General features: G+C 33.2%; 13 protein-coding genes across 15 annotated transcripts; 9 read left to right on the top strand and 4 right to left on the bottom strand.

Annotated features, from left to right (window-relative positions):
• Positions 1 to 28,938: 28,938 nt before the first annotated feature.
• LOC107963756 (BON1-associated protein 2) lies at positions 28,939 to 29,823 on the top strand. Of its 2 annotated transcripts, XM_016900218.2 has the most exons (2): positions 28,939 to 29,313; positions 29,403 to 29,823. In XM_016900218.2, the coding sequence occupies exons 1-2, from the start codon at positions 29,305 to 29,307 to the stop codon at positions 29,745 to 29,747; spliced, it is 354 nt and encodes a 117-aa protein (XP_016755707.1). In that variant the 5' UTR covers positions 28,939 to 29,304; the 3' UTR covers positions 29,748 to 29,823. The 2 variants fall into 2 exon arrangements, with proteins under 2 accessions (XP_016755707.1, XP_016755705.1); XM_016900216.2 differs by having other exon boundaries at positions 28,939 to 29,823.
• A 12,818-nt stretch (positions 29,824 to 42,641) lies between these two features.
• LOC107963757 (protein unc-13 homolog) lies at positions 42,642 to 54,397 on the bottom strand. The gene is made up of 26 exons (XM_041105804.1): positions 53,908 to 54,397; positions 53,698 to 53,762; positions 53,057 to 53,324; positions 52,798 to 52,864; positions 52,488 to 52,638; positions 51,762 to 51,929; positions 51,192 to 51,290; positions 50,851 to 51,060; positions 50,625 to 50,726; positions 50,240 to 50,470; positions 50,013 to 50,090; positions 49,410 to 49,481; positions 49,150 to 49,329; positions 48,895 to 49,053; positions 48,093 to 48,185; positions 47,443 to 47,514; positions 47,019 to 47,136; positions 46,437 to 46,609; positions 45,567 to 45,651; positions 44,994 to 45,131; positions 44,758 to 44,864; positions 44,491 to 44,568; positions 44,315 to 44,410; positions 44,052 to 44,147; positions 43,787 to 43,970; positions 42,642 to 43,413 (listed from the first exon to the last, which is right to left on the bottom strand). Exons 1-26 carry the CDS (start codon positions 54,107 to 54,109, stop codon positions 43,244 to 43,246), a joined length of 3,462 nt encoding a protein of 1,153 aa, XP_040961738.1. The 5' UTR covers positions 54,110 to 54,397; the 3' UTR covers positions 42,642 to 43,243.
• A 1,240-nt stretch (positions 54,398 to 55,637) lies between these two features.
• Positions 55,638 to 58,929, bottom strand: LOC107963758 (E3 ubiquitin-protein ligase At4g11680). The gene is made up of 5 exons (XM_016900219.2): positions 58,155 to 58,929; positions 57,248 to 57,370; positions 57,018 to 57,150; positions 56,319 to 56,483; positions 55,638 to 56,200 (listed from the first exon to the last, which is right to left on the bottom strand). The coding sequence occupies exons 1-5, from the start codon at positions 58,712 to 58,714 to the stop codon at positions 56,033 to 56,035; spliced, it is 1,149 nt and encodes a 382-aa protein (XP_016755708.1). The 5' UTR covers positions 58,715 to 58,929; the 3' UTR covers positions 55,638 to 56,032.
• A 5,870-nt stretch (positions 58,930 to 64,799) lies between these two features.
• Positions 64,800 to 67,992, top strand: LOC107963759 (replication factor C subunit 2). Its single transcript, XM_016900220.2, has 7 exons — positions 64,800 to 65,048; positions 65,522 to 65,628; positions 65,721 to 65,822; positions 66,066 to 66,261; positions 67,054 to 67,182; positions 67,262 to 67,456; positions 67,550 to 67,992. Exons 1-7 carry the CDS (start codon positions 64,890 to 64,892, stop codon positions 67,658 to 67,660), a joined length of 999 nt encoding a protein of 332 aa, XP_016755709.1. The 5' UTR covers positions 64,800 to 64,889; the 3' UTR covers positions 67,661 to 67,992.
• Positions 67,993 to 72,297: 4,305 nt separating this feature from the next.
• LOC107963760 (RHOMBOID-like protein 2) lies at positions 72,298 to 75,179 on the top strand. Its single transcript, XM_016900221.2, has 5 exons — positions 72,298 to 72,985; positions 73,907 to 74,070; positions 74,186 to 74,349; positions 74,481 to 74,731; positions 74,834 to 75,179. The coding sequence occupies exons 1-5, from the start codon at positions 72,690 to 72,692 to the stop codon at positions 74,943 to 74,945; spliced, it is 987 nt and encodes a 328-aa protein (XP_016755710.2). The 5' UTR covers positions 72,298 to 72,689; the 3' UTR covers positions 74,946 to 75,179.
• An 8,841-nt stretch (positions 75,180 to 84,020) lies between these two features.
• On the bottom strand, positions 84,021 to 85,552 carry LOC107887968 (protein AGENET DOMAIN (AGD)-CONTAINING P1). The gene is made up of 3 exons (XM_016812176.2): positions 84,986 to 85,552; positions 84,381 to 84,840; positions 84,021 to 84,267 (listed from the first exon to the last, which is right to left on the bottom strand). The coding sequence occupies exons 1-3, from the start codon at positions 85,478 to 85,480 to the stop codon at positions 84,260 to 84,262; spliced, it is 963 nt and encodes a 320-aa protein (XP_016667665.1). The 5' UTR covers positions 85,481 to 85,552; the 3' UTR covers positions 84,021 to 84,259.
• A 2,393-nt stretch (positions 85,553 to 87,945) lies between these two features.
• Positions 87,946 to 89,459, top strand: LOC121223692 (protein AGENET DOMAIN (AGD)-CONTAINING P1). Its single transcript, XM_041105788.1, has 3 exons — positions 87,946 to 88,586; positions 88,705 to 89,128; positions 89,226 to 89,459. The coding sequence occupies exons 1-3, from the start codon at positions 88,092 to 88,094 to the stop codon at positions 89,231 to 89,233; spliced, it is 927 nt and encodes a 308-aa protein (XP_040961722.1). The 5' UTR covers positions 87,946 to 88,091; the 3' UTR covers positions 89,234 to 89,459.
• Positions 89,460 to 91,325: 1,866 nt separating this feature from the next.
• On the top strand, positions 91,326 to 92,784 carry LOC121223690 (protein AGENET DOMAIN (AGD)-CONTAINING P1). Its single transcript, XM_041105783.1, has 3 exons — positions 91,326 to 91,941; positions 92,063 to 92,513; positions 92,629 to 92,784. The coding sequence occupies exons 1-3, from the start codon at positions 91,447 to 91,449 to the stop codon at positions 92,634 to 92,636; spliced, it is 954 nt and encodes a 317-aa protein (XP_040961717.1). The 5' UTR covers positions 91,326 to 91,446; the 3' UTR covers positions 92,637 to 92,784.
• A 2,043-nt stretch (positions 92,785 to 94,827) lies between these two features.
• On the top strand, positions 94,828 to 95,818 carry LOC121223687 (protein AGENET DOMAIN (AGD)-CONTAINING P1). Of its 2 annotated transcripts, XM_041105781.1 has the most exons (3): positions 94,828 to 95,074; positions 95,225 to 95,396; positions 95,512 to 95,818. In XM_041105781.1, exons 1-3 carry the CDS (start codon positions 94,911 to 94,913, stop codon positions 95,701 to 95,703), a joined length of 528 nt encoding a protein of 175 aa, XP_040961715.1. In that variant the 5' UTR covers positions 94,828 to 94,910; the 3' UTR covers positions 95,704 to 95,818. The 2 variants fall into 2 exon arrangements, with proteins under 2 accessions (XP_040961715.1, XP_040961712.1); XM_041105778.1 differs by having other exon boundaries at positions 94,828 to 95,396.
• A 21,223-nt stretch (positions 95,819 to 117,041) lies between these two features.
• Positions 117,042 to 118,559, top strand: LOC107887969 (protein AGENET DOMAIN (AGD)-CONTAINING P1). Its single transcript, XM_016812177.2, has 3 exons — positions 117,042 to 117,609; positions 117,739 to 118,264; positions 118,369 to 118,559. Exons 1-2 carry the CDS (start codon positions 117,130 to 117,132, stop codon positions 118,246 to 118,248), a joined length of 990 nt encoding a protein of 329 aa, XP_016667666.1. The 5' UTR covers positions 117,042 to 117,129; the 3' UTR covers positions 118,249 to 118,264; positions 118,369 to 118,559.
• A 1,633-nt stretch (positions 118,560 to 120,192) lies between these two features.
• Positions 120,193 to 121,857, top strand: LOC121223686 (protein AGENET DOMAIN (AGD)-CONTAINING P1-like). Its single transcript, XM_041105769.1, has 3 exons — positions 120,193 to 120,843; positions 120,951 to 121,500; positions 121,606 to 121,857. Exons 1-3 carry the CDS (start codon positions 120,358 to 120,360, stop codon positions 121,611 to 121,613), a joined length of 1,044 nt encoding a protein of 347 aa, XP_040961703.1. The 5' UTR covers positions 120,193 to 120,357; the 3' UTR covers positions 121,614 to 121,857.
• Positions 121,858 to 122,649: 792 nt separating this feature from the next.
• On the top strand, positions 122,650 to 123,888 carry LOC107887497 (protein AGENET DOMAIN (AGD)-CONTAINING P1-like). The gene is made up of 3 exons (XM_016811758.2): positions 122,650 to 123,231; positions 123,333 to 123,604; positions 123,712 to 123,888. Exons 1-2 carry the CDS (start codon positions 122,749 to 122,751, stop codon positions 123,576 to 123,578), a joined length of 729 nt encoding a protein of 242 aa, XP_016667247.2. The 5' UTR covers positions 122,650 to 122,748; the 3' UTR covers positions 123,579 to 123,604; positions 123,712 to 123,888.
• Positions 123,889 to 126,644: 2,756 nt separating this feature from the next.
• Positions 126,645 to 131,312, bottom strand: LOC107887498 (protein IQ-DOMAIN 14). Its single transcript, XM_016811759.2, has 4 exons — positions 130,504 to 131,312; positions 128,361 to 128,561; positions 127,637 to 127,714; positions 126,645 to 127,552 (listed from the first exon to the last, which is right to left on the bottom strand). The coding sequence occupies exons 1-4, from the start codon at positions 130,966 to 130,968 to the stop codon at positions 126,830 to 126,832; spliced, it is 1,467 nt and encodes a 488-aa protein (XP_016667248.2). The 5' UTR covers positions 130,969 to 131,312; the 3' UTR covers positions 126,645 to 126,829.
• Between the last annotated feature and the right edge of the window lie 12,867 nt (positions 131,313 to 144,179).

Below are 144,179 nucleotides of genomic sequence, written 5' to 3'. Positions count from 1 at the left end.
GATGTTGGCTACCCAATCCGAATACTTGACCTCTTGTAAGAATCCAGCGTCGAATTGTCTTTTGACTTCTTCTCTTATTTTCAACACAATGTCAGGTCTCATTCTCCTGAGCTTCTGTTGAACGGGTTTACAATCCTCTTTTATGGGCAGACGATGCACCACAATGTTAGTACTTAGCCCAGGCATATCTTGGTACGACCACGCGAAAACATCCTTGAACTCTCGAAGCAAATTAATGAGGTCTTGTCTTGTCTTTGCGGTGATTTCAGTTCCAATTTTCACCTCCTTTCCATCCTCTAGGCTCACTATTTCTAACGATTCCCTATGAGGTAGGATATGCTTATCCTCTTGTTCCATCATTCTTAACAAGTCCGGAGATGCATCATAATCTTTATCATTTTCAAAGTCGCGGATCCTTCTGAACACACCTCTTGCTCAAAATAGGCTCGTATTTGAGGCAGCGTCACTCATGTCATTGATATCTGAAGACCTATGAAGGCATATCAAAGAATATACCAAGAATATAAATTTATGAATATGTTTGTGCAACAGAATTACAAATGAAAGAATTATTTGTAAGACAATCAACCAAATGGAAAATATAAAAAGAAGAAAAAATGACTGATCAAGATGAACGTTGACACGTATTTCATTAAAATAATGATATTTAGGCCCAATGCCTATTTCACAAAAAATTTCATATTGTTTCTAAGCAAACAACAGGAATGTTTTGAGCATTACTCTGAATAAGCCCTAAAGACTACAGGGATTTCTTCAGCAGTCCAATTGTTTAGCTCGCTTCCAGGCTCATAAGGGCAGATCTCCAACAAAGCCCTCCTTTCCGTTACTTCTATGGCGTTGGTATAAACATTTTCCAACATTCCTCCCATGCCGCTACCGGACACTCCACATTCAGAATGAATAAATCCTCCCGACACAAAAGATGTAGATATGTGGGGAAAGGTTAAAGGCTCACACTTAGCTTCATGTCCATTCAAACGCGCCCTTCTTCTCTCTTGTCTCTTCTCTATTTCTTTCTTCTTCTGCTTCATGTCTGGCTTGTACCCTAAACCAAATCTATCAAACTTTCCCTTCGGCATTGGTGCCTCAATCCTTCCCTGAAGATATTTTCCCAATCCTTTCCCGGGTAAGGCTCCTCTTCCTACCATCAATCGCAATCCCATCTCAGTGGTCCTGGATATTTTCGGTACTGGAATTCTATTTCCCTCCGCAATAAACATCGCGTTCACAAATTCTAACGACCGAAAAGAACATTCTAGTGCCTCATCGTTGATGTCCACATAAGGTGCATCGCTAGTCATCATTGCGATAATATCCTCCTCTGCATCTATTGTTACCAACCGATCCTCCGATACCAACTTCACCTTCTGATGTAATGATGAAGGTACTGCCCCTGCTGAGTGTATCCACGGTCTCCCAATAGACAGTTGTAGGAGGGTTTAATATCCATTACCAAGAAATCCACCTCATAAGTGACTGGGCCAATCCTTAATGGTACCTCAATTCTCCCCATAACCTCCTTTTTTGTTCCATCAAATGCCCTTACTATGCTCTGGCATGCTTTCATGTGCGAACTGTCTATTGGTAATCGGCTAAGAGTGGACAAAGGTAATACATTTAGTGCAGATCCATTATCAACCAAGGCCCCCGGGAGTGTGTACCCTTTGCATCGGACAGTAACATGTAGGGCTTTAGTAGAACCTCTTCCTCCGGATGGTATTTCATCATCACTGAAGAAGATAAAATTGTCAGCACCAATATTGTTGATCAGCCGATCCAGCTTGTTTACCGAAATATCGTCAGCCACATATGTTTCGTTTAGCACCTTTAATAGTGCATTCCGATGTACTTCCGAGTTTAAGAGTAAAGCTAATACAGAAATGCGGGCTGGCTGTTTGTGTAGTTGCTCCACAACACTGTATTCACTGTGTTTCAAAAACTTCAAAAACTCCTTTGCCTCCTCTTCTTTTATTGGTTCATTTACCAATGGTTCAACTTCTACTGCCTTCCCTTTCCTCTGTTCTTTCTTCCAATTCTCTTCCCTGGACGACTCTGCTTGAGCGTCATATCTTTTTCCATTGCGCGTGTAAGAACCTGTTTCCTGATTTCTTTCTGCTTCTTTTCCCAAAACGGTCACATTACACCCGTAATTCCACGGCACCATTTTGTTATCCCTATAAGAGAAATTTGATGGTTTCTGGATTACAATTTTCGGTGTTACCTGAGCCTTAACCTCGTTACCCTTAGGGCGTGAGATAATGACCACAGGATGATTTGGAGCCTTTGTTCCCAACTCTGTCGCGCATATGCTCCTCATTTCTTTCGCATCTTCGTAAAACCTCATCTCCTTGTTATCCATCATGCTTTGAACCAAAGCCTTAAATCCTTCACATTCTTGGATTTCGTGCCCTGTTTTATGGTGAAATTCACAATAATTTCCCATCTCATGCCCTTCCTCAGAATCTGAAATAACCAAACCTCTTCTCGCCATTTCTTTCCAGACCCGTTTCAATGGAGTTTTTACTTCAGCAATGTCAGTCTTGACTTCTTCTCCCGTACCTTCGCTAACCATATTCACCCCCTTATCTGCGTGATTAGGTAACGGATTCTTTGCGTTAGGTGAGTCGTCAAGTTTGACAACACCTAAATTGATAAGTCCTTCTACTACCTTCTTGAAGGCAGTACAATTTTCTATCGAGTGCCCAGAAATTCCCGCATGATAATCACATTGCGCGTTCGTATCATACCATTTTGGATACGGGGGTTGTAGAGGACTCAAGTAACGAGGAGCAACAACATGTGCATCGAATAAAGTCTGATACAACTCCTTGTATGACATCGGGATTGGCGTGAATTGAGGCTTTTCAGTAGTTTGCCTAGCTCCTGACTCTTGTCTGGATGATCCCTGTTGATTAGCAACCACTTTCTTTGGTTGATTCACGGTAATTGACCTACCATAAGCATTCACATTATTCACTTCATTTTCTCTTTTCCTCGGGGGTGCCCTCCTATTATTTTCTCCTCCATCTATTTTTCCACTTTTAATGGCATGCTCAATCATTTCACCATTCATGATTATATCCGAGAAATTTTTTGAAGCGCTTCCCAACATGTGAGTGATGAACGGGGCTTTCAAAGTATTAATAAAAAGCGTCGTCATCTCTTTTTCCAAAAGCGGTGGTTGGACCTGAACCGCCACCTCTCGCCACCTCTGCGCATATTGTCTGAAGCTTTCGTTCGATTTCTTCTCTAAATTTTGCAGAGTTATCCTGTCAGGCATCATTTCTGAGACATGATTGTATTGTCTTAGGAAAGCCTGTGCTAAATCCCTCCAAGTAGCAATTTTAGCTCGGCTCAGCTGATTGTACCACTTTGACGCCGCTCCCGTAAGACTTTCCTGAAAGCAATGTATTAATAATTGATCATTATTAATATGCCCCATCATTCTTCTACAAAACATAGTAATATGGGATCCTGGGCAACTAGTCCCGTTGTATTTCTCAAATTCCGGCATCTTAAATTTGTAAGGGAGCACCAAGTCCGGAACCAAGCTCAGATCCTTTGCATCTATTCCATAGCTTTCGATGCTTTCTATTGCCCTAAACTTTTCTTCTATCCATTTCCATTTCTCCTCAAATTGTTTTGGAAATTCCTCCTTCGCCTTGTCCTTTTCAACCATCTCGTCAAGATCTGGGACAGCAATATTATTCGGGCTATCACCGGGATTAAAGCCCGCTCCGGGTTGAACATTCATTGGGATTGAAGCATCGCCTTGGAACTGCTGGGGCCTAACCGACACAGGGGGTCTCCGCGGATGCAGCTCAGTCTGTACTTGCGCATGAGGAGGCGTGAAACCTGGAGGATAAAGTGGTTCACCATTGTTTTCTTCTTCACTAACAATCACAGGACCTTTACCCTTATCTACTCCCTTCAATAATTGCGTCATCTTAGCCACCAGATCATTTTGGGACTCCTCCATCTTTTGCACCATGTCACGCTGAATCTTTTCTATTTGCTCTTTCATTTGCGCCTGCAACTGGTCCTGCATTTCTCTTTGAAGTCGCTCTAGCTTCTCCAACCTTTGGTCCATAATTTTTGTCTTAGCTCGGGTGCCGTAATTTTGTTGGTTTTCCAGGTTAACTGAAATGATTTTATTCGATTAGGTTTTTTTAATGGTCATTAATGCATATGATGTGATGCAATGCATGAAAAGAATGCAAAGAAAAAGAGGCACTGATTCTCCTTCAACTTCATTAGAAAACTTTACTAGATAAAGAGTTTCTTTACATAAAATAGACTACATATATGGCTTTGCCCTTACACTCAAAGCCTTAACCTTTCTAAGAAGCCAAGCTAACTCTCGGCCCCTGTCGGACTCTAACTCATACTTCAAACTTAATAGATCAGCCTGAACCGCTAGAGTTTGCAGATGATCAGCTACCTCGCGCACTTGAGTCACCGCCTCTCCCATAATATAATCTCTTTCTCCAATCTGCTCTTGAGACCGACGGAATTGTTTTTGCCACTGCTCATTATTTTCTTCCAGAAGCTCTATCCGGATTTCACTATTGTGCAATGCATTCTCTAGCCCTCTTATTTGTCTTTTCAATTCTTCAATTTTGTCTAAGCTCGCCCTTAATTCAACCGTAGCATTACGATTACAGTACTGGTGAAGCGATCTTTCTAGTTCAGTTATCCGGACCTTCAACTCCGTCTTCTCGTCTTGGCACTCTAGTAGACTCTTTCCCAAGGCGACTTCTCGAGCCTGAGTATCCTGAAATTTCTTTTCCCATTGATTAGCTTTCGTCTTTTCCTCCTGAATTTCTTGTCGCCATTGTTCTGGCGTTTTACCCAAGCCAGCAGCTCTTACCGACCTACGCAACTTCTTGTAATCTGTCTTCAGGCTGTCCAAATCTTCTTCTGCTTTGTTCTTTCCTTTTCTCAACTTGTTGGCCTCTAATCTTTGAATGTCCACATCCAATCCTAACTGCATTTTTTCTTCCTCTAGTTGTTCTATCTTCTTCCCCAATTCTAAACTTCTTTTTTCGAATTCTTGTTTGATGATTTCTATCTCAGAAGGCAAAACTTGTAAGTGTTCCTCTAAAGATCGAGCAGTTTCTGAATTTGACGCCGGGATGTTGTCGTTGATCCTTTGATCACGCCACTGACCATACTCGGGGGTAATTGTCGGACCCACGGCTAAGATCTTCATTCGACGAGTCTGGTTCCAGGCACTAGATATTTCTCGAACCTTCTTCTTGTAATTGTCTTCCCTATAGGAAAAATCACTATAAGCCAACCCCTGGGTTGCTGGTATGAATTGTCGTGATCTATACTGTCTTGATACGAGTAGAGGAGCATATCCGATAGCCCCCCATATCCCGAGTAGCGGAACCCAGTCAAAATCTCCACATCGGTACAATATCTCATCAGGAATTAACCAAGGAGCCCTCCATTCAATATCTTCATCTTGGAGATTCTGGAGTATCTCTATCCATTTTTCTTCTGAAATATCATCCCGTCTTGGCGTGGCCACCAATTCTCCTAGAAGGGAGTAGCTATCGGAGAACACCCGATAAGAGACCTTTTCGACTTTCCAGAAGTGGCTATGGAACCATGCCAATAAGAGCTGCGCGCATCCAATAAACCTTCCCTCCCCTGCTTTTCGACACGCATTCAAAGATCTAAAAGTTTCAGCGAGTATTGCCGGAACCGGTGTAACCCCTTTACCAAGCTGATCGAACAAATCAGATACAGCCTCGTCTATGTGTCCTAAAGCTTTGGGGAAAACCACTAGTCCATAGATACCTAAAGCGAAGACATCGACCCTTTTCTTTAAGTCAGGATGTACAAGCACCAAATCTCGTAAACTTTTCCAAGGAACACATTTACTGTCGCCCTTCTGTTGGATCCGGGCAGCGACCCACTGCTCGCTCATCCCAGTGATGTTCATTAATTTCTTTAACAACGGAGGGACACAAGCAGCCCTGGAATAAGCCTTGTCGACTTGAATCTTTGGGCACCGAAGCAAGGTCGTATACTCCTCCACAGTAGGCGTCAAATCTACCTTCCCAAAAGTGAAACAACTGTAGGCAGGATTCCAAAACTGAGCAAGGGCTCGGAATAAATACTTGTCCACTTTGACACTAAGCAGATAAGGTAGGTCACCGTAGTTACAATAGAACAGCTGCTTGGCCTCGACATCCCATTGATCCCAGACTTCTTTCATTTCTCGAAGGTCATTCTGGATTACATTGATACGGGTAAAATCCCACAATTCTGACACGTACCCTTTGGTAAGACTATCGCCTTTCTCCCGTTGTGTCGTTTCAGCCCATATTCGCACAGCCGCATTATCCTCTACTTTATCAACAAACCCCTTTTCCATGATAAGCTTTCTACTGAGAAACTGAATGTAAATCGACACCTCTTTTAGAATGAAGATGCCATGCAATCACAAACAAAGTAAATTAGCATTAAACACAGAATAAGATTTAAAATAAGCGACAAATAAATACAACATTCATTTAGGTAAGCGCTAAAAATTTGGAGTAGCTCTACCTAGGTCGGTTCCTATGGCTCATTACATGTGGTTTGGTTCTAAAGTAGGGTACCTGAACCAGCAAATTCCTCGATCCTCACCCATTATAGGCTCATACGGACCAAGTTCGATTCAGGGGGATACATTTCCCTATGGCCATGCGGAGATGAAAATCTCACGAAGACATAGGTACGGATGTATCCCGAAAGCGATTCACTATCCCATGCGGAGGTGAAAACCTCACGAAGGCGTAGTTTCTCACTCCCACTTAAAAGGGTGTGACCAACGGTCATGCAATGCAATATGCAGAAAGATACAAAAACTTAAACTAACACAGCAATTATAAACCACAACGATGAAAATTGTAATAAAAGCAATGAAATGCGATGAAAGGATCGTATATTTAAACCAAGTTTTTGATTTTCGATAAAAAGACAAAAAATAATCAACTCGTGGCTCGACTCACTTGGTGTCCCCAGTGGAGTCGCCAAGCTGTTGACACCATTTTTTGGATGAAAACGGGGTCGACTTGGATTTTGAAAAAAAGAATGAAAACGGGAGTCGCCACCAATCTTTTTTTGATGAGGTGTGATCGGGTCACCTCGAAAAGTGGTTGTTTTTAATAAACAATTTAATTTTTATTAAAACAACGATTTTGGTCTGCGAAATTCAGAAAAACGGGTTCGGGAGTCGGTTACGCACAAGGAAGGGTTAGCACCCTCGATACGCCCAAAATTGGTACCTGGTTGATTACTTAATGTCTTGGTGTCGAAAATTAAAAACTCGAAAAGAATTTAAAAATACGATCCTTGTATTAAAACGTTGAAAATTTTCAGGAAAAAGGGAATATTTCACATTATTCGAGAAAGAGAATCATATCCAGTAAGTTAGGACACAATGTCTCAAATTCCCGATACGCGGATGAAAAATGCTTATTTAAAAGATATTTTATTATCTTGGTTTTAGAAATAAATCAGGCCCAGTAAGTTAGGGCACGATCTTTTCTTAATTCCCGAGATCGTTTAAAAACTTGAGTTTGAAAAGATTCGTGTTTTTAGATTTATTATGAAAATCGAAACCCATTAAGTTAGAGTACGATCCTTTTGAATCTAAACACGAAATATTTTTTAAAACAAATTTTGTCATACCGAGTAAAATAAAACACGAAAATCGTAGTAAAAAAAATGTGAAAACAAATTACATTGTTGTTATACGTGGTAAAATCATAATACACATAAAAAATAAAAAATAATACGAGCAATAGCAACGATATAAAATAAATAAAAGTCATACCTACAATCATATAAAATAACAATATATATAATCAAATAAATTAAAACATTCATTCAAAATAATAACGAAAATGAAATAAATAAGTAACAAATACAATTAAATATAAAAGGATATATATAGACATAAACTAAAATATGTATATATATAAATTAGCAAAATGTATAAAGTATATTTTAATATATAAAAGAAGCGATGAATATGTATATATAAAAATATGTACATATATATGGGTGTATAAAACTATGGAATATGAAAATAATAAAATACATATAAAAGTAAGTACATATATGTGTTGAAAAATAAAAGAAAGTATGTATGTACAAATTAAAGTTTAAAAATAATGAAAGTATACGTATGTATACGAATAAATACGTTAATTTTGATACATGTTTAAAAAATATATTGAAAATGTATATATGTATTTATGTAAATTAAGATATACAAAAATATGTATGTACGTACATATAAAATATATATATACTTATAAAATAAAAGGATATGTATGTATATAAATTAATAGTAATATGTGTGTATATACGGATTTATAAAAAAAGGTATATTTTAAACTATAAAGATTATGTATAAACATGTACATTTTTAGGAAAATGAAAAAATATATAAATGTATAGATATGTACATAAGTTGTAAAATATATAAATGTATATATGTACCAGAAGTTTAAATAAAATTAATATGAATAAATAGGTAATAATAACAATAGTAGTAGTAATAATAATAATAATAATAATAATAATAGTAGGACTAATTCAAAACGGGAACGAAATCTCAGGGCTGAAATAAAAAAATAAAACGGAATAAAGGATCAAAATGTAATATGCGCGGAAAAGGGGGGACCAAAATCATAAATACCCCGAAACCCTAAAACGCAGCGCAGCGGAGGGTCAAAATAGAACAAAAACAGAATTCTGGGGCGAAATTGAAAAATGGGAAATAGCGAAACAGGACCAAATTGCAACGCGCTACCAAGTCGGAGGGACTACGCGCATAAATATCCCATTTAAAGAAAACACGCGGATCCTTCCCCTGGGTCGGGTCACCGCGCGGGTCAGAGCTCAATACGACGTCGTTTTGGTGCTGAGCAGACCGCCCAAAACGACGTCGTTTTGGAAGCCTATTTAAACTAATTTTTTTTCAAAATTTTTCATTCTTCTCTTCTTCTCCAGAAAAAAAAACAAAAACTCCTCTCAAGTCACTCTCCCTTTTTCGGAAACCAGTCAGAGGTCCGGCCATCGACCGTCGCACCGGCCGCCGGTCACCGGCGCCGGCGCCGCCGTGCACGGCGGCGGGGAGACCAAAAGTTTCCCCTTTTTCGCCGAATCGCCTCCCCTCGGTGAGTTTCCCTCTCCCTTTTTTTATTATTTATTATATGAGTATAAATAGATGAACAAAAACAGAAAAAGTAAAATAAAATGGTAAGATATGAAAACGGAAAGGGTCGGGAATCACCTTTGATTTTTGTTTCTTATTTCTGTAAAACGTTACAAAAGGAAAGGAGATCGAATAGAATCCCCTACAATGGCTTTTCAATCAGTTTTTTTGTACCGAAAAAAAAAATCCTCCACTTTTCTGTTTGAACGGCTTTTAAATAGCCATTTTACCATTTTCATTATCTCTGCTACTGTTTTGTCCTTCTTTGCGTGATTTTCTTCTTTGCAGGCAAGTGGGGTGATGGGACGGTGGCAGAAAGTAGGTGAACGGCGGAGTTGGTGGCGGTGGCAGAGGGTAGGTGATGGGGGGCATGGTAATTGGGTTTGTGGGTATTGGGTTTGTGGGTATTGGGTTCTTTTGTTAGTGGGCCGGGCAGAAATTTGGGCTTGTACACTAGGAAAATAAACATTTATATAAATTATTATTACATGGCTACAAACTTAGAAGAGTCTTTACATTCAATATAAAAGTATTTTCTTTTTATTCACGTAGTACTAAATTGGTTGATATTGATATTATTAAATATATAAATTCGAGCGTGATGAAATATATTTATCATCCTATTTAAGGGTTCAAAAATTATAAGTAATTTTAGATATTATTAAAATATTTTTTTTATAATTTTAGATATATAAAAAGAAACAAATATATATTTTTAGATAAATGCTTTTAAAAATTAACAACAAATAAATTCCAATTTAAATAATGGAAAGCAAACTCTTGTTTGTGAGTAGAAAGGGTGTTTATAGGCATAGAAAAAAATGATGTCAAGATTTATAGATATCGATATTTATTTAATATATTTATTAGTGTTAGATTTACGATAAATAATAAAAATTTAAAAAGGTGGTTAGCTCGTTCTATTTATTTTTTATTTTTAAAAGTGTCGAATTTAATTAAACATATTTATTATGGTTAGGTTTTGTAAATGAATAAAATTTAATTAAAGATGAACCATGGCTCTTATTTTGTTAAATAATAAAAGAATTTTACTATATTCAAAAACAAAAACCTAGAAATAACACAATGGGTGAAAATTTTTAAAGTATATGTATTAAATAATATATGAAAAATAAGAAAAAAATTTGTTGATGAATCATTCCTTTAATAGTAAGTTTTGAACTTCTTATATTATTAATTTTCGAGTAAATCCTTAAATCACGGTTCAAATTTTTAGAAGTTGTTCACATAAGTGTTAAATCTTTTAAAATGTTTAAATAAAGGTTTTTCATGCATTTCAGTCTAATTTGTAGAAAAAAATTAAGTAAATGTTGATATGTTTAGAATAAAACAGGTAACACCATAATTAGATATGGTTTGAAAAGAAAAAAAAAGCAATCAAAACATAATTTGAAACTTGATATACGACATTTGAGAAGTCCTTTTTGAGCACTTTTGAAAAGGTTTGGCCCCTATCTGAGTACTTTCAAAAATGTTAGGCCCTTATTTGACTATTTTGAAAGGTTTGGCATTCATTTGAACACTTTTATAAAGGTTGGGCCTAGAGGTATTCACGGGTCGGACCTAAGTATGATATTAAAATATTTTATACTTGCCTAAGCTCGACCCGAAAAATGGACCTAAAATTTTACACAAGCTCGCCGATAAGTGCAAAAGACTAACCCAAACCCATTTTAGACACACTCATTTTATTTTTAATTTTTTTATATTATATCAATTTAATATTTTTTATTTATTGAAAATTTTATATAGTTTTTGTAATATTATTTTAATGTTTACATTGGTGTAGTATATATTTAGTATATGTTTTTTATGTGTTATAAATTACATAATATATAAAAATAACGAAATATAAAATATTATAAACTTAAAAATGGGCCTGATCGGGCTCGACCCTTGAATTCAAGTTCGAGCCCGACCCATATTTTAAATGAGCCTAATTTATTTGCCTAAGTCCATTTTTCGAGCTTAATATTTTTGCTCTAATCCTTCCAAATTTTAGGTAGGCCTTCGAGCCTAGATGAGTAGCTCAACCCATGAACAAGTCTAGTTTGTAACATCCCTAACCCGTATCCATCGCCGGAACCAGGTTATGGAGCATTACCGGAGTTTACAGTTCAAATAGATAGAAATTTCAAACATTTCATACCATAAAATATTCAGGTCAAAAACCAATCAAACTCATACATACTATCCCTTATTCGAGCTCTTGAGGCCCAAAATACGTGTTAGAAACAAGCCGAGGCTAATTCGGAAACTCAGAGAATTTTTCAAAATACATTAAAAATTTTCAAAGTTGCAGGGGTCACACGGCCGTGTAACTTACATGGCCAAGCCACACGCCCGTGTGTCTGGTCGTGTGGGCATTTGAAGTAGGGACACATGGCTGCATCCCAGCTCATGTCTGTGCCATTGTAACTCTCTGATTTAGGTCACATGGCCAAGCCACACACCTGTGTGCCAAGCTGTGTACTCTTCGAAATGGCCTTCCACGCCCGTGTTGTAACACCCCTAACCCATATCCGTCACCGGGTTACGGAGTATTACCGGGATTTACAGATTAAATACAGACATTTCATATCATTTTACATTCATATTAGAAAACAATCATAATCAATTATATCGTCCCTTATGTAAGCCCTCGAGACCCAAAATATACATTAGAAATAAGTTAGGACTAAACCTGGTACTCAGAAAATTTTGCAGAAAACATTCAAAATTTTCAAAAGTGCAGGGGACACACGCCAGTGTGGTCAGGCTCTGTGTCTTACATGATAGACACGCATGTGTCTCAGGCCGTGTGGGCATTAGAAATAGGGACACACCGCCGTGTCCCAGCTCGTGTCCAAAATTATTAGCTAACTGACTTGGGTCACACGGCCAAGCCACACGCTCGTGTGTTAGGCTGTGTGTGCATACTAACTTGCATTAATAAGGTGCAGGGGTCACACAGCCTAACCACACGCCCCTGTGCTAGGCTATGTGAATATTTTGAGCATTTTGTTTTTCAATTTTTAAAGATGCAGGGGACAGACGGCCAAACCACACACCCATGTGCTAGGCCATGTGTCACACACAGCTGAGACATACGCCCATGTCTTTGCTTGTGTGGATGAAAATAGGCCATTTCCAAGCTACATTTCTCAACCAAATTTGTCTTCCACCTGTATTAACACTTTAACACATTCACAAGCCAGTACAAAATAATCAAATCAATCCAAAACCAAGTCTTAAACATGTCATATTATCACATATATCTTAGCATTCAAATTTACCATGTTGATCAAAACACATATTTGCTTACTTATACCAAATATATTATCTCAACTCATTCATCAACATGCCTATAAACTATCTATCATTCAACCTTACCAAACATATATCATGCATGATAAGATCACACATATATATATACATCAAAATATGTCCAACACAAGTTATTCCAATGCTAATCATAACCAAACATTTACATGCCAACATTGGTCAATTTAACCTATACATGCTATTATAACCATAATTGATTTACTATATATACCAAAATGGGTCGATGGATAGTGTGACATTGTTCTAACCAGCTTCCAACCTTAACGAGCTTCCGAGTTGCTATAAAACAGAGAAAATAAAACTGAGTAAGCTTTAAAACTTAGTAAGTTCATATAACATGAAAATTAACTTACCATTTAATTCACATTTAAGGTAAGTAAAGTAAACATGCTCAAACCAATTTGGCCAACTGCCTAAACACATATCTTCATCAAGCATGTTAGTCGTGTAATTCATATAATAACTCATAATCACAACTGTACATAGTCATCAGGCAAGTTTCATACGCATTTATCTTTCATCTCATTTTTCAACATGTCAAGTAACATCATTTTCATGTATTTCAGGCATATACGGGTAATAATTCATTTCATACTCATATTGTTTCATATCAGAATTTTACCCGTTGAATCATTTAAAATATCGATGGATACACGGGTAGTGCACACTAAGTGTACAAAACTGTAATCCGTCAATTCATATAATATCCATTAATTTATATTCAGGAATGCTCATGTGAGCGTATAAATGGGTAGCTCTTTCGAGCCATATAACAGGAAGCTCATGAGAGCTATGTAACGGAAAGCTCAAAAGAGCCATAATTGAGAAGCTCATGTGAGCCATATCGAAAGCTTAGGAGAGCTATACATTGGGATGCTTATAAGAGCTGCAATGTGTCCACAACACATGTAGGATCACAACTAAATTGGGATGCTCGTAAGAGCTATTAACGGAAAGCTCGTGAGAGTCATGTATCGGGTAGCTCAAGAGAGCCAATATCGGGATGCTCATAAGAGCTAATAATGAGACGCTCGTGTGAGCTATGGTGTGTCCGTAACATATGCAGGACCACAACCAATTTAGGGACCCTGTATCCATCAAATTTCATTTGTTCAAACAATACTTAATACTTGTCGGACATTGTCGGATATGTGATTGATTTTCATATATGACCATTACACAATTCACATACACAAAATTCAATTCAAACATATAATTATACAATTTAGTTACACGAACTTACCTCGACAATTGTACGTTGATTTGTTGTCTACTAATCTGATACTTTTTCTTTTCCACGATCTAACTTCGTATTTGATATATCCGATCTATATGAATGAGTTTAACATAAATTAATATTCAATTCAATCCAATTCACATATTTGGAAAATTTACCATTTTGCCCTTATACTTTTAGTTAATTATGATTTCGTTTTTAGGCTCGAAAAATAAAATTCATGCAATTTAATCCTTATTCCAAGCCTAGCCGATTTTTACATGTAACAATAGCAGCCCATGTTTTTCACAAAATTTAGAATTTTTCCATAAATTTATATATTTTTAATTTAGTCCCTAAATCATAATTTCATCAAAATTCCCTTTACAAAAGTTGTTTATATATCAATAACCTTTTTATTTTCTACCATAAAATTTCATAATTCAACTATACTCATCCATGGAAAAACCCTAACACTTTAATAGTTTTACAAATTAATCCTCGAGATAGCTAGATTAAGCTATTACGATCTCGAAAACATAAAAATCATTAAAAACGAGACAAGGATACTCACCTAATTAAGAAAAATAAGCTTGCTTGAACTCCATAACCATGGCTAGGGTTTCCATGTCTTATTTTTAGGAAAGATGATATAAAATGATGATATTTTCTTATGTAATTAATTTATCATATTTTATTTATTTACTTTTCAATTTAGTCCTTTTCTTTAATGAATTTTCCAATGATGAATAATCATGCTTATCTACTAACTCCACTAATTGGTCTATTTGCCATATAAAGACCTCTAATTTTGAAATCGATAGCCAATTGGTACTTTTAGCTACTAGAATTAAACTTTTGCATTTATGCAATTTGGTCCTTTTTATCATATTAGACATGAAATCAGCAAAATTTCTTTACAAAATTTTTATACGACATTACTATCATAATGCAGACCATGAAATAATATTAAAATAATTTTTCTTCCGAACTCGGATTTGTGGTCTTGAAACCACTGTTCTGATTTTACTAAAAACGGCCTGCTACACGTGTGCTAGTCGTGTCTCATATAACCGAGTCACACGCCCGTGTGTCTAGCTGTGTGGACCTAAAATGTGCCTTAAACAACAAATTGAATTATAATATAATATGCACAATTGAATTATAAGCACATATTAATGTCTAGTATCATGACTATCATATGCTAGTCTTTTTAATTCATACATATTAGCATATCACTTTATACTATATTCAATTTACACATGCTATCATATTTCATTTGTTAAACAATGTCCCAATTCACACAATTGCTATATAAATAGTCATTCACATATCAAACCGCATTTATTCATAAAATGGCATTAGCCATTCAATACCAATCCTTATTACTTGCTATATAATAGCTTTTCACAATTTGATCCACATATCATTTAAACAATAACATTATTTATTCTATATCCAATTCATGAGTACATAACTCATGTATCTCATTTTCAATTCACATACAATATCATCCAATATCAATCACAGTACCGTTTTATTTAGTTACCCCTATTAACACGATTTGGACTCGGACTCGGACTCGGACGGATGCACAAATCCAACCAACACACCAGTTTAACACCTAGTGTCTCATTGGATAAATTCGAAGTAGTAACTACGCCCAGCACTATATAAATTTGACATCCAGTGTCTTATCGGTTAAACTGAAGTAAATTGACACCCAGTGCCTCATCGACTCAAGGTCGAAGAAATCCCTAAATTCTTCCTATCTTATGGCATGCCATCTATATCCGGCTCAGCCCGATACAGTTAATAGGGTTTAATTTCACATTTCAGACATAACCAATATCCAATACTAATTTTTCATATAATCACATATATACACATGAATTAAATTCAATATATAATAATCAATACATTCAACATGTATCTATTAATTTAATCCATTTCAATCAATTATCAAAATGTCAATTACTCACCTCAACACTTACCATATGCATTAAATTGAATTATAACAATTAACAACTAAGTTCAGATTATAAAAATACAAACCAGGAATTTCGAGCTATTCAACGTCGATTTTGTCTTTCCCCTTTTTAGTCGAGGATTCTGATACAACGTTAGCTACAGAATTAAAACAATTAAAGTTCATTAATATAACATAATTCAATTTCATATTGAATATTTTACTCAATATTTGCCTAAATTTCAATTTAGTCCCTAAATCGAGACTAATTTTTATTCTTCACATTTAATTCTATATTTTCATACAATTTTCGCTTTAAACTAAATTTAACTCTCTATTTTCACTTAAACCCTTAAATTTCAAGTTCTTTACAATTTAGTCCCTATTACTCAAAATTTACAATTTATTCTACATTTTAATCTTTTTACATTTCTAGTTTAAAAATTTATCAATTTAATCCCTAATACTAAAATTATTCAACATTAACAAAATCAATGCTAAAATTTCAACATGGGTCGGGCAATACTTAACACCGGGATTCCAAAAACATAAAAATAACAAGAAAAATGACTAAATTAACTAACCAATTGAACTTTGAACAATTTAGAACCCTAGGTCGTGCGTCTCCTTCTTTTTCTTCTTTCCTTTCTTTCTTTTTCTTTCTAATTTTGTATGTCTTTATTTCTTTTTCTTTTACTTTTTTATTTTATTATTATATCATATATATTTAAGATAACATATTATAATATATTTTAACTTTAATTATTATAATATATAAAATAAATTTACATATAAATTATCTAAATAATTCACTAATGCCGTCCACTTTATGAAATCAAGCATAATTGCTTCTTTAGTCCCTTTAATTATTCTTTAATTTACAATTCAACTTTCACCCTATATGCAATTTAATCCTTATACCTAATTACTTTTAATTCATGCAAATTCACTTAACCAAAACCTAATTAACTACACAACTAGCTTCGTAAATATTTATTAAAATATTTACGAGTCCGGTTTATGGGAACAGGGTTCCGGGAATACACTTTTCGACACCTCTGACTATTGAGTCGTTACAATTCTCCCCCTAATTATATTTCTTCCCCGAAATTTACCTGAAAAGAGGTGGAGATACTGAGATCTCATTGTTTCTTCCGATTCCCAAGTAGCTTCCTCAACACTATCACTACGCCATAGTACTTTTACTAATGGAACTCGCTTATTACGTAAATCTTTCACCTCACATGCCAAATCTTAACCAGTTCCTCTTTGTATGACAAATCAGGTTGAATCTCAATATCTTCCGTCAAAATAACGTGAAATGGATCCGATTGATATCTTTTAAGCATTGAAACGTGAAAACGTCATGCATTTTCTGTAGTTCCATAGGCAAAGCTAAACGATATGCAACTGATCCCACTCTTTCCGTTATTTCATACGGTCTGATAAAACAAGGACTCAGTTTTTCTTTTGGGCCAAATCTTAAAATTTTCTTGCAATGTGAAACTTTAAAAAATACTTTATCGCCAACAGAATATTCAATATCTCAACGTTTCAAATCTGCATATGATTTCTGTCTATTGAAAGCTGTCTTCATTTTATCTCGAATTTTCTTAAAAATGTCTTTCGTTTCTTCAATCAATTTCGGCCCGATCCTTCTTCTTTCACTAAATTCCATCCAACAAACAGGTGTTCGACACTTACGGCCATATAAGGCTTCATACAGAGGCATTTGAATACTCGGTTGAAAACAATTGTTGTATACAAATTCGGCCAAAGGTAAGTAACACCCCTTACCTGAGACCGTTTCCGGAGTCGAGCACGAGGCATTACTTAGCTTATCTTACCAATTCGGAGCATAAAAACTAGGTTTGAAAATTTATTTCATTATTCGCAGCAAATCTGTCCAATCGCGCAACAGTTACTAAATTAATTATAACTTGAGCTACAGAACTCGAAATTTAATTCCGTAAATTTTCCATGAAACTAGACTCATATATATACTCACCATAAAATTTTTAGAATTTTGGTTCAGCAAATTAGTACAGTTTATTAGTTAAAGTCTCCCCTGTTTCACCACCTGACTGCCCTGACCTCTAGTCACTAAAAATAAGTTTTCTCACTGTAGGATTTTCATATGAAGTTCTTAATTGTTTCTAAAGAAAATAGACTCATTAAGGAATCTAAGCATGTAAATTTCAACTCATAACCATTTTTGTACAATTTGTAATTATTTTCTAAACTCAGAACAGGGGACTCCAAAAACAGTTCTGACCCTATCTTACTAAAATTCACATATCTTAAAATATAAATTTCCTTTTTCTACACCGTTATTTTTCCATGAAAATAGACTCAACAAGCTTTAATTCCATATATCATTCACCCTCTAATTCATTTTATACTATCTTGGGTGATTTTTCAAATTTACGTCACTGTGCTGCCTGAATTCTGTTTCTTTGCAAAATTTTATCCTTTCATGATTTCCATGCATAATTTATCACCTAATCTTTCATAACAACAAACACCTTCATCCTTAACCATTTTAATAACCATACATCATCAAATACTTACACATCACTCATTAGCAAAATCATCATTACAAACATACAAAATAACTAAATCCCTATACATGCCATAACTCAAACGTGTTTCGATATAAAATACCGAGCAGTTGTAGTTGATAGTGTGGACGATCTCCGACTTCTTTAGGATCCTTGAAGTAGCTTTGCAATACTATAAGAGAAAGAGAAATAAAAGAAGTAAGCGTAAAGCTTAGTAAGTTTACTAGCAAATAAATAACAATATTTAACTTAAATAATTAAACTCAATGTCTATATCTCTAGTTTACTCTTTAGTTAATCTCATACTAGTTCTCTTACTTGTTTACTTAGAATACTTGTGTGCATAACTTACTCAATCCTTGCTGCATCGTTGAACATCAATTGATAGTATAATAAGTTCTTAAGTCTTACAACTTACCTGAGCTTGCCATTTATGCTTTAAACTGAACTTTCATGAACATGATTCGTTTACAAGCCCGTTGAGCTACATTGGAATAATAAGGATACTCGGGTCTCTTCTGATAATAACATGCCAAAGCCATGTCCCAGACATGGTCTTACATGGGATGTTCTCGTGATGGTGCCCATGCCATGTCCCAGACATGGTCTTATAGGGGACCTCTCATCTCGGTGCCAATGCCATGTCCCAGACATGGTCTTACATGGGACCTCTCGTCTCGGTGCCCATGCCATGTCCCAGACATGGTCTTACAGGGGACCTCTCATGATCTTAAGGATGCCAATGCCATGTCCCAGACATGGTCTTACATGGGATCTCTTTACCCAAATGTCATGACATTCGTATCCAGTACCATCCTTATGTATCAACGGGACTTTTAAATTTTAATTCTCTATCATTTCATGCTTGGATCATCATCAAATAAATTCATAAAATAAATTCATAATTGCTGGAAATTAACAGCATTAATAATAAATATTGAAATATTGCATTTATTTACCGTAAACTTACCTCGGTACCAATTATAGCCAAATTCACCAACTTAGTCTTTAACTTTATTCTTCCCTTTGTCTAACCTCGAGTTTCGTACTTCTTGATTATGGAGCTTGGAAGCTTGAAAACCCTAACTATGGCTTCCCCCATTGCTGATTTCGTTCATATGAAGAAGATGATGATTTTTGCCATCTTTTTCCCTTTTAATTCATTTTAATTACTAGATTACCAAATTGCCCCTAACTTAAAAATTTTCTATTTCACTTATCTCATGTCCATTTTTGTCTACCAAGTTACCAATGGTATAATTATCATATAAAGACCTCCAATTTAAAGTTTCATAACAATTGGACACCTCTAACATGTAGAACTCAACTTTTGCACTTTTTACAATTTAGTCCTTTTGACTAAATTGAGTGCCCAAACGTCGAAATTTTCGAACGAAATTTTCAAAAAAATCATTTTGTGAAATTGTAGACCATAAAAATATAAGAAAAATAAAATTTTTCTCATCGGATTTGTGGTCCCGAAACCACTGTTCCGATAACCTCAAATTTGGGCCATTACAACTCTCCCCCCCTTTTAGGATTTTCGTCCTCGAAAATCTTACCAGTAAAGAGATTCGGGTATTGCTTCCTCATTGTCTCTTCCGGTTCCCATGTTTCTTCCTCAATCCCGTGCTTTTGCCATAGCACTTTCACCAGATTTACCTTTTTGTTTCTAAGCTCCTTTGTTTCTCGTGCTAATACTTTAACCGGTTCTTCATTATAAGTCATATCCGGCTGAATTTCTACTTCTGTTGGAGTAATAACATGTGAAGGATCTGATCGATACCGTCGTAGCATAGATACATGAAATACATTATGAATTTTGTCGAGTTCCGGTGGTAAAGCCAATCGGTAAGCAACTGGTCCAATTCTTTCTATAATCTCATATGGTCCGATAAATCTTGGATTCAATTTACCATTTCGACCGAACCGGAGAACTTTCTTCCAAGGAGACACTTTTAAGAATACTTTATCACCCACCTGAAATTCAATCTCCCTTCGTTTAAGATCGGCGTATGACTTTTGACGATCGGAAGCTGCTTTTAAACTATCCCGAATCAGTCTTACTTTTTCTTCTATTTCCCGAATCAAATCAACCCCGTGTATCTTCTTTTCACTGAGCTCTGTCCAATATAATGGTGTTCTACATTTTCTACCATACAAAGCTTCATACGGAGCCATTTTAATACTGGACTGATAACTGTTATTATAAGCAAATTCAATCAAAGGTATATACCTTTCCCAATTACCTTGAAACTCTAATGCACAACATCGGAGCATATCTTCCAATACCTGAATTACACGCTCAGATTGGCCATCTGTCTGAGGATGAAATGCAGTACTGAAATACAACTGAGTACCCAAAGCTTATTGCAATTTGTTCCAGAAACGAGACGTAAATCGGGGATCTCTGTCTGATATAATGGAGACAGGCACTCCATGTAGTCTAACAATCTCAGATATATACAATCCAGCCAATTTATCTAAAGAATAATCCATACATACTGGGATAAAGTGTGCGGACTTTGTCAATCGGTCGACAATTACCCAAATGGCATCTTTCTTCCTCGGAGATAACGGTAACCCAGATACAAAATCCATAGTGATTCTTTCCCATTTCCATTCCGGTATAGTGATTGGCTGAAGCAACCCCGAAGGTACCTGATGTTCAGCCTTAACCTGCTGACATACTAAACATCTTGATACAAACTCAGAGATATCACGTTTCATACTCGGCCACCAATACATCTTTTTCAAGTCATTATACATTTTATTACCTCCCGGATGTACAGACATAATACCACTGTGTGCTTCGTGTAAAATCTTCTGTACAAGTTCTGAATTCTTCGGTACACATACTCTGCCTCTGAATAATAAACAACCATCAGTTCCAATCTGAAATTCTGAATCATTACCTGACTCACAATGCACCCGTTTAGCCTGTAATTTCTCATCATTCCTCTGAGCTTCACATATTTGTTGACGAAATGTCGATTTAGCTCTCAATTCAGCTATGATTGAACCATCATTAGACAGTGACAACCGGGTATTCATAGCTCGTAAAGCAAATAGAGATTTTCGGCTCAAAGCATCAGCTACCACGTTAGCCTTACCCGGATGGTAATCAATAACCAAATCATAATCCTTTATCAATTCAAGCCACCTGCGTTGTCTCAAATTCAAATCTTTCTGTGTCATCAAATATTTCAAGCTTTTGTGATCAGTATAAATATGACACTTTTCACCATACAAATAATGCCGCCATATTTTCAATGCAAATACAATAGCAGCTAACTCGAGATCATGTACCAGGTAGTTTCTTTCATGTGGCTTAAGTTGTCTTGAAGCATAGGATATTACTTTATCTTCTTGCATCAAGACACAACCCAAACCATTTAATGATGCATCACTATAAATAATAAATTCCTTACTCGATTCAGGTTGTACCAACACAGGTGCTTTCGTTAACAACTCCTTCAATCGGTCGAAACTTTGCTGGCATTTTTCTGTCCATTCAAATTTAACATCTTTCTGTAATAAACGGGTCATTAGAGAAGCTATCATAGAAAACCCTTGTACAAATCTCCGATAATAACCAGCTAAACCCAAGAAACTTCTAACTTCAGACACATTCTTCGGTGGACTCCAATTGACAATAGCTGAAATTTTACTCGGATCTACCCTGATGCCTTCTGCGGATACAATATGTCCGAGAAAACCTACCTCTCGAAGCCAAAATTCACATTTACTGAATTTAGCATAAAGTTTCTTTTCACGCAGAATTTGCAACACTATTTTCAAATGTTTTGCATGCTCAGTTTCATCCCGAGAATAAAATGTCATCAATAAAAACTACTACAAACCTATCTAGATACGGTCTGAATATCCGGTTCATCAAATCCATGAATACTGCAGGTGCATTAGTCAACCCAAACGGCATAACCAGAAACTCATAATGCCCATACCTGGTTCTGAAAGCTGTCTTTGGCACATCTGGCTCTTTTACCCGTAACTGATAATAACCCGATCGGAGATCAATCTTTGAAAATACTGTGGCACCTTTCAGTTGATCAAATAAGTCATCAATTCGAGGCAATGGGTACTTATTCTTTATAGTTACCTTATTAAGCTGCCGATAGTCAATACATAATCTCAAAGACCCGTCTTTCTTTTTCACAAACAGAACTGGAGCACCCCAAGGTGAATGACTCGGACGAACAAAACCTCTGTCAACAAGTTCCTGTAACTGTGCCTTTAACTCTTTTAATTCTGTAGGAGCCATATGATACGGAGCTATGGAAATTGGGGCAGTTCCCAGAATCAGATCTATAGAAAATTCCACTTCTCTTTCTGGTGGCAACCTTGGTAACTCCTCTGGAAATACATCAGAAAATTCACATACAACTGGCACTGCCTGTATCTTTGACTCAGATACCTTAGTATCCAACACATACGCCAAATAAACATCATACCCTTTTCTAACACACCTCTGAGCTGTCATAACTGAAATCATATCGGATAATCCCTCTGTCTGATTAGATTTAACCCAAAGTAATTCTCCATTCTGGCATTTCAACACAACATATTTTTGTCTACAGTTTACTACTGCATCATGCTGAGTTAACCAATCCATGCCCAATATCACATCAAACTCATCAAAAGGCAATAACATCAAGTCAACCGGGAAACAAATACCTTTTACCATCAGTGGACAATTTTTACAAACTTTATCCACTATCACAAACTAGCCTAGGGGGTTCGAGACTTTAACCATAAATTCAGTAGGTTCAACAGACAAATTTTTAACAAATGCTAATTTTGTGCATATATATGAATGTGTAGAGCCAGGATCAATTAATGCAATAACAGTAGTATCATAGAGAGAAAATGTACCCGCAATTACATCAGGAGAGGACGCCTCTTCACGAGCTCGAATAGCATATGATCTTGCAGGTGCTCTAACATCTGATCTAACCGCTGAATCTTTGAATGCACCCCTATTACTTGCCCCCACTCCTGGGTTTCTCTGCGGTCTACCTCTGGTAGGAGCATTACCTGATCTCGCACTCGTTATTTGTTCTCTTTTAGTTGTTTCAGGACAATCTCGAATAAAGTGATCGGATGCTCCACATCTGAAACAAACATTTTCACCTGCTCTACACTCTCCGGGGTGGCGTCTCCCACATTGAGGACATTCCGGTCTAGGAGGTCGAGTACTGCCAGTACTTGCAACTGTAGTGGTTTGAGCTCTAAAACCCTCGAATCTTCTACTTCTGCTTCGGCCAGAATATATATGTGGAAAATGTGATCCGCTAGAGAGCTCCCTAGGCCTCTTAGATGTAGACTGAAATGATTTACTCATTTGCCTCTTCTTTGTATCCTGCGCTCCAGCTTCAGCTTTGCTCTTCTCTTTTTCTTTTAACAAGTCTTCTACTTTACAAGCTCTTTCTACCAGAACAACAAACTCTCTGATTTCCAATACACCCACTGATAGTCGGATGTCATCATTAAGCCCATCTTCAAATCTCTTGCACATGTTGGCTTCGGTGGATACAAATTCCCGAGCATACTTACTAAGTCTGACAAATTCGCGTTCATATTCAGTCACGGACATCTTACCTTGTTTTAGCTCAAGAAACTCCTTCCTTTTTTGCTCTGTAAATCTCTGGCTGATGTACTTCTTTCGAAACTCCTCCTGAAAGAAATCCCAAGTAACCTTCTCACTCGGTACAATAGACACGAGAGTCTTCCACCAATGATAAGCGGAATCTCTGAGAAGTGAGACCACACACTTCATACATTCTTCCGGTGTACAAGATAATTCTTCAAAAACCCTGATGGTATTCTCAAGCCAGAATTCTACTTTTTCTGCATCGTCATCTTTGGTAGCCCGAAATTCTTCAGCCCCTTGCTTCCTAATCTTATCAACAGGTGGTCTCTCCCTGATAAATATACCTGCAGCTGGGGAAGCTACATGGGGAACCTGTGAATCTTGAGGGGGTGGAGGTCTTACAGCCGGATTCGTACGAACGAACTCGGCAAACCAATCAGTCATGGCTTGGAAGAAAGCTTCTCTAGCTCCTCCTCCCTGTCTATCTGATGCAGGTCTTTCACTAACATTAACATCTGATGGCACCGTCCCTTCTGCGGGAATAGGCGCATTACTCTCTACTTCATCTGTACTAGCTCGTTCAGGATCCATAACTATAAAAGAAAACATTTTAAAATCGTCAGGAGTCGTCACACTATCAAAATATATAAGTATGGCATGTATACGTAGACTCTTATTCTTACTGAGTATTTCCGAGAACCGACTAAACCTGCTCTGATACCAATAAAATGTAACACCCCTTACCCGAGACCGTTTCTGGAGTCGAGCACGAGGCATTACTTAGCTTATCTTACCAATTTGGAGCATAAAAACTAGGTTTGAAAATTTATTTCATTATTCGCAGCAAATCTGTCCAATCGCGCAGCAGTTACTAAATTAATTATAACTTGAGCTACAGAACTCGAAATTTAATTCCGTAAATTTTCCCTAAAACTAGACTCATATATCTACGCACCATAAAATTTGTAGAATTTTTGGTTCAGAAAATTAGTACAGTTTATTAGTTAAAGTCTCCCCTGTTTCACCACCTGACTGCCCTGACCTCTAGTCACTAAAAATAAGTTTTCTCACTGTAGGATTTTCATATGAAGTTCTTACTTGTTTCTACAGAAAATAGACTCATTAAGGAATCTAAGCATGTAAATTTCAACTCATAACCATTTTTTTACAATTTGTAATTATTTTCTAAACTCAGAACAGGGGACTCCAAAAACAGTTCTGACCCTATCCTACTAAAATTCACATATCTTAAAATATAAATTTCCTTTTTCTACACCGTTATTTTTATATGAAAATAGACTTAACAAGCTTTAATTCCATATATCATTCACCCTCTAATTCATTTTATACTATCTTGGGTGATTTTTCAAATTTACATCACTGTGCTGCCTGAATTCTGTTTCTTTGCAAAATTTTATCCTTTCATGATTTCCATGCATAATTTATCACCTAATCTTTCATAACAACAAACACCTTCATCCTTAACCATTTTAATAACCATACATCATCAAATACTTACACATCACTCATTATAAAAATCATCATTACAAACATACAAAATAACTAAATCCCTATACATGCCATAACTCAAACGTGTTTCGATATAAAATACCGAGCAGTTGTAGTTGATAGTGTGGACGATCTCCGACTTCTTTAGGATCCTTGAAGTAGCTTTGCAATACTATAAGAGAAAGAGAAATAAAAGAAGTAAGCATAAAGCTTAGTAAGTTTACTAGCAAATAAATAACAATATTTAACTTAAATAATTAAACTCAATGTCTATATCTCTAGTTTACTCTTTAGTTAATCTCATACTAGTTCTCTTACTTGTTTACTTAGAATACTTGTGTGCATAACTTACTCAATCCTTGCTGCATCGTTGAACATCAATTGATAGTATAATAAGTTCTTAAGTTTTACAACTTACCTGAGCTTGCCATTTATGCTTTAAACTGAACTTTCATGAACATGATTCGTTTACAAGCCCGTTGAGCTACATTGGAATAATAAGGATACTCGGGTCTCTTCTGATAATAACATGCCAAAGCCATGTCCCAGACATGGTCTTACATGGGATGTTCTCGTGATGGTGCCCATGCCATGTCCCAGACATGGTCTTATAGGGGACCTCTCATCTCGGTGCCAACGCCATGTCCCAGACATGGTCTTACATGGGACCTCTCGTCTCGGTGCCCATGCCATGTCCCAGACATGGTCTTACAGGGGACCTCTCATGATCTTAAGGATGCCAATGCCATGTCCCAGACATGGTCTTACATGGGATCTCTTTACCCAAATGTCATGACATTCGTATCCAGTACCATCCTTATGTATCAACGGGACTTTTAAATTTTAATTCTCTATCATTTCATGCTTGGATCATCATCAAATAAATTCATAAAATAAATTCATAATTGCTGGAAATTAACAGCATTAATAATAAATATTGAAATATTGCATTTATTTACCGTAAACTTACCTCGGTACCAATTATAGCCAAATTCACCAACTTAGTCTTCAACTTTATTCTTCCCTTTGTCTAACCTCGAGTTTCGTACTTCTTGATTATGGAGCTTGGAAGCTTGAAAACCCTAACTATGGCTTCCCCCCTTGCTGATTTCGTTCATATGAAGAAGATGATGATTTTTGCCATCTTTTTCCCTTTTAATTCATTTTAATTACTATATTACCAAATTGCCCCTAACTTAAAAATTTTCTATTTCACTTATCTCATGTCCATTTTTGTCTACCAAGTTACCAATGGTATAATTATCATATAAAGACCTCCAATTTAAAGTTTCATAACAATTGGACACCTCTAACATGTAGAACTCAACTTTTGCACTTTTTACAATTTAGTCCTTTTGACTAAATTGAGTGCCCAAACGTCGAAATTTTCGAACGAAATTTTCAAAAAAATCATTTTGTGAAATTTTAGACCATAAAAATATATGAAAAATAAAATTTTTCTCATCGGATTTGTGGTCCCGAAACCACTGTTCCGATAACCTCAAATTTGGGCCATTACAGTTCCCATCCCGATTCAGAATCAAAAACACAAGTACGAGGCATGTCTTCCAAAATCTGAATAATACGATCAGATTGTCTATTAGTCTATGGGTGAAAAGTTGTGCTAAGATTAAGTCGATAAGTGCAAAAGACTAACCCAAGCCCATTTTAAGCTTACCCATATTATTTTTAAAAAGTTCTTATATTATTTCAATTTAATATTTTTTATTTATTGAAATTTTTATATAGTATTTTGTAATATTATTTTAATGTTTACATTAGTGTAGTATTATATATTTAGTATATATTTTTATGTGTTATAAACTACATAATATGTAAAAATAACAAAATATAAAATATTATAAACTTAAAAATGGGCCCAATCGGGCTGAGCTTGACCCTTGAATGTTCAAGTTTAAGCCTGGCCCATATTTTAAACGAGTCTAATTTATTTGCCTAAGTTCATTTTTTGGGCCTAATATTTTTGCCTCGGCCTATGAACAGGTCTAGTTAGACTGCTGTATAATCATTTTGAAAAGTTTAATCTCATGTGAGCAACCCTTAAAAGATTGGACCTCAATTTGAGCATTTAGCCTACTTTTTAAATTTTTTTTGACATAAATGCTTAGGACTATTCATAGTCCCTCTCCAACACTTCAATAAGAGGATAAACGCGCTTCAACGCGTTCGAACCCACGTCTTCTTGCATAAGCAATAATATTAATACCAACCGAACTAAGATTCAATTGACTATTTTATCATTATATTAACATCTATCTCTAAATTGTAAAAATGGTACTTGTAAATAATTATTAAATTTATATTAGAATATAATAAAGGAGGACCAAATAAAGGAGGAACCCTAAACCCAAAACATAACAGCAAAGCAAATTATTATGTCATGTGGAATGTGGAACCTACTACTGAACTTCCCATTAATAAAATGACAGAGAATGAGAGGTAATTGCCATTTGCCATGATTCTCCATCACTAAAAAATGTTGTATATAAAAAACTATTGACTCGGTCTTTTTCCTCCCCTCCTTTAATTATTTATCAATTTAAAGTAATTTCACTACAGACTTCTAGTTGACTTACATAACCAAATCCAAGAAATTTAAAATATTAATTCACTTAGGAGTTCCTTGTATTATACGGATCAGATCGAATTGATTTTTTTATTATTAAAAAAAATTGTACTGTTAAAACTATTTACATTAAATTAAATTAATTTAAAATTAATATTTATTGTTTAAAAAATATTATTTAATGTTTAACAGAGTTGATATTTTTATTTTTTTCGTTTTGATAATAATTTTTTCTTGTTTAGAATTGAACTGTAATTAAAAAATAATAATTTTTTAGATTCTTTTTATACAGTACATGTTAGGCATTCTGACTTATTTGGTCTTCCAACTTTACAAATAAAAGTCATTTTAGCCTTCTATTTAATTTTCACCTCTTGTAGCCTCTAAACATGCGTTATTTGTCAAATCACCCAAAAATAGATAGAAAAGTTAACGTTTCTTAACTTTGTTGACGTAAAATCCTATGACAATTCATGTGTGTGCGGCGTTGGTAATTAATTATTTTTTAAAAAATTTAAAAATTAAACTTTTTAAATATTTTTTTATTTTTAAAGAATAATTTTTTGAATTTTTTGAATTTTTTTTAAAATTTAAAATTTAATTAATTGCTAACCTCACATATATATGGTGATTCACATGTGCAACGTCAGTAAAGTTAACAAAATTTTTTCATTTATTTTGGGGTAATTTGACAAAAAATACAAATTTAAAGACAAAAAAATTAAAAAAAATTAAATGGAGAACTAAAATAATTTTTTTTATAAAATTAGAAGGCCAAATAAATTATTATTACAATTTAGAATTATTTAATTTCTTTTAATAATATTTCTACTAATTTAATCCAATCAAATACCCACCAGTTGCTTTAACCTTAAACAAACATACCCATCGTTTAAATTTCTCAGCATCCACTATTCTACCACGAAGTTACACTCTTAACTTAATAATACCTTCTCTTCTTCAACCCCTAAATTTCCTGCATATTTTCACTCTTTGTATTCCATATGATATCTGTTATAAATTCAAACCCCATATCTGCATATTTTCCTTGTTCTTTCCTTTTGTATTGGATTCGAATATGTTGGATAACAGTCAACAACAATTCACATTAGAGATGACAGTGGTATCAGCTCAAGGGCTGAAGAACACTTCTTCTTTTCTCTTCACACACCGTCTCAGGCCTTTCATTACCATCACCACCTTCCCTCCGCCTTTAGAAGCTGCCGATTTAAAGAGCTGCCGTGGGTTTCAAACGAGGGTCGATGACCAAGGTGGTGTTAACCCTACTTGGGGTGATAAGTTCCATGTTCCCATTCATCATACCTTCTTTGCTAATCGATACTCGTGTATATATCTCCAGTTATTCACCAAACGGCTCATTTCCGGCAAGGCTCAACTGGGTTGGTGCCAGATTCCGGCCGCCGATATAGGGTTGCCGCCCGTGGGGTCCATTTGGCAACTGAGTTACCGGCTGAGGGCGGCAGATGGGACGAGGACTCATGGAGTTGTCAACGTTGCAGTGAAGTTGGAAGTCCATTCTAATGACAGGTGTCGGACTGTGATTGGTAAACCGGTTAGGGTTATGCCACTTGGCAGGGAAGTGGGGTCTAGCTGGAAAGAGTCTGAGGATTTGACAAGTGGAGGAACTGTGGGGGCCGGAGGTGACTGTGCCGATGCGATGGTGAAATGGCAGGGTTTACGATGAGAACGATTGTACTGTATGGATAATGTTGTGGAAATTAATTGTTTTTGAAGGATGCAAAACCTTTTAAAGACTTCAATCATTTTTGTTTATTAATATTATATATAAATTAAGGGTTATTAACCGAAGTTTAAAGTCTAACGTATACCTCAAAAAAAATTATGGGGCATATAATCCCTTTTAGGGTTTAATACATATAACTTAAGTTATGCTAATATTGATGAGCTCAAAAGAACATCAATATTTGTCAAAATTTTATGTTCAATTGTGGTAGTAAACATGTAAGGATTGTTCGCTTTTTACATTGAAATTATTCTTAAGATATTATTGGATTATTACATGAGCTTACATAAAAATGTATTAAAGAGATTTAACATGCATGGCTGTAAATCAGGTGATACTAAGTGAGGCAAATTCAGTCTTAGTCTATGTCCCAAAAATGGTGTCAAAATTAAAGAAATGTAAGAAATTCTTATACTTCAACAATAGGGTGTTTAATATACGCTTAGGTTTGTATGCGTTTGAATATTATATACATTGTTGAGATTATGGATTATTGGAAGTAATTCAAATGATTCATAAGTATAAGTCAAAATAATACACGTTCCCATATTGGAGATTTGATAAGTTAGAGATCTTTGAGTATACAAACTACAATTTTGTTGGAATATGAATGCAAAATTTTGCCACTACATTGTGAATTGTGAATGAAACAAAAGACCACTTAAGTTATGTTTTAACCATAAATCTGCAGTCCTTATTCCGATAACAATATGAACACATCAAAGTTGAAGCTCATAAATACTAAATTCCTAGTTGTTAAAGAAAGAATTCAAAATGGCCGGATGCCTATAGAGCGTATTGGTATAGGCTCCATGATTGCAAGCCTACTTACTAAGGACAACCACCCAAGGTTTTCATGAGCACACTACTCATATGAGTCTCATGTCATTTGAAGATATTAAGTTTTAGTAGAAGTTTGTAATTTTAAATGATCTTATATTATAAACACATTTTTTGTTATTTCAATTTACGAACATTTTAAGATTATTTTCAGTAAAAATAAAGTTTAGTTTGGTTTATTCTTGTTGATTTTGATTTGATCTCACTATGGTTTAAGGAAGACTAATTGGAAATTAAAGATATATTTAGATCATATTGCATATAATTTTCATTCTACACATTCATGCTTGATCTATGTCATTTGGTTGGATTAATATACATAATCAGGGCGAATTTAGCTACGTTCTATGTAGAAAGTCGCATTAGGTTCTATGTTAACATAATTGATGGAGAAGACTGTTTAAAATACATTTTGATTAAGATAATAAAGTTTTGAGTTCATAAGGTTATATTATGACATGTAGTTTTAAGTTAATAAGAATATATATGTGATCTAAGTGGGAGATTATTGGATAATATGAACATCACATATATAATAAAAAATAATTACATATTGTTATTCACTATTTAGTCCAAATTAAAAGTGATTTAGTATAGTTAAGGTTAATAGGCCTTCAATTATCAAATAACGTATAAACTAAATATGCGTAAATACTCAAGTAACTAATTTCTAATTGACGATGGACTAATTAAAAATTAATGTTAAAGTGTAAAAGTTATATATTAGGATTATAGTTATCCAATTACACATAATGTAACTTTTTTAACATTGTATCTTTAGAAAAGAGAATTATCTTCTCTAAGATACTTATGAATCACAAGGCTTAAAAATGATTAATAAATTCAGATAAACTTCTACATCTGATTTATGTTCTTAATGATTCGACAGGACACATATAAGGAACTCTTGTTGGCTTTTTGAGATGAATTTTAATAAAATTCCAACCATATAAAATTTAATCTTGTGATTGAGTTGAAGTTTATGTTTGTTGGAAAAGGAGATTCATTTGCATCATTCATGCATTTAGTCTGAAAATTATTACAATAATAATATGAAGCCATGATTTTAGGAACACTAGGAGGAATCTTCTCTCTATTCCACTTCTAAGTAAAAAAAATAAATGAACAAAACAAAAGAAATTGTACAATTCCTTTTTCGACACTTCTCCATCACTTTCCGACAACACATTTTTTTCCACAAACAAAACTAGGTGCATGGTGTCATCTTACAGTTGCAAATTTGTTTATAGAAGTTCGTTGGTATGCATTTATCAAAATTAACATGATTGGTATAATGATAATATATATTATACTTTTAAGAGAAAAATACAAGTTCAAAATTTGAAAGTGGTATTATTGAGAGAGACATCTATAAATTCTAAATATAGACCATAAAACGGATATAAAAAGTATCAAAAATAAAATAAGTGATTATGAAATTAGTTAGAATTTCAATATGTATATATAGGTTTTTTCTTTGGGATAAATCCCAAAACTATACATGAACTATGGTTTAATGTGAAATTATATACATGAACTTTGATTTTATGCAATTTTATACATAAAATTTTTTGATTTGATTTGATTTGATCCAATTCTTGTAAATTATTAACACAATTATTGATATAACATCATTTTATATTTATATATTGCATACATAAATAATTATATTTATCTAATATAAAAATAAATTGATGTATCTATTTTTTTTAATGTATATGATTAAATAAAATTAAAGTTTTACGTATATAATACACTAAATTAAAGTTCATGTATACAATTACATATTAAATCAAAATTAATATATAATTTTAAAATTTATTCATTTTTACTTTATTTTAAGTTGCAGCAATTATAAAAATTAACTAAATTGGATAATTAAGTTTGGTGATAAATTTATCAAAACAAACTTAAAAGGAAAAAGAAAAGAAAGAGAGAGAGAGAGAGACAGAGAGAAGACTTGAATCAAAAGTATGTAAGTCAATTCATAATTAATTGAACCATAATGTTAAAAAGTGATTGAGGGTAATTTGCTAGCTATATATTTAATGTTGTGTTGAATGGTGGAGTGACATGGATTAATCACCACCAGTTTATTATAATGTTTAGGGTTATGATAGGATAGAAGACAATCAATTAGACCAACGTGTTTAAGAAGCAAGAATTGCTTGGTTAAAGATGTTGACAATGAAATGAAACCATATCTTATATTATAATGTAAATACAAACACCATTGCTTAGACCCTATATGTGTATATTTTATATATACATACGTCATGGTAAAGTTTATATTTATATATCATGATTATTCGACGAAAGTGTTTGGGTAGAAAATTTGGGTACGATGGGATTACAAGTTTGCTAGGAATTGAAGCTGCATAGTGAGTAGTTTAACCAGAACAATAGTTTTTTTTATATAATAAATATACATATATATTTAATTACATAATTATAGTTTTATTTTAACCATGTCTATTAAATTAGAAATATTTTAAACTATTTTACCAGTCACTCTTTTCTCAATCTTCGTGCCATTTTGCTATGTAATTAGCATTTGCATTTATTTATTTATTTATTTTGCTACATATTTGCATTTTTTTAATTGATTGGACTAAAATCTGGCAATGTTTTTATATGCAAGTTTGCTGTGAAGATGAGCATGTGTTATGCTGATGTAAATACAAGTAGAGTTAAAAAGCATTCAAGATGGGCAATTGAAAGTATCAAATTCTATCTCGGTAAGTTTTAGAGCATATTAAACAATGGAGGTTAAAGCATGTTCTTAGGGAAGAGAATAAAGAGAAAGATTTCTTAACTAAAATGGCATCAGACACATGAATGAAGATGTTCATGTTTTCGACGAAGCTCCCGGGAAGCTCATAGCTAATTTTAAAAGTTTGATTTAACAAATTGATTTCATTTTCACAGTATTTTGATGAAATTATTTGTTTGTATTTTCAAAAAAAAATAAACTAGCCTAAGTTTCATTTGATTTGAATTTAATATTTTTAATGAAAAAAATATACAAAAGACATAGGCTAACAATGTATTGATTTGTTAATAAAGTTAAGGCTTCGAGATCTAAATGGTCAAGGTGTGTCTCATCAATACATAAACATCATTGAAGGTTTTTCATAGATTATTTTGAATGTAAGTATCGTTATATGTAAGTCCTATCTAAATTTATTTCAATTTAGTCAAAAAAAATTATTTTATGATATGATTTAGTAAAACCATGTGCTCAAAAAATTTATTTTTTCTTATGATTTGGTTACTTTATGCACCAGCAAGCAAGCATGTATTATTTGGCTTATTTAGTCAACATTAATATGACTTGTATGATATTTACAGAAGATTTGTTGGTCTTTTTCTATTAGTCACCATGTGCTCTAACCGTCGCAATCTACTAAGCAAAATTTAAAGTTATTCGAAAAAGCAGAATGAGAAAATACTGATTGACATTGAAATAATGTTGATGTTGTTAGTGGAAATTGCCTCGAATGCCAGTAGTAATTGAAAGAAAATTAATTCCAAACCATTCCCATCAATGTTTACCTTGTGGGTTATTTTGTTTATATAGTTGGAAGACTTTTCTTGCTGATTTTTGGTCATGTATGTTTAGTTGCATGTTACATTGCATATGTAGCTTTAGTTGGATTTTGTTTGCTACTTTGAGTGGGGTTCTAATTTGAAACCACTTGAAGTAGTACTCATTTGCTTTTAGGAATATAGTTTAAATAGCAATACACTTGTAACGAAAGGTAAATAGAAATGATAAAAGAAAAAAGTTTGAACCAAAATTAGTCATAGTTTTTTAGTACTTTGGTTTCTTTAGCATGGAAATGGTGATATTGTTGTGTTGTATATTTATTTTGATGTCTCAAGTTTTTGATATATTAATATTTAAGATAAATTTTATTCGTTTATTTCTTAAGTCATTTAGTAATCAAATATTTTAAAAGACTTGCAAGTACCCAAAAACATGTTCTAAATGTGCTTCTTACTTGATCAAATGTTATTGTGTTGTACTTGAAGTATTTTCAAGTGTTTTTAATGTTTACAAGGTAATTTAGGAACCAAGACTCAAGACTAGGGGTCTATGTCTCAAGACCTTGCAAGTTAGTAGCCAAAGAACACCATTGAAAGGTAAGTATCAATATTTACCTCCAAGTTTGAGACTTAGCTTCTAAGTCTTGAAACTTAGCTTCCTAACAACTATACACAACTACTTGTTAGTTAGGATAAAGTGGTGTACTCAATCATGCAATGGACAATATATCTCATGAAGCATGCTTTGCATGATCTTCATTTGCATATAAATGGGTAAACAAAATAAGCACAAGGCAAGTCAATGCAAATAATATAAGCATGTGTGAAATGCACGTGATGTAATCATCCCTTTAAATCTTAGGTTTGTCCAACTTTTCATTAATGAGAAGGAAGCATTTTGACATCTCATTATGGTGAAATGACATATTAAAACCCATCGCATCCTGCGCCAATTGGCTATTAGCTTTCATGTGTTTTGAAACTTATCCATGATGTTTCATTCTAGTGAAAACCATGGGGAAGTGTTGCTAAATTTGTTACCAATTGCCTTACACATGAAAGATTCATGCTAGAAGGAAGAAGTTTAGATTTGGGAAAGTTTTCTTCATCCTTTTATTTTATTATTCTAGTTTTTTTTCCTCTAGATTGCTTAAATTTGCTGTTTGACATTTCTCTAATGTTATTGTATCATTCAGAGTTTACAATGTTCTTTGTAAACTTTGGTTAAGATAATGGTCGGTAGAGGTAAGGGAAGGGACAAAGGTAAGCGAAAGATAAAAAGAAAGAGGCAAGTAGCACTTTTAGGGAGTTTGATCGTAGGATAGAGGGTAACTCTTGAGAGTGTGCAATGAAAATGAAGATAAGGAAAATGTTTATGCTGAGGGAAATCCAATTGACCTGTTATTGTTATGAAATTTTTGTGGTAGAAGGTACTTACAAAATAAGTGAAATGGCGGAGAATAGAAAGGCATTTTATCTAATGTGTAAGTGTTTAAGGTGGGGTTCCATTTACTCCTACGTTTGTGGCATTTATCTTAATATCAAACTTTTTTGGCATTAGTTTCGGTCGTGAAGGGGGTATAGCCTCTATCCTTGGCATTAGACTTTTGTTCTATATCTATTCAGGGAGTCAAGGTGGGCAAGGCCTTCGACCTTAGCATCAAGGGCAACGTGGCCTCTAGCCTCAACATGAAACTAAGTCTAGGATTCTTTTTGAAAAGAAAACTTGGGCATCAAGGTCTTATAGAATCGAGGGCCTTAAGAGGCTACTTTAATTTTTTAGGATGCTTGAAGAGGAAAAGTTGCAAGAATAGGGGTTAACGTTAAGTAGAAGTCAATATCTTTTTTGATTGCTAATCAAGTACCTTATGCTAACATATTAACGAGGACTTTAGTAAGTTGGCTAGAGATGTGACTATCAACAAGGTTCTTTTTAGCTTTTGTGTATCCTTATCCTTCAATAATCCTACAAAGCTTTCTCGAGAAATAGAAAGGCTTTGTTCCTTGGATAGCAACAAAGATTCATATTTGAGCATGATATTATATTTATCGTGGTAAAAATGAACCACAAGCTTTTGCTCTCTAGTCTTCGAGGGTAAATATTGAATGGACTATAAGTTCTCTAGATATGCTAGTGATATTGCTTGTTATCTCTCTCATGAGCCCTCTTTCCTACTGTTTTTGCTCTACAATCTTGTTGCAAGGTCTCAGTTTCATTTTCTCTTGTTTCTAGGTATATTGTTTAGCATACTACCTAAGATTTCCTTGTCTTGCAGTTGTTTTTATTGTATTTTTCAAATAGAGGTAGCCTTCTATTATGTGTTTAAAATCTCCATGAATTTGGCATTTCAACAAATATTGTCTCCTCTAAATGTTTGACTATTTTTAAAGTGGCGGGGCCCAAAGATTTCCTCATTTTCCATATTACTTAAAATGTAATCCCATAAGACGTTGAGAGGAGTATAATTATCAAATTTAGTATAAAGGATCCATTCTTATCTTCTTGACTATAGGGTGTTTTGGTGAGCCTTGATAGTTTTGTTCTTGCATAGCTGAAGGGGTTGTAGAAGTTTTTGCCCCCTCAATTTGAGGTTCCCTTGGTGTGTGAACTAAAGTTCCTCATTTAGGGTTTTTATTTGTCCTTTTAAAGTAAAGCTTTGCCGTTGTTGGGGGAGAATTATCTAAGGTTAATATTCTTCATGTTAGGGATAGACCTATTTTTATTCTTAGAGTTAAATTTGAAGAAAAAAAAATCCATTTTGGGTTCATAGTTGTAAGTATTACTTAAAGGTTGGTATAGAGTCTGGTGGCATCTCTCAATTTTTCGGTATGAAATTTTGATAGCAAGCCTTTGAAGGCTGGGTGATAACAATAGTTAACTTTTGTAAGCAGTTTGAGTTTGTAGGTGTAGATGTATGTGATCTTGATGCATGGGATATTGAGGGTAAGGATAATACAAATTATTATAGTCAAATTCATATTTTTAACCATAAAAATTGTAGGGAGGCCTAACCTAATAATTTAGCTCAATAGTTCATGTTGATTGGTCACTTTGGATGGCATTGGAAAAGCAACTGGATAGTGCTCTTGCCATATATTCTCTGGGATTTCTAGGTTTTGAATTTTGGTTTACTTCTATTAGGAAAATCCATAACTTCTTGTTCAATTTCCCACAGACAATACCAATTATGGATACAAGGTTTATAAATGATGACTGGAGCCAATTCACACGAAATGTGAAGAGATTTTAGTGGTGGTTTTGGTGAGATTTACGAACTCTGAAAGAGTTCGAGTTGGGTATGGTTCTGTAAGGGAGGCCTAGACTACTTTTTTGTTAACGAATGTCTTATATAAGCGGTGAACTTGGGTATGGCATAAGGTTGGCGGTAGATAGAGCTTATCATGGGCCGGGCGGCCCGGCCCGAAGGCCCGCCCGAAAAATGAGAGGGTTTGGGTAAAAATATAGGCCCGAAAAATAGACTTGGGCAAAAAATAAGACCCGTTTAGAAAACGGGCCGGGCCTTGGGTAAGAGTTTTTTGGCCCGGGCCCGGCCCGGCCCGAATTATATATTAATATATATTTTTTTTATTTTTTAAAATTATTTTAAATTTTTAATATAACTATTTTTTATTATATTGTTAATTTGTGTATTGTTTTAAAAATTGTTTTAGTATTATTTTTATTTGTTTTAGTATTTGTTTTTATGTTTTTTAAATATATTTGATTTATTATATTTTTAAAATTTTTTATTTAATGAAATAAGAAAAAAATTTAATATAGGCCGGGCCGGGCTCAGGCTTAGTAATTTTATTTCGGGCCGGGCTTGGACAAAATTCTAGGCCCATTTTCGGGCCGGGCCGGGCCCGGGCCTAGTAGACGGGCCTAAAATTTTATTTGGGTCCAGCCCGAACCCGGCCCGGCCCATGATCACCTCTAGTGGTAGAGTCATGAAGTGCCTTACTAGGATGTGATAGAATGTGATTGGATAATTCTACAAGTAACTAGTGGTAAGGTTCCGAGGCTTTGTTATGTGTCTTGAGATGTGATCGGTGTGATAAGGGGACCCTAAAGTGACCTGACAGTATTCTTTAGGTCTATTAGCCCTTTCTTAATCAAGGGGTTGACTTGGCTAGATGCGTAAGGTGAGGTGATTATGTATTACAAAGCACGTACTTGTCTAGTTCTATATGAACTTTTTCTCTTTACAAGGTAAGTATGTGAAATATGACCATGATAATGGTGATTGACATGTTTGATCATACTTAATAGAGAAGATTTCTCATAAGCAATTTCTTTATTAGTTTTTAAGCTCCAAAGATTCATTTTCAAATCAAAATTTTCTCTTCCAAGAATTTCATTTTCTTATAGGAAGCCTTAAAGTTTGTTTTCAATTTCTTATTAAGGATTTCCAACCAACCTTTGTTTTTAACAAGAAATTATTTTCAATTTTCAACTTTGAAATCATGTTCTTGTATTTGCAATTTATAACCTCAAATTTCAATACTAATTCATCATAAACTTCTTATAGATCATCAAATGAATGTGAATTGAAGTAACATGACCTGTAAGATACCTCGAGCCCTTCAAGAGCCATGAAGTATGATGCATTTAGATTTGGGGAGAGACTTCTAGTTGGTTGCTTATGTTTAATTACATATCCACTTGTTGAACTTTGATTCTCACAAGACATTTCAAGTCATTTCTCTTCCTTTTTGTCTTCATGAAGCTCTTTTAATTGTTTTTTTTTCATTTTTTTTGCCATTCCTGTAAAAGGAAACTTTATTGTATTGTGCTTGACTTACGGCACAAAGGAGAATGTGTATAGCCTTGGCATTTAATAGATCCTTCCTTGTATCAATTGCATCCCATCTTTCTTCCTCCTTAGACACTCCCAACGAACCATTTATAATATCTCTCCAAGTACCTAATAGAATGCTTAAGCAAGGAATTTCTTCTTAACTTTCCAATAAGGGCAGTTTTCACTATTTAGAAATGATGGATACATAATAACATGGCCTTCTTCCAAACTAGTTGACCTAAACACAAATGTCATTGTTGTACAATCCAAAAATCTTAAGTTTTGATATTCTTTTCTTCTAGTGGTAAAACCTTAAATGGAGGCATTACACAGACATCAATTGCTACCTCAAATAATTGAAATGGCACTAAGAGAGGATGAGTTGGTGCTTAAAAACTCTTGCAAAAATAAAATGAGTAGAAAAATCAACACCAAACTTGTAGAGGTTCAATTCCAATGCCTAAGTTCTCTCTCATGGCTTTCCTAACCAAGTTGCTTCCCAAAGTCACCATGAGAAAATGTACCTTTATACTAATATTTTTACCTTATAACTCTCTATCTTTTGCAAGGATAAGATAGAACCTCTAATCCCTTTAATGTTTTTATATCTAAAAACCTTTAGTAATCTCTCTAATTCAAAGAGAACTTGTGCAAACAAATTAAAAACTTTTAATAAGTTAGTGTTTTGAAAGTTAAAGTTCTTAAAAATACAAATAAAAATGTGTAGAAAGATATTCAACACAATCCACTAAATGAGTACAAAAAGAATGAAAGAATTGAAACTTCTCTTAAAAATTCTTGCAAATACTTTGTATCCTTGCTTATACTACAACTCCTTACTTCTCGAAGTGTTGAGATCTATTTATACTAAAAAGAAAAAGTTCATAGTCATTTGGAGTTGTTGGAACCACAAAATAGGCTCGTTTTTGTAAAGTTAGAATTTTGTAGTTGTTAGAATAAGAGATCAATTCTTGGATTAATTTTTTGTCCTTTCTTTTCAATTTAGTTGTTGTAAGGGATTAAATTTGGGATTGACCTTAAGGATCTATCCTTTGGAGATCATTTCTTAACCTAAAAAATTCTTTAAAGTAAGTTTAAAATAAATCAAAATAGATGTGATGACTTGATGGTCAATAGTTTGGTGACCTTAGGTATAATTTGCCCTAGAGTTTACTATTTATCCCAAAAAAAATTAAGGTGAAAAGAAAAGAAAAAACCGAAAATCTATTAAGTATTTTTAGTTTAAAAAAGTTTGGTCAAAACAAAAATATAAAATTTTGAAGTGTTGAACTTGTTTGAAAAGAAAAGAAAATTAATGTCTTTAACTAATTACGGGTCTTAAGCTTACTTTTTTTATACAGTGCCTAAAACTAAACATACCCTTTTCTCAATCCTTAAATAGGAAATAATGTTAATGTCAACCAAATTATCTTGAAGTCATATGAGGATAACATTTTATGGGTAAATCTACTCGAGCACCTAACTTTTAGGAATCTTTATTAACATTGGTGCTATAAAAAGTATTTTTCTTTTTAAATCCTTTTGCTTTTGGATGGCAAGTTGCAAGGCGCCATGATTTTTTGTTTTAGTTTAAGTTCGGCTATTAGTACCTATCAATCTATCACTAAATCACCTCTTATCCAACTCCACCCAAAGCTAAAAAGGGTCGTCTCTGAAACATCCATGGCCGACAATTGCTCATTGCCACAGTTCGTAATGGAGTTAAGAGTCTTGCCAATTAAGAACCTTAAAAAACAAGGTTCTTGTGGTCTCTTTACTCGACATTTAAGACACCATATATCTCTCACTAAGTTCAATGGTGTGAACAATCTTTGTGAAGGTAATGTTGAGAAATCTACATTTGGTGAAAGCTTTGTGGTACCAATAGAATCCAACTTCTTCGCTAATAACTCTTACATTTCTCTTCAACTACACACCAAAAGGCTCCTTGGTCGTAAGGATTTACTGGGTTGGTGTCAGATTCCGGCTGCTGATATTGGGGAACCGCCAGTAGGGTCAGTCCGGTACTTGAGTTACAAGCTTAAGGGGAAAGATGATTCAAGGGGTAATAGGATTGTTGATCTTCAGTTAAAGTTGGAAAGTTATGGTTGCCCGGTGTACACCGGTCAGGAGGTTATTGGCACGCCGGTGGTGGCTAGGTAGCCGCCGAGTAATTATGCCTGCCAAATCAACCGACTGAAAGAGGGTTGGTCTCATTTATTTCGTATAAAGGTCCCTGTGTTATGCTCTTTTGACATATTTAACCTCTTTATTATTAACTTTAACCCTTACAACTTTCTAATGTGATATAATTGTAGAAAGAATGCATGAACAGAAATAACTCTTAACCCTTCAACTTGATAACAATGAATGCATGAATGTCTCTATTGTTATATGATTGATTTTTTAGATTTTGAATATAATTTTTATTATTCAATTTAGCTTTTCTTTTTTAACTTTGTGCATTGCTTAGAACAGAAATAAAAAAATTTAAATAAATTAATCAACCTAAAAAATCACATTCAAAACCCAAAACCAAGCGTATAACATGTAACATTCATTTATGCGGTTTTGCAAAATTAGCAAATAAACTAAACGATATTAAAATTTTGGAGTACACAGATATAGGACAAAAGTGGTACCATATTCCACATTGAATGAGAGTTCAAGAACTATCTGTCAAATAAACCTTCCCTTCATATCATTTGAAAATTGTATATACATTTTGAACCTTATATTTCAATCTGTTAATTCCCATCAATTAAATTTGGCACGACTTGTTTTTAAAATTATAACATTACATCTTGGTTTTCTTTTTTTACTGTTAAACAAATACTATATTGTTTCTTCTTTTACTCTTTTACAAAATACACAAAATTTATTAAAAGAGTTTCATGACATAAATTTAAAAAATAAACAATATCAAATTATTTGACAAAATTTAAAAAAATTCACCTCAAAACACTAAACCCATAAAAGATGTGAATGACAGGTATCTTCTTCACTAGAACCAACAATATTAGCTGGGTTAGGGGTTGTTATCAAATGGTGGGACGGAAAATGGATAGCTGGGTTTGTGAATGGGGTTTTGGTTTTCTGACTTTTTACGACAAATAAGAAAAAGGGTTTTATTTGTTATGAATAAAAAAATTTAGTAAAACGGATAAGTTTCATTACGTGTACTTCATATCATTGAAATATATATAACACAAATGATAATGATAACGATAACGTGAGCTTGGAAAAAATTTATCCACTTCTAAATAATCATAATTATGCAAAGAAACATAAAAACTCTTGCAAATTTCTTTTTGCTCTCAACCTTTCATTTTTTTCGTAAATTATTATATAAAACTTTACTACAGAATTTCTTTATAAAAATTACATAAATAATAATTAAACTTCATTGTATCCTCAAAATTTATTTATTGATAACTCTTGCATTTGCAAATCAATATACACAATAAAGAGAAATAAAAACCTTTAAAAAGTGAGATAATTATACACTTTTAAACCTTTAATTTTTTATTATTTTATTCTTAACCCATATAACAACGGATAATACTAAGACGACATAATTATCCATTTTAATGAGTAGGGATAACGATAAATGAATTCAAGTCAACCTATAACATCATCAAATAGAGCAAAGGGAAGAAAATGAATTGATACTCATTTTCGGTAATAATAATTAAAAAAAAAAAGAGAATTTTTCCACATAATTAATGGAATATAATAAAAATTGATTAAAGTTGGCCTATTACATAATATAATAGAGAAAAGGGAAGAAAATGAATGAAAACCGATGTCCTTTTACTACTTCAAACCCAAAATATTAGGATCTCCCATTCCCTTCAACAATTGCAACTAGCTAAAACATATGAAATGACAAAAACAAGGGCCAAAAAATGAAAGTTTACAGTTTGATCACTACTAAAACAAAACTTGGATAGGTATTTAGTTATTGGGGTAGGCCTCGTTTCTCTCGGTATTCTTGGTTTGGAGGGTAGATTTACACGAATTTGTACCGACAGAACATTACATTCATAAATAAGTTGTATGCATGATGCCTAAGTCTCTAATTAGTGTTACCACCATTGGCCTTCTTTACTTTCATGCAACTATAAATAAATTGGATTTAGGGACCCAGCTCATTTTCTAAGCACAAGGAGACAGCTAAAATGCTCTATTGAGATTTGATGAAGATATAAATAAAGCCCTATATGCAAACATGATTTTGCAGCTACATTACCTTCCAACATTTCTGATTTCGTTTGTTGCTCCTTGAATTTTCTTCTTCATCGATTTAAAACTACTTTGTCGTTTCTTGTTCCAGCGAATTGAGGTGCTTCGCTTGAGAACCTCCGACATACGAGGCAATCTCGAGGTCGAATCCACTAAGGGAGTATCGTCATAATCTAGTCAAGAATTGATCAGCCAAAATTTCAGTAGATGAAAACTATTGATAACCAAGAATTAATCATCAATTCAGTATGCAAACAGTTTATTGTGGCTTCCAACTCTCATGATGTAAAGCATTTGAACATACCCTAAAGCATAACAATTAAGCTGCTAAATTTCTGAACATCAATTAAGCGAATCTTTAGAGCTCATGTGTAGAGCAAAGGAAATACTATTACTGAACATTAATTAACGAGAACAGCCTGTAACATTAATTAAATGATAACTTTGTTTCTTGAATAGCCTGTTCTTTCGATTCATTCATATTTCTGGTAAATTGCTTATATTTCCAATAACACTTTTGTAGCTACACTGCATAGAAAGTATCACCTGAAGACATGGGTAGCTGATATTGCACTTTTAAGAACTTTGATGCCTCCCTATCTTTCTTGTGGCATAATACTCGTATTAAAGTGTGAGCATCCCCCAAGTTTGTATGGCCTTGTTTGTCTGAATCTAATCCCATTGAAATGAGCTCACTTGCAGTCATTAGCATTTGAATAACAGTTTCGGTCTGCCAAAAAGCAATGATTAAACCAATGTACTACGAATTTTGCTATACACGAGAAACACTTAAAAGTATAAGCTGGCCAACCTGAAGAGAAAACATGTGAAGAATGCGTTCAGCAAATTTTGCTTCCTGCTCAACTAAAGACTCTGGAAGGCCTTCTCCATCGGCAATGAAAAATTCCTAGAATAAGACAATACACTTCTATTAGCTAGTAAATAATTCATAGAGATAATATCCTGAATACATGCATCAAGATTGTTGGCACTTTTTATAGAAAGTGTCTTGCTTATTGAACATGAATATACTATCGATCAAAGTGCATATGTATTTTTTCATGCAATACAAACCTTTATTGTCAAAAGGTCTTCTTCCATAAGGATGATATCCGAATCAGAGAAGGCACGGCAAGGACCTCCATCAAGTAATACCCAAACAAAACCTTCCTGAGACATGATGGAAACAAAAATTTAAGTTGTGTAACAAGGGCATTAACGGATCACAGGAGGACAAGCCACGAGCATACCAGTGAAGCCTTATAAATACTTAAAACTACAACATCTCTAACAGCATCATCTATCACGCCACATACATTGTCCAGAACCTGCATTCAAGCTAGCCAACATTAGCACAATATATCTTTAAAGGGGTAGCAAAAAATTAAAACTAATGTGACATAGAAAAGAAATGTTTAAAAATTCCTACAAATATTCATAGGTGCAACCATGCACACAACAAAAGAGAGAAATAGAAAGATTGGAGAAGGCAGAAGCCATCTACTTTAGTGTCTTACCGTGTCGAAATCGGGAAGAAAATTCTCCAAACGAGTGCTTTCAACATTGCCGCGATATAAATGAAACAGGAATGCATCTCTAAGATCCCAAAACACAACTCTTGTTCCTAGAAGTTATTTAAATAGAAAGAAGTTGGAATTTAATAATAATAGTAATAATATAATCAATCCTCAGTAGCGAAGATTAGAAAAAAAAAATGTTTTGCAGTCTTTAAAAGAAAATGAAAGCGGCTCACCAATCAGGTCACAAGTTTTTTGGCCAATATCTTTAGCAGTATCCCCGATAATGTTAAAGGTCGTACCAAAGAGTTCATCTACTGTTTCGTTATGTGTTAGTGAGTCACTCTCCAAAATCTCCACAGGCTCTTCTTCAGCTGGATGAAAGGAAGGAAACTATCAAGATCATGATAACCACAAAACTGTAGAAAGGAGGGAGGGATCTAATAAAATAAAATACGGAAGATCCTGAGAAATTAATATAACCATTATGAAAAAATGAATAAAAATGTCCTTCCAAAATCCAAATCTCAATTGTTAAGTTTCTTTTCACTTAAAAAGAAAGTTCATGTTGCATATGGCAACGCTCTTATGCTGTTTCATGTTGGTCTGTTCATCTCCTATAAATGATCATTCATATAAAACAACCAGAACTAGTGTGCAGTTATACTTCATCCAACTTTATGTGGTAGAGACATCTTGCCTTTTCCAGTTGTACAATTAGCTTTTACTTCCAGAAATACATACATTCACGCCATCATTGCATCACAGCCTATGATTCCTGTTATTAGTTACATGCATATATAACTTACCCTGTGTTTGGTTAAGCGATGGCCTTACAGCTGCCCAAGAGTTTCGAATGTCATCTTCAAGAACACCAACCTGTTTCTGAATATACTGCATGGAAACAAGAATATGCAACAAGCATAAGTTGACAGTATTCTGAGAATTTCGCATTGTAATACCCAAGATATAGATACATGACCCGTAACTAGAAATTATTATCACAAATAAAAGCCTAGTAATAGATCAAGAGAGTAAAAATAATTATCTCCAGTAAAACCACAGTGAAAATGCCATTTTGGAAATCTCGTAACTGCCAATATAGTTCTAAGCCAGCGTTTAAATCTTGCATACTGCAAATTTGAACCAATTCTACACCACATTTATTAAACCATGTACTCGATCCGGATAAAAAACAACTGGCTTACTTTTGGAGATTTACAAACAACTCAAAGTTTTTGACAAGAAAATAAAGTAGAAATATCAAGTAATCCAAAAAAAATTTGGAAAAGGACCACATCAATACCTGCTAGGTATAAGAACGAATACAACCAAATCAAAGCAAAATATAGAATTCTTCAAAGACAGGAAAGCAACTTTGGTACATTACGTAAAAAGTCTTAATGGATTTTGAGCAATGTTGAAATGACTGATCTTAGGCTGCATTCAGATTAGACTTTCCTGTTCTAAACTCAATGCAGATTTAGCTCAGACTAAATAGTTTTTTGATTGAAGACAAAATTATGTGTTAAATCTTATATGTTCTTAGAAAGCTGAAAATTGATTTGCATAATCCCAAAGGACAGTTCCTGCAACAAGAGTGAACATACCCTAAATTTGTTTATTTGGAACAAAATACATTATAAGGTAATCAATACTTTTAAAAATGATCAGACTACCTGAAGGGTGTTCAGCCGGATGCAGAGTTTGGGTATTGTCAATTCATTCAATCTATCAATCATGATGTCATCTAAGATTTTGTACTCATTCAACCTCTTCTTAATTAGTGGAATAGCTGTCTCAGTGTAACGAGTCAAAGGAGGGGCCGATGGGTAGAGATGATTCTTCTCAACTGCAATATTTAATGTACCATCAACACCTTGTAAATTATATTAGGTAATATGAGCAATTGACAAGAAGAAACTTCCATAATCTAATAATATTAACAATAATGAAGAAAAGCACTAAGACTATCAATTGCAAAGAGAAAAAAACTTGGAAAGGCATACAGAAGATCCGTGACATTAAAAACACAAGCAAATAAACAAAGAGTAATTTGGATCCAGGCTACATAGCTACCACTAGATGTTTAACTACAACAAAAGAATTAGCTACACCCTAGCAGTACCAAGGATTTCAAAGAAAAGGTGTAGGCATAGAAAGGTTGCTTTCAGCTAATAACAATGAGGTAATAACCATCATGAAAATAATTACAAGATAATGCCAAAACTTTCCCAAGCAAAATTCAACGATAGTACTACCTAACTGATTGAGAACTCTCTGCAGATATGCATCCAAACTGTGGAAAACTATAGATAGAAGGGCTTGCAGATGAGTAATGTCCAGAGGGAGATTCATTCCAAAGAGTTGATCCACTGTCTGCAAGTTAACACAGTTAAGTTAAACAAGAAACCATAAACCACAAATACAACTAAGCAAATAAGATTCAATTATTACAATTTAAATATAAAATAATAGAATTCAAATACGTGAAAAAGTTATTACTATCTTTCCTGGTTGAAGGTGCATTTACAGCTTTTATTTAGCACTCATGAAACTTAGTAAGGGTGAGATTCCTTAGGCAAGGATATCTATAGCATCAAAGAGCAATATATGGAGATGGAAATTCCCACATATAAAAAACACATAAGAGAATTACAGGCCTTAAATCCAGAGATGGCATACCTCCTCCAATATCCTAAAAACTTCAACTATTGATGCTGCCTGCCTTTGATGAAATGACAACGGCTCCCAATCCTGCACATTACAAAAAGTAAGATGTGGTTTAACCATTGTTCCAGAGTTCCAGCAATTTTAATTTGAAACAACTCATGATAACTGTCTGTTAATAAGACAAACACAGGATACTTATATTTCATACGTTCAAAAATGTTATCATATATCAGCATCAAATCCAATTAAGGATAAAAACAACCTACTTTGGCTCGAAAGGTAGGTCAAAATCATCATCTTCTGTCACTCATTGACAAAAGTAGCTCAAGAAAATAGAACCAAAGGGATTTGTGACCACAAAAATATTTTTAGAGGGAGAAAGAAAAGAACGGAGGCAAGAAGAAAGAAAATATGTGTGTCTGTGCAATGAACACAAAAAAAGAGGAAAATTAAACAACATCAAAGACACAACAAATAAGAGCTAGAGACAAAGAAAAAAATAAGTCAACAAGTTCAGTTGTCAATATGAGTCAAATGTTTCATTTTCTCACTTTTGTCTCAAAAAATTCATAACCATGTACAGGTACAAATCTATACAGTCTCGGTATGAATTGATACCATCCTACTATACAGAATTAACAATATCCTACTATGGAACTAACCTCAAGTTCCAATGCTCTTCTTGCCCATTCCAATATGTGAGTATGCTGACCAATCACCCAATCAATAATTAATGGCCCTGAGACTTTTTCAATCTGCACACAAGTAAATCAAAATTAATACTCCACTTAGTCATCACGTTATTATCTAAACCCATACATCAAAAGCACTTTCTTTTGGAAATGTTTAGCTCCTAAATATTTCTATGTGGAACATTTTCCAACCTGCACGATACCATTACCCACTCCACTACTTGCATCAACCTAAATAATATCGGATGCACAAAGAAAATTATGTTTAAGATCATCATTAATCCTAAATCAAAGTTTTTCTTTTATAACCAGAAGTCCCCAAGACAGCAAGTGAACCAATAAGCAAAATCATGTCCAGCTGTTGTCAGTAAAGAGCACCTCTCTGTATTTCAGTTAAGATATTATTCTTAAAAAAGGACCAAATAAGGATTGAATGACATGATATCGGTCACATTTAAATTAAGATCCAGGGGCCTTTAAAAAAATGATAGAATGTTAAAATATCAGACTAATGAGTTCAGAAAGTATTTAATCCTTAGAGAAAAACAATTGCTTCTCCATTGAAAAGAAAACACTAGCAAGTAATATGTGAACGATGAACAAAGAATAACACCAGAAAAATATAAAAAAGGTAATATTGCAGGAAGCAAACAACAAGGAGAAATACAATAACAGATACAAGATAGAATGATAATGCAGAGACATAAATTTACAAACATGATTCAAAACACTTTGATAAGTAATACAGAATCATAAAATGCAAACAAATAACCTGATAATGGTCCAAATATGGTCTAGGAGAGTGCTGCACTTTCTGTTCCTCAAGAGAAGAAGTATAAAGTTGGCCAAGTTCGTTGTCCAGGGCATAGGCAGCAGGAAGCACTGATCTAGCATCTTCAGATAAAGATGAGACTCCCTTTAGGAATGGAATCTACACATTGACAAGAATAGTCTCCCAGTAAAGATACAGCATACTACCAAATATAAGTTCAACTAAAAGAGACTGTTTCATTTAAAAGAAACAAACCAGTCTTTCCCCAAAAAATTGGTGTAGTTTCTGCACTGAAATCATCATAGATTCAGGAGACCACTGACGCAATACTGGGAAAAATATTTTTAACTCCCTGTCAGCAATTAGTCTTAGTTGGTTTGCAAGTAGAGCCAATGGATGTGTCCGTTCTTTAGATTCAAGAACAGTAATTGCCACCTAAAAATATAAACAGCTTTAATTGACTATCCATGAAGAAATCTATACATGTATATATCTATAGTTATAAAAATACTCACCCTCCCAATCGCAGCTTCAACAGACCTCTCTACATAACGTTTAATTTTCTCACGAGAAGCATTGACAATTACCTGCATGGAGGAAAAATTGTCATTAGATATACATAAGCTTCATCCTCAAATGGTAAGAAAGAGGCACTTGTTAAACCACTTCTTACTTTTTGGTGTATCATTATGGCTGAGCTCTTTTCAGTTGGACAATTTGGTGTTCGATCTGGGCTTTTTTATGTCCAACTAAAAAGAACTCAGCCAAGAGGAAAACACGGTTCATGCTATGAGTAAATTGCTTACTCACGACAGAATTGGGTAGCCATCTGATATTACCTTAGTAATAAGAGAAAACTTTGTATATGTTCAACTTATTGCATAATAAACCAAGTGAAGCTGTAGTCAAACACAATAATATTGTCTGACAAAGCTCAAGCCAAAAGTAACATGCTATATTGAACTTGAGATTTGCCCAATTTTTGAATATTTACATCAATACAAGCTTCATCTTTTTACAAGTTCCAGATTTTAAAAACTTATCAGGTCATATAAATAACATGTTTCATTGAACAACCAAACATGTATGTAACTGAGCACCATCATGGTCAACCCTACCTTATCAGCACAATCAGCAGAACTGAGCATTCCTATAGTCGATGCCAAAGCCACCACTTTTTTGAAGTGAACAGGTTTCTGTGAAAAAAAGTTCGTAATTAACAGGTATAGAGTTCCATATTCACCCATAATCAGACAATAAAAACTAAAATAGAATAAAATTATTGAACAAAAGGGTGTGCTTGGAAATAGAACCAAGAAAAAATTTAGCCAAACTAGCAACAAACCTCACTAAAATGTAGATGATAATCTTGTAGTTTACTGTCACACCAAGTGCCTATGGACAGGAAAATGGACTGCACCAGATTTAGCTTTTTTTGACTGCCATTTCTTTCTTTTAAACATGTTATACTATTCATATATTGCCCTTCATTACAGTCATCTTCTTTAGCAGATACAACTCTCTGCAACTGAAGAACAGCATGCTCCAACAGAGTGCCTTCAGCAGTGTCAACAAACTTCAATAGAGAAAATATCAATGGTTAAAAAGTTCATAATAAACAAAAACTTTAATGACTTGAACACATAAATGAGTCGTAAATCAAAGATGATATATCATTGCTAAAGGATAAAGTTATGCAACAACAAACATTACAAAAACATAAGACATACCTGTTGAACAAGAGCCCACCCATATAGAGCATCATGCAATTTATCAGTGATGCCTAAGGTGGACCAAGTCAGTTTTATAAGTGACAGTATTGCATCTGCTTCCTAGCAAAATTTTGAAATAACAAACTCATCAACATAAAAAGTAAATATTCTAGAAGTAATCACAAAAACTGTGCAAACAAAAAATCAAGCCAACAACAATATGACCAAGGATCTGCGTTGGCACCTCTATGAGTTGGCCTTCATCAAGAATGTCAAAAACGCCATTCAATAATTTCTCATAAAGTCTAATGTTCAAATGATAAGCAGCTTGCCAGTAATAGGTTTCATTTTGCAGACCAAACTTCCCCTGCTGGAAGAACGCTTTTGATGCCACCTGTCTAATAGATGATATAATCTCAACTCGTTGAGCAGGAGACATTGCAACATCCCATTCCTAGAGCATCCAATGAACCAAGAATGTCAATTTAAATAATGATAATTAAGTGACAATTACAATTGAATTTGAAGCCATCTCGGTGCCACAAGTAATTCTCCATGAATATTTAAAATCAACACAAAGCATACCTTTGTATCTCTAATCTTTGCAAGACAAGATTTAATGATTACACGTTCTGTTTCCGGAAGTTCAGCTGAGAAATATAGAAGTTCTTCTAGTATATTCACCTACAGAAATAATAATAATAATAATAATAAAACAGCACAGTGAGTTCTATGCTTGGAGAAGTTACCATTTTACATTTTTTTTTTGTAAATTTAATAACCACAATATTTAGGTTCAATATAAACAAACACATGCATACCTGTGCAGATTTTACAACAAAGTTCTGGTAGATAATTCAAAAATATATTGTAATAGAGCTAATGCTTCATTAGGGAAGTTCTTTAAGCTTAATCACCGTCTATAGAAATATATTTTGATATAACCAAAGTTGGTCGAGGAACCATGATTTTGATGAAGTGATCCAAACAACATTCCTATATGCCAGCAAAGCTACTGCGGCCTTAATAAGTTTAGCTTTACAAATACATTATATAAGTTGCATTTATTGAAGTTCTGAACTCCAACTAAAAGATATTTAGTTCACTATATAAAAAAATAAGGCTAATAAAACAATACAAAAAAGTTGATAATACCTGTCTACTCTTCCATTGTATATAAGATTTTTCATTAGGAAAATCAGATCTGAAAATGCCAATGAGGAGCTCTAATGAGATTTGAGGCAGATCAATTTGCCCACATGTTCTTCTTGCAGTAAGTTGTACCATATTTCGCCGAATACATGCATCCATTGCTTCTGAAATCTAGTAAAGGGGAGTATTTACTACTAAAATTTAACCAAACAATACCAAAAAAAAAAAACCAAAAACAAAAACAAAAGGATAAAACGATAGCAAACATAGTGCACACGAGGTTGACTGACTGCAAGTTGGGACGAATAGTATGGTTGATTAACAAATTGTCGAATAACCAATCTGAATATCTTCATCAGATTTTTTTTCTTATTCAGTACTTATGATACTTATATTTTTATTTATTGGATCACAACTCGTTAAATGGACGAGAATTAAATTTTAATACTTAGAAATTTCAAATAACTTTACCATCATAAAACACTAACTACTAGTAGCATGATAAACTAATGACTATAAAAAGACAAGTATCAAGTCGTTTCACACCCATAGTCAACACAATATACACTTGATACGTGGATTCAAGAAGTTTCTACAAGACCTGGTTTCATGTAACATGGATAGTAACAAGAACTTCAAAAGTATAATTGTATTTTCTCAAACAGCTATACCTATATCTACAAGATACAACTGAAGTTATACCAGAAAAGAAGAAGATTTATAGCTTGCCTGCATTTGTGCACGAATAGTATCAACAAGTTCTGAATGTCTTTCTGACAGCTGAGGTCGTGAATGTGGTTTTTCCCTTTTACTCTTTAATCTAGACAGAAATTTTGAATTCTTTTCTTTCTTCCTATCCTCAACTGGAAACATTTCAACCCTGATAACAAAAATAAATGAGCTAGAGATGACAACCAGACATCAAGTTGAGACAAAGATATTAGGACACAATCATCGGATTTACTTGAAATCACATCAGATCAAATGTACTAGAAACCACTGATACTCATATACACAGGCGGGGAAAGAGAGAGAGTACCCAGAAAAATACATAGATGCAAGCAATAACTCGTAGGCTGATTCCCGCAAGTCATCATCAGACAATCCTTCAAAAATCCTGAAGTTATGTATCAGTTTATTCAAACAAGAAATGCTAAGACAAGTTATAAATATTAGCATCCTTAAGGCATTGTTTGTACCAGTAAATATATGGCAGTAAATAAAAATTAGACAAACATTTCATAAATGTTTTATAAACTTCTGAATTAAATTTTAATATAAGTTTATCCAACCAATACCTGTTTTGAGGGTAGGTAACCCAAGAGAAGGTATTCCAGAATCCCTGAAAGAAGCCCTAGCTGCAGCTGCTTCTGCTTTCTGTTTCAAACCATAGTCATCTCCATGAGTTTCAACACTCTTCATGTCGAAAGAATCCAGCTTACTGGATGAAGATGAAGCATGGTTATTACTGCTAACACTAGTTGAAGGAGGCACCCGCCGAGGAGGAGATCCAGCTATATCTGGATCAGAAGTAAGAAAATACGAATCTCCTAATTTAGAATGAATCTGCAATTTAAGAAACAAAGAAATTAAAAACATATATTAGTAATAGTAAAAACATAGTTCAAGACTTCAAGTCAATAGTGCATCTTTTATTCGCTGCAAGTAATTCCAGCATTAAAGACCAAACTAATTCTCCAAACTCTAATGGCACAAGTTGCACATTTCTAGTTTAGCTTAAAAACTACTCATTCCTAATAACAGTTCTAAATTCTAATTGTTGAAAACCTAATCTCAAATTATTCCACAAGCACGTGAAAGTATTGCAATAACAGAGGAGAAAAAAATAAATAAGTACCATTTACAAATTCGCTAGAGCACAAAGCAAACAGTAAAAGACTTAATATGTACTACAACTAAAATGAGATAAGGTGATTACCATTATTGGATGAGCAGATTCTGCATGGTACTTCTTAGAAGCTTCAGAAACATCAACGATTCCACCTGAAAATAAGTACATGAAAAGAAACAACTAAACACGGATGATTCTAGAAACTACTAATCACTATTTCCAGCTGATTTCCTTCTTTTTCTTTTCCTTCTCGTCCGATTTCTCGGAAATGAAAGTAAAACGAAAGGAAACATATACCAGATTTAATACAGTGGAGGATGTGATCGGCACTGAGTTTGTCGAAGTCGGCCTTGGAGAGAGAAGTGGAGCCGGACGGTGTCCGTACTTCCTTTATCAAACCGGAAGATAACAAAAACTCCAAGAGCTTCCGGCGATCGCGACGGTAACGTTGTAGCAGAGAATCCTGCTCCATTTTTATCCGTCGTCCGGTTATACACATAAAAATTAGGCCAAATTACAAATACAAGTCCATGTTTAATTGCTTATTGACCTAAAAATTTTGAATTTTCAGACGCTTAAAAGAAATCCTTTTCCTTTTACTGTATTGATTGGGAAGAAAATGGGTTTCATAATTTCATTACACTACACACACCAAAAAGAAAAAAGTGTCCATATCGGGGAGCGCGAAAAGCCGAGTCCAAAAGGACAATTTTGATGGCGGAGATTGTTTCTTTACCAGCCTCTTGTCCCCTGTATCATGCTTTTTTGCATTTTCCACCCTTTATGTTCTCCTTATTTATATTTTTCAACCCGACTTATTTATATTATCGCGCGCCGGAGATTTTCGGATGTTGTATTTATTTTATGTGTAATTACACCCACAGTTATAAACTATTAATAAGTTTACATTTTAATTATTTAAATTTAAAAAAATATAAAATGGTTTAAAAATCGTTCAAAAGTATGCTTTCGTTTGCATCAAGTGAAAATTGTCTTTCTTCTCTTTTACAGTTCCTTTTTTTCATAGAACAGCTTTAAACTTCTCGAATTTTTAAACTAAAATCGAAACAAATTTCTTTTATGATCTTCGACACTGATTATTAGATCAACTTGAATTTAAAGTATGTTCTTTTACTTGTCGATGAGTATTGATCCACTATACTAAACTTTGGTTCATTAATTGGAGCTTACTAATCGAACTATTAAAAAAATTACATAAAAACTTTTGCATAATTCAATGACCATTTTATAACTTTTTAATGTTGAATAACCAAAACGTAAATTTATTAATAAATTAATAACTTTAAGAGTAAATTACTCTTATTTTATTTAAATGGCTATTTGTGTTTGACCATCTCAAACTATAATTTAAATTTTAAAATGTTTCCAATAACATTTTATCAATTTAGGTGTTAAAATCATGTTAAATCTGACCTACAGTATTTTGAAATCATCTAGATAAATTTTAAAGAATGGTGTCCTTTTCAAATAGTTGATGTGGTATTTACATTACATGTTTTAAATACTATTTTTAGCATTACATTTTAGCTTAGTTTATATTTAATGACAATACCTTAAAAATTCAATTAAAATAAAATGTTTTAAAGATTGTTTTAAAATCTGGACAACATTTTTTTAATAATTTTATTATAAATTCTGATCATATCTAAAATTATTCAAAGTCCTTTACGCATTAAATTGACAATAATACTTATGATAATCGAGCTAAAACCAAAATAAAAATTCCACCAAAAGATCAAAAAGAAAGGATTTTTTTTGAAAAATATAATCTAAATATATATCCGAAATATAATTAGGGTAGGTTTAGATGAGCGATTGGGTGTAATGTGTTTAGCTTACCTTTTGTTTCACGCTATAATATTTAATCTCATTGCGATTCGCTGTTTTGACACTAAACGCAGCTAAACGCACCACCCATCTAAACTCACTCTTAACCTACTATAACTTTCCGTGTATGAAAACAAAAAGTAGAAATAAAAAATCTCATGGATTTTGGAAGCTGAATATTCTCATGCAAAATAGTATGTTATACATAATACTAAAACATTTCGTAACAACAGAAAGTTCCATCTAAAGACAGTATACAGAACTACAAACAACAGAAAGAAAAGCTGGAACCGTAACCCATTCTCAACTTGGTTAGTGCTTGGATGCCCCGGGAAACATCGATATACACGACAACTCCATGAAGGACCTAGCTAAAACAAGTGTATCATTGACTGTCACCGGCACTAAGAGAAACTACAACAACATCTACATCTACCACAACAACAAGAACAACAATAACAGAATAGCCTGGATCGGTCTATATGAAATATTCTGCATTATAATGCTCTCGAGCTAAAATCCCTATGCAAAGGTCTTAGACGTGACTGTAAATGATTGTTTTATTTTTGGTTCTTCACACTTCCTCTTGGGAACTACTCTTTAAAATGTTGTACTTGCAGAGAGGACAGGTAGCATTTATGTATAGCCACTTATCTACACAGGCACAGTGGAAATGGTGGCGACAAGGAAGTTCCCTTAGCTCAACTCCATCCTCGTAAGCAGAAAGGCAGATGCAACATTCCTATAAATCAAACCAAGAATTAATATAAGTAGGGTATTTGAATAACCAAGTCGGGCAAATCATACGAGGAAGGAGAAATGAATAAACAGGGAAAAGAGAGAGAGTGAAATCAACTCACTGCGTCATCCTGGGAAAGCACTTGTTCCATGGGGGAATCAGTACCGCATTCAATCATAATTCCCCCAACAGGTCCTTGGACATCACCAGCAGGTTTCTCATTATCACCAATTTTTTGAAACTTGAATTTCGACAACTGATCAATTTCTTCCTTGGAAGCTCCTTCCTGATTCGACAGTCATATTAAGCAAGTAAAGAGAAAGGTAAACCGACACGGAGAATATAACATCCTACAAAAGATCTAAGCAAATGCCATCTTAGTTGTCTTTGTAATTTTCAACTTAAACTTTCCAGTCAAATGCGGAAAGTTAAGTAAGTATCTTTTCACATGTAAATATATAAGAACTGGAAGCATGGACATCAAGTAAAATTCAACATACAAAACGTGTATCTCACACAAAAGGCCGTCATTCTATTGTATCAACTTTCCGAAAACTAACCTCTATCAACTTCCTTTAAATCCACTGTGATAAGACAATCATCTCAACTGAATTGGATTCATGCACGAAAATGAAGAGGCATTCCCCATACAAACTTGATGATTCTAAGTTAACTTTAAAGTTTAACAAGCTTTTTACCTCCGCTAATCATACCATTTGAAAGGCCAGCACAAAGCTAAAGCATCTAATGCACAAACAAATTAACATGGCATATAAAAAAATCACGAAAATCTTACATGCAAATAGGATTTGAAAGTTACCTGATCTGCCACAGCATATAGGATGGCAATAATACATGGAAGACAGCAGCAAACAGCAATGCCAATGATGCATGCCAAAGCAATGCAGAAAACAACAAAGAACACATCAAAAGCAAGAAAAATTATACAAAGCCTGCAGAAAATATAGCATTAAAAGAGTTAAGATTGCGTTACCAAGTAAACCTTTAAACACCAAAAAAGCAGCACGAAAAAATGACACAAGAACTAACCAATAAAGCTGGGGGGAGCCACGTGCCAATGCTTGGCCACCTAAAGATACCCAATAGAATCCAGTGATCCACCAGACGAATGAAAACATAGTATTTGCAGATTCAAGATGCTTTGCAACATTGCTGAAAACATCAATTTGAAATGATTAGCCACTAACCACAGGTTTCCAGTATCACATACAACATAAGCTATAATCGGGTAAAAGTACCATGGAGGCCCTTATATTAGGAGTCAGATTGCATTTTGCCCCTCTACTAAAAAAATGGGCAAATTAGTCCCTGTACATTGGATCAAAGGGCAAAATGATCCTTCTGTTAAGATATCTATCTATTTCTACAGTTACAAATTGGTCCCTATACATCATCATGAGATAAGCATTATTCTAGCAGCTACACCAGTTTTTTACAGTAGAATTGGATGAAATTTTTAACAAAAAGGACCAGTTTGCTCTTTAATCTGACGTACAAAGACTAATTGCCCAATTTTTGCGTAAAGGGTGCAAAATGCAATCTAACTCTTACTACAAGGGCCTCCATGATACTTTTACCACTGTAATGGGTGAGGTTAGATATATACATGGAACATTGAAAAACAGTCACACATGCCAAAGATCATAATAAGGATTTCCAGCACTTGATTCAACTAATGCCAACCACATAGGGCAGATTCTCATAACTCACTACAACTTCAATATCGAATTTGAATGTTCAAATTAACTCCACAAAGCACAAATAAAATTCCCAAAATGACTAATGAAACATAATCTCGGTTATCACTGCATAAGTAATATCTTCCATCTTAACCTAACAATTAACCAATAAGAAACAATATCTGAAAAGTAACCCAAAACTATCATTAACTTCTAAATAATCGAAGACCAATATAGCTTTTATTATAAATGTCTACCTTCCATTATCTTCTTCCAGTTGGGCAAACGTTACGTACTGCTCTGATTCAACTCCCGATCCCGAGCTCAAAACACCATCCTCCCCTGCATTAAATCGACTATACTCCATGCTCTGCCGCCTCCTACGCCGCTTGTACTCCACACAAACACAAACCATATGCAACAAACACTGAAAAGCATACCCAATTATCCAAAGCCTCAACGGCATCTCGGGGTTTTCATCACGGCTCAAGAACAAGACCCCAGCTGCCACCGCAACGAAAGCAAAATTCCAGATGACATCGAGAATCACCACGGGTTTCGAATAAGCCCAATCGCTCTGGCGTTCCTCCAGCTGCTCGGCGGCGGTCTCTCGAACAAGCATAGATGGCTCGCGCATCGTTCTTCGGCTTGTGGCTCGGCGCATGAACCGAGCCGCTTCACGAAGGCTCTGACGACGCACTGATGGACGCGTGGCGGAGTCGGGACGTGACACGGTGGTTGTTGTTGATGAGAGGAAGGGAGTGGTGTTGGTGATTTCATCGGCAGAGGATCTGTTCGTTGGAGTCGTCGAAGTCATTTCGGTGAGAACTCTTGAACTTTTCTGACTTAAACCTTTTTTTTCTTTTTTGGACAATTCTGATTTAACTTTCGGCACATAGAATGTTTTGGATAATTAATAAAATACAAATATAACTGGATTTGAAAGGAATACAGCTTTCTAACCTTTTTTATGTAGTCATGGAAAAAATAAATATTTATGGAATTCTAGCAATTTGTTATAAGATTTAAATATGTGAATTAACTTTTTAACTTGATTGGCATAATTATTATTACTAATACAATAGAATATGAATTTGAATGTGCTAAAACGCATCATTCTATTTACAGGTTAAAAAAATTATAAATAATTCTAAATATCATATAAAAAAGAACAGATATGATCCGAATTTATAATAAATTTATTAAAAAAAATTAAATGTAAAGTATAATTAATAATTCATTGATGTTCATGAAAGTCAAGCTCGAAGTTTAATTGTTTGACCAAATAATATATTTGGTTATTGATTCAACTAACCTACTAAATGGAAGTTGACAACCATCAATATGGTAAAAAAAAAATATTCTTTTTTTTTACTTTATTGGAAATGCTTTTAAGAATTTTTTGAATTTTAATATTATTCTTTTGTGATCTTTTTTAACAATGATCAAGTTATTTATATAAGATACAATTTAAAATTCCTAAAATTAGATAGATGTATTATAGAACGCTTGAAGAATATCGGTTTATATATAGCATCTACGATAGCAAAGTTTGATTTCACCCTCAAATTGTTTGTTGCATTGTTGGAAAGATGAAGGTTGAAAATAGATGAAGATGTTGATTTTATAAGTGGCCTTCCAATTGACAAGGTAATTGTACCTAGTGACGTTGATGTTGAGTACAAGTGCCATCGATTATTGAGTGTTGTCCCATCTATGGATAAACTCGAAAGGGACTTAGATCGGTGTTGCATGAAGTGCACATGGTTGGAAGGCTTGTCACATCACCCCCTCTACCACATGCAACAATGAAGGAAATAGATTGATACACTAGAGCTTGGATACTTTAGATGGTTTGAGGAATTTTGTTGCCAAGCAAGTCTAACAATAATGTATTTGTTTGGCATCAAGGTCTATTGCATGTATCTTCATCTACTAAATGACTTTAAGATTGTGGGTAGATTTGATTAGGGTGTTACAACTTTAGTGTACTTGTATAGAGCATTTTGCAAGGCAACCTGTGAATAGATTGGTGAAATAAACTGTAACACCCCTTACCCATGTTCTAAGCCAGAACAGGGTACGAGACATTACTGGAACTTAATACATGCAAACATATGAAATCATAACATAGAATTTTATTTTTTTAAACATACATTTTCATGTCCTATAATCTGAACAATATTAGTTAACATCAACAGGCATATACAAAATGAACTATTAAATTTTGATGATCAACATTTTAGGCCAATTTAATTATGACATATAACAAAAATAACCAAGTCATCTATACATGCCATAACTCCAAATAATGTTTACAAAATACCAAAAAGTATTGATAGTGCGGATGGATCTCCGACGATCTCCGAATCCCGAGCTGGCCTAGTGACACTCGGTGCAAAATATAGAAATGTTGCAATTTAGTCCGAAATCTTTTCTTTTCCCCGATCAAGGTCGATTCCACGTCTTTCTTGATTATGGAGCTTGGAAGCTTGAAATAAACCCTAGCTATGGATAACCCTTGAAATTTCGGCCTAATGAAGAAGATGAGCAAATTTTTGCTTGATTTTTCCTTTTTTAATTCATTTATTAACTAAATGACCAAAATGACATTTTTACTAAACTTTCAATTTTTATCCATGTAAGCCCATTTTTGTCCAAAATCATAGAAATTGGTCAAATTGCTATTTAAGGACTTATAATTAATATTCTAAAGCAATTTCATGCTAAAAGCTTCTAGAATACAAGTTTTACAACTTATTCAATTTAGTCCCTAATTTCGAATTAGACACTTTAGGTATAAAACTTCTTCACGAAATTTTCACACAATCATGCAACCACGTCATAGACCTCAAAATAATTATAAAATAATTAGTTTTATCTCAAATTTTTTGTTTTGAAACCACAATTCCATTTAAGCCCTAAATCGGGCTGTTACAACTCTCCCTCCCTTTAAAGATTTTCGTCCCCGGAAATCTTACTAATAAAGAAGTTTGGGTACTGTTTTCTCATGGCTTCCTTCGGTTCCCATGTAGCCTATTCTACTCCGTGTCTATGCCAAAATAATTTCACTAAGGCTATACTTTTATTTCTCAACTGTTTAACTTCCCGAGCCAAAATCTTTATTGATTTTTCATCATAGGTCATATCCGGTCGAAACTCAATCTCTGTCAAAGGAATCACATGTGAAGGATCAAAACGGTAATGTCACAGCATCGACACATGAAACACATTATGAATCTTTTCCAACTCGGTTGGCAAAGCTAACCGATATGCCACTGGTCTAATTCTTTCAATAACCTCATACGGCCCAATGAAACGCGGACTCAACTTGCCTTTTTGGCCAAATCTTAGAATTTTATTCCACGGAGATATTTTCAAAAACACTTTATCATCCACTTAGAACTCGATTTCTTTTCTTTTTAAATCCGCGTATGACTTTTGTCGATCTAAAGCAGTTTTCAGACAATCACGAATTATTTTCACTTTCTCTTTAGTTTCTCTAATCAAATCAACTCCGTGAATCTATTTCTCATTAAGCTCGGTCCAATACAAAGGAGTTCGACACTTGTGACCATACAATACTTCGTACGGTGCCATCTGTATACTAGATTGAAAACTGTTGTTATAGGCAAACTCGACCAAAGGTAGATATTTCTCTCAAGTGCCCTTAAATTCTAAAACACAACATCGGAGCATATCTTCGAGTACATGAATTACCCTTTCGGATTGACCGTCAGTTTGTAGATGAAATACGATACTAAAATTCAATTTTGTACCCAAAGCTTCTTGAAACTTTTTCCAAAACCTCGAAGTAAATCTCGGATCTCTATCCGAAATAATAGACATAGGTACTCCGTGTAATCTCACAATTTCAGAAATATATAATTCAACCAACTTATCAAGTGAGTAATCAGTACATACTCGTATAAAGTGAGCCGATTTTGTTTATCTATCAACCACAACCCAGACGGCATTTTTTTTTTGAAGTTAGAGGCAAACCTGTCACAAAATCCATCGTGATTCTATCCCATTTCCACTCGGGAACCATCACTGGTTGAAGTAAACTTAAAGGTACTTGGTGTTCAGCTTTCACTTGCTAACAAATTAAGCATCTCGATACAAACTCGGAAATATCTCTTTTCATACCATTCCACTAATATACTTTCTTCAAGTCATTGTACATTTTCATACTATCGGGATGAACTGACAAACAACCACTATGTGCCTCATGTAAAATCTTCTGAATCAATTCAGTATCTTTCGGTACATATACTCGTTCACGGAACATTAAGCAATTATCAGGTCTGATTCGAAAATCTAATTTACAACCCGATTCACACTGAGCTCGCTTGGCTTGCAATTCATTGTCATTCTTCTGAGCTTCACAAATTTGCTGAAGAAATAACGGCCTAGCCCTCAACTCGGCCAAAATCAAACCATCATCAGACATAGCAAAATTTGTACCTATAACTCTCAAAACAACTAATGATTTTCTACTCAAGGCATCTGCGACTACATTCACTTTCCCAGGATGATAGTCAACTATTAGTTCATAATCTTTCAATAGTTCAAGTCATCTCCGTTGTCATAAATTCAAATCCTTTTGATTCATTAGATATTTAAAACTTTTATGATTAGTAAAGATTCGACATTTCTCACCATACAAATAATGACGCCAAATCTTCAGAGCAAAGACAATGGCGGCCAATTCCAAATCATGTGTCGGGTAATTCTTCTCATGCAGTTTCAACTGTCTTGAGGCATAAGCTACCACTTTACCTTCCTGCATCAACGCACATCCAAGACCAATTGATGATGCATCACTATAGATCACAAACTCTTTTCCCGACTTGGGTTACACTAACACTGGTGCTTCGGTCAACCGTGCTTTCAACTTTTCAAAAATTTGTTGACACTCTTCAGTCCAATCGAACTTAACATTCTTTTGCAGCAACTTAGTCATAGGAGAGGTAATCATTGAAAATCTCTCGACAAAGCGTCGATAATATCTAGCTAAGCCCAAAAAGCTTCTAACCTCGGATATATCCTTTGGCGGTTTCTAATCAACAATTGCCGAAACTTTGTTCAGATCGACCCGAATACCATTGCCCGAAACTATATGCCCTAAAAAACTGACTTCATGAAGCCAAAATTCACTTTTACTGAATTTAACAAACAATTTCTTTTCTCTTAAAATCTGTAATACTGTTCTTAAGTGTTCAACATGCTCGGACTCATCGCGAGAATAAATCAAAATATCATCTATGAACACAACCACAAACCTATCCAAGTATGGCTGAAAGATTCGGTTCATCAAAACCATAAAGATAGTCGGAGCATTAGTTAAACCGGAAGGCATCACAAGAAATTCATAGTGTCCATACCTTGTTCTGAAAGCGGTTTTTGGCACATCCGACTCTTTAACTCTTAACTGATAGTAACTGGATCTCAAATCGATCTTTGAAAACACTGTCGTCCCTTTCAACTGGTTGAACAAATCATCAATTCTCGGCAACGGATACTTGTTCTTCATAGTCACCTTGTTGAGCTGTCGATAGTCAATACAAAGTCTCATAGATCCGTCCTTTTTCTTTACAAACAACACGGGAGCACCCCAGGGAGAGAAACTCGGTCTCACAAAACCCTTATCTGTTAACTCTTGCAACTGAGCCTTTAATTCTTTCATTTCAATCGGAGCCATTCTATACGGAGAAATTGAAATTGGTGCAGTTCCAGGTAACAAATCAATGGTAAACTCTACCTCTCTGATCGGAGGCAACCCAGACAATTCTTTTGGAAATACATCTGGGAATTCACAGACTACCGGCACTGATTCGAGCTTTGACTCAAACATCTTGGTATTTAATACATATGCAAGGTAAGCTTCACAACCAGTCCATACCCAGAATAACATCAAACTCATCAACCACTGAGATTGAACTGATTAATTTTACAATTTTTTATGACCAAAAGTAGACAAATTTGCTAAATTAAAGAAAATAAATATTGGATCTAAATCTAAAATAAATAATAGAAATTAAATAAAAATGAAATAAAAATAAAGAAAACAAAATTAAATCTAAATAAAACAAATAAATGAAAACTCTAACCGTAAGCACAATTCTGACTCCAACTATGAACAATAGATTTTCTCTTTCAATCGATAAATTGGTTATAGAGATCGAGGAATAGTCTCAAACCTCCTAATTTCTTCTACAGTGAGAAATTAACTGGAGAATAGCCTGATAGCTAGCCCTTACCAAGCGGATAACCTTAAAAGCAACTTCTAAGATTTAATTCATTGGCGACATTACGAACTAGAATAACCTAACTCAAATCGATGACCTCAACTGCGTGGGTTGTTTAAACTTAATCATTAACTCTTTTGACGGATTCAACCACTCACTTGATTAGTCATGTTAATTTGTTCTTCAATGAACCAAATATAATAATTATGGATCATACCAATTCACCAATGGTATGCCGTCCAATATTGAATTGAGGGATAACTTTTCTCGATTTGATGCTAAAATGATGTTGTCAGATGATTGAATCTATTTCCTAAACCAAAAAAATTTATTATTATACCAATTAAAATTATGTACAATTGAATGAAAACATTAATGTCGTAATTAATTGTCTTTTAAGTGCTCGCTTTCGAAATTGGTAGGGATTAAATTGTTCTAATTTTTTTAGAGAAATTAATTTGCTCAATTGAGAAGGACTTGAGAGATTTTTCACCTTTGATTAGTTAAGTAAAAATCAAATTATGCTCACCTATTCATATCACAAAAATCCTTCTCCATTAGTAGGGCGTTTACAATAATAATAAAAGTAAAGGGACAATATTGCAATTTTCAAATTTATAGACCCTCGAAACAAAATAAATAAGAGCGGGGAAATGTTGTAGGTCTCGTTCTATTTCCCTCCAAATAGGGAAATACCATCGCTTTGCATTTGCAAAGCCTTTCACTGACTCAAAAATAACAATGACGTCCTCTTCATCGTCCACCGCCGGCGGTTACGACGTGCCTTGGGTAGAAAAATACAGGCCGAGCAAAGTCTCGGACATCGTCGGCAACGAAGATGCCGTGTCTCGACTCCAAGTCATTGCTCGCGATGGCAACATGCCCAATCTCATCTTATCCGTAAGTTCTTCATAACTGTTTAAGTTTAGACCTCTGATTACGATTCAATTGCTTATTGGGTTTCTGAAATGCTTTGTCATTACTGGAATAGGCCGATTCGATTTGTTTAGTTAAAACCCTAACTCATAGTAGCAATGACTACTAAAATAACTGGTGGGATCTTCAGTTTTTGATAGAAGAATAATAACAGGTGAATTTTCATTAAGCGTTGGAAATGTGGTAAGGTTCCGTAATTAAGTTAAAATTTTAGGGAAAAAAAGGGGTAAAGTTGCTTGAAGGACCTTAAAGTAGGCTGATGGCTTGCTTTGAATGTAGTGTATTGAGATCTTGTATAGCTAAAACATATTTTTGAGTTATTTTTTAAGGATTAATGTCTTTGAGAATTAATGAATGAAAGCAAAATTAAAAAAAAAAAATCCAAGCAATGTATAAGAATTCTTAGTTTCATGAATATTCTGCACGATATTTTTTAGGGTCCTCCTGGAACTGGTAAAACAACTAGTATTTTGGCTCTTGCACATGAGCTTTTGGGGCCAGTCTATAAGGAGGCTGTTTTGGAGCTTAATGCATCAGATGACAGGTAAACTTTTGGTGTTTGTGGCATTTTAGTTCCTTTAACTTTTGAATTTGAAGTTGGCAAATTCCATTGTTATTTTTCTTTTAATCTTATAGGGGTATAGATGTCGTTCGGAACAAGATTAAGATGTTTGCTCAAAAGAAAGTAACTTTACCTCCTGGACGGCACAAGATAATTATTTTGGATGAAGCTGACAGGTAAAATCTAGTGGTTGTATAACATGAATCTTGATGTTGATCATGCTGCCTATTTCTTTTGATAATCTACTTGTATCTGCTAGAATTTGAATAATCAAACTACCTTGTGTATTTATGTTTTGTTAATTTGTGCTGGGAGCTTCTTTTGGTTTTGAGTTTATAATGTTATAACTTACAGTTGCACTGTGTTTCTTCTTTTCTTTCGATTAAATATCTGATATGCTTATATCTTTTTGCTGTTAGCATGACATCTGGTGCACAACAAGCCTTGAGGAGGACGATGGAAATATACTCAAACTCTACTCGTTTTGCTCTTGCTTGCAATACATCATCAAAAATCATTGAACCTATTCAGAGTAGATGTGCCCTTGTTCGATTTTCAAGGTTATATGATCAGGAGATTCTAGGCCGTCTCATGGTGGTAGTAGATGCAGAGCAGGTATACTAGTTTTTTTGCAATAAGTTTTATTCTTGCATGTTACTTGATGTCTGTAGGGTACCTTTGACCCCCCTACTTTTCTCATTCTTGTTATCATTAAGGATGAGTCTCTATGAAATGCTAACATTTTTGCTTGTTGCCAATTTCATCACTTCTCTTTTCAAGGGAGTGCCTTTGTCTATTTGCTTTTTAAACACTAAGGGTGTGTTTGGTTGAGTGAAAAAGTGGAAGGATGGAAGGAGGGAGTGGAAAAGTTATAAGAAAATAAATTTTGGGTGTGCTTGGTAGGAAAGAAAATCGAGATGAAAGAAGACAAGAGAGATGATGAATTTCTATCTTAATGCATAAAAAACAAATCATTCCAAATGAGAGGTAGATGTATTTTAGTTCAAAATTATGCATTTTACAAAGGTTTCATTTTCTTTCCTCTTATTTTTGAACTCTGCCTAGCAATGACTAGGAAGAAATTTACTTTTTCTTTTGATTTTTCCGTCTTTCCTACCAAGGGCACCAATGGAAAGAAAAATTATATTTTCCATCTTTCTATTGATCTATTCTTCCAATTTTCTATCCTTCCTATTTTCTTTTCACTTTATCAAGCAAAGTCTATAAGTTGCAATGATGATTCCACACTTCCATACGTTAGGTGAAAAATACTAAAGTGGCAGAATTTTAGTTACTTTGAGATAACTGTTTACTGTTGAGTGGCTCAAGGATTTACTGTTCAGGACAATCAATGATGATTTCCGTTGATGCAAATGTATAGTTGACCTCACTTTGCAATCAATGCAGGTACCGTATGTTCCGGAAGGTCTTGAAGCTATCATTTTCACAGCTGATGGTGATATGAGACAGGCGTTGAACAACTTGCAGGCTACATACAGTGGATTCCGTTTTGTCAATCAAGAAAATGTTTTCAAGGTTATATTTCAAAAAGTACTTCTAACAAATTGGTACGATATATCTTTGGGAATGCTATAATATGTTTGTTTCTTTTCAGGTTTGTGACCAGCCTCATCCATTGCATGTGAAAAATATGGTCCGCAATGTACTTGAAGGGAAATTTGATGATGCTTGTTTCGCTCTGAAGCAACTCTACGATTTGGGCTATTCTCCTACTGATATAATCACTACCCTTTTCAGAATAATAAAAAATTATGATATGGCCGAGTACTTAAAACTGGAATTCATGAAGGTACACCAATCTTGCTAGGCCGGTATTTAATTTACATTTAAGTACAAAATCCAGTCTTTTGCCACAATATTTATTATTTCTTATGAGTTGCAGGAAACTGGGTTTGCTCATATGAGGATCTGTGATGGAGTTGGTTCATATCTTCAGTTGTGCGGTCTTCTGGCAAAGTTTTCTCGAGTTTGCGAAACTGCTAAAGCAACATAACTTAAGATGGCTAGTAAAATTAGAGCCTGCTGGTGTCTTCTTACGAGAACCTTTTTATGTGATGATAAGCAGATTTTAGCATTAGATGTCTTAGGTTACATGCATAGAAACCTATTTTGTTCATTTGATTGCTGAAGTTGCTTTTATATGGGCACTTGCTAGTTGCTACCCATTCCTGAGCTTATTGCCTTTTAATTGGTTTCTCCTTCATGGCCTCCTGTGTGTAATGGTAGTGAATGGCGATGGCGAATCTTTTGATCATTTTCGGTTTAGATGCCATTTTCCTCATGAATACCATAACGAGTTGTATAACAAAATCAAGGTTTTATTTATTTTAGCTTCAACTTCTAGTTAATCAAAACCTGATTGTTGATGTCGTTCATAGTTTATTCATATTGTGAAACTTAGGCAAACCAAGAAATAGAAGCAGGGTAGTTATGGCTACGGCCTAAGCCCCTGAAGTGGCTCTAGAGAAGTGGGTTGTGATTATGGCTTGTGAATTTGGCCTAGGTCTAAGGCTTTTAGGCTTTAAGTAAGTGATTATAGACATGGAATGGGCCACTCAGCTACCTAAAACCTGGCCTCCGGGTTGAGACTTGAGACATAGGAAAGTGGATCCAATGGCTCTTTTAGACCTCACTTGGGTTGGCCGAGCTTGATTCTTTTGTGACTCTAATTTATTATTTATTAAAAATAAATATTTTTATAATTAAATTTAAATAATAATTTGGTTCAGGCTGGCTTGAAGTCCAAATTTCCTTATTTAAATTCATCTCGGTTGATCTGAATTGCTCAACTCTGCTCTTGAATGGGTCGTTTTTGTGATTTTAAGATAAATTCTGAATCGATAAAGATTTGCATAATTGGACGTCCAACATATTTAAGTGAAAAACTGTTTACATTTATAATGTTCGTCTTGAATGTAACTTTTATTAAAGATTTCATTTTTATCTAATCTTTAAATAAGCTTTTTTAAAATTTATTTAATGCATTGAGAATCATGAACAGTCACTAATTATTTAATTTAGTAATTTCTGAAAGTATTTTAATATAAAAACACCAAAAAAAATTGAAAAATACTTTAAAGGTAGGGACAAATTTTTGTCAAAATGCTTCTAAAATATTCTCGTATCGCCTGCTAAAGGGAGGCTAGAAATTAATGCCACTTGTTATCAATCCATCTCAGTTTTATTAAGAAATAAAACTTAAAATGGAGAAGAAAGCATCCCTAATGCGTTTATTTTATTGAGGTGGACCTGTTGATTAACACCAGATATAACTAATCAAAGTTCAAAAGGAATTATTATGATCATCCTTGTCTTGGTTCAACCATAAAAGCTGAGGTGAGCAATAGTTTTCAACCTTACTATTTCCTTTTATTTTAAACTTAACCCAAATACAAATACTAAGTAATCCGAAGTGTGGTAAAAGATTTATATTCAAATTTTCAATGAAATACGAACTTTATACATAAAAAAAGATAAGAAAAAACATTTAGTTCCAACTTAAGTTTCAAGACTATTGGGGAAAAAAATTTAAGGATCAAATTAAAAGAAAGTTATCAAATTTAGGGGTTAAATATACTTTATCCCTATAAAGAAACATAGAAATACTAAATTTAAAGTGGGTACAAAACATAGATGAAAAATGAGAAAGGAAAGTTCCCACATAACACATAAAAATAGAATGAGAGGCAGAGGTTAAAAGTGGTTTTGGTGGATGAGAGGGACTGAAGGGAAAAAAGTCATAAAAAGAAAAGAAAAGGGGGCAGATGAGAGACAAATGGCAAAGTGATGTGGATGAGAGAGTAGCTTGGAAGCAAGCAAGGCAGCCTACCATACCCGTTTCACCAACTCATACTTCAACACAATTTGTGCATGTTCTCCTGCAGATAAGATTCATGTTTCACATACATATTGATACGCGCAAGCAACACGCTTCTTACAACCAACTTCATCATCTATTCCCTCCGCCTCCGCCTAATCTCAGCTTGCGTCACCCTTACTTTTTCCATTTTGCCTCCGCGTTTTCCCCATATCCAAATTAAGGCCCATTTAGATAGTCTATATGCTAGTATAAAAATAACATTGTGGTGAGATTATATTTTATAACGAGAGTTAAAAAAAATTAAAACACTATTATAAATGCTCATTTAAATTTAGGGATTTTATTTGGGGTTTAGGATTTTTTTCACACTAATTTTTGTTTCTAATTTCATTTATATTACATGTTATAGAGAAATTATTTAAAGAATGATTTGCGTTGAATAAAAAAAAAATTCTAACTATTGCCCAAATAAACATCACATAATATTTCCAAACTAAATTTAATTATACCCAAATAAACGTCTGCATCCTTGCAAATGACAAACAATTATCATCTACAACTTCAACATTTAAGTTGTGATTTTATTTTATTAAATATTTTCAATTGTAGAATTAGTCATAACTATGGACTTATATATAATCATTATTATTTCCCAATATGTTTGAAATTTAAATTTTCTTTTTGCAAATTTATTAGAAATATCAATTACAAACTTAATTTTATTTTTTAAAAAAATATACACAATTTTTTAAAATTAAATTATACAATAAACAAATAAAAATGTATGATAATGATAGATTTTTTGTAATTTCAAAAGTGAATTAAGGAAATCAAAGTCGAATTTGATGGTAAATGTATCATGTAGGTCTCCGTATTAAAAGTTAGATTATATATTAGTCTTTATACTAAAAAAAGTAGGCAAATTAAGTGATGTACGTTAGGTCAAAGAGCAAATTAGTCATTCTATTAAAAATTTCATCCATTTCTAAATTAGTCATTGTATATCAACATGAGGTATACGTGGCACACCAAGCGTCATTGTCTGGTTTTTCTGTTAGTTATGCCAGTTTTTAACATTACACAAAGACCTAATTTCTCCCTTTTTAATAGATGGAGCAAAATACAATTTAATTCATAGTACAAAAAACTGCTATGATATTTTTACTTCATTAAGTTAAAATTTCTGGAAATTAATGGAAGCAATTAAAAAGAAAAAACATGTGTTTCCCCCATTGGAAAAAGACTTGTGTTTTGAAATTTAATTGTTGATCTAAAGGTGACATAATTCCACCAAATATATGATCTCATCCTATTTGAAAAATGCATTCAAAATCATTATAATTCCAACTTCGAATAAAAATCCAACTCAATAAGTGAAGTATTTAAGTATAAATAAAAATAAAAAACTATTAATTTTTAAATTTTAATTTTTACTTTTTCTACTTGTACTTGGAATCAATATTGACTTGAGCTAGTTAATAATATATAAAATTTAATTTAAATTGGTCAAAGAGAAAAAAAAATGAAAGAGAGGTTAAAATAATAAAATAATTGAAAATGACTGAAATAAAAGAAAAATAAAGGGCTGAATTCAAATTAATTAAAAATTATAATTATTAGAATTGAAATATATTAAAATACTAAAAAAATATTAATATATTATAATAGTAATAAAAAAAACATGATTAAACTTTTCCTTTTGCCCTTTCTAACATATTAAAATGATTAAAAGAAGAGCTAAAAAAAAGATTAAAACCTTTTTTATTGCTTTTCAAATCATCATTTTGTCTCCTAATCTCTCTTTTCCCCAAGTAATAACCTCTCCATCATTTATTAGATAATTTTGCTTTCATTAAAAAAAATTATATCCAATTTAAGCATAATTTATTTTTTTTCATTTATATTTATTTAAAAATCAATTTGTTATTTGGATTATCATACCAATTTAAATGAAAAAAACAATTCAAAATATTTTAAAAATATGTATAAATTGATAAATATTTTAAAATACCTAAATCGGTAGAGTAACTTGATTAGAAGAATACTTTTGAAAGATTTAATTAAAGGTATAATAACAAATTTAGCTCTTAATATTTAAATATTTTATCAATTTGGTCTTTTTTTTTAGCTAAATTTGATCATCAACATTTTAAAAAGTGTAGTACTTGACCATTAATCTTTTAAAAAGTATTGAATTGTTGTATTTTTTAAAATGAAAATACTGACTTAAATATTAATTTTTAAATATAATAACTCGGATAACAATCTACATGCACTTTATGCAGGGGCGAAGCCAGGGGGCTGACATGGGCCCCGACCCCCCTAAAATGTAGATTTGCTCCTTTGGCCCTTTAAATTTTTTTAAAATTTTAAGTTAGTAAAGGTAAAATTGCGCTTTGCCCCCCCTAAAATTATAAAATTTCGATTTAATCCTTTACAAATTATAAAGATATAAACTATAAAAAATTAAAATTTTATCCGGCCCCCCTAAAAATTTGTTCTGGCTTCGCCCTTGACTTCATGCTATTTTTTGAACTTTTTATAATTTTTTGAATCTTAATTTTTTAATAAAATATACTTGCACTGTCATGTGAGTTGACACATCAACATCATTAAAAGAATAATGTTTTAATTAGCATTGACTAAATTTAACTTAAAAAAATAATAAAGATTAAATTAACAAAAAATATAAAAGTTAAGGGCTAAAATTATCATTACTCCAAAATCGGATCTAAATTTTGTTGAAGATAGGGGTATATTAGTAATTTCAAATAGAGTACTTCCATATATTATTTATTGCATTGAAAATAGGGGAGTTAGGTTACTCTATCAACCCCCACCGCTTTACTGACAAAACCACCGAGAAGCATCATCCCCCAACAATAGAAAGAGACAGACTGTGTTCCAAATTCTAAAAACCAAAGCGAAAATTTAGAAAGAAAATCACTCCTCCCATGTTTTAACTTCAACGCTTTAACAACACCAATTACATAAACAAAGCAAAACCCAATTATTTTTCTCCTTTTCTTCCCATTTCTGGTCATCCATTTTTCTTTTAAGCCACTCTTCTTTTGAGTTCATATAAACTTCAACTCAATACCCCCAAGAAAACCCAGAAAAAAAGATCACAACTTCGTTTATTAAAGAGTCTCGTTTATTAAAGAGTCAAAAAGGAAGGGACTTTTTGGTTTTTGAAGGAGAAATGGCAAGTGGGGATCTTGAAAGAGGAGGAGGAAGTAATGTGAAGAACAGGGGGAATAGCTATAACCAATCATCTTCTTCTTCGTACTATGTGGAAAATAATGAAAAACAATGGACTTCATGGCTTGTTCCGATGTTTGTAGTGGCTAATATTGCTGTTTTTGTTGTGGTGATGTATGTTAATAACTGTCCTAAGAACAATCAGGGATTTGAAGGTGGTTGTGTGGCTAGGTTCCTTGGCAGGCTTTCTTTTGAACCTTTGAAAGAAAATCCTCTCTTTGGTCCTTCTTCTAATACGTACGTCTCATGTTCCCCCTATCTTTAAATTTCACTTCTTTTTGCTGTCTCTGGTTTTCTGAGATTTTGTTTAGTTTTTGTGTTTTTTATGTGTGATGGGAAATTGGGTTGGAATTGAAGTTGAGGGTCGTTTTGCAACTTTCAATTCTAAAGAAGGGGGGAAGAAGATTGCTTGCAAGTTTTAGATATGGACTGTTGGTATCTTTTTGAAGTTGTTTATGTAGGAAGTTATTATTTGATGATTCAACTGCAGTCCCCAATTGATCTTCTATAGGATTATCCTTGGATCATGCTAAAGGATATATCAATCTGTGATTTATTTTGATTCTATTGGAAATTTGTGTCTGATTTGATTGATACTATTTAAGGTTATTATTAGATTTCTTCTTCCTTGTTCATTTAGCAGCAATAGGAATTCTCAGTATGAAATGTCATGGTTTGCTTTGTCTATAGTAGGGGTGTAAAGGTGCTTGCAAGCTACTCGAAAAAAGACTCGAACTTGGTCGAGCTATCAATTGAGTCAAATTCGAGCTTTGTTAAATAATGGCATGTCTGGAAATCATGGACTGGGTAATGAAGTTAGTTGCTTTGCTAATTTAAGGATTAATGGTTTTATAGGAACTTAAGTTAGTTGCTTTGTTAATTTAGGTAATGAACTTTATCTGAAATCATGGACTGGGTAATGAAGTTAGTTGATTTGTAGCTTTATTTTTGTTTTTGTATGGTCCAATGCAAATCCTAATGTTTCTAATAGTAACTAGGTAGAAGTTCGGTTTTGGCTATCATCATTCAGTATGTACATAAACTTGAACATGTTATATCATTATGGCTTAGCAACCCTTTTTTTTATTATGCCATGTCGTTGTAGATAATCGGTAGTTGTGTAATTTTATGTTGTTCTTTCTCCTTGTTCTTCTTCAGATTGGAAAAATTGGGAGCCTTAAACTGGGAAAAGGTAGTGCATGGCAATCAAGCGTGGAGGCTTATCACTTGCATCTGGCTGCACGCTGGTGTTATTCATCTACTTGCAAACATGTTGAGCTTGATCTTCATTGGAATACGCCTTGAACAACAATTTGGATTCAGTACGTTATCTGTTCCCTTTTGCAATTGTATAATATTTCTAGAATATGTAACATTTATAAGCGTTGTCAGTCTTTGGTTGGTTTTTTAATTGACATATGTTCTTTCTCCTGGCAGTACGTGTTGGGCTTATCTATCTATTGTCCGGTTTTGGTGGTAGCGTACTATCGTCTCTTTTCATCCAACGCAGCATTTCTGTTGGTGCCTCTGGTGCTTTATTTGGCCTTCTTGGAGCAATGTTGTCAGAGCTGCTGACTAATTGGACTATCTATACAAATAAGGTAATAGTAGTTGCCTCGGGTTCCTATCTACTTAGAAATGCAATGAACGGAAACCAGGGTTATAGGTGATTGCTTTTTTCATGTGGCTTGAAAAGTAATTGAGGATATTGATTTTTTACCTTAATTTGTAGGCTGCAGCTCTGATCACACTCGTGGTCATCATTGTCATTAACTTAGCAGTGGGGATTCTTCCCCACGTCGACAACTTTGCGCATATTGGAGGTTTCTTAACCGGTTTTCTCCTTGGGTTCGTTTTGCTGCTTCGCCCCCAATTCGGGTGGGTGGGACGTAAACAGCTTCCTGCTGGTGCTCGTGTAACATCTAAGCATAAGGCATACCAATACCTATTTTTGGTGATCGCTATGGTTTTACTCATTGCTGGGTAAGTTCTCTCAACCCTACATTACTAGTTTAGCAGCTCGTGTTTATAATTCTGGTCCCGACTGTTTAATCTCCTCTGTTTTCCTTTTTCGAATGATGACAGTTTCACAGTGGGGTTGGTAATGCTGTTTAGAGGAGAGAATGGACATGACCATTGCAGCTGGTGCCATTACCTGAGCTGTGTTCCTACATCAAAATGGCACTGTGGGAACTAATCAGACCTTTATTACATATCGTTCACTGATTCTTTTCTGGTTTCCTTTACATTTTTTACATTTGTTAATTTCTTGGTGTTGTTACCTGCCTATGTGTATACATATACATACATACATACGTACATGGTTAGTTTTTAGACTTCGAGTTATTTTATTTACTGTTGTTATGTGATTTGACATTTTATACACAGCTTGGTCTAAATATATATTATAAGCGATTTTACTTGAAGCAAATACATGAATATCTTTCAGTTTTTCCCTATAGTTTTAGCTAAAGGTTTTGGCTTTGCATTTTTGTCTGCGCTGAGATCAATATTTACTTTCTCTGCTAACTTTCTCTTTGGACATTAAAGATGAAAGTTTAATTATTAGAGATGCAATATCTCTAGTTTCCGCATTAAATCGTTCAATCGGCTGGTAGTTTGTGATAAACAAGAGCGGTTCCAATCTTGCAAAGAAGCAGCACAACAAGCCACTTATCCATAACCTCCCTCAGGTCCGATCATCCCCAACTCTCCTGAATCACCCTCATAAAGCCCTCAACCGAGAGCCATTTGTATTCACACGCCATAATGGAGCCATCGTTGAACCATGCAGTTTTATTGGACTATGATCAGAATAAGAACAAGCTAAATTAAACAAACTATGAAAAGGAAATAAAGCCTCCCAGCCTTGATTAGAAAGCTCTGTCAAGGCGTTCCCGAACAAAAGTAGCAGACCTCCGACCTCTTTCCTAAGTAAATAGAAACCTAGTTAATGGAATTTCAACAAGCTCACGATCCAAAATGCAGTCCTTGAACCTCTCAAGCCAAGCGGTCGGGTAATCACCTCCACCCCTTTTGTCATTCAGAGAAAGGAGATTGTTAAAATCACCAATGCATACCCAAAGGTAACTCTGAAGTACCTGCAAGAGAACAAAGAAGAGCAAAACTAGCAGCTTTATGCGTAGACTCGGGAGAATCATAGAATCCCGTGAGACGCTATTTACCCGACAACTCATCATCCACAGTTTCAGCAATGTAATTTCTATGACCGATTGTTGAGATATTAGTTGTAACACTCCTTACTTGGGCTAACCTGAGCAACGAGTGTCACACTTGGACACTAAGAGCATTAAACTTGAACATCATTAAATTCAATTCATTTTTAACCAAATTAAGCTCATTTGGAGTGGTCTGAGTCATTTTCAAGCTATCGTCAAAATTTGGTTGCAATCGGGACACATTCGGAACTTCTTTGGAGCAAAACTGACAAACTAGGTGACCTGTACCAGTTGCCCCGGTACAACCATGACTTGCATTGATACAAGTGCCTTGAAATTGTTCATTGAGGCATTCTGTCTACTTGTATTCATACAAGCCTGACTTGTTGCGAAATAAGTGTGCAAGGGCCCCTAAAACATGTCCGGAACACCTAAAATCAAGCCAAAACCATTACCAATCATTCCCTAATATTTCTAAACATTATAAAACATAAAAAACCATCAAATCAACATATATTCCAAATAAAGCTCAACCAAGTTCACAGAGCTAACAAAATATTCAAGATTCACTAAGTATTTCCACTGGTAATCTTAAACATATAATTTAGTTAAACTTATGTACATGCCATAAACTAATACCAACAGATTGAATCCATAATCTATTCCAAACCTTAAGATGTGATGAGATGAGTTAAGATAGTAACTTCACTCTAAAGCTTTAAGTCGAGCTTTTACCTATGCGTTGAAAAAATAATACGTTAAGCTTGTAAAAACTAAGTAAACTGTCAAGAATTAAGCTTTGCCTTTGCAAGCAATCGATATTAAACATATAAATACCTTGTTTAAGATATATTAAAATGGAGTTAAGTAGACATTAAGCATTAAGATTCTCAAACTATTTATTATATGTTACTCACCATTTCACTTAACATTTCATTTTAGCCCAAATATTGATTTAATAAGACATAAAGGATATGTGGATAGAACATTGAATCATTAGAACAAATGTGCGTACACTGTTATTGCACCGAAGTGCCAAGTCACTGAAATGCACCGAAGTGCCATTGTCATTAGCATTGAAGTACGGTATTGCTGAATTGCATCTAAATGCCACTATTAGTGGCGCACATAAAAATTTCTTAATGACATGTCATCTATATCCTACTTCAAATCTTGTCTACATCAACATTTAATATGTTAATATCATCATATTCACTGAACAATTAATAACAATGCAAGTTTTATACTTTTTACAATTTAGTCCTTAATCTCATGAAATTCAATAATCATCAAAATTTCACTTGGCATATAATTTAATATAATTAAAAAATTCGTTTAAGCTTTCTATTATAATAATTTATTTCAGTTCTCTAATTTTTTATACACATTGCAATTTAGTCCTTACATCAATTTTATTAAACATAATCTATTTAAATTAAACTTATATCAAATTCATAACAATTATTAACATATTATTTTATATATTAATCTCATAAATATTTACATGACAAATTTAACAAAATTTTTACTTAGGTTTTGTTAGGTAAAGGTAAAACTTTTTAGGTACTTACAACCAAATGCTTGGATGAGCTTTCTTCTTCTTCTTTCACTCTTTAGCTATTTTTTCCCCTTTGTCAACACCTTGATGTTCACCTTTCTTCTCTCTCTCTTAATCAACATAACACTTATGCACAAAATTTAATATTAAAATAATGATAAACTGTAACCGTCTGAAAGTTAGTGGTGTCGAAAATGATGATTTCAAAACCCCATTTATGATGTTCGGGCCCATAAATATTATTATTTAATATTTACAAGTCTAATTTAGAGGTATATTGAGTTTTGGTCCTTTAATTTTATTGAATTGATGGCTAGTTAAGGTACAAGGACTAAATTGAAAAGTGTAAAAAATTAATCGCTATAAATTTTTAATTGGCCAAAGGTTTAAAGGATTTTTATAGTAAATGCATCAAGGTTTTAAATGGAAAATAAGTCATTTTTTAAGTGTAGTGGACAATTGGTCGATGTATTTTTAAGCTTCAAAGGTTAGACCATAAGCATGATAAGGGATTCAAGGTTTGTTTTTCGTAAATTTTATATTTTTGAGATCGTAGAAGCTCGATTTAGCTAACTTTTGTTTTATTATTAAAAAATGTTAAAGTTTTCAAATGGTTGAATCTTGAAGCTTTTAGTACTAAATTGTTAGATTTTAAGCTTAGATATGAAAAATGACTAGTTTGTAAAGTGAAATTTGTTAGTTTTGAACATAGAGACTAAAGTGTGAATAATTAGAAACTAGAATGGAATTTCTATAAAGATAGATATTAGAGGATTGTAGAAGGATGAAATTGAGATTAGTTTCGTAATCGAAGTTTAAGTTTGAAAGATTATGGTAAATTCGGTTTTAAGACTAAATTGAATAAAAGATGAAAATTTTGAGAACTTCTGAAAATAAAAATTTATAATGTTATATGCATATAACTAAATGTTATAAGATATTTGGAATTGATAAATTAAAATGAATTATTATATAGATCGTGAATTAAATCAACCGGGAATAACCAAGGAAAAAGAAAAATTGTAATTTAGCCTTCACGTGTGTTTTGTTTTTTACAGGTAAGTTATATGGAACTTACTATATTAGTTCTTGTTATTGTTTTTAATGTTTTATTTTACTTTTTATTTGAGTTGATGTGAATTTAATAATTTTTGGGATTGTATTGACTAAATTGTAAAGTATGACATATGTGGCAATTAAGGGCATATATGATGTACCGAGTGGATACAAAATGTTTTTAAGATGAGATGATATGTACATGATGACACTACAATGATTTAAAGGGGTAGAATACTGTATTAATGCTTGTGTGAACATAGTAAACGATTAGGATACGATTGGCATGCCAATAGTGTTATTTTACGGGCTTGTACGAGTTTTGCACTTTGGTGCTCTCTATTTAGCACTTCGGTGCTGTTTGCTTAGCATTTGGTGCTCTCTGCTTGGCACTTCGGTACTCTCTGTTTAGCACTATAATGCTCTTTGGCTGGTGTATTTACCCGTCTATCCGAATTTATTTACTAGCATTCATTGGGCTAATTGGTAAATGGAAAACGAGAATAAAAAAAATAGAATCATATGGTAAATATATATGGATTGTTAAATGTTGAAAGGATACTGAAAATAGTAATTGGATTGTTAATTTCATATGAATATCATTGACTTGAAATGTTAAATGTTTATGTTGCCATATAATACGTTTTATGAGGGGCTCACTTTGTTAAATGTATTACCATGTATAGGCCTGTTATCAAGTTGAGTAATTTATTGCATTTAAGTGTAAAATTGAGGTAAGTTGTTATTCATTACTTATGAACTTACTAAGTATTAGAAATCCTTACTTTGTTGTTGTTGTTTTTTTTTTTTGTAATTGTTAGCTTGTGGGACGTGTCAATTGGATCAACTCGAAGATCACACTATCCAACCTTTGATTTGGTAGCTTTTGATAGTTTTATGTCCAGTTATGTGGCATGCATATAGGTCTAATATATGTTATTTTGAATGGTAGCCTTGGTTTGAATCTTGATGAATGTTGAATTTTGAATTGGTAATACTTATATGAAAATGTTAATATGATGGTATATTGTTAAATGATACAGTATTACTTGTATGGAAAATTTGGCAGTTATATGACATGAATTATTTGATGGTGCATTGGTATGAATTGAATATCAAAATGACATAGTATTATATGTTATTGTGAATGAATGAAAGAATGATTTTGGTATATGTTAAATGATGGATTGGTGTGTTTGTTTGGAATGGTCTTAATGTAGGTTACTAAAGTGCTTAAATGCACCAAATGCTTATGTTTTTGGTTTGGGCATAAAAGGGGACCAAAATGGGAGTTTTTGGCACTTGGCTCTAAGGTATTGATACCCTAGATGAAGGTATCGGCACTTGGCACTTTTCAAATAGCTTTTCAACAAATAAGATACCGAAATGGTACTGATATTGGACTAAAGTATTGATACCCCACATCAGGGTAATGATATTTTACAAGTGTATCGATACATTTATACTTTGACTAGGTTTTACAAAATAAACAGAATCGTAAAATAATATTGGTACTAGAACTTGGTATCAATACTTATTAAAAAGTAAGTACAATAAGTCAAGTATCAATACTTGTGGTTTAAAGATGAATTTTAAAACATCGAAGCTAATTTTGGTATCAGTACCTTTTAGGGGTATCGATACTTATTTCAGAGTTTCAAAATTTTAAAATTTGGCCCTATTTCATGTTCGAATTAGCAATCAAGTCCTCGTAAGCTTGATTGAATCTTGAAAAGTCTAATTTTCTTACTATGACTGTAATTGTGAAATGTTTGTATGTTTAAATGAATTATTTTTGATATTTTCGTCTGTAGTTGCTTCTACAACAAATGTAACATTCCGTAACTTAAACTAGGTGATCGAGTTGAGCGATGGGTGTTACATCAATAATTGCTTCCATGCACTTTTTATTGAAATAAAAATGAGATTAATGATGAAACTTTATCATCCTTACCTTGTACTATTACACAAAACCCTAACTTCACATTTCTCTCTCCTCCAATATGAGCATTAGTTGTCTTTACAAGAAACTAAACTTACTATGAAGTTGCTCTATTGATTTTACTAAAAATTTGTAGGAGTATTTGAAGTTTTCAAGCTTGGTTTGGTTAAAAATGGTGGAAAGGACCAAGTTGGAAAGGAAAGTTTCATTTCCTTTCATGAAATGATAGTGGCTTGAGATGGTAAGGAAGAAGAAAGAGTTTTTTACACTTTTCCATCAAAATATCTTATTAATTTAATAAATAAATTATTAAAATATTATATCGAAATCTATTTATCATCATTTTAATCCAATGCTGGAGATTCATTCTCAATTTTCAATTTAATCCAAGGTGGAGATTTTGTCTACATATGTAAGATTTTCCCATAATTATCTAATTAAGGAAAGACTATTTTACCCTTTGAAAATATCTACAATTTTGACCTTGAGTTACTATATACCTTTGGTAAAATTACACTTCTAGTCTTTCTTATTTTTCCCTCTAATTCAATTTAATCATTTATACTTTTGATTTTTATGCTTCTTCCCTAACACTTTTCATGCTCTTACGATTTAGTCTATATCCCAGATTAATTTCTCTCCATACGCAAGTATTTTTTATTCTCTCCGATATTCAACTACTTTCTCAACTAAGACAAATAATTCCTATTTTATTTCTTTTGAAACTCCTAACACGTGTAATCTCGAAATAACACTATTCCCATATCAAGGGGTGTTAGGTTATGGATATTACATTAGTCTCTTTATCCCATAAGAGGGCAAGTCCACTGATTCAGCCTAGGCGGTCAGCATACAAACAAGAATGAAAATGTAAACTAACGCAACTATTTTCCAACTTATTAGATGAAACAAAGGTCTTAGACAAAAAAATAAGACATTAGGCTTGTGAGCAGAAATGAGGTCCTTGAGGACCAGGACTGATCGGGCATTGCCCATACCTCAACAATTCCAAACGATGCAAATCATTGATCCCGACAGGCTCAAAGTCCGGAGTCGAACGATATATAAGAAGACGAAACAAATAGATTCTCTAACTGAAAGCTAACTCATTATTGTTTTTTGACTTATGCACAACCTTATCATCAAACACCCTAGGTCTCTTTTTCACAGCTTCAACATTGATAGATAGATTATTGATTGATAGGATTAAAAGAAAAATAAACATCTTATATAAATTTATATAATGGATTAGTAACACCACAGTTTACTTTTTTTATTCCACAAGCAACCTCGAAAAATTGACACGTGTCTTTTTTTAAAAATATTTACTATATCCCTATAAGACATTTGCCAATCGCCTAACCCCATTTGTGAAATCTAAAAACTCCACTAACTGTGTACTAGAGGTGTGCATGGGCCGGACCGGGCCCAACTAAAAATTTAGGCCCGTTTGCTAGGCCCGGGGCCCAGCCCGGCCCGAAAAATGGGCTTAAATTTTTTCTCAGGCCCGACCCGAATAAAAATGTTAAAACCCAATCCCGACCCGGCCCGCCCATATTAATTTTTATATTATTTTTTATATAATTTTAAAATATATATAAACTATAAAAAATACTAAAAACATCAAAATAAATATTTCTCAAAATATTGAAAATAAATTTTAAAAAATATATATACTTAAATAACACTAAAATAGATGCAACTTAACAAGCAAATGCTTCTAAAATAATAACAAAATTAACAAATGTGTTTAAAATAATAAAAAAAATTAACAATAAAATAAATTTTATACAATATCCAAACAATAACAACAAAATAGTAGCAACATAATAGTAAAATAGTAGCAAAATAAGGAGAAAACAATAAGGAAATAATATTTAAAAAAGAATATTTTTTGTCATGTAGTGAATTCAGGCCGGGCTCGGGCTCAGGCCAAAAATGCCTTACCCGAGGCCCAGCTCGTTTTTTAAACGAGCCTAATTTTTTTGCCCAAACCCTCCCAAATTTCAGGCGGGCCCGCCCGGCCCATGCACACCTCTACTGTGTACCAAATAATTTCCATTTTATAATTAGTCTTGTATTTTATATTTATATGATTATTCTCTTTTTAATATTAAATACGTACTTATCATTATCATTGGTTGATCTTTGGTTAAATAGAAGTAATTAATAATAAATATTATATAATTTAATTAAAATTGGTATGAAATATTATATAATTTAATTAAAATTAGTATACAAAGTTGAAAATTATTTCATAAACCCTCAATCTGCTTGTGAAGTTTAAAGTTTCATAAACGATATATCAAATAATTATTTTAAATAGTTTATAACCAACATTATGTAATTCAATAGATCAAGATGCATGGAAATTATTTATAGTAATTTTTTTCAAATAATTAAAAATAAAATAATAAAATAATGTACAATTATATTTTAAAACTAAAATATATCACATAAAATTGAAATACTATTATTACATGTGTAAATTATTTTAAAATAATACATAATTATATTTATAGTCAAAATGTGTGAGTGCTTTTGGGAAGCACTCATTTTTATTTCAACATTTTTAAAAGGATAACTCATTTTTATCAGAGCTTACAAATATTCAAATATATCTTAACTTCTTACAAAGTATATCTTTTGGTCCGATCTATAAACATTTACTTAATATATGTAAATCAATGTTTTTGAAACTGGATCTGTGGTTAAATTGGTTAGACTATTAATTCTTAAATTCATCTGTCCAAATAAAATAAATTATTAAAAAATTCATAAAAAAACTTTAAATATTATAAAATTATGTTGAATTAGTTGGTACGGATTTACGAATTAATTTATTTTTTCCTTATTCTACATGGATGTATAGGTTGATTTTCGATCTAATTCAGAAATTATTATAAACAACCTACATATTAACATTTATATTATTAAACTATATTTAATAATATTACTAATTGTAATATAATTGAATTGATTTTTAGTCCCGAATATAAAGATGAAAAATATAAAAGAATAAGACTCAGAATCAGAACCACATTTCACCATTGTCATCCTTCTCTGTTTCCTAGTCTCCAGCCAAAAGGAGTATGTCGAAAAGAGGCAGGTATGATCTGGAGTCCGATCCCCCAAGACCCACCATACCTGCTAAATTATTAAACTTAAGAAAATATGTCGATGAAAAAATAGAAATGAAATACATATAAATTTGATATTCGAAATAAGATATTGAGATAAATTGTGTGGTTAATGTGTAATAAGAAAGAAAATTGATTTAATATGATTAATTATTGAATAATAAACTTTTATGATAAAAAGGGACTAAATTAAAAAGTTATGAAAGTTTATAAGAAAATATTTAATAAGTAAATAATGTAGTAAAGAATGTAACATCTCAATGTTTTGACCTGATAATCGAATCGAGTATGAAGTGTTAAATAAGGTTAAGGGTAAACATTGGAAATTATCAATTTGATGGAAATAAAATAATAGCAACTATAGTCAGAACTAAACTATGAAAGCTAAAATGCTTTTAACCATAATTCAACAACAATATAAGGACATCAAAATCAATTTTAAGCTGGCAACAATGATGTAATATGAAGTACGGAAAAACCAGAAAAACAAGAGTTATTGAATTCTTTCAAAGTTAAAAAAGAGAAAGATTGTATCTAAACAAAACAAAAAGAAAAAAAAAAAAGAGAGAGAGAGAGAGAAGATGCCATATTCAGAAACGCTCCAAGCTTGACTATGTTTATGATCATGCACATGCTTCATATCACTGCAGCAAAAAATGATGAACCAGAAACCAGTTAAAAAACTTATACATGAACTTCATTGAAGAACACTTATCTACTGATATATATATATACAAAAGGGTTTAGAGATGCACACCTGGGGAAGGTTTAGTCCATTTTCCATCAATCCAATCTTGGTGTAGCCTTAATTCCGAGTGTTTAAATTCCATTTCTTCATGTGTAGCCAAATAGACATGATATTTAGAATCATCAGAAAGGACCTTAATTATCACACCTTTCCACCACCCACCTTTGTAGAAAGCATCAACTTGTTCAAGCATTACAAATTGATCAGGCACCGCAATATCCGGTGGACGAGGCCTAATGTGCAAGGTATCCCTAACTTTCCCAAAGAAACCAATGTTACTGTTATCGTCAGTTCTCATGGTCGTATACTGAATGAGGTACCTTTTATTCCCCACTGCTGTAACAATAATTGCAGGATACCAAGCACGGTTAGAACCATCTTCATCATTGGCCACCTCAACAAGTGCTCTCTCGTTATACTCTTCCATCTCCATCGTTTTCTTTGTTGGCTCTTCTTCCCTTTGTACTTCCTATATGCCAAGAACCACGAATATATTAAAGGGAAAAACCCCAAAGAAACAAGAACTGCATATACTCAAGATCCAAGAAAGCTCAAACACAAAAGATAGATGAAAAGAACCAAAGACAAGAAATAGGCAAATAGAGTTTATATACCTCCACAGCTATCTCAGATGCCTCCAATGGTGGTATCCATTGCCCATTAATCCAGGTTCTATGAAGCCTCAATTGATTCACTCCAAACTCTACGAACTTTGGCCACTGATTATCACTGTTAAACCTAAACAGATAGTTGCCATTCTTCAACTCTTGAACAATCACCCCTTCCCACCAGCTGTGCTGGTGATAAACGTCCGCGTGGTCACCATTCTCGAACTTTCTTGGACGTTGTGGGGGGGGATGAGGGCGTATATCGCCGAGGCTGATCATCCTTAAGGGTCTATTCCCGGTTTTTTCGTCTTGGAAAAGATGGGTGAATCGGACCACGAACCTGTTGGAGGATATTGGAGTAGCGCGCTGGACGATAGTGGCGGTGTGCCACGGACTCTCGTAACCAAATTCGGGGGGTTGAATCTCAACCAGGGCACCTGGCTGCAGGTATGGTGGGTCTTGGGGGATGGAGTCCAGATCATACTTGCTTCTTTTTGACATACTCCTTTTGGCTGGAGACTGAGAAACAGAGAAGGATAAAACTGGTGAAATGTGACTCTGATTCTGAGTCTAAGTTTTTTATATTTTTCATCTTTATATACGCGATTAAAAATAAATTCAATTATATTATAGTTAGTAATATTATTAAATATAGTTTAATAATATAAATATTAATATGTAGGTTGTTTATAATAATTTCTGACCTATGCATCCATGCAAAATAAGGAAAAAAATAAATTGATTCGTAAATTGGTACGAATTGGTTCAACATGATTATGCAATATTTAAAGTTTTTTTTATGTATTTTTTAATAATTTATTCGTAAAAAAGGTAAGACATATTTGAATATTTTTAAGCTCTTTCAAGATAAAAATGAGTTATACTTTCAAAAGTGTTGAAATAAAAAATTAATAAAAATTATATTTTGACCTCTTAAAATTTATAAGTCAATTCCAATCGTCACTATAAGATTTCTAAATTCTCATTTATACTCTAGTAGAGAAAAGGTATGAAAGAGTCTAGAACCAAGATGAAAGAGAGACTCTCGTGTTATGGAGTACTTGTGTGTATTTATACTTAATTCTAAAGCTATCGAAGAAGTTATCCAAAGATTGCCCAATCATTAATTTTTTAGTTTGCGTCGTTAACCAATGTCCGGCAAGCTAAGTTGCGCATAACTCGTTGTGTTTGATAGTTAACTGTTTTCCTACTACACTTAATCAACCATTAAGTTTTTCAATAGCACAATTGGTTATGTTGGATCGAAAAATGAAGAAATAGAGGCAATTTCAAGTAGTCTAAAATGCAGATGCTGACAATTAGATTCAAGACCTTGAGAATGCAAGATTTGGAAACCATAGGTGAATCCTATGCAAAACCCTACGATCTGTTGAATCAGGTATTCACCCTTGGTGAAGAATATTCCAACACCAAGTTGGTTAGGAAGGTACTTAGATATTTAGCTTATAGATTATCTATCAAAGTTGTTGCTATAGAGGAAGCTAAAGACCTTGAGAGTCTGGTGATCGATGATCTCAAAGGGTCCTTGTAGACTTCTGAAATGAATCTTGATGAAGCCAAACGTAGTAGAACCAAAGGTTAAACAAATATCACACTTCAAGTGGGAAAAGAAGTGCCAACTTCCAACACCACTATGATTGAGGAACTCCAAGAGCATATTATGTTACTCACACAGAACTTCAACAATGTGCTTAAAAAGCAATCAAGGAGGTGAAGAAATTTGAATTTGACAAGAATTTTTCCAAGAAAAAATCCAAGGGGTTGGTCATCAAAGAAGAATGAAAAAAAAGATAAAAAGAAGAAAAATGTTCAATGTTACGAGTATCAAGGATATGGTCACATCTAGATTGAATGTGCTAACATACTAAGCATAACTTAATTTCTACGTCCTCTTAACTCACTTTTGTCTTCCAAAAGCTTGAAATATCTAAATGTGTCTTATCATTTTATGAAGTATATCTCCCGGTCCAATCTATAAACAATTACTTAATATACGTAAATCAATATTTTTGAAATCGGACTAGTGGTCGAACTGCTTAGAAAATTGATTGTCAATTGAACTAGTCAATCTAGCTAAAATCAAATGAATTATTAAAAATTATATTTTTTAAAATATATTAAACACTATAAAATCCACTTTAACTAATTTTTTAGCTTGGTTAGTACTAATTCACAATCGAATTTTACCTTATTTTAGAACGATATACTAACCGATTGTCAATCTAATGTTTCAGTTCGGTTTGACAATTTTGATGTAAACAACCTACATAATAATAAAAATATTATTATTTAATAATAATTATATCATTAATAAAGTATTTATAATTATATTAATTATTATATTATAATCGAAATGATTTTCAAATGATTATAAATTGGTTTATTATGTCAAGTGGTTAAGTGTTAGTGCTTTTAGCCTCGAGTCTTGGGTTCAATTATTCTCCTACTTACATTAGCTCATTTGGTTAGATGATTAGATAATTGTGATCCCTTCTTTATATAATATGTCAATTTACTACATTCATGATATGAATTGAAAAATAAATATTATATATATAAAAATTATATTTACTAAAAATAATTATATTTGCAATAATTATTTGATTTTATAAATAAAATAGTTATTAATTAAAAAGATGAATTAAAAATAAAAATAAAAAATTTATTAATTATAAACATTAATTAAAAAAAACTTGAAACAATATAAAATAAAATAATATATTAAAATACGTATAAAAAGAATCAAACTTAGACCTTAATGATAATATCACAATTCACTGACATGATAGTAAAAATACGTCATGTAAGACACGTTTTTCTTTCTCTCTCTAAAAATAACATAAATCAGTAAATTTCAAAAATTACAACCTAATTTCTCGAATTAATTTATTTTCCACATATATATATATAAATTAGCCACAAATAAAATTAGGGGTCGAGAAATATTAAAAAAGAAGCATATAATAATTTTATTATTACTTGACTTTACCAACTACAAACCCATATAACAGTTTACATCAGTTCAGCCTGGCAATCACATTTCACCATTTTCATCTTTCTCTGTTCCCAATCTCCAGCCAAAAGGAGGAGCATGTCACAAAAAGGGAAATGCAGCATCGGCGTCAACATCGAAGGCCCACCACACCTGCAACCAGGTTCCACAGTTGAGATTAAACCCCCCGAATTTGGTTACCAGGGTGCATGGTACACCGCCTCTATCATCCAGCGCAAAACACCAATATCCTCCAAGAGGTTCATGGTCCAATTCACCCATCTTTTCCAAGACGAAAAAACCGGGAAAAGACCCGTAAGGATGTTCAGCGTCAGCCATATACGCCCTCAGCTCCCTCCACTACGTCCAAGAAAGTTCAAGCAAGGTGAAGACGCGGACGCTTATCACAAGAACGGCTGGTGGGAAGGGGTGATTCTTCAAGAGTGGAATAATGGCAACTATCTTTTTATGTTTCACAGTGATAATCAGTGGCCAAAGTACGTAGAGTTTGGAGTGAATCAATTGAGGCTTCACAGAACCTGGTTTAATGGGTATTGGGTACCGCCAGTGCAGGAATCTGAGCTAGCTGTGGAGGTATAAACTCAATTTGGGTATTTCTTGTCTCTTGATTCTTTCCGTCTTGAATCTTGAGTTTATGCTTGTTTCTTTGGGGTCTGTCCTTTAATATTTATGATTGGTTCTTGGCATATAGGAAGTACAAAGGGAACAAGAGTATAATGAGGGAGACCTTGTTGAGGTGCGCAATGATGAAGATGGTTCTAACCGTTCTTGGTTTGCCGCAGTTATTGTTAAACCAGTGGGGAATAAAAGGCACCTCATTCAGTATATGACCTTGGAAACCGAAGATAACACTGATTTCTTAGAGAAAGAAGTGGATACCTCGCACATTAGGCCTCGTCCACCAGATATTGTGGTGCCTGATCAGTTTGTAATGCTTGATCAAGTTGATGCTTTCTACAAAGGTGGATGGTGGAAAGGTGTGATTATTAAGGTCCTTTCTGATGATTCTAAATATCATGTCTATTTGGCTACACATGAAGAAATGGAATTTAAACACGATGAATTAAGGCTACACCAAGACTGGATTGATGGAAAATGGACTAAACCTTCCCCAGGTGTGTGCATCTCTAAACCCTTCAGTAGATAAGTGTTCTTCAGTGATATTCATGTACAAGTTTTTAACTGATGTCCGATTCATACTTTTTGCTGCAGTGATATGAAGCATGTGCATGATCATAAACGCAGTCAAGCTTCGACCGTTGCTTAATATGGCATCTTTTCTCCTTAATTTCTTTCTTTTTTTGACACTATCTGTCTCTATTTTAACTGTGCAAAAAATCAGTAACTGTTGTTTTTCTAACAATACAATCAGATATCAATTACCTAAAGCTTTTAGAGTGAAATAATCTAAACTTTTTTCAGAAAATAAAAACAAATACCAAATACCCAAATTGTGTAAACCTTTCATGTGTTGTAAATTTGCTTCCAATTTTTTCTTAAAAAAAATTAAATTTGAAAGTAAGAAATTATCCTATTCTTTTTCACCCTAAAACTTATATTAACACGATGAAAAGAAAAGTAAAGATTGGTGAGGTAGATAAATTCTTAAATCTAATATAAGATTTAAAAATATTTTGGTTCTCATGATTCTCATTTTAAGAGATTTCACTATAGTTAATATTGAGTCCAAATTGATATTTGAAGATAGATTCAAGCAATGCTCGTACCAATTTCAACTGCTTCATGCACATGTAATGCTAAGTGCATAAAAAATAAATAATACAAGAGGTGTTTACGCAACTTGAAATCCTAACATCTACAGGGGTTTACCTAGAGAGAATATTCACTATTTTAGCAACATGTGATTCTAAGCGGTAACACTCACCAGTTTAGGCTTCTCATTTTTTTTTATCTAAGATCTAAACTTTTTCCCTCTTAAGTTTTTCCTTTGAAAACTTACGACTCTAACTAAGTCACACACTAGATTAATACAAAAAAATGCACTCACAAAAATATTCTTTACTGAACAAAATAAAGTGCCCTCAATCTATAGAAAACCTATACAAGTTCTCACAATATATAAGTTAGTGAGACCTGCTAACATATATTCAACCTGTTACAATAAATTATCCCTCTAAATAAGTGCAATAAACAACACAAATAATATCGTTTAAATAGCATGAGATAGGACTTAAATCAGCTGGATATCCTTCATTCAACAACATGAGTTGATCCAATCCATAAGTTAAGGGATGATGATTGATTCAATCTAATCTAAAAAAATGTCTAAATCTCTTGCTTAGTGGAGTTTGGATATAAGAGAGAGGCTGGTAAGGATCTCAATCAGGTACGAAAAATACAATCTAAACATATTTGTTGTCAAAATTTGCCAACAAAATCATGATAGTTGTTCTGAGTCATCGATGCTATTGCAGATGGCACTGGTCCAAGCATTGATCCCGACACTCCTTGAAAAAATATCTCAATGGTTCCCACTACTTTATTCCCATCAAATTAATATTTTTCAATGTTCACGCTTGACCTTGCAAGTACAATTTTATTCTTAAATATTTATATCATTAGTATGACAAGTTAATGAGATTAATTATAAAATTACTAAAAATTCCATATAAAATAATAAAAATTAATGAAATAATATAAATAAAAAACTCATAATACATATCATGTTCTAAAATTATCTCAACAATTACTATTATTCATAAAAAGATGGTAAACTACAAAAAAAAAAAACACTAAGTTTTATTTTGGAATAATATATCACAAGTAAGAAATCACTCAGATGATGGATCTAATGAGGAATTTCTAAAGACTTACAAGATCATGTTGGGTAAATGGGAACAAGTCAGTGATGTAAATGTCAACTTGTTGCATGAAAACATTCGTTTGAAGGAGGAAAACTCTAAATTGATAAAACAAGTTGAGGCTAAAGAATCCCTGCTAGCTGAAGAACTTGACAACCTGGTGAAGACCCAAAATGAGCTTGCAACAACTAAACTTATGCTTGAAAAGTTCAATAGCAGTACTAGCAAGCTCTTGAATTTTATTTTTTTTAATTTTAATTAACCTCTTCTAAATTTTTTTAGAGAAATTCCCATTAATCTCACAAATTTTAAAAAAATCTAATTAGAGCTTCTGATTTTGATCCAATATTTTTAAAATAAATTAATAGTCGAATTGATTACACCTCTTATTTTTGGTCTAACTAGTGCGTCCGGAAAACATCAATATAAACAACCTACATATGAATACTTATACTATTAATAAACTATATACATTATAATTGAATTGATTCTTAAACCAATTCATGCGCCGTTATTTGTTAATCCAACAGTTCGTTCAATGAATATATAAAAAGCATTCATGGGCAGTTTACATCTTTCTCTGTTCACAGTCTCCAGCCAAAAGGAGGACTATGTCACAAAAAGGGAAGTACACCATCGGCCTCGGCATCGAAGACCCACCACACCTGCAACCAGGTTCTAGAGTTGAGATTAAACCACGTGGATTTGGTTACCGGGGTGCATGGTTCTCCGCCATTATTATCAAGCGTGACACTCCAATATACTCTAACCATTTCGTGGTCAAATTCACCGATCTTTACCTAGATAAAAATACCGGGGCAAGACCCTTAAAGAAGATGAGCATCGTCTTTATACGCCCTCAGCCCTCTCCACAACCTCCAAGAAAGTTCAAGATAGGTGACAACGCGGACGCTTATCACATGAACGGCTGGTGGGAAGGGGTGATTGTCGTAGAGTTGCAGGATGACAACTATGTTTTTTTGTTTCACAGTGAGTATCAGTGGCCAAAGTGCTTAGTGTTTGGAGTGAGTCAATTGAGGCTTCATAGAACCTGGTTTGGTGGGTATTGGATGCCACCAGAGCTGGAATCTGAGCTGGATGTGGAGGTATAAACTCTATTCGGGTATTTCTTGTCTCTTGATTCTTTCCATCTTGAATCTTGGGTATACGCAATTCTTGTTTCTTTGGGGTTTCTCCTTTAATATATGCTTGGTTGTTGGCATATAGGAAGTACAAAGGGAAGAAGATCCAACAAAGATAACGATGGAGATGGAAGAGCTGAGTGAGGGAGCACTTGTTGAGGTGGCCAATGATGAAGATGGTTTTAACCGTGCTTGGTTTGCTGCAATTATTGTTAAACCAGTGGGGAATAATAGGTACATGATTCAGTATGAGACCGTGCAAACCGAAGATGACACTGGTTTAGGGAAAGAGATGGATATCTTGCAGATTAGGCCTTGTCCACCTGATATTCCGGTGCCTGACCAGTTCGAAATGCTTGATCAAGTTGAAGCTTTGTACAAAGGTGGGTGGTGGAAGGGTGTGATTATTAACGTCCATTCTGATGATTCTAAATATCAGGTCTATTTGGCTACACATGAAGAAATGGAATTTAAACACTCTGATTTAAGGCTACACCAAGACTGGGTTCATGGAAAATGGACTAAACCTTCCCCAGGTGTGCATCTCTAAACCCTTTTGTATATATATATATATCAGTATATATGTGTTCTTCAATGAAGTTCATGTATAAGTTTTTTAACTGATTTCTGGTTCATCATTTTTTGCTGCAGTGATATGAAGCATGTGCATGATCATAGCTACTCAATAAGACATCTTTTCTTTTCTTTTCTTTTTTGTTGATATAATCTGTATTGTTGCCTGCTTAAAAGAGGTAACTGTTTCTCAGTCTCAACTCAAATGGTAACCATTAAATCCATTAGCTTAAATGACATGTCTTTTTTTAGAGTATCGTATCAAAATAATAAGCTGACATGACATTAGTTTGCAACCTATAAATTTGGGCAATAATAGAATTTAACTTAATAATTTTATTGACTATTGTTTAATCAGGACTAAAGTTTTTAAAATTAAAAAATAGAGAAACTAAAATGATCAAATTATAGCATACAAACTAAATATATAACTTACGTGTAGTACAAGGATATAAACATTACGTACGTTTAGTTATTACTATTTTTGACATTACATATGTTGCATGTGAATATAAACATTTAATATAAAAATTTAACAATATAATTTTATTTTATGTAATTAAATGAAAAAGATTTCGGTTTGCACTTTGTTCCAAAATAAAAATCGATAAAGATTCAAAGCAATAAGGAGAGAACCAATAAATGATAGTTGTTAACGCTGTTCAGATTCACTAATCTAATGTTGATGGAGTCTCGCTAAAAAAATGATTTTATTTAATAATCCATACGGTACAACTATTGGCTAAAGCCCAATCCACAATTTTCAAATGTATAATTATTGCCCCAAAGTCGAACCCAAATCGTTATAAATCACTTTTTCCGAATACCTCACTTTACATTTGATATCTCCCCATACAAATACATAAACAAGAAGTATTTAAATATACTCCAAACGACTAATGAGGAACTCGACCAACATTAGACTAATATACAAGAGCTCTTCAACAGTGTTCTTGATAGATTTTCAACAGATCTCATATTGTTTTTGGTTGGGGTTTTGTGTTTTGACTGCATAAAAAGCTCGAGTATTTATAATTCTTGTTTCTTATAGACATTTTCTTGAATGCTCTATTGAAGTTTGTGTGAGTAAAATCAATTGTTCTTGAAGATCTTCAATAGTATCGTCACCTTCGGTTCTAACCAGGGTAACAACTTAAAAGGGAAATGTTCGTTTATCTTCCGGAATTTTTTTTAGACTCATCTAGGTTCATTTAAAATGTTTGTAATGACCCAATGGGCTTATTAATTTCCATTCCGTCTATGTTTGACTTGGAATATTCATCTCCCAAAGCAAAAGTATGATAGACAGACCACATAATTTAGCATAACTTGCCAAGAGTTTCACTCTTCTGCATCCTGAGTGCCTCGAAATTAGTAGTCAACATTTGCAGCTTGGATCGCTTAACAAAGTTTGATTTCTTCATGAGTTGTTTGAAAGATCATCTAAGCTTCTGTAATAGTAGTAAATTTTGAGATCCTTTTGAAATCTTATATATCTACACCACATAAGATGGCACGTAAGGCTTGGGATTTGCATTTTCTAGCTTCTCTTCCTCAGTAGTCCAAGTATTCTCTGGCTTTGAAGTATCGACACTTGAAACATCACTAGTTGGAGGATTTTAGCTTGCGATGATAAATCATCATGCCTTCTCATAAATAGTTTTTATGAATGCCTTCAACGTTGCTTTCTAGCAAGCATAGTTGGCTCAATCCAGAATAGGGGTCGAGACACTAAAGATCTTTCTATCTTGAATAAAAATTAAATAAAGTAACATCATTTAGTGTGTCAAGTGTTAAACTCGTACCAATTTCAGAAAAAAACAAATTGATTTTACTAGTCGATATTTAGTAAGTTGCAACTAAACCAAGTGACAAGTGCATGAAAGAAAAAGATAAACACCAAAAACTTAGTTACACTTGAATTCCTCTTATGCCCGTGGGGTGTTGTTTAAAGAGCTCATCCACTATTCTTTTATACATACAAGTGAGTGATTTAAGTCCTACAACTCACCATTTAACAATCTCATACTCTTATAGACAATGATCAAATTTCAGCATTAATTCTTATACTCTACTGATATTTAAAATACAATCTTTGTATATTATAGATCGATGCACACATATATAAGTTAATATAGATGGAAATGGGCGAAACACAAATTAGGCCAATGATATATAAAAAATGAAAAAAATAAAAATAAAACCGTTATTTGTTAGTTGACAATTCGTTTAATGAATATATATATAGAGAGAGAGAGAGAGAGAGCATTCATTGACAATTTACATCAGCTCAGCCTCGTAATCACATTTCACCATTTTCATCTTTCTCTATTTCTCAGTCTCCAGCCAAAAGTAGGAACATGTCACAAGAAGACAAGGCCACCACCGCCCCCGCCACCCAAGATCCACCATCCCTGCTGCAACCAGGTTCCATAGTTGAGGTCAACCCCCGAGACAATGATTACCTGGGTGCGTGGTACCTCGCCGTGATCATCGAGCGCGCTAGTTCAACATGCGACGACAGGTACGTGGTTCAACTCCTCTTTCTTTACGAAGACATAAGTACCGGGACAAAAGCCATCAGGGAGTACAACAGCGTTGATATACGCCCTTTACCCCCTCGACACCGACCGAGAAAGTTCAAGGTGGGTGACTTAGTGGAGGCTTATTACAGATTCGGTTGGTTCGAAGGAGAGATTGTTGAAGAGTTGCATAATGGCAACTATATTTGTCAGTTGAAGTCGTCAAAGCGCTTAGAACTTGTGGTGGAACGGTTGCGGCTTCAAAGAAGCTGGCGTGATGGGGAATGGATACCGCCTTTGGATGAATCTGAGCTAGCTGTGGAGGTATATGTAGCTCTTGTCCATTGCCTATTTCTCGTCTTTTGATTCTTTTTGTGTTTGAGCTTTCTTGAATCTCGAGTATATGCAATTCTTGTTTCTTTGGGGTTTCTTGGAATAGGAAGAAGATTCAACAGACGAAACGAAGCAGACGGATTCTGACAAAGCTGGGATTATGGAGTCTGAGGCTGATAGTGCAGAATCAAGCACAGCAGGGACTGGTAACATGCAGGAGGCTTCTGGTCAGGTAACAATAGAAGAAGGGCTTAGGAAGGGAGAACATGATGAGGAGGGCAATGATGAAGAGTTATGAAGCATGTGCATATGATCATAAAAGTAGTCAAGCTTGGAGGGTTTCTTTTTAACTACTTCATATTACATCTTTCTCTGTTTTAACTGTGCAAAAATTGATTTTGATGTAGATATCATATATTACTGTTTTTGTTTTGGCCAATAAAAGGTTGAAGCAATCGAGTCAATCTTTGTGAATGTTTTTTTCTTAATTCTTACTTTCATCATAGACAAATTTATTCATATTTTCAAAATATAATACAAATATTATAATTATAAATATCAGTATTCACTTATCATGATAAATTTAGTTCAACTTTAACGTGTACAGTGGCATTCGCCAAGGCGACTTGCTATCCTCATACTTCTTCAAGTGGAACATACATCAAAAGTTGGCTAATGATTAGACTGAGCAAAGATTGTCCTTCGATGAACAATCTGTTGTTGGCTAATGATGCTTATTTATTCTTCAATGCCATTATCCATTCGACCAGAGCCTTTAAATAAATTATTAAGAAATACTGCAAATGCTCAGGGTTATGGGAACTATATCAAATCTGAGATTTTCTTTAGCAAATTCGGGAAAGCAAAGAACAAGAAATGGATTACTGGCATATTGGGTGTTCATTGCACTGATAGGCCTGGGAAATATCTTGGATGTCAGTTAGGTCAATTTAATCAACAAAAGCTCTTTTTCCAATCCACCTTAGAACGTATGCAGCAGAAACTTGCAGGATGGAAGGGGAAACTTCTGTGACCCAGTGATACATTAGTCTTAATACAGTTGTTAAAGGTGGCAACAAACAGCAGTATGTATGTTACTCAGATGAAATACAACAGTTATAAATGTACGTATGTTGTCTGAATGAAGTATTTTTTTGTAACAAGCGACCTGTATATGATTTGACAGAAAACTTTTTGATTGGATAAAGTTGGTCAAGTACTTTCCAGTTTTAGACAGGTCCTAGGTTATCATTAGGATGTATTTAATGTTTGTTCACTTCTACAAGTCAAAAATATTGTTGTAGCTCTATATATGTACATCTTACATTTGATGAATTAATGTAATGAGAATAGCCAATTCTTGTTCTCTCAATTTCTCGTCCCTTTTGCTTCTATTTGTTTGGTTGCTTTCCTTGTAACTCTCATTTCTTTGAATCTCAAACTTATTTCATGCTTTATCTGGAATTATTGTTTTGTTGCTTTAGCTTCAACAAGAGCTTCATATTTCATCTGGATGACTTTGTTCTATTTTTCTTCCTGTGTGAAAAACCCAACAAATTGTATCAGAGCCTAAGTCTTTGAGGACCTTGGTTGTGTGTTGTTTGTGAGTATAACTTGTGTTTGAGAGAAAAGAAGCAGAAGCTATTTTTTTTTGTTGGTCTGTTTGTTTGCTGCAAGGATGAGTTTTACACCACCACCACCTGTCTTTGCTGGAGAAAACTACCACATTTGGGTAGTAAAAATGAAGACATATCTCCAAGCACACGACTTGTGGAATGTTGTAGAAAATGATGCTGAACCACCTTTATTGATGGCCAATCCAACCATTGCACAAATGAAGCAACACAGTGAAGAGTGTGCCAAGAAGCATAAAGCAATGGCCTGCTTGTAAAATGGGGTATCTTGTAATGACCCAAAATTCACAGGCACTGAAAAAGTGAGTTATAGGGCCTCCGTCTTAGTGAAATAAGTTTGAAAATAATTATTAAAAATATTTATGAGCCTAGTGGTGTGTCTAATTAGGATTTAATTAGGTGAATTTAGCTTAATTTAGAGTAAGTAATAAAAAGGATTAAATTGAATAAATGGTAAAAGTTTAATTATAAAGCAATAGAAAATAAAAAGGATTAAAATGGCAATTAAGCCATTGACTACAAATGAGGCGGCATATTGGTGAAATAAAATCAAAGATTTTTTTTAGGTTTTATATATTATAATGATTATTATTATGGTTTTATATTAAATTATTATGATTATTTAATTGATAATATATTATAAATAAATTAAATAGAAGACAATTGTATGGTAATAAAATATACATGTGTAAGAATTGTATTAGTACATTTGTAATTTAAATATTTAATTATTTATAATTTAAGTATAAAGATATTTTATAATTATTAATTGTATTAATTAAATCATGAGATTTTTATTTGATAAGCAAATTAGATAATGACATTTGTAATAATATAAATATGTACACTTGTTATATAATTATTAATTTACTTAATATTAAATTAAAAGATATTTTAATATATGATATTAATATTATATTATGTTAATAAAATAATAAAGCATAAAAGAATTAAAGAAACAAAGAAACAAAACAAAAGAAACAGAAACGAAGTAGAGAACAAAACGAAAATAGGGGAAGAAAAAGGGAAAGAAAATAAAAAGGGAAATTGAGATTTTAAAGCTTCAAGTTTAATTGGTAAGCTTAACTAAGTCATTTTCTCTTAATTTTGATATTTTAGAAGCCTTAAAACAAGTTTTGATGAAATTAAGTTGATAATTCAAGAGTTTATATGTTTCCAAGTAGGGTTTATGTTGGAAAAAAATAATAAATAAATACGAAAAATTTTCCGGAATACTCGAATAAGTCCCGTTCTACTTTTAATACGTGTTTTGAGCTTCGAGAGTCCAATATAGGGACTTAATTATTATATTATACTATGAAAGTTATATTAATTGTAAATTATTCGTAAGTTGCCTGATATGTCCGGTAATGCCTCATAACCTGGTTTCGGCGACAGTTTGGGGTTAGGGGGTGTTACAGTTGTTGGTATCAGAGCTATCAGGTTTAGCCGATTCTCGGGCTAAATTGGGCTTGGAAGTGAGTTTAGAAGTTCATGCCACTGTCGAGTCGAAATTGAGTCAGGATTATTTTGGATGCTGACCTATTTGTTTGTTTCTGTTTTATAGATTAAAGATGTCTGATGAAAGAATTAATGATACTGATGAAGAAATGCATACTGGTGATAAAGAGTCGTATGGATTAGATAAAACAGAGTCGGTAACACCTAGTATAAATCCAGAAAGAAATCAACCACCTAGAGTTGATAGAAGAAATAACAAAGATGATTCTGATATATTAAGAATTATTGCCGATGCTTTGCAAAGAGTAGCGGGAACCGCTCCTGCTACGACTTCAGTTCCAACTCAAAGACGGGCCCCGATAAAGGAATTAAGGAAGTATGGTGCCACTGAATTTATGGGTCTTAAAGGAGTCGATCCGTCCGCAGCTGAAAATTGGATGGAGTCGACTAAAAGAATTTTACAGCAACTGGATTGTACCCCCCGGGAGAGTTTGATTTGTGTTGTATCGTTACTGCAAGGGGAAGCTTACTTATGGTGGGAATCAGTGGTTCGGCATGTACCAGAGGATCAGATAACATGGAACCTATTTCAGAAAGAGTTTCAAAAGAAATACATCGGAGAAATGTATATTGAAGATAAAAAGCAGGAGTTCCTAATGCTGCAACAGGGTGACATGTCAGTAATAGACTATGAGAGAGAATTCTCGAGACTCAGCAGATATGCCTCAGAGTTTATTCCAACAGAAGCTGATAGTTGTAAAAGATTTTTACGGGATTTGCGAGATGAGATTAAGGTACAATTGATATCTCATCGTATTACTGAGATGGTAGATTTGATTGAGCGAGCTAAAATGGCAGAACAAGTGTTGGGGCTTAATAAAAAGAATGAAAGTGCTCGACCAGTTGGGAAGCGTGTAGGAACTACCAGTTCGAATCCTCAGCCGAAAAGACCAAAAGAATCTCAGGGTGGCTGGAGATCCAGTTTTAGATCAGACAGAGGTGGTAGAAGTAGAGGTAAACAGATGACAGTATCTAGTAGCAGTGTGAGAGGTCCATCTCGAAGTGTAGAAATTCCAGACTGTGAGCACTGCAGGAAGAAACATAAAGGAAAATGTTGGAAAGTAACTAGAGGTTGCTTCAGATGTGGTTCTACAGACCATTTTATCAGAGATTGTCCGAACACCGATAGTGCTGCACCTGTATCGTCACAAAGATCAGTATCTACTACTAGAGACAGAGGGTCAGGTAGAGGTAGTTCGGCTTCCAGAAGAGGTGCTGGTAGAAGGAGCAGCGATATTGTTACTCAGCAGTCTGAAGCCAGAGTACCAGCCAAAGCTTATGTGGTCAGAAAACGAGAAGAAGGTAATGCTCACGATGTGGTGACAGGTATATTTTTACTGTATTCTAAGCCTATTTATGCTTTGATTGATCCTGGATCTTCGTATTCTTATATTAATTCAAAATTAGTCAAATAGGGAAAATTAAAATCTGAAATGTCTAAAGTGTCTATAGAGGTGTCAAGTCCGCTAGGCCAAACAGTGTTAGTGAATCAGGTTTGTCCGAGATGCCCGTTAATTATACAGAATAAAACTTTTCCTGTTGACTTGTTGATTATGCCATTTTGGGATTTTGATATAATATTGGGAATAGATTGGCTATCCGAATATGGAGTAATTTTGGACTGTTATAAAAAGAAATTTAGTATTCAAACAGACAGTGGGGATCAGATTGAAGTAGATGGTATACGTACTAGTGGGCCGGCACGTATCATTTCAGCAATAAAGCCTAGTAAATTACTTCAACAGGGTTGTTCAACATATTTGGCATATGTTATTAACTCAGATTCGATTGGAAGTCATTGTAGCAAGATTCGAACAGTTTGCGAATTTCCTAATGTATTTCCTAAGGAATTACCGGGTTTACCGCCTGATGGAGAAGTTGAATTTGCTATAGAGGTTTATCCGGGTATTGCACCGATCTCTATACCTCCGTATCGGATGTCAGCTACAGAGTTGAAAGAATTGAAGATACAGTTGCAAGATTTGTTAGATCATGGCTTTATTCGACCGAGTATATCACCGTGGGGAGCTCTGGTATTATTTGTTAAAAAAAGATGGCTCTATACGACTTTGTATTGATTACCGACAGTTGAACAAGGTAACAATTAAAAATAAGTACCCGTTGCCTCGCATTTATGATTTATTTGATCAGTTGAGAGGAGCTTCTGTGTTTTCGAAGATTGACTTAAGGTCGGGTTACTATCAGTTGAAGGTAAAAGAAAGTGATGTACCGAAGACAGCTTTCCGTACGAGGTATGGCCATTATGAGTTCTTGGTAATGCCATTTGGGTTAACAAATGCCCCAGCTGCTTTTATGGATCTCATGAATCATATCTTTCAGCCGTATTTAGATCAGTTTGTGGTGGTTTTTATTGATGATATATTGGTTTATTCAAAGTCAGAGTCAGAACATGATCGGCATCTGAGGAATGTGCTACAGACTTTACGAGAGAAACAGCTATATGGAAAGCTCAGTAAATGCGAGTTCTGGTTATCAGAAGTGGTATTTCTGGGACATGTAGTATCTGCAGATGGAATCCGAGTTGATCTGAAAAAGATTGAAGCAATTATTCAATGGAATGGACCGAGGAATGTATCTGAGGTACGTAGTTTTCTTGGTTTAGTTGGGTATTATAGAAGATTTGTAAATGGATTTTCGAAGATAGCTTTGCTGATGACCAAGTTCCTGCAGAATAATGTTCCTTTTATTTGGGATGATCAGTGTCAGAAAAGTTTTGAAACATTGAAGCAAATGTTAACCGAGGCACCAGTTCTAACATTGCCAGAATCGGGTAAGGATTTTGTAGTGTATAGTGATGCTTCTTTGAGTGGTTTGGGTTGTGTTTTGATGCAGGATGGGAAGGTAATAGCCTATGCATCTCGTCAATTGAAACCACATGAAAGGAATTATCTGACTCATGATCTTGAGTTAGCAGCTGTGATTTTTGCATTGAAGATTTAGAGATATTATCTTTATGGTGAAAAATGCTACATCTATACTGATCATAAGAGTTTGAAGTATCTTCTTTCTCAGAAATAATTGAATTTGAGACAAAGGCGTTGGATCGAGCTTCTGAAATATTATGATTGTGTTATAGACTATCATCCAGGAAGAGCTAATGTTGTAGCTGATGCATTAAGTAGAAAAGCTGTAATTGAATTAAGAGCAATGTTTGTACGGCTTAGTATCAGTGATGATGGGAGTCTTTTGGCCGAATTGAGAGTAAAACCGGTAATGTTTGATCAGATTAGATCAGCTCAATTGGAAGATGACAAATTATTGAAGAAAAGAGAGATGGTACAGAATGGAACAACAGAAAATTTTAGTATTGATGATTGTGGATGCTTGAGGTTTCGAAATCAAATTTGTATTCCAAATACTTCTGAGCTTAAAAAGTTGATTCTACGGGAAGCTCATGATAGTTCATTTGCTATGCACCCCGGAGGCACGAAAATGTATCGAGATTTAAGAGAATTATACTGGTGGCCAAGGATGAAAAGAGACATAGTAGAATTTGTAAGTAAATGTTTGACTTGTCAACGGGTAAAGGCAGAACATCAGGTTCCTACTGGATTGCTTCAGCCTATTAATATTCCTGAATGGAAATGGGATCGCATCACGATGGATTTTATTACGGGATTACCGTTGTCAGCAAGCAAAAAGAATGCTATTTGGGTGATAGTTGATAGACTTATCAAGTCAGCACATTTTATAGCAGTCAGCACTAATTGGTCGTTGCAGAAGCTTGCAGACGTGTATATTCGAGAAATTGTTAGATTACATGGCATTCCGATATCAATAATTTCAGATCGAGATCCTCGGTTCACATCGAGATTTTGGAGACAGTTACATGAGTCGTTGGGTACTAGACTTAGTTTCAGTACAGCTTTTCATCCCCAAACTGACGGACAGTCTGAACGGGTAATTCAGGTACTAGAAGATATGCTTCGAGCATGTATTATTGATTTTGAAGCAGGTTGGGAGCGATATTTGCCACTAGCTGAGTTTGTCTATAATAATAGTTTCCAATCTAGTATTCATATGGCTCCGTATGAAGCGTTATATGGTCGAAAATGTATATCACCAGTATGTTGGACGGAGTTGAATGAAAGGAAAGTAATTGGGTCAGAATTAATTCAAGAAACAGAAGAAACAGCCAAAAAGATCAAAGATAGATTAAAGGTAGCTTTTGACAGACAAAAGTCTTATGCCGATTTGAAACATCGAGACATTGAGTATTCAGTTGGAGATAAAGTATTTCTTAAGGTTTCTCCTTGGAAAAAAGTTTTGAGATTTGGTCGGAAAGGTAAATTGACCCCACGTTTTATTGGGCCGTATGAAATAGTGGAAATAATTGGACCAGTTGCATATCGATTGGCTTTACCTTCTGAATTACAAAGGATTCATGATGTTTTTCATGTTTCGATGCTACGGAAATATAGATCAGATCCTTCTCATATAATTTCTACAAAAGATATTGAAGTTCGACCTGATTTATCATATGAAGAAGACCCGGTTCAAATTTTAGTACGGGAAGTGAAAGAATTAAGAAATAAAAAGGTTCATTTAGTGAAAGTCCTATGGAGAAATCATAATGTTGAAAAAGTGACTTGGGAACCAGAGGAAACTATGAGATTACAATATCCTCATCTCTTCTTAGGTAAATTTCGAGGCGAAATTTATTAAGGGGGGGGAGAAATGTAATGACCCAAAATTCACGGGCACCGAAAAAATGAGTTATAGGGCCTCCATCTTAGTGAAATAAGTTCGAAAATAATTATTAAAAATATTTATGAGCCTAGTGGTGTGTCTAATTAGGATTTAATTAGGTGAATTTAGCTTAATTTAGAGTAAGTAATAAAAAGAATTAAATTGAATAAATGGTAAAAGTTTAATTATAAAGCAATAGAAAATAAAAAGGATTAAAATGGCAATTAAGCTATTGACTACAAATGAGGCGGCATATTGGTGAAATAAAATCAAAGATTTTTTTTAGGTTTTATATATTATAATGATTATTATTATGGTTTTATATTAAATTATTATGATTATTTAATTGATAATATATTATAAATAAATTAAATAGAAGACAATTGTATGGTAATAAAATATACATGTGTAAGAATTGTATTGGTACATTTGTAATTTAAATATTTAATTATTTATAATTTAAGTATAAAGATATTTTATAATTATTAATTGTATTAATTAAATCATGAGATTTTTATTTGATAAGCAAATTAGATAATGACATTTGTAATAATATAAATATGTACACTTGTTATATAATTATTAATTTACTTAATATTAAATTAAAAGATATTTTAATATATGATATTAATATTATATTATGTTAATAAAATAATAAAGCATAAAAGAATTAAAGAAACAAAGAAACAAAACAAAAGAAACAGAAACGAAGTAGAGAACAAAACGAAAACAGGGGAAGAAAAAGGGAAAGAAAATAAAAAGGGAAATTGGGATTTTAAAGCTTCAAGTTTAATTGGTAAGCTTAATTAAGATAATGAGGAGGGCAATGATGAAGAGTTATGAAGCATGTGCATATGATCATAAAAGTAGTCAAGCTTGGAGGGTTTCTTTTTAACTACTTCATATTACATCTTTCTCTGTTTTAACTGTGCAAAAATTGATTTTGATGTAGATATCATATATTACTGTTTTTGTTTTGGCCAATAAAAGGTTGAAGCAATCGAGTCAATTTTTGTGAATGTTTTTTTCTTAATTCTTACTTTCATCATAGACAAATTTATTCATATTTTCAAAATATAATACAAATATTATAATTATAAATATCAGTATTCACTTATCATGATAAATTTAGTTCAACTTTAACGTGTACAGTGGCATTCGCCAAGGCGACTCGCTATCCTCATACTTCTTCAAGCGGAACGTACATCAAAAGTTGGCTAATGATTAGACTGAGCAAAGATTGTCCTTCGATGAACAATCTGTTGTTGGCTAATGATGCTTATTTATTCTGCAATGCCATTATCCATTCGACCAGAGCCTTTAAATAAATTATTAAGAAATACTGCAAATGCTCAGGGTTATGGGAACTATATCAAATCTGAGATTTTCTTTAGCAAATTCGGGAAAGCAAAGAACAAGAAATGGATTACTGGCATATTGGGTGTTCATTGCACTGGTAGGCTTGGGAAATATCTTGGATGTCAGTTAGGTCAATTTAATCAACAAAAGCTCTTTTTCCAATCCACCTTAGAACGTATGCAGCAGAAACTTGCAGGATGGAAGGAGAAACTTCTGTGACCCAGTGATACATTAGTCTTAATACAGTTGTTAAAGGTGGCAACAAACAGCAGTATGTATGTTACTCAGATGAAATACAACAGTTATAAATGTACGTATGTTGTCTGAATGAAGTATTTTTTTGTAACAAGCGACCTGTATATGATTTGACAGAAAACTTTTTGATTGGATAAAGTTGGTCAAGTACTTTCCAGTTTTAGACAGGTCCTAGGTTATCATTAGGATGTATTTAATGTTTGTTCACTTCTACAAGTCAAAAATATTGTTGTAGCTCTATATATGTACATCTTACATTTGATGAATTAATGTAATGAGAATAGCCAATTCTTGTTCTCTCAATTTCTCGTCCCTTTTGCTTCTATTTGTTTGGTTGCTTTCCTTGCAACTCTCATTTCTTTGAATCTCAAACTTATTTCATGCTTTATCTGGAATTATTGTTTTGTTGCTTTAGCTTCAACAAGAGCTTCATATTTCATCCGGATGACTTTGTTCTATTTTTCTTCCTGTGTGAAAAACCCAACAAATTGTATCAGAGCCTAAGTCTTTGAGGACCTTGGTTGTGTGTTGTTTGTGAGTATAACTTGTGTTTGAGAGAAAAGAAGCAGAAGCTATTTTTTTTTGTTGGTCTATTTGTTTGCTGCAAGGATGAGTTTTACACCACCACCACCTGTCTTTGCTGGAGAAAACTACCACATTTGGGTAGTAAAAATGAAGACATATCTCCAAGCACACGACTTGTGGAATGTTGTAGAAAATGATGCTGAACCACCTTTATTGAGGGCCAATCCAACCATTGCACAAATGAAGCAACACAGTGAAGAGTGTGCCAAGAAGCATAAAGCAATGGCCTGCTTGTAAAATGGGGTATCTTGTAATGACCCAAAATTCACAGGCACTGGAAAAGTGAGTTATAGGGCCTCCGTCTTAGTGAAATAAGTTCGAAAATAATTATTAAAAATATTTATGAGCCTAGTGGTGTGTCTAATTAGGATTTAATTAGGGGAATTTAGCTTAATTTAGAGTAAGTAATAAAAAGGATTAAATTGAATAAATGGTAAAAGTTTAATTATAAAGCAATAGAAAATAAAAAGGATTAAAATGGAAATTAAGCCATTGACTACAAATGAGGCGGCATATTGGTGAAATAAAATCAAAGATTTTTTTTAGGTTTTATATATTATAATGATTATTATTATGGTTTTATATTAAATTATTATGATTATTTAATTGATAATATATTATAAATAAATTAAATAGAAGACAATTGTATGGTAATAAAATATACATGTGTAAGAATTGTATTGGTACATTTGTAATTTAAATATTTAATTATTTATAATTTAAGTATAAAGATATTTTATAATTATTAATTGTATTAATTAAATCATGAGATTTTTATTTGATAAGCAAATTAGATAATGACATTTGTAATAATATAAATATGTACACTTGTTATATAATTATTAATTTACTTAATATTAAATTAAAAGATATTTTAATATATGATATTAATATTATATTATGTTAATAAAATAATAAAGCATAAAAGAATTAAAGAAACAAAGAAACAAAACAAAAGAAACAAAAACGAAGTAGAGAACAAAACGAAAACAGGGGAAGAAAAAGGGAAAGAAAATAAAAAGGGAAATTGGGATTTTAAAGCTTCAAGTTTAATTGGTAAGCTTAATTAAGTCATTTTCTCTTAATTTTGATATTTTAGAAGCCTTAAAACAAGTTTTGATGAAATTAAGTTGATAATTCAAGAGTTTATATGTTTCCAAGTAGGATTTATGTTGGAAAAAAAAATAATTATGAAATTAGGGATTTAATTGAATGAATTCTAAGTTAGAACTGATTAAGGGATTAAATTGTAAACTAGGCTATAAGTTTTATGTTATAGGGACTAAATTGAAGAAATTTTGAAATTAGGGAAATATGCTGGAAATTTTATAGTTAAATATAAGTTTAGACAAAATTTGAATAGAAAAAAAGAGTGAATTGGATTAAGAAAGTAATTAAGTTTAGTTAGGATTAAATTGGGAATAAGGTAGGAATTGTTTAGAAATTTAATTATTTATTATAATTAATGCTGTAAATAATAATGTAAATTACTATTATTTTCGTAGCCAACAAAGAACCTGAAGCATCAGCATCGAAAGGAAAGGAGAAAGTCATCGAGGACTAAAACAGGAGAATTACGGTGTGTATTACTATAATTCGAATTTTAATTATTATTGATTGCTGAATTTTTAATTGTTATGTATGGTAAGTAAGACTTGAGGTAAGTATGTGAAATTGATATGAATATTGAGTGAAAATGAAAGTGATGCAAATTGAATCAAATTGAATTGAATAAGTGAATTATGGAATATGTGATTGTTTGAAAAGTGTATTGATTGAAAAATGAATGGTGATTTGAATTGTGAATTGAAAGTGATATAGAATTGAAAAAGTTAATTGAATACCCTATTAACTAGTCGAGCTGAGTCGTATATAGTTGGCATGCCATAGGATTGGAAGTGTTTAGGGATACTTCGACCTCGAGTCGATGAGACACTGGATGTCACTATATTTCTTCGGATAGATTCGATGAGGTACTGGGTACCAACTTTACTTAGGCTAGGCCGATGAGAGACTAGGTGTCAACTATTGCTTCGAACTATCCGATGAGGTACTGGGTGCCATTTGGTGTGTTTGGTTGGATCCGTGTATCAGCCAAAGTCCGAGTTATGTTAATAGGGTGAAAATTTGAAATGTGAATTTGAGGTATTAAAATGAGAAAAAGAAATTGAATTATGAATTGGAATTGCGATAGAAGTAGAAAAGTATGAACTAAATGTTCATAAGTGATTTAAATTCAAGTTTGTGAAAAGTATATTGATTTATGAATAATTAAATTGAATTGTTATTATGAAATGATGAAAGAAAATAATAATAATAATAATAAAGTATAAATTAGTATATAAGAAATTAATTGTTATGTATTTAATATTTATGTTTTATTATTGTTGATATAATTTGAATTATGGTAATACAACTGAGTATACCCATACTCAACGTACGGTTGTTTCCGTGCGCAGGTTAGTAGAAGTCAAGTGTCCCGACTCAGCATCCATAACAATCCCGACTCCAACACAAATTTGGTGATGTATATTTTTCTTTTGGGTAAAGGTGGCATGTACATAGGTGTTGTTTAGTCACTTGAATATGTATATTATTTTGGATAGTGAAGGATGAATTATAAGATTTAGATGGTTAAATGAAATGGTAAGGAAAGTATATATTATTTTGATACATGAACATTAAGTTGTTAAATGAATGAAGTTTTTAATCAATTTTGAATGATGCTATGATAGTTATTAAGTTAAAATTATGTTAATGATATAAATATTAGTTATATGAATGTGAAACATTAGTGTTGGTTGTTTTGGTTTGAATTTGCAGGGGGTTTTAGGTAAAAATAAGTAGAAATACTGCCGAAATTTTTACAAAAAAAAAATAAATACGAAAAATTTTTCGGAATACTCGAACAAGTCCCATTCTACTTTTAATACGTATTTTGAGCTTCGAGAGTCCAATATAGAGACTTAATTATTATATTATACTATGAAAGTTATATTAATTGTAAATTATTCGCAAGTTGTCTGATATGTCCGTTAATGCCTCATAACTTCGTTCCGGCGACGGTTTGGGGTTAGGGGGTGTTACATATCTGATGTGATCTTCACAAGGATAATGGCCTGTGACTTACCAAAGCAAGTATAGGAGAAGCTAAAGGAGGAGTTTATGGGGTCAGACAAAACAAGACAGCAATAACTGATCAACCCTAGAAGGGATTTTGAGTATCTGAAGATGAGAGAGTTAGAGACCATTAAGTAGTACTCTGACAGAATAATGGCCATAGTCAACAACATTAGGCTCATTGGTGATAATTACAGTGAGAGCAGAGTTGTTGAAAAGGTCATTACAACTCTTCTAGAGAAGTTTGAGTCAAAGATTTCTTTATTGGAGGACTCGAGGGATTTATCAGCCATCTCATTGTCTGAGTTGGTAAATTCCCTATATGCACTTGAGCAAAGGAGGAGCTTTCCAAGCAAAGGCCAAGAAAGGCTCAGGTTCTGGTAAAAAAAAAAAAGAAACCTTGGGTTGATAGAAGGGAGAAATCAAGAATAGATGCAGGGAAGAAGAGGTTTCCACCGTGCATTCACTACAAGAAGACTTCACATTTGGAGAAGAACTGCTGTCACAGACCAGATGTTCAGTGCAGGAGCTGCAAACAGCTGGGACATGTTGAGAGGGTGTGTAAAAACAAAGGGAAGGCACAAGCTCAGCAACAAATGTAAGCTAAGGCTGTTGAGGATCTTCAAGCTCAAGAGGAGCATGTTTTTATAGCCTCCTATTTTGCAACCTCGAGCAAGGTCAGTTGTGACTAGCTAGTGGATAGTAGCTGCACACACCACATGGCAGCTGATGAAAGGCTGTTTAAGGAGCTCGACAGAAGTTTTACCTCAAAGATCAGGATTGGAAATGGAAACCTGATTGAAGCCAAAGGCAGGGGCAATGTAGTGATCAACACAAAGTCAGGTAACAAAGTGATTTCTGATGTACTTTTTGTGCCTAAAATAGATCAGAATCTACTTAGTGTTGGTCATCTTGTAGAAAAAGGTTACTCACTTACTTTTAAGATGGCTCATGCATTGTTGAAGACTCTTATAGTCAGGAGTTGGTCACAGTAGCAATGACAGACATGTGTTTTATGCTTGATGTTAATCAACTCAAGAAGAAGGTTTACGCCAGCCTTGTTGATGATGCTGGTCTATGGCATAGGAGATTAGGACATGCGAATTACATGTCACTTGATCAGTTGCATAAGTTGAACTTGGTTGAAGACATGTTGAAAGTTAAAGTCAAAGACACTGTCTGTGAGGTTTGCCAGCTTGGTAAACAAATCAGGTTGCCTTTTCCAGTTGATGTGGCATGGAGGGCTCGAGAAAGACTTGATTTAGTTCATTCTGATGTTTGTGGACCAATGAAGACCTCTTCCTTGAATGACAGTAAGTATTTTGTGCTGTTTATTGATGATCTGACTAGGTTTTGCTGGGTCTATTTCTTAAAGCAGAAGTCTGAAGTATTTGAAGCCTTCAGCAAATTCAAGGAATTGGCTGAAAATCAGTCTGGTTGCAATATTAAGGCTTTGAAAACTAACAATGGCACTGAGTAGATGTCTGAAAGGTTCCAGAAGCTGTGCGAGCAAGCAGGGATTCACCATCAGCTAACAACAGTCTATACTCCTCAGCAAAATAGAGTATGTGAGAGGAAGAATAGTACAGTACTTGATATGGTTAGATGTTTGCTATTTGAGAGCAAGCTGCCAAGCAAGTTTTGGGCTGAGGCTGTCAATACCTCAGTGTACCTGCTCAACAAGTTGCCAACCAGTGCTGTGAAGGAAAAGACTCCTTTTGAAGCCTGATATGGAATCAAGCCTTCTGTTTCACACTTGAAGGTGTTTGGCTGTGTTTGCTATGCCCTTATTCCAGCTGAGAGGAGAACCAAGCTCGAAAGAAAGGCTGTTCCAGGAATATTTGTTGGTTACAACAGCACCAATAAGGGCTATAGAGTGTATGATACCTCAACAAAGAAAATATTGGTGAGTAGGGATGTGAAGTTTGATGAAGGTAGAGTATGGAGCTGGAATGATGTTGATGCAAGTTGACTGATGAAGATCAGCTGGACAGCAGTTTGGAGCTAACTGAAGAAGGGCCAGTTGATGATAATTTCGATGAAGCACCTGTGAGAGGGGCAAGGACTATTGCAGACATATACCAAATATGTAATGTTGCAATAGTTGAACCTTCAAATTTTGAAGAGGCTGCTAAAGAAGAATATTGGAAGAAGGCAATAAAAGATGAAATGGAGATGATCCATAAGAATGACATATGGGAGCTAGTTGATAGGCCAGTAAACAGGAAGATTATAAGTGTCAAATGGGTGTTCAGAACCAAGAACAATGCAGATGGATCTCTGAACAAGCATAAGGCTAGGCTGGTTGTGAAGGGGTATAGTCAGCAGCATGGTGTTGATTATTTTGAAACCTTTGCACCTATTGAAAGGTTAGACACCATAAGGTTGTTGTTTGCCTTAGTTGCTCAGAAACAGTGGAAGATGCATCAATTGGATGTAAAGTTAGCATTTTTTAATGGATTTCTCAGGGAAGAAATCTTCATAGAATAGCTTGAAGGATTTAAGGTTACTGGTGAAGAACACAAGGTTTACAAGCTCAAGAAGGCTTTGTATGGCCTAAAACAGGCTCCAAGAGCCTGGTATGACTAGATTGATGCATACCTGTCAAAACTTGGATTCGAGAAGAGCATAAGTGAGCCTACACTCTATGTAAAGAAGGCTAAGAAAGAAACCTTGTTGATAGTCTCACTTTATGTGGATGACTTATTGGTTACTGATTGCAGAGGTGAGCTGATTGAAGATTTCAAGAAGCAGATGCAAGATGTGTTCGAGATGACTAATTTACGTTTGATGACCTACTTCTTTGGTATGAAAGTTAAACAGAATGAGCATGGCATTTTCATAAGCCAGCAAGCATTTACACAGAAGCTGTGCGAGCAAGCAGGGATTCACCATCAGCTAACAACAGTCTATACTCCTCAGCAAAATAGAGTATGTGAGAGGAAGAATCGTACAGTACTTAATATGGCTAGATGTTTGCTATTTGAGAGCAAGCTGCCAAGTAAGTTTTGGGCTGAGGCTGTCAATACCTCAGTGTACTTGCTCAACAAGTTGCCAACCAGTGCTGTGAAGGAAAAGACTCATTTTGAAGCCTGGCATGGAATCAAGCCTTTTGTTTCACACTTAAATGTGTTTGGCTGTGTTTGCTATGCCCTTATTCCAGCTGAGAGGAGAACCAAGCTCGAAAGAAAGGCTGTTCCAGGAATATTTGTTGGTTACAACAGCACAAATAAGGGCTATAGGGTGTATGATCCCTCGACAAAGAAAATATTGGTGAGTAGGGATGTGAAGTTTGATGAAGGTAGAGTATGGAGCTGGAATGATGTTGATGCAAGGTTGACTGATGAAGATTAGCTGGACAGCAGTTTGGAGCTAACTGAAGAAGGGCCAGTTGATGATAATTTCGATGAAGCACCTGTGAGAGGGATAAGGACTATTGTAGACATATACCAAAGATATAATGTTGCAATAGTTGAACCTTCAAATTTTGAAGAGGCTGCTAAAGAAGAATACTGGAAAAAGGCAATGGAAGGTGAAATGGAGATGATCCATAAGAATGACATATGGGAGTTGGTTGATAGGCCAGTAAACAGGAAGATTATAGGTGTCAAATGGGTGTTCAGAACCAAGAACAATGCAGATGGATCTCTGAACAAGCATAAGGCTAGGCTGGATTTAAAGGGGTATAGTCAGCAGCAAGGTGTTGATTATTTTGAAACCTTTGCACCTGTTGCAAGGTTAGACACCATAAGGTTGTTGTTTGCCTTAGTTGCTCAGAAACAGTGGAAGGTGCATCAATTGGATGTAAAGTCAGCATTTTTTAATGGATTTCTCAGGGAAGAAATCTTTATAGAATAACCTGAAGGATTTAAGGTTGCTGGTGAAGAACACAAGGTTTACAAGCTCAAGAAGGCTTTGTATGGCCTAAAACAGGCTCCAAAAGCCTGGTATGACTAGATTGATGCATACCTGTCAAAGCTTGGATTCGAGAAGAGCATAAGTGAGCCTACACTCTATATAAAGAAGGCTAAGAAAGAAACCTTATTGATAGTCTCACTTTATGTGGATGACTTATTGGTTACTGGTTGCAGAGGTGAGCTGATTGAAGATTTCAAGAAGCAGATGCAAGATGTGTTCGAGATGACTAATTTACGTTTGATGACCTACTTCATTGGTATGGAAGTTAATCAGAATGAGCATGGCATTTTCATAAGCTAGCAAGCATTTACACAGAAGCTGTGCGAGCAAGCAGGGATTCACCATCAGCTAACAACAGTCTATACTCCTCAGCAAAATAGAGTATGTGAGAGGAAGAATCGTACAGTACTTGATATGGCTAGATGTTTGCTATTTGAGAGCAAGCTGCCAAGCAAGTTTTGGGCTGAAGCTGTCAATACCTCAGTGTACCTGCTCACAAGTTGCCAACCAGTGCTGTGAAGGAAAAGACTCTTTTTGAAGCCTGACATGGAATCAAGCCTTCTGTTTCACACTTAAAGGTGTTTGGCTGTGTTTGCTATGCCCTTATTCCAGCTGAGAGGAGAACCAAGCTCGAAAGAAAGGCTGTTCCAGGAATATTTGTTGGTTACAACAGCACCAATAAGGGCTATAGGGTGTATGATCCCTCGACAAAAAAAATATTGGTGAGTAGGGATGTGAAGTTTGATGAAGGTAGAGTATAGAGCTGGAATGATGTTGATGCAAGGTTGACTGATGAAGATCAGCTGGACAGCAGTTTGGAGCTAACTGAAGAAGGGCCAGTTGATGATAATTTCGATGAAACACCTGTGAGAGGGACAATGAATATCGCAGACATATACCAAAGATGTAATGTTGCAATAGTTGAACCTTCAAATTTTGAAGAGGCTGCTAAAGAAGAATGTTAGAAGAAGGCAATGGAAAATGAAATAGAGATGATCCATAAGATTGACATATGGGAGCTGGATGATAGGCCAGTAAACAGGAAGATTATAAGTGTCAAATGGGTGTTTAGAACCAAGAACAATGCAGATGGATCTCTGAACAAGCATAAGGCTAGGCTGGTTGTGAAGGGGTATAGTCAGCAGCAAGGTGTTGATTATTTTGAAACCTTTGCACCTGTTGCAAGGTTAGACACCATAAGGCTGTTGTTTGCCTTAGTTGCTTAGAAACAGTGGAAGGTGCATCAATTGGATGTAATGTCAGCATTTTTTAATGGATTTCCCAGGGAAGAAATCTTCATAGAACAGCCTGAAGGATTTAAGGTTGCTGGTGAAGAAAACAAGGTTTACAAGCTCAAGAAGGCTTTGTATGGCCTAAAATAGGCTCCAAAAGCCTGGTATGACTAGATTGATGCATACCTGTCAAAGCTTGGATTCGAGAAGAGTATAAGTGAGCCTACACTCTATGTGAAGAAGGCTAAGAAAGAAACCTTGTTGATAGTCTCACTTTATGTGGATGACTTATTGGTTACTGGTTGCAGAGGTGAGCTGATTGAAGATTTCAAGAAGCAGATGCAAGATGTGTTCGAGATGACTGATTTACGTTTGATGACCTACTTCCTTGGTATGGAAGTTAATTAGAATGAGCATGGCATTTTCATAAGCCAGCAAGCATTTACACAGAAAGTTCTAAGCAAATTTAGCATGTCAAAGTGCAAGCCTGTTAGCACTTATGTTGCACTAGGAGAGAAACTTTCAAGCACCAATGAACATGATTGAGTAGATGAAAAGGAGTATAGGAGTTTGGTTGGTTGCCTACTCTACTTGACAGCAACAAGGCCAGACATCTTGTATGCTGTTAGTCTTCTATCGAGATTCATGCACTGCTGCAATGTTGCGCATTTTAAAGCTGCTAAAAGAGTCCTAAAGTATATCAAAGGCACCTTAGGCTATGGTGTGAAGTTTGAGAGAACTGAAAAATGAAGCTGGTGGGTTATTCAGACAGTGATTGGGCTAGCTCAGTTGATGACATGAAGAGTACATCGGGATACTTCTTCACTCTAGGATCGGGAGTTTTCTGTTGGAGCTCAAAGAAGCAACAAACTATTGCTCAATCAACAGCTGAAGCAGAGTATATTGCAGCTGCTGCGGCCGTTAATCAAGGAATTTGGCTTAGAAAGCTATTGAATGACTTGAATGCTGAACAATTGGAAGCAACAGAGATCAAAGTTGACAATCAGTCAGCTGTTGCAATTGCCAAGAACCTTGTGTTTCATGGCAAAACTAAGCATTTCAAGATCAAATACCATTTTGTGAGGGAGGCAGAGTTGTCAAAGGAGATCAACTTGGTCCATTGCTGCTTAGAAGCTCAATTGGCAGACATTTTGACCAAGCCGTTAACTGCCACCAGGTTCGAGTATTTGAAGAAGCAAATTGGAGTCTGCTATTTTGTAGCCAAGGAGGAGTGTTAAAGGTGTCAACAAACAGTAGTATGTATGTTACCTGGATGAAATACAGCAGCTACAAATGTACGTATGTTGTCCGGATGAAGTACGTTTTTGTAACAAGCGACCTGTATATGATTTGACAGAAAACTTTTTGACTGGATAAAGTTGGTCAAGTACTTTCCAGTTTTAGACAGGTCCTAGGTTATCATTAGGATGTATTTAATGTTTGTTCACTTCTACAAGTCAAAAATATTGTTGTAGCTCTATATATGTACATCTTACATTTGATGAATTAATGTAATGAGAATAGCCAATTCTTTTTCTTTCAATTTCTCATCCCTTTTGCTTTTGTTTGTTTGGTTGCTTTCCTTGCAACTCTCATTTCTTTGAATCTCAAACTTATTTCATACTTGATCCGGAATTATTGCTTTGTTGCTCTAGCTTCAACAAGAGCTTCATATTTCATCCGGATGACTTTGTTCTGGTTTTCTTCCTGTGTGAAAAACCTAACAACAGTCTACTCTATCGGCAACACCAATTTACTCACCCTCTTACACAAAAGCACCTAAGTCAGTCACTAACTAGATTCACGAAATTATTAGGGACATCTGGTGGAGCCATGACATCAATAATAGAAAGCTTCACATGTGTAACTCGAATCAATTGTATTGGTGAAAACAAAAGGATAGATTCGACATCCGTTAAGCTGAATAATGAACGATGCACTTCTTTGCAAACAAGCCTGATGAATACTCACAAGGTTGCATGCTGTGGCTCATGCTACGTTCTTAACTAAATACTACTCTAATAAAAAATTTCTAGATGTACAGAGATGATCACCCGACTCTTGGACGTGGAAAAGCATATTGAAAGGATGGATTGGACATCCGTTAAGCTGAAGTAATGAACGATGCAGTTCTTTGCAAACAAGCCTGATGAATACTCACAAGGCTACATGCTGTGGCCCATGCTACGTTCTTAACTAAATACTGCTCTAATAAAAAATTTCTAGACGTGCAGAGATGATCACCCGACTCTTGGACGTGGAAAAGCATATTGAAGGGGTGAGATATATGCCTTCATGGCTTAGATATACAGATATAGACATGTCAAAATGTATCCATCAATGGTAACATTATGGCACCCTGCTAATATCCAAACCAACAAGTCTGGGGCAATGGCAGAGCTAGGACGTTAATCTTAGAGAAAGTTAAAATTAGACTTGTTATGTAACAATCAATTTGAACATATAAACAATTTATTCAAAATAAGCAATATTTCAACATAACAATCCATTTAAATATATAAACAATCAATTAAAAAAGGAAGTAGTATTCCATCATAACAATCGATTTAAACATATAAATAATCTATTTAAAAGAAATAACATTTCAACATGATAATTTATTTAAACATAAAAAACAATCGATTGAAAAGAATATTCTAGCATAACATTCGATTCAATCCAAACTTGACCAATTCATGATCGTCCAAAAATAAATATATTTTTCACAGTTTCCTAATTTGAAATTCACATAACTTTCGACTCGGTTAATCATTTCTTATTCCGTTTTCACCAAAATATTCACTGCTTCACAAACTTTGGCCGAAACTTACTATAACATTATCTAACTATTTTTGTTTCGTTTTTACACTTCTAACAAGTTAGAAATCGCCTCTCAATCATTTTCCATAAAAAACATACACATTTCACTTAATTTTATAAGCTTCAATCAATATTTTTTAATGACAACTTTTAATATACTTGATAAAGTAAAAAACTATTGGTACATATATAAAACAAGCTTAAAAAATTTAAAATTTATAAAAAAATTAAGTGAATTTTTTTAATATTATTTTTAATACTATAAAAATATTAGAAGGGACTACTTATACAAAAATCTTAAACCTTAGGTGCCATGGCAATGGGCCTCTACTAGGCTCAAAGAATTTTAATAATTTAATTAACGAATTTATTCCGAATATAAAAATGAAAAAATAAAAGAAATAAACAATTAATTCATAAACCGTTATCCGTTAATCCAACAGTTGGCTCAAAGACTATATATATATGTAAGCATTGATTAGCAGTTCACATCAACTCAGATAAGAATCACATTTCTCCATTTTCATTCATCATTCTCTGTTTCTCTTGTCACCCGCAAAAAGAAGGAATATGTCGCAAAAAGGCAAGCCCATCGACGCCCCCGCCACCGAAGATCCGCCATACCTGCAACCAGGTTCCATAGTTGAGGTCAACCACGAAGACAATCTTTGCCCGCGTGCGCGGTACACCGCTATAATCATGGAGCGCGCTGCTTCAACAAACGACAAGAGGTACGTGGTCCAATTCACCAATCTTTACCAAGATAGAAATATCGGGACAAAACTCTCCAAGGAGTACAACAGCGTCGATATACGCCCTCTGCCCCCTCCACAAACACCAAGAAAGTTCAAGATGGGTGACATAGTGGAGGCTTATATAGACAACGGCTGGTACCAAGGCAAGATTGATCAAGTGGTGGATAATGACAGGTATATTTTTCGGATGTCATCAATGTTCTTACTGTTTGGAATGAATCAATTGAGGCTTCATAGAACCTGGCTTAATGGGAATTGGGTACCACCATTGGATGAATCTGAGCTAGATGTGGAGGTATAAACTCTATTTGGGTTTTTCTTGTATCTTGATTCTTTTCATCTTGAATCTTGAGTATATTGCAATTCTTTCTTTTTCTTTGGGGATTCTTTCTCCTTTACTAAATATGCTTGGTTCTTGGAATAGGAAGAAGATTCAACAGAGAAAATGATGGAGCCTGAGACTGACAATGCAGAAGCAAGCAAAACAGGGACTGGTAACATATTGGAGGAGTCTGATCAGAAAACAAAAGAAAAAGAAGAAGAGTTTAGTGAGGGAGCACATGTTGAGGTGACCAATATTGATGGAGATGGTTCTAACCAAACTTGGTTTGCTGCAACTATTGTTAAACCAGTGGGGAATAATAGGTACCTCATTCGGTTTAAGACCTTGAGAACCGAAGATGATACTGGTTTCTTAGAGAAAGAGATGGATAGCTTGCACTTTAGGCCTCCTCCACCACATATTCCGGTGCCTGACCAGTTTAAAATGTTTGATCACGTTGAAGTTTTGTACAAAGGTGGGTGGTGGAAGGGCGTGATTGCAGAGGTTCTTCCTGACGACTCTAAATATCTGGTCATTTTGGCTAACTATGATAAATTGGAATGTAAACACTCTGATTTAAGGCCACGCCAAAGCAGCATTGACGAAAACTGATCTAAACCTTTCCCAGGTGTGCATCTCTAAACCCTTCTGTATATCCGTAGATATGTGTTCTTGAGTGATGTGCATGTACAAGTTTTTTAACTGATGTCTGGTTCATATTTTTTGCTGCAGAGCTATGAAGCATGTGCATATGATCATAAAAGTAGTCAAGCTTGGAGGGTTTCTTTTTCTGCAATTTTGGCTACTTCATATTACTTTGTTGTTACCTGTTCAAAATTGATTTTGATGTCCATTTCCTATTTTAGTGTTTTTTTCTTGTCAATAAAAGATTGAAGCAATCGAGTTAATGTTTTTTCTCTTAATGCTTAATTTCCTTTTTTTTTTAAGTTTTAAATGCTTAATTTCAACGTGCTTAATGGTTAACTCGGTTTCAATCGATTAATCGAATTAACCGAAATTAGTAATAAAATAACTATAAAACATATAAAAAAATAAATTGATAATGTTCATTTGACTAAATTAACTAAATTAGTAACAATCTAATACATATAATATATAAAATTATTCATTAAGTTTGATTAATTAATCAATTTCGAACCGAATTAACTGTTAACCGAAATTTTAAAAAATCTTTAACCAACTTTCCAACCAACTACCAGATTATTTATTAAGTTCTCATATTTGTTTTATGTCTATCTAAATTCATAATTTATTTACTATCGGTGTTTCAATTCAATTTTAGATGGATGTCATATTAAATCGATAAATAATCCACATTTAACTTTAAATATATGAACATTTAAGATATTTACATAAAATTTTAAGATAAATTTATTCTTTTACCTTTATTAAATCTCATAAGTGTTTAAAGTCTATCTTTAATTACACTTTATTATAATTTAAACTATTTAATTTAATTTATAAGAAATATCTTATTTTTTAAATTATTTTATTATTTTATGTACATTAGTTTTGTAGATTTGCAATATATCCATCTTTTAAACCTTGTACATTCATATTTCTTTTAACTAATTTTTTTAAAGGTGAATTCATTGATTTATTCAATGAATGGAATCATATAATTTAGGGGAAAAAAATAACACACACTCGTCGTAGATGGTGAATGATAAGGTCCATAAACACTACAAATGCTTTAGCCTTAGCATCAATAGAACATTATCACACATTGACAATTGGCTTTGTTACAACTCGAACACAACATATCTAGAGTGATTACAAGCACTTAATACGATAAGGAAATTAACTCCAGATGGTCTAAAGCGGCGAGCAAAAATCGACAAAAGAATTGAGCATTTATCAAACTAGAGAGGACGACAAAAAAAACTATCCCTAAAATCACTTGTAAAACTAAGATTACATGCATAAGTAAGACTAAAAACATAATACAAAAGAAAACAAAAACTGAAAAAAGACATCGCCATCTGTCCATCACAACTTGTGAAGACAATAAAGATACTCACAAAATAGATTTACAAACTGAAAAAAAGAGAAGACATGTGGAGTGAATGAGAAAAAAAAAGAAAGAAAGGATTGGTGGGAGGAAGAAAAAGGCGAGCAATAACCAACCAAGAGGCTGACATCGTCGCTAGACAAAACAAAAAATAAGAAGCAAACTGCTTAAAAAATGTTTTTAAAATTCAGGTTTTGATCCTTGATTTGCATCTTCAATAGAAAAAAAATTTTAAATGAAGGCAATTACAAAAATTTATATTTCTTTTAACATATTAAAAATAATAAAAATATGAAAAGTACTGGGTTTAAGATCTACTAAAAAAAAACTTGTATCGCTCATCTAAATGCTCTTAAAAGAGCATATGACCTGGGGATGGCTTCATATTTCTATGATCAAATGGTATAAGGAAGTCTTCAAATCTTGTTGATTGAAGTTAAAAGATGTTTTATTTAAATTTGATTTAACTCAAAATATTTATAAATTTATAAAGAATTAATCCAAACTTATTTTAATTCTCTCGTATGCGTACTATCATATATGAATATCCTTTTCTACGTACTATCATATATGAATATCCTTTTTTTCATTACGAAGTGCTTGTGCAAACTAAAAACCTAAAAACTTGAATTACATCTTAAAGCATAATCTTAAAACTTTATCATTCTCTGTCTCGCGCCAAAAGCAGTATGTCGCACAAAGGCAAGGCCATCGACGCCTCTGCCACCGAAGATCTTGAGTACCTGCAACCAGGTTCCGTGGTTGAGGTCAGCCACGAAAACAATGATTGCCTGCGTGTGTGGTACACCGCCACAATCATCGAGCGGCGCGCTACTTCAACAAACGACGAGAGGTACGTGGTCCAGTTCACCGATGTTGACCAAGATAGAAAAAGCGGGACAAAACTCTTATTGGAGTACAATAGCGTCGATATACGCCCTTTGCCCCCTCCACTGCCACCAAGAAAATTCAAGGCCGGTGACATAGTGGAGGCTTATTACCAGAACGGCTGGTACGAAGGGGAGATTACTTTAATGTTGGATAATTACAACTGTATGTTTCAGATTTCATCAAGATTCTTATTGTTTGGAGTGAATCAACTGAGGCATCATAGAACCTGGTTTAATGGGGATTGGATACCGCCATTGAATTTATATGTGACAAAATCTATTTGGGTATTTCTTGTCTCTTGATTCTAATTTTCATCTTTAATCTTGAGTATATGCTATTCTTGTTTCTTTGGGGTTTCTCCTTTAATTAATATTCTTGGTTCTTGGAACAGGACGAAGATTTGACAGATAGAATGATGGAGATAGATTCTAACCAACTGGAGTGGGAAACTGACAGTGGCAGTGCAGAAACAAGCACAGCGGGGACTGGTAACATGTTGGAGGAGTCTGATCAGAAAACAAAAGAAGAAGAGTTTAGTGAGGGCGAACGTGTTGAGGTGGCCAATATTGATGAAGATGGTTTTAACCAAGCTTGGTTGGCTGCAACTATTGTTAAACCAGTGGAGAATAATAGGTACATCGTTCGGTATGAGACCTTGAGAACCGGAAAAGATACTGGTTTCTTAGTGAAAGAGATGGATAGCTTGCACATTAGGCCTCCTCCACCGGATATTCCAGTGCCTCACCAGTTTAAAATGTTTGATAACGTTGATGCTTTGTACAAAGGTGGGTGGTGGAAAGGTATAATTACACGGGTCCTTCCTCGTGGTTCTAGATATAAGGTCCATTTGGATAACAACGGAAAAGTAATGGAATTTAAACACTCTGATTTAAGACTACACCTAGACTGGATTGATCGAAAATGGACTAAAGCTTCCCCAGGTGTGCATCTCTAAACCCTTCTGTATATCAGTAGATATGTGTTCTTGAGTGATGAGCTTGTGCAAGTTTTTTAACTGATGTCTGGTTTATCATTTTTCGGTGCAGAGGTATGAAGCATGTGCATGATCATAAAAGTAGTCAAGCTTGGAGGGTTTCTTTTTCTGCTATTTTGGTTACTTCATATTACTTTGTTGTTACCTGTTCAAATTTGATTTTGATGTCGATTTCCTATTTTAGTGTTTTTTTTTCCTTGTCAGTAAAAGATGAAGCAATCGAGTTAATGTTTTTTCTCTTAATGCTTAGTTTCATCTTGGAAGAAAATTGATGTAAATCTTAAATCATATTTCATATTCTTTCTCACAATAACCCAACTTGAAGATCACTTAACTCTTATTTCTAGGCTTCCAAAGTATTATTTGAAGATGCTTGGCATTACATGATAGAAAGTAATGTTGTTCGTCTAAAATTGATTTAATTATTGGATGTTAGTAATTAATTTTTTTCGTGAAACAAGATAGGATTATCATTAGATAAAATAATGTCATATTAGAAGAACGGTATATCCTATAAGAATAACACATGTATAATAAAGTCAATTGGCGAGCTCTCAATAAGTAGCTTTCGTAATGGTTCAACTATGGTACTTTAGTGAAATGACTACATAACTAAATAATATTGTAATTAATAGGTGAAAAGTTGGAACCTAATTACAAATTATTTGAGCCTAATTATATGTGTCTAACCGGTTCTTTCGCTAGCTCGGTACAAACTCTAAACGGTTTGTAAACTGAACCAAAGTAAATGAATTAAAAACAATGAGTTAGAGAAATAGATCGCAATGAATGCATTTTCTCACAATATACAAGAGATGACTTAAAAATTTAAATGAATTTCATTGAATTATTATTTAATTATTGTGATTAAATAATTGAAAATTTTGGAGTGAAAATTAAATTAATTAGTTATCGGTCTCTCACTAAACGAGCTAATTAAATTAATTTTTCATAGATTCTAGTATAATGAATTCTTCATAAAGTGATTAGAATTAAGTTGGAAAATAATTTAATTAAGTTAATTAAATTTATTTTAAATAAATAAATAGTAGTATGGGAATAGTCAAGTTGTTAAACGATTATTCATGCACCGTTATTCAATCCAACAGTTGGTTCAAAGAATATATATATAAGCATTGATTGGCAGTTTCATTCATCATTCTCTATTTCTCAGTCACCCGCCAAAAGAAGGAATATGTCAGAAAATGGCAAGGCTATCGAGGCCCCTGCCACAGAAGATCCACCGTACCTGCAACCAGGTTCCATAGTTGAGGTCAACCCCCAAGACGATGATAGCCCGCGTGCGTGGTACACCGCCATAATCATCGAGCGGCGCGCTACTTCAACAAACCACAAGAGGTACGTGGTCTACTTCACCGATCTTTTCCAAGACAGAAAAAGAGAGACAAAACCCTTCATGGAGTACAACAGCGTCGATATACGCCCTCTGCCCCCTCTACTGCCACCAAGAAAGTTCAAGGTGGGTGACATAGTGGAGGCTTATTGCGGTGACGGCTGGTACGAAGGCAAGATTGCTTTAGTGTTGCATGATGACACCTATATTTTTCAGATGTCACAAATGTGCTTACTGGTTGGAGTAAATCAATTGAGGCTTCATAGAACCTGGTTTAATGGGAATTGGATACCGCCATTGGATGAATCTGAGCTAGCTGTGGAGGTATAAACTCTATTTGGGTTTTTCTTGTGTCTTGATTCTTTTCATCTTGAATCTTGAGTATATGCAATTCTTTATCTTTTCTTTGGGGTTTCTTGGAACAGCCAGAAGATTCAACGGAGAAAGTGACGGAGATGGATTCTAACAAAGGTGTGATACTGGAGTCTGAGGCTGACAATGCAGAAGCAAGCAAATCAGGGACTGGTAACATATTGGAGGGGTTTGGTCAGATAACAATAGAAGAAGAAGTGTTTGGTGAGGGACAACTTGTTGAGGTGGCCAATGATGAAGATGATTTTAACCAAGCTTGGTGGTTTGCTGCAACTATTGTTAAACCAAGACTGGATTAATGGAAAATGGACTAAACCTTCCCCAGGTGTGTGCATCTCTAAACCCTTCTGTATATCAGTAGATATGTGTTCTTCAGTGATGTGCTTGTACAAATTTTTTAGCTAATGTCTGGTTCATCATTTTTTGGTGCAGAGGTATGAAGCATGTGCATGATCATAAAAGTAGTCCAGCTTGGAGGGTTTCTTTTTGGCTACTTCATATTACATCTTTCTCTGTTTTAACTGTGCAAAAGCTCCCCATTTTAACTGTTCTTGTTCTGCTTTTGACCTACTCATATTACATGATTGTTGCCTGCTTAAAATAGGTTCATATTACATTTTATTAATATATTTAATACTTGTTGAAACTTAATTCAGCTTAAAATATAAGTTTAAAATTTAACTTAAAAAATGTGTTTTAAAATATTATTATAAAATAATAAATGTCTATAATTAAAATTAAAACAATAATGCTTTATTCATTTAAACATTTTATCACTACATGATTACTAATTTAAAATTTTAAATTAGAATTGGTTAAAAGAAAATATCATAATTGTAGGAAATTCCAGTGATATATTTTAATGTACTATGTATCTTTATTTTAATTTTTTTTTCTTCCTTTTATATTATTTAAATGTTGTAAGGGGCTATAGCAGAAAGAGTGTCTCCCCTCGATGTGCCTTGAAGATTGACTTGCAGAAAGCTTTCGATTCAGTGAATTGGAAAATTTTTGCTTGCTGTTTTGTCAGCTATGGGGTTTCATCCTGTGTTCATTTCTTGGATTAAGGCATGTATCACCACTCCTAGATTTTCCCTTTTTGTAAATGGAGGACTAGTGGGGTGTCCATCAAGGAGATCCGCTTTCATCATATGTCTCTGTGATTGCAATGAACGTTTTGTCGAAGTCGTTAGTAGCTGCTGTCAATGGATTGTTTATTTATCATCCAAAATGTAAGAAAATCAATCTTACTTAATTCTTGTGAAAGGTAGGGTGGATTCTATTGGGGGTTAAGTGCATTATAGTGCAATTTCACAAGTTTTCAGGATTGCAGTTAAATTCTTCAAAGAGTGAAGTGTTTTCGGCTGGAATGGTTGCTTTCCTATGCAGGTAAGCAACTCATTCAAGCAGTACTTTTTCATGTACAGAACTTTTGGGCTAGGCTTTTCATCCTCCCCATAGCAATAGTTAAGAAGATCAATCAGTTGTGTTAAGAGATTCTTATGGAAGGGAAATGGAGAGTTAGCTATTGGAGCTCGTGTGAGTTGGGATATAGTTTGTAAACCGAAATCTGAGGGAGGTCTTGGACTTAAGGACATTCAAATTTGGAACCAAGCTTGTATTATTCAATACATTTGGACTATTCTGATGCAAGCAGGGTCTGGATAACGACATATGTTTTGAAAGAGAGGAGCTTGATGCAAATAGCTTGCGCGCAAATAGAAATTGAAGCTGGAAGAAATTGCTGAAACCAAGGCACTTGGCTGCTCATGTTCTTGGGATAGGGAATGGAAACATACAAAGGCATTATTCGGTTGGTATGGAATCAATTAAAACATCTAATCTGGAAATAGTTAATTTATATCTATTTTTTAATTCTTTTAAAATTTTAATATATATTTTTTATTTATTAAAATTTTATACATACACAATTTAACATTTTTAATGTTCAGTTATATCATTATATATATTATTATAGATTTAATTTTTTATGCATTATAAATTACATAATATATTACAACTATAGAAAATGAGTCGAGCTGAATTAAGTTCGAACCTTAAATGTTTAAGCTCGATTCATATTTTAAACAAGCTTATTATTTTAACTAAGCCGATTTTTGGAGCTTAATATTTTGGTCCAAATTAAGGATGGTAAAAAAATTCAAATCCGACGGGTTTCAACCCGACCTAATTTGTTAGAGTCAAAATTTTTGGAAAATCGAGTTTAGGCTAAGCAAGTTGGATTTTGAAGTAAATCCACCCTAACTCGATATATTTACAAAAATACCCTTGATATATATAAATATGTTAAGTTATTTATTTTAATAAATAAATATATATTAAATTTTAAGTATAAATTCAAAAAAAAAATCTTTTTTGCTTCAAAATGAAACAATTAAATTAAATTTGAGTTAGAATTAGAGTCAGGTTTGCTATTAAGTTTCAACTTCAGGATTTGGGCTGATTTTTTTGTTCTTAAGAATCAAAGTCGAGGCAAATTAGTCAAGTTTCGGACCAAGGCCGAGGCAAGCAAAAATCTATCTCATGTCGTTACCATCCTTAACCTAACTCCTTCCTAATTTCGAACTAGCCTTTAAACTTAATAAATAATTCCAACTTTGAAAAAAAGTCTAATTCACATCCGAAATTACTAGATTGCATAGAAATGGGGATATAAGAAAAAATAGAGATAAAAGGAAAAAATGCATGATAAAGGAATTGGCGATTCAGGTTTTTCACCCAATTAAATTTTAAAAGTTTAATTCAAACATCACATTAATTAAAAAATTAACAAAAAATAAGCATTTAGAGCCCAAATTTATAGTTATGCCAATATATATAAAAAGTTTCATAATTTTAATAGAAAAAGCACGAGAAAGATGAAAGAGAAGATCAACACCTATATACTTCTTGAATAATACCTTGACACCTACATGCCAGCCCAATAGAGACATTTCAAGACAATATGTACTGTTTATCTTTGACTTCTACATACATACCGTATTACCGTAACCTGACTGGGATCTTCAGTTTTTCTAGGTCAGCTTAGCACATCTATTCCACCCACCGCCGACATCCCTACCCCCCAATATCTGCACGTACATATACCCCCTTACCCCACATAATCCAAGTGGGGGCACACCTTCACCACCCCCTCTTGCTTCATAATTATAAATCCCATAGCCATAATATGACTTTTGCTATTTGAAAAGGAGAATGATGAACTCACTAAAAAGGCTTTTCACAACTAGAGTTCATAGCCACCCTTTTGCCTTTTGAGTTTTGTTAGCAACTAAAACTTTGCATTAGTTTAATCACCCTTTAATTAAAAGGAATCTAAGAAAAAGGATGAAATGACAAAATTATGATTTAACCCCATATCATATTTTCATAATTTAACTTGTAAAGCAGCTACTATCCTTTTTAACTTGGGAACTCACATGCACTAAAACATTAAAGGATGGATACATTAGGGTAGGTGAGAGTCATCATCCTTAACATCTAAACATAAACTACATAACATTCCTTAGCCAAATGGTGAAACCATTATTTAGTATCTATACCCAAGGGGCATTCCTAGCCTGTCCAACCTACCCGAACCGGGGTAAGCTTTGCTGGCGAAGTTTGCATGCATGGCAGACCTTTGTGTAGTTGATTTCAATTCACCAAAACCATGAATGGAGTACCTCTTTGTTGAACTAGATCTTTCATAATGAGGCCTTTGTTTTGGAGCACTGAAAGACCTTACCTTAGCTTTTGAAGATTCAGTGTAAGACATGTAATTTGGATGGTCTGAGTAACCACTTAGGTAGCTTCTAGTGCCATCACTCTTAGCAGGAGTGAAAGGGCTTCTCTTGGAACTAGCTCCTTTTGATGATGCAGAATAGAATTGTGGACTATTATCATCAACAGCATCGCAGAAAGGGCTTTCCTGTATTGCTTCAGAGTGAGACAGCATCAATGGAGTTAAAGACTGAACTTCACCAGATGAAGGACTAGGAGCTGTTTGGTGTGAGTCTCTCGAATTAGTGAAACTACAGCTATATAAATCAGAATTCAGAGAAAGATGTGTTGAATGAAAGAGGTTTCTCCGTTTAGAGATGAAATTTGGTTTCCCAGTGTCAACTTCAAGGATTTTGTCATTTTTTTCATCATCATTAGGACCAATTCTTGTTGAATGCACCCATGTTTGCTCATCAACACGGCAATACCAACCTGAGTGTAATTTCTCTTGATTATCAACAGTCCTTCCACTTGACTTCGATCCATTTCTCTGATATTGTTGAATCAAGTTAATTAAACACGAATATACAATGCCAAACGATACACATAAAGATCAAACATGTGAAGAACATACCTTCAACATTGATGATTGTTCATATTTTGTACCCTGGGATCGACTAACATGTTCAAATTTTTCAGGGGTTGCTGGATCCTATACAAAAAAAGAGATTTCATGGTCACCGACAATTGCAAAATAGACAAGTTTACATCAATTTAATATACAAAGAAAAGTATGTCCATGTAATAAATCCAACCATGTCAATCAACATAGAATTGAAAGCAATGGCTGATAATTATTCTCACTAAATTTCCTTTCAGCAATAAGCTTCAAGATCATACCACTCAAAAGATAAACATAAAAAATGGCAGCTTACGATTAGTGGCAAGCAATATATACATCAAAGAAAATGACAGGTTTCTATGTTAAAGATTTAAGTGCAGGAAGTGTCATTTCGTCAAAATAACTCAATTGGTCCCATAATTTTCGCAATAAAGTAGCTACCAGACATTTTGGTGTCCACCATGACCATGTTTTCTCCAAAGAAAATTAAATTTAAGCATAAATTTATTGATATATTGCTGCATCACATCTTGTCATAATTCCTACAAAGTTGACTTTTATCCAGCATCAACCGACTTAATTAAAAGCCTTAAATTCTTTCTTGAGCTTTGAAAGTTGTCTACAGGTATAAAGTAAAGGAGCCCACAGTACATGAAAATGTACTTTGGCAAAAAGAATACGCAGTGAGAAATTTCAAGGAAAAACACAGGAAGGAAGAACAGATTCTGGCTTTTACCGGATGATGGAAGTGAGACGATTTGCAGCTTGATTGTGAAGACTCGGAAATTTGGGCCCGGCCAGCACGAGCACGTGCTTGAGCTCTCAATAATGCTTGCATCCTTCTTAACCATTCTGCAGTTCTCTTCCTTTCTATATGACCTCTAACCAATGCTTGGAGTCTCACTAATCCTTTTAGTGCTCGCAATGCTCTTCTTGCCTTCAAAGGTTACATCAATGAAAATATGTATAATCAGGCAAACAACAGAAACATATAAAGGGCATCACTAAAGCAAAATCTTCCACTCTTCTATCAAGTAAAAAGCTTTTTATGTAATTATGCTAATGACTATGGATGCAAGCAGCAGAAACAAATAAAAGCACCTGAAAAGGGAAGGAACCAGGTGCCCATGAATAAAGGGCGTTCACAAAGGCGCCTAGTAAGTAGCAACCCAAGGTTCAAAAAACAAGGTAGAAGGACCACAATGAATCATTTATTAAACTAATTAATTAACACGAAATTTTAAAAATCTGGCGCCATGGCAAATGTAGAAACCAAGTACTAGCAACATGAAAATTTTAAATGGTCACTGGCGCCATGAAGATAATAGGTAAGTCGTAGAAGTATACAATTGTTAATAAATTTCCCAAAATATTCAAATTTCTGATGTAATATGAAATGGGAAAAGGACTTCACACTAGCCGCCCTACCACCCCAGACCCCTAGTACAAGCATTCCCAATAATGCTCTGACCATGGCTAAAGGGTTTTGTATTCCACTTCTGGTACCCCAACTAATACCACCAAGCTTTCTATATCATCTCCATAAAAAGTCATACAAAGTCATTTTGGTTACTTTAGAAAAGTCATACAAAATCATTAGGGTTACTTTAGATAAACATAAACATTTGTTGGATCAAATGGTACGAAATTCGACCCGTTAGGTGACATCTCCTGGTTTTGAGATTCGATCAAAACCCAATGTGACTGCTAGATAACAAATGATTTCAAACAAATATATATTGGATACAAAGATAATGGAGTTTTTAACACACAAGGTTGAAAAAATATACCAGATCATTACCCTTAACATATAAACATAACTTTTATCTATGTTAAAAGCTCTGCCACCTATATCTTCAGTATTACCCACAAAAAACTTTTTCACTGGTTTTGGACCCACCCCTTTCAGAAATCAAAATTTGCAATTACCCAGAAAAGTTCAAACCCAATATATGCAAAAAAACCACCCTCAAAAAAAGGATAGGCAAAGAACCAAGTCGTCCAAATTCTCAAAAAAAAAAAAGTTTAATTGCATTCAAAGTCTTGTGATCAGAAAATGCTGACAAATGGGTTGATCCTTTATTCAGTAAGATAATAAATTATTGCATAATTATTGACCCTGGCAAAAGAGTAGTTGGGGGAGAGTACCCCCTTCAAAGCTTTTCAATAATTAGACACCAATAAACTAACTAATCCACTTTATTTACCACCCAATATCAAATAATTCTATTAAACTTGCTATACTTACAGTAGTACTATAAAATGAAAGACTACCTAAACCAACCCCAGAAATAGTATCAAATTACTCAAATCACCAAACCTCAAAAACTATGTTCTCCGCCTCCCCCCAAAACAATTAAATGCTTGAAAACGCCATGACTATGAAATAGTAAGGTAAAAGCTTGCAGGTGATACTGACAGATATCAAACAGGGTAGTTTTCTTTATGGAGAAGGGTGCCCATTGTGCAACATAAAGCATGGCAATACGTATACATATAAAGAGAAACAACTCAGATGTATGAAAATGGAAGCTTGGTGGGTAATTTCTTTTGCTATCTACTTGATGGGAAAGGAAGATGAACTTGAAAACGACACGATTTGTGTAAAAACGTGAATCTTGCAGATAACTAAATTAAGTAATGGGAACAATACACGTTTTCGTGCTTTGTTCTTTTTCTTTATGGCCATTTGAATAAAATAAAAAGAAAAAATGGAAAAAGAATTTTGGGTTTTTGCAATCACAGCAATGTTCAACGAATTCAACGCCTTGGAACCGCAAGTGGGGGTGATTAAGATGAGGAAGAAGGACACGTGTCAAGCAATTAACACGTTATCATTTGTTAATCCCGGAAAATTTTCATAAAAAAAAAAAACTAACCAGGTATCCACGAAATGCAGATTGTATCTTAATGGCGGATGACTCTTCGTGTGCTATATAGCTATTGTTGTTGCAAACGTGAACCGCTGCCGATTCACGAGCGCACCTACCACCGTTACTAGTGAGCCTAACCACTGCAGCGGCAGCTTGAGCAGCCGCAACGGCTGCTTCGGCAACGGCGGCAGTGGCGGCAGCAACAGCGATGGCGTGCTTGCTAGGATCCGTTACTTCATTGTCACCTTTCCTTTCAACGAAGGAAACAGAATCTTTCAGTTGCTGCGAAGACGACGGCAACTTCCCATTACTACTGTTCGTGGAGGAGTCTTTTTCACGGTACGATTTGACGAAACTCCAACGCCGTTTGTCTTTATGGGAAGTTGGTTTTGAAGAAGAAGAAGGTTGGTTATGGGGTTCGGATTTTTTGAAGCCGAGGATGCTGCGGAACCACTTGGAAGCTTTACCCATTGCTTTGATTTTGTTCGTTGTGTACGGAAACGTTAGTTTGGTGATGGAGAAGAAGGTGAAAAAGGGTAAAAAGATAAGGGTTTGGGAGGTTTCTCGGGATTCATTTGCAGAGAAGAAGCGAAGAAGAAGTTTCGTAAGCTTACTGAGGAGGGGAGGGAGAGAGAAAGAGGGAATTTGGTTTGTATATATTATGATATGCGGAAATTATACGGTAAGGTGTATTTTGTTTACTTATTTTTATTAGGGTAAATTTCTCCTAAGTCACTAAATTATTGGTAACTTTTTATTTTGATCACTCAACTTTAAAAAGTGACAAAATAGTCACTAAACTATTAGAAAATTTTCATTTAAGTCATTAAGCTATTAAAATCATTGTTATATAGCCTTCTCCATTTGCACCACCAGCACCAATTAGCTTGAAGCTAAAGTATGTTCTTCTACCCGTCGATGGGTAATAATCTACCGCACCGATTGTCGAATCTTCGCTTAGAGCTCGATAACCGAACTTTAAAAAAACTTCATTGTCTAGTGACTTAAACAAAAACTTTCGAATAGTTATGTGACTTGAATGAAAACATTTGAATAGTTTAGTGACCATTTTATAACTTTTTGAAGTAGAGTGACAAAAATATAAAATTATTGATAATTTAGTGACTTTGGGTGTAGTTATTATTGTTGTTCATTTAAGGATCAAAACTTTTAAAATTATCAAATAATAACTGAAAATTTTCAAGAGTGCTCAATTGAAGGCCAAACCTTCCAAAATATTCAAATAATGGTCAAACTTTTTTTAATGCGTTCAAATAAGAGGGGTTTTTTCAAATCAAATTTTAAATTATAATTTTTATTTTCTTTTCAAGTAATATTGATTCAATTATCGTGCATTTTATTTTAAATACATCAACATTCACCTAATTCTTATTATAAATCGAGGTGGAATGTGTAAAAAACCAATTGAAGAAGTTTAAACCTTATGTGAACCATTGTTAAAAAGATTAACCCTTATTTTAACATTTAGCCTTGTTATTATTAGTCTTATTTCTATATTCAATGTGATTTTAACTAAATTAGAAGTTGAGTGGAATTAGGACACTTAAATGAAAAATAAAATTCTCTTAATCATATTTTTCTTTGTACTAATTAATTATTAGTTATTTTATTAACATTACTAAAAATGTAAAATGTATATATATATATGTAATGCATGATTTTTTTTTATTTTCATTTAATTTTTTACTCAAATTTTTTATTTTGTAAAAAAATTATAGGCAATTTTATAAAGGGTAAATTGCATACATAGTCACTCAACTATAAAACCCAGAATAAAATGTTTGCAATTTAAGCACTCAAGTTATATAGTTTGTTAATTTTGGTCATTCCCGTTAAAAACTCTAATAGAAATCTAACATCACATTTTTTTACACATGAATCAATCATTAGATGACACATGACACAATTTACCATAGAAAGATCAGGGTAACCCAAACCTAAAAAATAATTAAATGTTTTGTTTTGGTTAATAATTAGTATTGAGAAAATTATATTTTAGTCTTTTAAAGTAGTATGCAACATTTATAAGATGGTAAATTGTGCTATGTAGCATCAATGATTGGTCTGTGTCAAAAATATCATGTCATATTTCGATTAGAGTTTTTAACATGAATGATCAGAATGAACAAATTATGTAACGTAGGTGTTTAAATTACAATTTTTTTATTTATTTTGAATGTCTAAAATGAGAATTATTTATAGTTAATATTTTTAAAAATAATCCCTTAATCTTAGGTTCCTTTAATAGAATGTTTGTTTATGTTAAGGGTTTATTTAAATATAAAGTAAATGTTGAAAGGTTTATTTAGATATAAATTAATAGCTAAAAAGTTAAAGGTTACAAAATGTGCGAGGGTTTATTTAAATTAAAGGACAATTTGCATACTTTCTGAAATAGTTTAGCTTAATTTTATTAGTAAAATAGTATGATTTGAGTATCATATTTGTGGAGTATGTTTCGTATTTCAGGCTAAAATAGAGAGTAATGTCACAACGAGCAGTCAGGACAAATACGCAATGAGATATGGTAATGTGTAGCTGATTTATTGGACGACAAATCTGGGATTATTTCGTAATTAGACCCCAAATATTTAATGGTATATTGCATTAATTAATATCTAAAGTGTATTTAGGGTAAGTGAGCAACAAGTAACATGTAATGTATATAAGTCACATTAGAGTCACTGGGATTAGTGTGTGAGTTAGACCTTTATTTTAATTCTCTCCATCTTGAATTTTTATTTTATTAGTGAAATCTCCTTTTGTTCGTGATTTTTTTTATTCGTTCAGATGAAATTTTTCACGCAAAATTTGTGTGTTCAATTTTTTAGATTTATTCGTTATTTTACTTGTTCTACAACAAAATCAAATTCAATATTTCCTTTATATAATAACTATATAAAAACAAAACTAATACAAGTTTTCTAATTATTATTACAATTTTATGCATTTTTTTTACATTATTTTTCTCATTAAGTTAGTATATGTGAATCTAGCACCACCCACATTGTGGGTATATAGTTTTTGTCACAATACAAATAAAAAAATTTATATAATACATATATTTATTAAATATATATATAAATTAAATGATATTTTGGTTGAAGTGATAAAGTTAAAGATTTAAATTTTATAATATTTTTGTTTCAAATTCTATAGTAATTTTTTTTATTTATAAAAATATGAAAAGATAAAAATACCTTTAGAACATAACTAAATTAATAAAATAAAAAAAAATTGGTAATTTTCTATTTAACTTGAGATTTGAATAAACATCAACATAATCAAGGGCAAAGTCAGAATTTAATTTTAGGGTTTGAAATTAAATTGTATATTTTTACAATAGTAAAAATGTAATTTTACCATTTTAATTTCTACATCTTTATAATTTTTAAAATGATTAAATCAAATTTTTATCATTTTAAGGGGTCAAAGTGTAATTTTATCTTTACTAATTTAAATTTTTATAAATTTTAAAGGGACCTAAATGAAAAATATTTTCTATTTTAAGGGAGTCGAAATCCCTACTAACCTCTGATTACGCCTTTTAACATAATCAGAGACTTTATTGTAATAGGGATGCATAAAAAGAAAATTTAAAAAAACAATGATGATTGTTTATGTTTTATAAATTTCTATTTAATTTTAAAAGTAATTTAACATGCGTATTTAGAAAAATAATTTAAATTTTGAAAAAAAAAAACACTAATACTAAAGAGATCAAAGTAAAAATTGTCAATATAAAAAATATTCAAATTATTTTTTATAATATTTAAAATTGAGTAAAAAAGGACAAATAAAGTGATGCTATTTTTTATTAATAAAGGACAAATAAAGCGATGCTGTTTTTTATTAATAAAATACTGTAGCCAAAAAAGGATAAATACATTTGTAGAAAACATGGCTGTGTATAGATGCATAATTGATTGAATTTAAAAAACAAAAAATAAAAAAAAATATTCATTAAATTAATAAAATGTTTTAAATTTTTTAAAAAATAATAATTAATTCCAAAATTTTGAATTAAAAAATCTAAAAAATATTTTTAAAAAGTACAATATAAATTAAGAGAGAGATTTTAAAAAAAAATCTTGGTTTATGATATAAAAATTTTAAAAAATAAAATAGGAGTTTTAAAACTTTTTTATAATTATATAATAAGTTCATTTTCATAAAAAAATTTTAAATAAAATTTTAAACCTTTTTCTTTCTGTAACTTTTTTGAAAATTTTGCTTTTTTAGTTTTTATAACTTTTATATAATGTTTATGAATTTTTTCTAACTTTTTAAAAATTATCCAATCATAAATAGACACATGTAATTATCGACATCATATTTAATTATTATTTGTTTGCTCACTTTAAAAATAGAGGAGTTAATTTGCTCATGAGTTAATGAATTATTAGGGAAATAGTTAATTTTGTTATAAATTATGTTTTTTTCTCACTTTTTATTAATTAAATTATTCCGTTGATTTAAAAAAATATTTTTCTGTTAACCCTATAATATAATATAAAGAGATCCCAAATATTTTTTCCTTCTAAAAAGTATACAACTTTTTTTTATAATAAAAGTAATTATATATCAACTTTTGTAAAAAATAATTGATAAAGGAGAAATGAACTTTTGTCAAAAGAATAATTATGTATACTATACCACTACTTTTTCGAGACTTGTAAATGTATTTGGCTATCCCCTACTACCATACTCTCTTCACAGTGTTAGTCAAACCGATTGGATCGGGAAATGATTAGAGTATCATTATGAAGAGAAGCTTTGAATTAATTGATTTGGGTAATTAAATTGGATTTTTTTAAATTGAATTGGTGGAATATGTTGGATTGATGGACTGGTGACTTGATCGATTCGACCACCGGTCTAATTTAAAAACATTAACATTTTGAAACATGTTTTAAATTTGCAATTGAAATCATTTAATTTAAAATGAAATTATAAATTTATTAAAATGTATAAATATTTTTGTAATAAATTTTGTTTATGCGAGATTAATTAATTAAAAATTTTAAATTAGTATGAATAAATATTTTGTTTTCGAAATGATTAATGCAAGTTATGGACTCTGAACTTGTCAATTAAATTCATGTTAATACCTGGATTTTTTTTTACTCTATTTAATACTTGAATTTGGTAACTAAATTTATTTTGATATTTGTGTTTGGAAAATAGTTAATAAGCAATGATCGTAACAAAATATCATTCTAAAGGATGTTGCAACTAAGAATAAAACAAACAAAGATATGAACAACAACAATAAACAGCGAAGTAGAGAATGCAAAATCAAACTTTGTTAACGTAGTTAAAACATACCGATCATACATTTGCAGAGCTTTACTCAAAGTGTAATATTATTTGATAATCCAACCAAAAATCCTCATCGACTAAAGCCCAAACGATCCCTCTCAAATAAGATATATGTAGCCCCAACAGAGTAACGAATTACAATCTATCACACTGCCAAATCTACACTCAACCAATAACACTCTTTACTCAGCACATGTACATTCTTCACTCAACAACATAAATGGAATACAAAACAACTCAACTTATATTACAAAAAAAAAAAGTTGGAAACCAAAAACACTTTCAAGAAAATGATCTAGTCTTTCAGCAAATGCATGCCTCACCACAATAATTCACCAATAACAAATATAAGCAATCAACAAGGAATAATATCTTGACAATTCATTTGAAACAATCAATAAGTTAATTTTTCATTGAAAACAATCGATAAGTCTACTGAAATATTCCTTCAAATTCAGAAGAAGCTGATAAGGATCAAGTCACAATCCTTATCCAATAACTCAGCTCATGGTGAATCATCGTTCGTTCAACCAAGTAAATATCAAAAGAACTAATATTTATTTACCCACAAAACCGTTTTGTCAAATATGCCAACAAGACATGGAACAGTCAAAAGTTTCAATATAAAAAGAATTTTTTTTCGTGTTTACTTTTTTAAATAATGATGTGACACAATTTAAAGTGTTTTATCATCGAATTTTTATATTTTTGTAAGTCCAAAAATCAAAATAAATTTAATTGTCAAGTTCAAAAGCAAAGTAGACAAAAAATTATAAATATCAAAATATACCTAATTATTAAATTCATGGCCAATATTTATATTAACCCTAATACAAATGGGTAAAAACTCATTTTCAATCCTTTTCTATTTCAATATTGAGCAAATTGATCCCTTTTTAAAAAAAAATGAAGCAATTTAATCCCTATCAATTTTGAAAGTAGGCAATTACAATTAATCACAACGTTAACATTTTCTGTCATTTATACATAAATATGATTAATATAATAATAAGTTTAACTCTCAATATTTATATATTTTATGTAAATATCGCGAGGTAAATTTGTTAAACTGTGGCCAAATTTATAGCATGTATAACATTACCAACTAATTATTTTTAATTACTTAATTTTAAAATTGATAAAAATTTAATTATTTTTTAAAGATTAATTTGCTTAATATTAAAATTAAAAGGGATGATAGAGGTGATTTTACCTACAAACGGAAATGTGATTGTCATAAGCTTGTCACTCATCTAAGCCACACTAACCTGAAAGCCAAAAAGCAACAAGTAAAATCAATTGTCTACATCGTGTAATAAATTATTGCTTGTATATACCAAAATAAACTAAAATAATGCCAGAAAGTGATGTCATCATTTAAATAAAATAAAAACCATAAATAATTACATCAAATTAGAATTTCCGTGTTACATTGCTTTCAAAAATTAATGCACACTTTTGGAATTCATATAATTTAATTTATGGAAAATAACGAAAAACATTAAAACCATAAGCTTCCATTAATAATCATTTTTTAAAATTTTTAAAAAATGATTAATTTATTCATTATTAAAAAAAATTATTAATTTTTTAACTAAAAAAATTAATTTATTTATTGATATAATGTATAAGGACTAATTTAACCAAAATACAAAAAAGAGGACCTCCATTACACAATTTTGTAATTACTTTTTTATTTTTTGACCAAAGATTTGTACTTTCATACTTTTTGATACGTATGAACACTCATGTCCCACGGCGTTGAAATAGTGTGCATGACTCGGTCTACGACACTCCCACCCCTCCCTAAGTATCCATGTGTTCTAGAATAAAAATATATACCCCTAAAATTTGGACCACAGATCATGTAAAATTGTAGGGCTGGAAAAAGAAAATGGAAAATCGATTTTAAAATAGTAAAAATAAATTTGAAAAATTATATAAAAATTAATTTTAGAATATTTATTTATTTAAAAAAAATGAAGTGGGTCACCACATCTGTTTGATTCAAATCACATGGTGGAAGAGATCGTTGGTAAATTAAGACGGCTCGTGATCCCACCTGACGGTGTTTAATCAAATGGATACGATTAGATTTTGTGCAATTATGTGGGGGCTTCGCCTTCCTCGGGTGAGTTCCCAAATCAGAGCAGAGCAGGTAAACTCTTCTCATTATGATGATGAAAATAAGGGTTAATTGCATCTGGCTCCTTCGAAATATGTTTTAATTTTTATAAATTGATCCTCAATATTTTCATATATTCTAATTGAATCTTTAAAGTACCATTATCATATTAATTAGGTCCTTTCATTAAACGGTAGCTCAAAGCTGAGATGCATATTCATTGCTTGAACCAATAGCTATCTTAAATTTTATTGATATTGTCCTTTTTTTTTTTTAACATGTTTACGATTTCATATATATGTTTTAAACATATTCCACATCAAATTCAATCTGACATTTAATGCCTTAAAGAGAATAATGTCTAAGGTGAGATATTATTGTAGTGGGATCTCATGAGATCCTTTATTAAATCAACGACTATAGTTAAAAGATAGAAATGAGGAGACTGTTATTTTTATCTGGAATCAATTTCTCTTGAAAGTGTTTGAACTAATTAGGGTAAACTCGTGTATTTAAAAGAATTTCATTATAAATAAAGTAATATTTTGTTTTTGAATAATTTTATTATAAGTTCTGATCATATCTTTTCCTTTTTAACACGATATTTAGAACTACTCATAATCTATCATCAACTTATAAATACGAGAATAATACGTTTCAGCGTACTCGAACTCATATCTTTTTATATTAACAACAATAACTATGCTGATTCATAATGGATAGAATTCCTGTCTAGCACATGGACAAATTGATTATTTGTTAGCCATATCCAAACAATTACGATGTTTACAAATACAAAAATCGAATATAAATTAGGTAAATTCTCTTAAAGTTCATAGCCAATGTGCTGAAGAAATGACTAGAAACAGAATTATATGGTTTCAAAAGTTAAAGGCAATATCTATTTTTGTAATTCCCATTTCCTTTTTTTGGCTTTTCTGATTGATGTTGTCTCGTCTTATCAATGGAAAATAAAATACACTTAACTGTGTCAGCAAAATACTACTCAAATTTTGACTCAAATCTCTTTTATATTTAAAAAATTGACTAAACAAGTAACATAAAATAGAATTAATTTTAGAAGAGAATATAAACGTGTTTTCTGAACAGTTGGTAAGAAAATTTTTTTAATTAGAGAAAATATGCTTTTATACTTTCTTTTTAAAATTATTTTTTAAATTTTAAAAAATAATTCATTTAATCAATTAAAAAATAATTTATGTTACATATTAGCCTAAAAATTTGTTTAGAAAATTATACCAACAATTATTAAATAAATGATAAAAAAATATTAAAGATTTAGACATTCCTTTGATTCAACTCCAAAATAATTAGGATTAGTAAAGGAATGGATGCTGTTGAGAGAGAGAGAGAGAGAAAGAGGGTTCACGGGCTAAAATATATTCCTTGGAAATATAATCCGAGATAAGTCTGGCAGTAAGGGTCATTTCTTCATACTGAAACACAACACCGAAGAGCTAAAAGAGATTATAGCCTACTACTACCCCTACCCTACTACTTAATGCTTAATGCCATTCCTTACATTCCTACTACTGTAGTAACTATATATCTTCATACCCGTATAGCCTCTACACATTTCCCTTTTTTTATTTTAAACTAATTATTCAATTATTGAATTTTATCTTTTTCAATTAATGATAATAATTTTAAAAATTAATATAAAAATATTTTTAATTTTTAATTTTTATATAATGCGTTTATTTAATTTTAATTCTAAAAATTTAATTCTCAATATTTAAAAATTATATAATTTGATTTTTTTTATCTTTTCACTTAAAATTTTTTTTAAAAATTAAATTTATCACTTTAATTAAAAATATATAAAAATAGAAACATTAAAAAATTTAATATAATAATTTTTATCTTTTCTCGTCCTTTTAAAATTAGCACTCAATATTAAAAATAAAATTAAAACTGCAAAAAAATATTTAAATATTGAGAGTTGAAGTTTTTTTAAAAATCAATATTAAATTGACATAATTTATAAATGTAGAGGATTAAAATTATTATTATGTCAATTTAAAAGTTGTCACTTTTAGTTAGTTGGTGGCTAAAAAAGATAAAATTGAATAATTGTGTATCATTTTGTAACTTTTCATAATTAGGTGACAAAAAAAATACTAATAGTTTGATGGTCATTTTGTAACTTTTTATAGTTGAATCACTAAAAAAAATACTAATAATTAGTTTACTATTAATGTATTTTTTTTAAAAATATTAATCTAATTACAGATTCTTATCATATTTGTTCTTTTTGATACAATACTTATAACTACCCATAACCCCTCTTCAACCTTTAAATATAAGGATAATGCGTTTGAACATATTGAAACCCATATCATCTTGCACTGATAATAATAGCAATACTAACCGAACTAAAACTCAATCCATATTGATTTAGTTTTTTGTTATTTGAATATTGATGGTGATGTAATCTGGGGCTTATATTATGTGTTTGTGTTGGTATTTAATGTGAGGGTTGGGGGTCAAAACTAAGAAGCTTTAGGGTTGGAAATGGAGAGAAAAGAAGTTAGTAGAAGAAGAATATAGATGAAAGAAACACACAGTTACAAACGGAGAGGTGGGGTTGGGTGGTGTTTTGGGGACAAGACAACATGCGTCGACATATTGGACTTGTTCTATGCTGTTTACGATACCAACAAATCATTTTATAATTTGATATGTGTGTATATATAAAAGAAATTGATTTTTTTTTATACTTGGGTATATGAAATTATCTCGACAGGGTGTCAAGTTTGGTTCTACATGTTGAACAGTGTGTTTATTTGCTTATCATAGAAAGATATTACTATGATATCTGTTGGCAATGTAAAGCGAGTAATTTTATATTGGTTAAGAAAATATTTTATTTTTTGGGTAAATAAAGAAGAAATACAAAAAATTAGAAAGTAATAAGAGTAGAGTTAACATGTAACTGTAAACATTCTTTTCTATTAAGTGTTAATTTAGTAGTTTGATCAGCTGCTATATTATCTTCTCTAAAGATATAATCAATGTACAAGAATGTCTCTTTTTGTAAGAGATAAGTAATGTGCCTTATTAAAGTAGAATTTTACCTATTTGAAATAGCTTTCTTAATGTCTCTAATGACTTTCAAATTATTGATTTTAATCGATAATTTGTCATGAAAACTTCATTGTGCCAATGTCACACCATCAAGAATGCCCCACAATTCAGCTTCATAAACAGAACAGTTTCTCACTTTGCGATTAAAACCAAGGATCCAATCACCATTTTGGTCTTTCATAACTCCACCTGCCGAAGCGGATCCTGTATTAACTTTAACAACTCTATCAGACCTAATGCAAATCCAGTTTCTTGTTCCCACAAAGTCCTCCCTTGAAGTATATCTACCAATTCTCTCTCTCCCTCTCCTACGAATAGAACCGTAATGTTTCGCCCAATTGTAAGCGCATTTGATAATCACCTCTATATTCCATGGCACTTCTGGAAAGGTATGGATATTTTGGTTCTTTAGAATTTCTATATTATTATTGTTACATTTGTTAAATATGTACTACATGTGGTATAAAGAAGTTTTATTATTGTTTTTACTTTTCACGAAAGTAAATAAGTGTTAATTTTGTTAATAAGAATTATAAAAATCATTAGAAATATTTGTAATGTTCGAAATTTAATATTTAACAACCTCGAGACGCTAGATTAATTTATGGCACTAATCAATTTGAATGGAGTATGATTTCAACTGATGACTGAGTTACATTTCAATTGGATATGACCCTTGAAAATGATGATTCTTTAGACAACATTAAAGACAAAAAAACCTGAAAAAAACCTAAGTTGAAAGTAATGTTCTAAAAATCGGATCCAACCATCGATTCTATATTCAACCAATTTAATTATAGAAAAAAAAACTATATTTTTATTCATCCAACAATTAAGTTTTTACCTTTTAGGGCTTCAAATATAAACAAATTATAAGGCCCAAAGCCTATTTTTTTTGTCAAGCTTTGTCTTAGCCCATGATTATCCACCTATCTCATAACTATTTTTTTTATCACCTTCTCTCGTTTAATTATTTATTTATGAATGGATTTTTAACTCGATTGATATTAATACTATTGTCATTGTAGGAGAATATGAGTTCGAGTGCGTTAAATCGCATTGTCCTCCCATTTAAAAGTTGGGGAGTGACTATGATTAATTATTGATATTGTGTTAAAAAAGAACAAATATCAGAAAAACCTATAAGATTAATGTTAAAAAATTATTTTGTATTAAATTTCCCTTTCTTTGAACTCTTCTCTGTTTCTCTTTTTATTGAAGTCTCTTCGTTTCTCTTTATTTTTATTTTTCCAAATTTTCGCCTTTGTTTCTCTTTTTCATGACTCTGTGCTTCTTCTTTTTGGCATTTTGTCTTAAGTTTTACATTTCATTTCATTTTTAATTATTGTAGTTGAATTGTTGGACTTATCAGTTTTGAACTGGTTGAATCGAGCCATTCGATCCGAATTCATCAGCACTGGTTGAAAGTATTAAGTGCATATCTAATATAAATAGTTTTTTAAGATGTAGTAGTATAAAGTGTGTAAATGCATAGCAATGGATCTCAACGATAATGAAAATATTGTGACGGCCTTGGTAAATGATGAGATGTTGTGGAGTTGTTAAAGGTGAAATATATAGCCAACATTGGCTATGAGCTTTTTAATTATGCAAGTTTATCAACTATCCCATTGCTTATATATCGGGAAATCCATTAATGTTAGATAGTTCGGGTTTTTTTATCGATTACTATAGTCAAGGGTCTATAATGTCGAAAAATCTCTTATGTGGAATATCCTCAGTACTAAACTCAAGAGTCCACAATGTTAGAAATTCATGAGTTGTATGATGAATGATTGGTTATGTCATTGTTCAGATAACCTCCAATGGTCAAATTATATTATCCAGATATTATCCAAATATAGTCTAGTCGGAACACTAACCTACCTTTTTTACAATGTTCCTATAACTAAAATGTCATGATGATAATTGTGGTGACTTCATCTAAGTTAAGCTTGAAAAAAAACATATGTTGAAGTTATTGATATAGTGATCTCAAGTCACAAGATGAACCAATAGTTTTTGTCAAAATAAGCCTAAATAATTATACGTAAGAACCCCTAAACTATGATCAGATACTGAATGTTGATGCACATAAATGAAATATGCCTATGAATTGTTAGATTTGAATTACCCTTTACTCAACCAATACTTCTATTAAAAATGTTGTGCAAAGAAGAATCAATGACTACAACATCAGTGTGTCAGTGGATTTTAGGGTCAGATATAAATACATTAGTTATGGTAGATTGATTCGGGCATCTTATATATAGGGGAAATATAAGTGGGAAATTCACAAATATAACAACCCACAAATATGCATATGGGCCACATCCCCTATAGTGGTCCCAGCAACAAAACTCAAACAAACTTTCCCCGTGGTGTCCATAAGAGCAGGAATTTGAAGAGGTAACCCTGAAGTGGCACCTGCCGTGTAAGTTCTGTGACATTTTTGTTTTGGTTGCGCTGCACCCTAATTGACTTAGTAGATAAGGACTCCGCTTTTCTTATATAAATAATTCAAAAGAATAATTAAATACGAAAATGGGTTAGTAAAAAATTATTTATGAAAAATGGATCGTTATTGCTACTATGTCAGGCGACACTAAGCTACTTTCCCCTCAATCATGCTTTAATTTTTACCTTAAAAATTTTTTTTTTAATGATGCTGTCTGATACAGTGGAGATACCGAACTGAAGTGTGATTATATAAAACGTTCAGTCTAATTAAGCAATTACCCTTTTTAGATTAAATAAAACATAGGGTGCCATCATTTTTAACTTTTGGTCTATTGCATGTTAGGTCTGTCTCATTTTGAAATTAAATTTAAATAGCTCTTAAAAATGGTAAAAATAACAAAAATAAATAATTCTCATTCTTATTTAAATTACCTAATTATATTCCGTTGCTAAATATTTTTTTCCCTAACCCATTTTTGTAATTAATTAGTTTTTAAAAATTATGTTTATAAAAAAATCCACAAAGACTCCTTCAAAGGTACATACCAGCCAAGGTGCAATGGCCATCCTTCGCATTTTTGGATCCAAGTCAACCATGAGATAATTTGGGGGTAGGTTTGTTGATTGTTATCTCACTTGACGCAGG

The sequence above is a fragment of the Gossypium hirsutum genome, chromosome A03 (assembly GCF_007990345.1).
Source record: "Gossypium hirsutum isolate 1008001.06 chromosome A03, Gossypium_hirsutum_v2.1, whole genome shotgun sequence".
Lineage (NCBI taxonomy): Eukaryota > Viridiplantae > Streptophyta > Magnoliopsida > Malvales > Malvaceae > Gossypium > Gossypium hirsutum.
The sequence above is the reverse complement of the archived record's forward strand: the minus strand, read 5'-3'. Positions and strand labels throughout refer to the sequence as shown.

Coding starts and splice junctions, on each gene's coding strand:
- LOC107963756 (XM_016900216.2), top strand. CDS start 29,121: ATGTTGGATAACAGTCAACAACAATTCACATTAGAGATGACAGTGGTA.
- LOC107963757 (XM_041105804.1), bottom strand. CDS start 54,109: ATGTGTATAACCGGACGACGGATAAAAATGGAGCAGGATTCTCTGCTA. Junction 52,639..52,797: donor GCATCTATGTATTTTTCTGG/GTACTCTCTCTC, acceptor TTTTGTTATCAG/GGTTGAAATGTTTCCAGTTG. Junction 44,411..44,490: donor GTATTTATAAGGCTTCACTG/GTATGCTCGTGG, acceptor ATCATGTCTCAG/GAAGGTTTTGTTTGGGTATT.
- LOC107963758 (XM_016900219.2), bottom strand. CDS start 58,714: ATGACTTCGACGACTCCAACGAACAGATCCTCTGCCGATGAAATCACC. Junction 57,371..58,154: donor CTGGAAGAAGATAATGGAAG/GTAGACATTTAT, acceptor TGATGTTTTCAG/CAATGTTGCAAAGCATCTTG. Junction 57,151..57,247: donor GGCTCCCCCCAGCTTTATTG/GTTAGTTCTTGT, acceptor TATTTTCTGCAG/GCTTTGTATAATTTTTCTTG.
- LOC107963759 (XM_016900220.2), top strand. CDS start 64,890: ATGACGTCCTCTTCATCGTCCACCGCCGGCGGTTACGACGTGCCTTGG. Junction 65,629..65,720: donor CTTAATGCATCAGATGACAG/GTAAACTTTTGG, acceptor TTAATCTTATAG/GGGTATAGATGTCGTTCGGA. Junction 67,457..67,549: donor TAAAACTGGAATTCATGAAG/GTACACCAATCT, acceptor TATGAGTTGCAG/GAAACTGGGTTTGCTCATAT.
- LOC107963760 (XM_016900221.2), top strand. CDS start 72,690: ATGGCAAGTGGGGATCTTGAAAGAGGAGGAGGAAGTAATGTGAAGAAC. Junction 72,986..73,906: donor TTTGGTCCTTCTTCTAATAC/GTACGTCTCATG, acceptor GTTCTTCTTCAG/ATTGGAAAAATTGGGAGCCT. Junction 74,732..74,833: donor ATGGTTTTACTCATTGCTGG/GTAAGTTCTCTC, acceptor GAATGATGACAG/TTTCACAGTGGGGTTGGTAA.
- LOC107887968 (XM_016812176.2), bottom strand. CDS start 85,480: ATGTCAAAAAGAAGCAAGTATGATCTGGACTCCATCCCCCAAGACCCA. Junction 84,841..84,985: donor CATCTGAGATAGCTGTGGAG/GTATATAAACTC, acceptor CTTGGCATATAG/GAAGTACAAAGGGAAGAAGA.
- LOC121223692 (XM_041105788.1), top strand. CDS start 88,092: ATGTCACAAAAAGGGAAATGCAGCATCGGCGTCAACATCGAAGGCCCA. Junction 88,587..88,704: donor AATCTGAGCTAGCTGTGGAG/GTATAAACTCAA, acceptor CTTGGCATATAG/GAAGTACAAAGGGAACAAGA.
- LOC121223690 (XM_041105783.1), top strand. CDS start 91,447: ATGTCACAAAAAGGGAAGTACACCATCGGCCTCGGCATCGAAGACCCA. Junction 91,942..92,062: donor AATCTGAGCTGGATGTGGAG/GTATAAACTCTA, acceptor GTTGGCATATAG/GAAGTACAAAGGGAAGAAGA.
- LOC121223687 (XM_041105778.1), top strand. CDS start 94,911: ATGTCACAAGAAGACAAGGCCACCACCGCCCCCGCCACCCAAGATCCA. Junction 95,397..95,511: donor AATCTGAGCTAGCTGTGGAG/GTATATGTAGCT, acceptor TTCTTGGAATAG/GAAGAAGATTCAACAGACGA.
- LOC107887969 (XM_016812177.2), top strand. CDS start 117,130: ATGTCGCAAAAAGGCAAGCCCATCGACGCCCCCGCCACCGAAGATCCG. Junction 117,610..117,738: donor AATCTGAGCTAGATGTGGAG/GTATAAACTCTA, acceptor TTCTTGGAATAG/GAAGAAGATTCAACAGAGAA.
- LOC121223686 (XM_041105769.1), top strand. CDS start 120,358: ATGTCGCACAAAGGCAAGGCCATCGACGCCTCTGCCACCGAAGATCTT. Junction 120,844..120,950: donor ATGTGACAAAATCTATTTGG/GTATTTCTTGTC, acceptor TTCTTGGAACAG/GACGAAGATTTGACAGATAG.
- LOC107887497 (XM_016811758.2), top strand. CDS start 122,749: ATGTCAGAAAATGGCAAGGCTATCGAGGCCCCTGCCACAGAAGATCCA. Junction 123,232..123,332: donor AATCTGAGCTAGCTGTGGAG/GTATAAACTCTA, acceptor TTCTTGGAACAG/CCAGAAGATTCAACGGAGAA.
- LOC107887498 (XM_016811759.2), bottom strand. CDS start 130,968: ATGGGTAAAGCTTCCAAGTGGTTCCGCAGCATCCTCGGCTTCAAAAAA. Junction 128,562..130,503: donor CTGCATTTCGTGGATACCTG/GTTAGTTTTTTT, acceptor TAACCTTTGAAG/GCAAGAAGAGCATTGCGAGC. Junction 127,553..127,636: donor AACAATCATCAATGTTGAAG/GTATGTTCTTCA, acceptor CAACAATATCAG/AGAAATGGATCGAAGTCAAG.